The 144179-nt window shown below is 40.0% G+C and overlaps 1 protein-coding gene across 1 annotated transcript; it reads left to right on the top strand.

The window, feature by feature from the left end:
* The first annotated feature begins 25259 nt into the window (after nucleotides 1-25259).
* On the top strand, nucleotides 25260-111441 carry ZFAT (zinc finger and AT-hook domain containing). Its single transcript, XM_059487855.1, has 16 exons — nucleotides 25260-25395; nucleotides 43817-43987; nucleotides 49613-49873; nucleotides 59099-59272; nucleotides 66830-66980; nucleotides 67283-68751; nucleotides 69919-70151; nucleotides 77131-77218; nucleotides 81007-81156; nucleotides 82989-83162; nucleotides 86319-86407; nucleotides 89001-89139; nucleotides 95389-95507; nucleotides 96889-97015; nucleotides 99073-99203; nucleotides 110202-111441. Exons 1-16 carry the CDS (start codon nucleotides 25377-25379, stop codon nucleotides 110439-110441), a joined length of 3735 nt encoding a protein of 1244 aa, XP_059343838.1. The 5' UTR covers nucleotides 25260-25376; the 3' UTR covers nucleotides 110442-111441.
* Nucleotides 111442-144179: the final 32738 nt, after the last annotated feature.

Raw genomic sequence — 144179 nt, 5'->3', positions numbered from 1 at the left:
AGCACTCACAGACACATGGTGTGATTCATGGGTGTCCTGTGCAGGGCCAGATATTGGACTTCATGATCCTGATGGGTCCCTTCCAAATCAGGGTATTCTATGATTTGATGAATCTTGACATAATGCTGCATAGAATACAGAAAAAAACCCCAACTAATTTAGTGGTTGGTAAGCAAAATTTTTAACAGTCAGTATGAAAATTAAAAAATATTTTCATTATTTAGGAAAAATAAATTCCTACTAAAAGTTACTTCTGTCTTCAAAAAGTTTTATGCCTTGTATTGTATTAGTCCAGTAACTAAATTTCAACTCTTATGTTGTTCCAAGTAGGGAAACATAACTCAAATTTATCAGTTATACTCCCAGAAAATTTACAAACTAGGAAAGTCTATTTTAATCCTTGTTTGTTATAAATTATTGAAGGAGGTGGCTTGATTCTGAGGGAGTTGGTGTTTGAGAGGCTCTGAAAGCAGTAATTTTCCAAGTCTATTTGTCAGATCTGATGTAAGATTGATTCTATAATATGGAGTTAATGTTTTCAAAATGAGCTGCTTGGCCAGCACACTATGTCTGGTTCCAATTACTGTCAGTAAATCCTGAAAATTATTTTCTGAGACAGACTTGGTGAAATCTGCATTTTAAATAGAGATAATCAGTATTAAAGTAGTTGAAAGGAGTTTTGTAATATTTCATGCTGCATGGTTTTGGTTTTGAGATTGTTGATTCTGAAGTGGGTGCCATGGCTGTGCTGTTCTGGCATGCTGTGTTTCCTCTGTGGAAGGAGGATTACGAGCATGCTTAAAAGGATGGATCTCCTGAGTATTATTGCAAAACAAGTAATTGAGTTTCTTAAAAAACCCAAAAACTTCTGCATAAGAACAAAGATGTTTTGTAAACCCAAGTGCTGTGTACTTATCTGATGTTTGTGACTTGCATGCTTGCTGGGTTGGGCTTATTTTCTTTGAAGTAATTTTATAAAGTGAATATGCTCTGGGAGCAAGGTTAGGATTGATACTGGTGTACCGATTGCTTCTCAGGCTGATATCCCTCAGGATTTAATTGCAGTGGAGCAGTTGAGCTCTCTTTATACAGCAGGGAAAATTGGTGGTTGTGACACTGTACTTTCAGCAGAATCTCAGGCTGCAATAGCAGCCTCCAGACTCTGCTTTCAAAATTCAGTGTGATGATGCCAGGACTTGTCATATTTGCAACTATACTCATTTGGAAGGATTGGAATACATTCACAGAGGATTATCCTTAAAATGGGAGCATTCCCTGTGGATCTCTTGGTGACCTGGCCCTTACCAGCTTCTGCAGCAATTTAGTAATTGCTGCAGACTTAGTTGTTGGACCCTGCTGATAGCAGACTGTCCAAATGTGCCCTTGTTCAGCAAGGTAAGCAGAGGGACTTGGAATGTCTGCTTGCAGTTCTCTGCTTGTTCCCTTGCAGTGTTACAGAGAGCTATTGTTGGCAGCTGATATCACCAGAGAATTATAATTGCAAATGTGAGTGAAAAGTCATTAAGTGAAGGAGTATGCTAAATGTGTCATTGATTGGAGTCTGGGACACCAGACTCAATTGATATCCACTCAAAAGAACCCCAAACAACCAACAACCTACTTAACAAGTGACATATTTATATAGATTTTTTTGGTTTCTGTCTTTTTGGGGAGGTTTTTCCATCTGTGCTCAGCCATGTTTGAGTCAGCAGGTGTGGAGGGCTTCAGTGAACTTACTGCAAATAATTCAATCTTTACCATTCCTGGTATTTAGATTATTTTTTATAGGGCACTGCAATGAACATCTATAAGGTGTATTCTTCATTTCTGTTTCTTGTCAAGTTGAAGGTTGTTTTTTGTCCTTGTGCTTCTGTCTTCCACTCTTTTAGAGCAATCAGATCACTGGTCTGAACTTTTTGTATTTTTTCAGATTGGATGATCTTCTGAATCTTATGCTTTAAAGATGCCTTTAAAATACCTCAGATTTACAGGTAGTTTTGTCACCTTGGATCAGTGAGATTTGTTACCTTGGAAGAAGACAAGGCAGATTATAGGCCCATATGAGGAGTTGGAAGACTCTTCAGTATAACATGGAGATACGTCAGGGAGAGGGAGCTGGAAGTACTTAATGATTTGTTTTAATAGTTCATTATTAAATATCTACAATAATCTATCCCGCATTGAGCAATCTAGTTTCTCTGTAGATCTTTACCAGGAATGAGGCAAAAGTTCCTTTCCTGTAAGAGAGAGCAAAAGAGGTAAATAGCTGAAACTATGAAATTAAAACTATGCCATGGGTAGCAGTGATGAGTTACAATGTCAAACCTACTGAGGTTGTATAATCAAAATTTCTTGCTGACACTGAGGAAGTAATACTTCAATGAAAACTTGAGGGAAAGGATGGAATCTTTATGTAAAATCTGGCCTAATAAATTCATAATATTCATATTTCTCCTCTAATTTTGTAGTTCTGGTTGTTCATGTTTCTCTTGTGCATTGGGATGAGGCTGTCCTGCTGGAAAAGTTTAAAATCTAGAAAGGGAAAATAACAGTGCATGTTGCTGTATGTCCTGTAGCAACATAAACAGCTGGATGACTGTACTGAGGAAGAGAAATACAAGTAAGGGTGGTAATGCTGTTTCTTTTTTTTTCTGTTCTTGATTGCAGGTTAACCTTCTGGTTGGGACTTTATGAGGGTAATTCATTATGATAACTTTTTAGTGGTAGACGAGTTTTAAATTTTTTTAGCTCATTTTTAAAGCAAAATGACCTCGAATTAGCCACTTCCTACCTCCTGTGGTGACTGTGGAGATTACCAGTTACTGCAGAACTTCCCTGAAATAAAGACTTAATTGGCCTGAATGACATCTTGGGTATGGTACTCCACCCCGTGGAGAGCCAAGATGCTGTGCCATAAATAAACATATGGTTTCTTTAGGCTGAGCTGTGTTGCTCAGCCAGAGGAATATGAGACACTGGTGGGGAAGAAGGGGGTATGTAACTGCTGCCATCATTCTGAGGCAGAGCACACTAAATTTATGACTTTTTCAAACTTTGTTCGGACTAAGATGTGGGGCAATCTTGAATCAGGATCTGAACTTTTATTTTGTCGCACATCATTATCCTTTTTCAGTAGTTTGTCCTCCTTAGAACTCCTTTTGTCAGATAAAAATAATTAATTTACCACACAGACTTCTGTAGTTTGTTCTACTGAAATAATTTCATATGATGTATGCATCCAGCCCTCACTGAAATTCCATCTGAGGTGTGCTAGTAACATTCTACTTTCATGCTTTCCTGGACATTTTTTAAATGCAAAGACACTTTTTTTTTTTCTTTCTTTACAATTGGCAGTGTTAGATTTAATCTTTAATTTCTTTAGAATTCATGTCCCAGTTTGAAAGGTCTTTTTCCCTCTTGTGCTGAATTTATTAGTTGCACTGTGTAAGTATTAGTGATCAAAAGAAGCTGAACATGTTTTTCTGAAAATACACAGGAAATGCAGTGTTAAAGCCACTTGTATTCACTTCCTACTTCACTGTAATTCCTCATGATGGATATTGTTAACTTGTAGTGCTGCAGTGAACTCTGTGTGGGTGTCAGAAGTTCATTGCAGTTCACAGTGGAACCTCTTGATTTCAACTGTGAAGTTCTTCCTACTGTATTTCAATTTGTGTGCGGTTCAAGGATCCCTTTAGTAGTTAGGTTTTAATGTTTAATTCTCAGTTCTCTTCTGGTTAATATGCATGACTTAAAAAAAAAAAAAAAAAACTCATGGCAACAGTGAGCATCTGTCTGCCTCTGTCATTTCTCATCACTCTGTGCTTGCATCAGGCATCTCAGGCTAAATTGCTTTGACTGACAGATGGACTGACTGACAAGATCTTGGCTCCAAACACACACACAGAGCATGCACACACAGATAGGCTCCTTGGGCTCCATTCACATTTCATTATTTTTATGTGGTAACTGAGGCCCCAAATACACTGAATTCAGTGGTGATGGTGGTTGTAGAGTGAGGAAGTCTTAAGATGTGGGGGAAGAGAAGGAGGAAGATCTTTGGCTGTTCGCTTCCTCACCCTCTTCCTTTCTTCTTTCTCCTCCTTCCTGTCTTGCTGGACTTTTTGCTCAAGGTGCTCATGAAAGGTGCAATAGAAGTTCTGTGTGACTGGTAAGTTAATGATGGAGGTTTGGGAAAATTGCAGTAAGTTTTGGTGATCTGCATGGCTTTGATTTGGAACTGGTGGATGAACACAAACAGTATTCTAATGGTGTCTCTTCTAAATCCTGACTTTTCCATGAGGGAAATCCCATGAGGGTTTTGTAAAGTATCATGCATATTGATCAGAAGAGAATTGAGAATGAAACATTAAATCCTAACTATTAAAGGGATTCTTGAACTGCACACAAATCTAAAAACAGTAGGAAGAACTTCACCATGGAAGTCAACAGCCAGCATTCACAAATTTTCTGGTAGTTAAATAAGGATTTTAATTTTTCTTTGTTGTTGCTGTTCTGGAGTATTTACAGCTGAGGAACAATTCCTAGGAGGGTGATCTTATGTTGCTGTTAATAACAAAGAAGTAAATTTCAGGTGCCAGAAGGACTTCATGTATTATTGAAGATCTGCATCATTCTTTGTGTTCTCTATGTGTGGACTTAGGAGGGATCTTCACACTTCAAAGAGTGGTATCTTTTATTACTGTTCTCAAGAGAAGCAATTAAAGGCATTAACAGAAGCCAGCAGCCAATGTTCTTCAGTTTGTGATGATATTAGAAAAAAATCTTGGTTATTTTCAGAGCTTTTAGTCTTTATGGAAACGAGAGGGCTGTGCCATTAAGGAAAATTGGAGTATGCTCTCTACTTTGTTGTTTGAAAAGAAGAAAGTGGTTGGGAAAATCGCTGAAGAGGCTTCTTAATGAATGTATGGCTTCAGTTTTGACTGAGCTTTTCTAGAAATTGGGTCTTTCAAGCATGTAGTTGTACTGTCACCTGTAATGCCTCTGCCTTTTTCAACACCATGTTTGGAAATGAAAATTTCAACTCCTTTTATACAAATATAATTCCTTTTTAAGATGTTATGCAGGTATTTATAGTCGATAGTGAATCCAATAATGCACCAAGAAATGTCACTGTCATGTAAATTGGCATTTTTGTGATGATGTATGTGGTAAAAAAAAAACCAAGGTTGTGGAGAGTTTGTTCTCTTTGGGCAGATAACATTGTAGTAACCTTCATTATTCCTTAAGAAGTATTAAAGAAAGCAACCAAAGAAATGGCTCATTGCAACTTAATGCTCAGCAGCCTAATTAGTCATATACCATGTGCCTACCTCTGCATGAAATAGCCTATTTCTTTCCAGTGTAAAATAGGAATTTTCAGTTTTGGAACAGCCTGAAGAGGCCTTTGTTGCAAATGACCACTGGCTTTTTAGTTATTTATTCTCAAAAGTAATGAAGGTCAGCATGGTATCCATAGTGACTGCATGCAGCTTCCCCATTAATCTTGGCATGCTGCTGCAATAATGAAATTCACTTACTAGTAACAATTTCTTGTGTTGCAGAGGGAAACCTTTCTTCGAAAACTGGATGTGAGTGGGTTTCTGGAACTTGAGAAATCTTGAATACAGTAGTTTTTCTTCAGTTTGAAACACCTTGTCATAATTTCTGCTTGTATGAGTTACTGTGGAGATCTAAAGAGAGAACAAGCAACCTTGAATTGCTGAAGTTTATGTATAATCTGGCACTGGAAAACTTGTGACTTGAAAAATTATTTTCATTTGGAAGTGATAAGGACTGCTAAATGGGGAATATATAATTCTGCTTGCAGCTCTGTTAGTGGGAGGAAGGCATTCTGCTATAAACTACAAAATTAAGGCTTCTAAGTAGTTTGTGAATATGATCAAGCCAGAATGGTTGAATGCTCCCAATTCCACGGCATGAAATCAGAGCATTAGGGGAAAGTGCAACAACCAACTGAGTGAAATGCTTTTAGTAAATACTTCAGTGTAAGGTACACTATTTCCTCATTGAATATTATACAGTGTAAATACTAAATTTTAATATTATAAAGGTTCTTTTAACTTGGAGAAAAAAATTATTGCAGAATTGAATGCAAGTGTTGTGGGAGTTCTGATGGGAATTTGAAGATGGGGAGTGAAGTGGTTCCATCCTGAGGTTGTTTTCCCTCACATCCCATTTTGCTCCTTTAATGCTTACCCAAAGAGAGTAGGTTTAGTTTGGGTTTATTTAATCATTTGGTTGTAATGGAGCTTTAAACTGATCAGGAAGGATTCTGACCTTGAGGGTAAATATTTTCAGAATTCTGTCTAGTTTCTGTTTCTGGTATTTTTTCATTAAGAATATGGCTTGTTTTTGCTTCTGTCTTTAATTTTGCATAGAGCTGTATTTAAAACGATAAATATTTATGAGAGAATAGCCATTTTCAAAATTCATGGGAAAGTTCAAAGTGGAAGTCTGTTTTTGAGAGCTCCAGGAATGAGCCTGTAGGGAAGTAAAGCCAATGTATCTTTAAAATAATAATTATTTTGTATCTGTTTTAAATGTATAAATTAAATATATATTTATAAATAAATATAATATATAAATAAGAATGAATCTGTTTGAACCTAGAGAGGTCTCAAAATGCATATTGAAATTGAGAATTTTTCATCTAGTTGCTACGTTTAGAAATGTTAATTTAATGTAAATTGTGTGTGAATCTAAAACTATTTTTGCTACTGAATGTAAAAACATGTTTTCTTCAATATTAGCTGCAGAGTAATTGGCTGGAATGCTACAGGAGCTAGTCTTAAACCCTTTCTTTTTTTATTTCCCTCTCCTAGAGGTGAGCAGCTGCCCTGCACCCAGGCCCTTGCAGTGATGTATCGTAGTCTGTTGCTGTAAACATCCCCGACTGGAAGCTGTACCAGCTCCAGCTTTCAGTCAGATGTTTGCTGCACCTGGCTATGCTTGGACAACAGCAGGAGGAGAAGCTGTCAGGAATCCATGTGTGCATTTAGATTTGTCAAGCAGTGTTTCTACAGACAGAGATGAATTGCCTCCCTGAGAATTACCCTGGCTGGTAGGTGTGACCTCCTGAAATCTAATCTGAAATGGAGATCCAAAGCTGGTGTATGCTTTGCTCGAAGCTGAGTTCTTTGCTGCTTTGTGTTATAAACTACAGGATTAGGCTTCCTTGGAATGACCAGAGGTGGTGAACTTCTGCAGTTCCCCATGAACCCTTCATTGCTTTATCGCTGGTCTGTTTTAGCAGCTTCTCTTACTTTGGGCTGTGGGGACAAATTATTATCAATGCTGTCCAATACTTAGCAGGCCTCATACCTGCTGTGCCTTGCTTTTGTTTTCTCTGGAATTCTGTATTCCAAGTCTCCTTGTGAGAAGATTGTGCTCCTAATTGTTAGCTGAGCATAACCCAAGACCAGAATAAAGGTTAAAAACATCACCCAGTCTGTTTTTGCTGTTCTCCCAATCCACAGTGTATGGCCTTGTCTGTGGTGTGGTTTGTGCTGCCCCCACCATGGTTTGCTTTTCTTGGAAATAGCAGCTCTTGAAAATATTTCTTCAGAAGTCTTCACTGGTTCAGTTCCTGAAGAACTTAAAACAGTCATGACATCAGGAACAGTGTCTGCAGAAAAGCTTCAGCTTTTCACTTTTCTCCAGTGGGATCTGCACATGCTGTTGCCTGGATCTTAGCTGGGATTTCTTTCCTTCTTTGTTTCACTTTAGTCTTCTATTTTTAAAGGGATGGCCAATGAGAGTAACTGCTGCTAATAGAAAAAATATTCTTGCAATAATATAGCTCTCTGTTCTACCCCCCCAAATGTTATTTTTTTTATGCCCTAACACTTAAATGAAGTGTTGAATGTTTTGTTGAATTTAAATGTTAGTATAACAAACCTAGGTATTTATTTGTTTAACTTCACTATCGTGGTTCTGTAAAACATTATTATGAACAAAAATATACATGCTTTTAAGAAGTAAAATATTTTCTCCTTAACTTACCAGAATTAAAACTAGGAGGATTTCTTAGTCCTGGGAAAGCTGGACTAATAAGCATTGGAAAGGTGATGATTTTGAAGCTGTCAGTGAATGACCAAAGGTGAACCAAGGACAGCCATTTTTCTGTGATGGTCCCATTGCTGTAACCATTTTGTTCCTTACCCTGTGTCCTGTCTGGTGACACAGGAACATAGAATCACAGAATCACAGAATTTTCAAGACTGGAAGAGACCTATAAGATCATCTAGTCCAGCCGATGTTCTAACTGTTCAGCTAGATCATGGCAGCAAGTGCCACATCCAGTCTTTTTTTAAATTCTTCAAGGGATGATGCCTCTACCACCTCACTGGGTAAATGATTCCAGTTTCTGACCACTCTTTCTGTGAAGTATTTCCTTCTTACTTCTAACTTACATCTAGCTTGACGCAACTTGAGACTGTGTCCTCTTGTTCTATCCGTTGTCGCCCGGAGAAAGAGGCCGACCCCCAGCTCACTACAGCCACCCTTCAGGAAGTTGTAGAGAGTGATGAGGTCACCCCTTAGTCTCCTTTTCTCCAGGCTGAACAACCCCAGCTCCCTCAGTCGCTCTTCATATGGCTTGTGTTCCAAGCCCCTTATTAGTTTCGTTGCTCTCCTCTGGACACATGTGTGGTGGTAGAAGGTTGTGAATTTATTTATTGATCTAATTCATTGCTAGCACCTCTACAAAGATTCTTAAAGCAACTTGCACACCTAATATAACCTCAGTTAAAATACCTTTTAAAAAAAATAACAGTCTTATTTGGTTTGATAAATTGTGGCTGTCTATTTATAGAAAGGACTTTGATGCAGAAGCTACAAAGCTTGATGCCTTAAAAAATGCTGGTAGTTGTTTTCCAAGCTTTCTTTGCTGTAAACATTTAGCATTTCCTAGTTCTAGACAGTATTTGGACGTAGAAAAAAGGAAATTGTTTTTCTAACAAACTTCTTAGTTCAAAGTAAATGTATTATAACTAATCTAGTGTTCATTTTGGTTAGTGCTGTCTTAGCCATTCCACATGCCACACAAGTGCTGATTTTTTTTGTTTTTAATAAGCCTAGTTCACATGCACTTTGTCAGTCCAGTCTTGTGGAATTGAACTTGTGCATATCTTCATATTGTACTGGTGTCTAATCCATGTACTCAAACACAGCTGTCACATGTCAGCACATGAAAATAATTTGAAATGTCTTGTAACTGCAATAACTAAATAAAATTTAAAATCCACACTGTATTTTTGAGTTTTTTGGGGTTTTTTTTTTGCCAAGTGTTTGAAATGAAAGGATCTGCTTTCTCTGGTCATGAAATAGCAAGTCCTGACATCTTAACATGTCTCAAATGTGGCTGTTGTTTGCAGCTGAAGAAGGTGGGTGTTGTAGTGTTGTCCAAATGCATGTTTATGCCATGATCCCAGGTGAGCTTTGCAGTACTGGCATGTCTGGGAAGGGATGATGGGGATTTGGCCTGGCAGCTGTGCAGATCTGGTGGGGATGAGGAGTTGAAGCAACTGTTGGAGAATGAGACAGGACGGGCTCACAAACACAGCAGTGAAATTTGGGAACAGAAGAAGCAGATTTGGCACATCAGCCTGATGCCCAGCAAGCAGATGACCTCATCTTGTTCATGTGAAGCCAGTGTTGTGTGACATGGATCAGTTCCTGGTGTTTTGCAGCAGAGGGAAGTACCTGGATGAAGATCAGTCTGGGATCCAGAGTGACACAGGGGCCACACAGCTGCTGCTTTTGGGTGGGTGGCATTAGCTGTACGTGCAGGTGCAAGCACAGCTGCCTTTGCTGATAAAAGCTTGTGATGAATACCAAGGCTGACCCTTGCTGAGTAGGTGGAGTGTCTGTGAAGTCCAGTGTTTGGCTTGCCTGTGGTTTTCTTCTGAGCACTTTTTGTGGCCCCGTCTGAGCAATACCCTAAAGTCCTTGGTGACTCCAAAGGCAGTCCTGTGTCCTTTGCACTGGCCTGCTCGAGTGCTGGCTTTCCTTGCTTGGAACTCACAGCTGCATTCAGCAGAATTGCTTGAGCTCATGTTTTCCTTCATACAAAGAACAACTGTTAAAATATTTGGAGGGCTTCCCCCCTCCTCTGTGCATGAAATAATCTGCATCTGTGATTCCTTTTCTCCAGCAAAGCTGCAAACACCTGTTCAGAGGGCTTGGAGAAGGCTGAGGCTCAGCCTTCTGACTGATTGGATTCATCAGAATTTTATCTTCCTGCACTGCTGAGGTCTTGTTTGTTCAAGACTAGATATCACATTAAACACACCTGTAAAATACAAGTTCAGATGGTGAGGCTGAGGAATGTTTTGCTCTTCTGCTATTAAAATTACTTGTATCTCTGAGCAGCTGAAACTGGAGATGAAAATAAGAATGAAAATAATTGAAATAGTAGAATTGCCTTTAAAAAGTTCCAGAGGAGAAATGGGAATTATTTTAAGAACATAAAAATAAGATGCGCAAATGTTGCAACAAATGCTGTAAAATTTAGCACACTAAGGAAACTGTGGAAATATAAACAAAGGGTTATTTCTCCATAGAATTTGAGATGGGCATTTTTGAGGACTCCCAGTTTGTACCACCCCATTTATCTCCCATATATATTTTAGAGTTGAGTTTCAGTTTGAAAAATTTGGATTTCTAGAAGGTGCCTGTACTGAACATCCAGGGCCTTGGCATGTAAGTGCAGTAGCATGCTCTTGTACAGGGGCTGTGAGAGAGAAACATCTTATTTTTGCTTTTGGATCTCTACAACATCAGGGACTGCAGATGGATATTACTGAGTTCTGATATTCAGAAGATTAAATGTTAAAATGCATTGACTTAATGCCTTGACTTAATGATTAAATGTTAAAATGGATTGACTTCATAATGTTAGTGAAGGTTAATAAGAGTTGCATGTACTGTATGAGTGGTGCAAATCCATACACCAGAGTATGTCTGCAGATTTATTTTTTTTATATCCTGAAAAGCACTGCTGTATTTGTATAGTTCAGCTAATTTTTAGTTCCTGTAAACATCCTACACTCAGCTATAATAAGTGGTGGGGCTGGGGGGTGGGTGTTTAATTCAACTGACTTGGAAAGGCAGCTTTCCTCAATGACCAAGTGACACTGGCAAGCAGGGAAGTATTTATTATTGTAAGCACTAATTTCTATGGAGGCAATATGCATTTCTAGAAATCTCTTCATACTGAAATTATGATTCTGGCTGTATAAAGGCCTGCATGTTTGTTGGGAAACAGGCTTTAACTGATGGGATCTGTATCTTTCTAATTGCAAATAAACTGTGACAATATATCTTTGCTTGAAAAGCAATGTCTCATGCCCAGATGACAGAAATAATCTAAAACCTTATCTTGAACGTTCAGTTTTCAGTTGCAGCAGTGATTTATTGCTTATTATCTACTTGATCATTGTCAAAGGAGGAATAAACTTACAGGGTGCTGTAAAATCAATTCCCAAACCAAGAGATCATTAAAGTAGTAAAAATACTAAGCTTTAACAATTTCTGTTGCCTTTTATCTTAAAAAAAATGATAAATATCTCTGATAGGGGAAATCTGCATAGGGGGAAAAAGAAGACAAGGATCTCTTGTTTTTCTAGTAGCTCTTCTTCTATCATGTCTTAGAATCGCTGATAATTCTGTTGATGGATGTGTTGTTAAATGAAGTATGGCTTCAGCATTTGGGCATTCTTAGGTACCAAAAAATTTAAAGACAGAACTTAAATATTTTTACTCAAATGGAAGAATGGGGTACATGGAATTCCTCATCTTCATAAAGTATAAACAGGTTTTTTGAGGATCACTTTTACAATCTGGTACCCTTGTTAATATTCGAAAGGCTCAGACTCTAATATTTTTAACTTATGAAGCCAAATACATTATAAAAATCAGTAAGAGGATTTGTCCTCATTCAAATTCACACACATGAGCCCCATTTTGTTATAATTGAACATTTTGTTGTGCTTCTGTTTTTGCTTACAAACTGAAGAGGTCTTTTTAATACGTAGAAGTCCTTGTGGGCAGGTGTTATGCAATATATGGCACTGGAGGAATTGCATGGAAGAGATAAAATCAAATCCTGTATCTGAACATCACCCCTGTGTGTGTGAGCACTGCAGTGCAACCATGGGTTTGCTGTGTGTGCACTTGTGCATGTACAAAACTGTTCTTCTGTGGTTTTATTCAGTGCATCTGTTTAACTGGTACAAAACACAGATCTCCAGCTGGGATGAAGTAGGGAAGAATGAGGGACGCAAGTTCTCCTCCTCAGGAGAGATGATGTAATTAAAAACAAGCTTATCTCCAGAAAGAATCTGCATGTCTGTCTATTCCATTTCCCAGAATCAGTGCCTCGTGGTGTCCCTGACTCTGCCTGACAGAACTTTCCTCAGGTTCTGCTGTCTTTGCTTCACCCATCCTGCCGTGGGTTGCTGGGTTTGACAGCTGTGCTGAAGCAGGAGGAAAGTGCCAAGACAGAAGGATTTCCCTGTGAGGCTGTGACATCCTGCGGCTTTGCTGTCACTTGTTGTGTGGTGGTAAATGTTGACTCACACTCTTGACCCATCCACTGTGATTCCTGCCCTTGCTCCCAGGCAGGAGCAGGCTGTGTGACCAGCACCGCTCTCTGGTGTCAGTGAAATGCTCTCGCTGTCCCTCCTCAGACTGGATCCATGTCCTTGCTTGGTGCTCTGTGTGCACCATGAGCACATGGAGCCATGCAATAGTACAGTGACAAAAACAGAAAAAAAAATAAGTTTGATGGCAAGAAGGAATCCTCAAATCAGCAGTTTCTGCCAACCAAAATGTCTGAGATTCATCTTTTCAGCCAGTGTCTCCATGTGGAGCTAATTTCCTTGGTAGCACAGACGATGACTAAATATTCTGAGCAGATCAAATGTGGAGACATATTTGGTATTTCAGCAGGTTTGTTGTTTTTTTTTTAAATGCATTTGAAATCTAGAATTCATGTTGCAGAAACTGAAGTATGATCCAACTAGACACTGTTGTTCTATTAAACAGTTCTGACTGCTTTTGATGCAGCACTTGAAAACTCATTAGGAATGAAATATAAATATAGAAAACCAATGAGCCTGTTGAAGCTTTCATTAATGTAAGCATTTGAATAGTTGGGTTTTTCAAGAGTTAGAGTTCTTTGTGGTTCCAGGTTTGTGGATTTTGTTTAGCTACTCCTTGGTTACATAGGCAGTAGAGTAGGTTATAATGATAGTGTATCAAATAATTTCAAATAGTTTGGCTTCTAAGGGAGAAAAGACACTCACTGAGGAGTGTCAGGACCAGTATTTGGCAGGGGGAAGAAGGAGTTGTTTGTTTTTGGTTTTTCTGAGTGAGGATTTGATAGGGGAATGAGTACTGTGCCTGTGTGTACCCTTCCTGCTTGGCTGCACTTGTGAGTGCTGACTTGTTTTCTTTTTGTGAAAATCTTCATTTGAGAATCAGACACTGATTTTGGTACTGTTCCTCCTTGTTGAGGTAATGTTTGGCATTCTGGTTTGTGCTAAACTAAAACTAAACTTCTAGATTCCAAGCATAAAATAACCCTTTGGAATCTGACACATTGTTTTAAGTAGTGTAGTTCACTTTTTTCTTCCATTTTGTTGATGCTTCTTAGGTAAACAGTGATAATTCCATGGTGCCAGTGATGGCCTAAACCAAAATGGGATAAATATCTTGGGCAAAGATTGAGTGTGAATGATTTATAAGATTGTCTGGAAGTTGTTTATAGATATGACATCAATGGTAAGTCACTTAAAAATTAAATTTCTCTTGAAAAACACAGGGGCATGGTTAATGTGGATTTTTTCACAGCAATTTTGAAAATACATTTATTCATATGTTTTATTCTTCATAGATTTGTCTTCTGCTAAAAATACAAGTTTTGCAATAGATGTTTATTGTTATTTGCTTTACTTGTCTGTTATGTTTACTAAGACTCTTCCAAATTGCAGCTCCCTTCCTTTTAAGCAGCTGTGCCAGTTCTGCTTAGCTTAATTCACGTTTTTTATAGAGGTTCTGTGTCTGGGGAGAGTACAGACAAAGTTCAAACTGCTTAAAGCTTGAACTTAAAACACGATTTTATAGTAGGTGAGTATGGATAGTGAGGGTCTTAGCTGTGGCATTGGGTTTTCTCTTCCTGTTAAGGAGCAGCAGAGGCCTCACTTGTCCACCTCTGCAGCCAAGGAAAGCCTGATCCATGGAACAGTTCATGGATCTGGAAGCAGAATGAAGGAAATGCAGTTTATGTCAGTCAGAATTGTTTGTTGTCTGATAACATCACTGTCTCAGCAGGGAAATCATTTCCTGTAAACAATATGGCTTTATCTGAAAAATCTGCTATTTTAATAAAGTGAAAAATTATTTTTCCAAGCTTCACAGAAGCCTTATCTTTGTCTGACAGGAAAAAGGGAAGCGGCAGGGATGAAAGATGCTTTGTGAACTGAGCCCTGTTTACTTAAGGCTATGGAAAACATGCTGAAAGCATATACATTAAGTGCATGGCTTAATGCATTTTTTTTAATAAACACATTTCCCCACATATTATTAAATTAGTTGAATTGAGTAACTACCATTAGTGGAAAATGAGATCTGTGAACCATCTCTTTTTCTGGAGATGTTTCACACTTATTCTAAGGAATTTATAAGACAGCACATCTCTAACCTGGATCACAGTCCAGTGTTGGCAGTCCACAGAAGCTTTTTAACTGTGTGTTATGTCCCACTAGACATGAAGTCTTGTTCATCCCATGAACTGCCTGCCATAGCTGCTGTGGGCTGCTTCCTGCCTGTACTGAGCCATAACACACCCAGGATTTCCACTGTCACAGCTGCTCTGGTTTTCCAGGCAGAGGCGCTTCTTGGATGCATCCCACACCAAGGGGTTGACATTGGTGTGTCTCTGTCAGCTGGAGACACAAACTTTGTGCCTTCAGATGTGTTAATGAAATCTGGCTTCTGCTATGAAACAAAGAAATACCCCTGACCCCTTCCTGCTTAAATTGGTCTTAGAAAAAAGCTGATGTTATAGGATAGATGCAGGAAAGCAAGAAGCAAACTCTGACTTACCAAAAGATGGAATCTTTGAGGGGCAACGGAAAGGGAAGATAATTTTGTAGAGTTTTCAGATGAGAGGCACTAGTGTGTATGTTGGTTCTTTCTGTTCTGCAGGAATTTCAACAGTGATGTTACATATCCCACCAGTAAATGTATTTATATCTGCATTTAGCTCAGGCATCCTCACATCAGAAAACTTAGTGAAAACTAAGTTAAGAAGTTGTGAGGAATCTCTTCTTAGAATCTATGTTATTTGTGCTATGATGCTTCTTGGTCAACTAAATTGATAGGTGTTTTGTAGGTTTTTGAAGCACAAATTTCTCAGATGTCTCCTTTCTGAACTTTTTTGACTTGTTGCTATATAAAGTTTTTTCCTATTTGGAATCAGTGAATTCAGGAAATGGAAAATATAGCCACATCACATGTTTGCTAGAGAAAATAAATATTTAAATAATCTTGGATGGTGCTTCATGGTAAGAATAAAGGTTTTGATATAGTTTTTCTTTTTAATACTAGACAAACCAATTGCATGTTGAACAATCAGAAATAGTTTTCATACAGATGCTCATCTTAAAACTGTTTTTTCTATTTTTTTAGACTGCTTGAAGTGCAGTCTATTTATTATTATTTTATTTATTTTTCTATTTATTATTTTATTTTTTAGACTGCTTGAAGTGCAGTCTATTTATTATTTTATTTACTATAAAAATGTGTAGATACACACACACATATATATAATAGTAGTGTAAGAGCAATCAAGTGAAGTTTTTCCCAGGGCAATGCTGATAAGAATGTTTGCTTATCAATGCTTCAGCTGATAAGGCAGTAGTTAATATGGTGGGATGCAGAATGAAGGCTGCAGTTCCTTCCATAAAAAACATCCTTTTTGATGTAGATGTCATTTTAATTAAACATCCATGTGTGCTGCTGTGTGACAGTGACCGTGTGGAGCATTGCCCTGTGCCAGGCTCTGACTGTTCACTGGCAGCTTTGGTTCTGGAGCTCTGCAGACATGGCCTGCATGCATGGGAAGCACAAGGGATGTCAAGGTTCTGCTGGTCCTTGGCTGGATGTCCTCCAGTGTGTCCAGATGGGATATTAGGAAATCCTAGTATACCAAACTTCCTGAATTTTTGTTTGAGCTGCAGCATTTCTGCTAGAAAAATAGGTAAGTAAGGTCACACTAAAGTAACAACTTCCAAAGGCTTGATCTCAATGACAGCTCCCATCTGTTAATTACATTTGATAGTTGTTTTTGTGGCAGAGTAGTGCTGCTGATGTGGGACCGTGAAATCTGTATAAAATTGTTGTGACTGAAAGCCAGATCCTGACTCCATAAAATTCCATAACAACTGAGTGACTTCACTGATTTCTAAGGAGGATTTTTTTCTGGCTGTCATCAATATGAATGAGATTATAATCAGGCTTCAGTTATGGTTCAGAATACATCAGAAGATACTAAGTATGAGCAAATGTAAACTGTCATAAAGCACGTGTAGTGTCCGCAATACATGCATGGGTTTAATCATAAATTAGTTTTGCAAAATTGATGGCTGAGCTGTAACAGGGATGAGTAATTTCTCAGCAGAGTTTCCTTGTATGAACATAAAACCAGAACTCATATAGTTTTATTGGATGTTTAAGTAGTGGTGTCTGTGTTACAAAAATAACCAAACCCAAACCCTTGCCATGGTGTGTTAATGAAAGGAGACTGAGCAGATGGTTTTTAGGGACTGCACTTCACGTGTTATGCAACTGTGCTGTTCTTCCAGAGAAAGAGAAGTGAAGCAGAAAGAAGTCTAGCTAAACATTTAATGCTTAAACTTCCACTCATTGTTAACACAGAAAATGACTGAAGAAACCTCCAAAAATAGAGTATTCAGGTGTGCAAGCTACAAAATTTATTTGCTTTTACCCTCCAATTTGAACAATTATCTCATTAGAGCAGCAGAGTGATAAATTAAGCACCCTCAACATGTTTTTATCAACGGAGGAAGGGAAAAGGAATAATAAATTATTCTTGCATGAGGAAAAACCTTGTAGCATGGCCAAGAGAACAATGCCAGACAGAATACAGAGTTGTTTGGGTTTGAGATACTGCCCAATGAAACCTGAAGATGAGAGCTTACACTGGAGGAGTAATAAAAAAAGAAATTCAAACAGCTTATTCCAATTAAGGAGTATAACTGGAGTCTCTGTCAGCCCTAGTAAATGGTATTTAGAGAAGTGAAGTCACCTTCTCTTACACAGACTGCCTGTAGAATATACAATTCAATGCTGTTATCACATTTCAGTAGCTGGTCTATTCAAAAGATAAGCAGTATTAGTGATTTTTAGGAAAACTGTAAAACTGAAAATGTTCCTTAAAACATTTTGTGGTGTAATCTCTCTACTACTTTCAAAATTTCTCTGTAAGAGAGAGGAGAAGGAGGGGTTGGTTAAAACACCCACAAACACTGTGCAGTGCATGTGTTTTCCTCCTTGTAAGGAGCAAAAAATGAATAGGTGGTGACTGGACGTTTTGTCAGTCAAGCAATATTACTCTGAAAAAAGATGTATTTAGAGCTTTTCCCTGTCAATGGATTTTCATTCTATCAGCACCATTTATTATGTCAAAGAGGGAAGTACTGGGCTGTGATCATGTGGAAGATGCAGAGATTAATGAGCAAATCATTGGTACCAATATGACACAGATCCCTTAGTTTTTTTCATAAGTAGGAATGTGCTGCTTTAGAGACTTGTTTATAGGGTCACAGTGATCCTCTAATAATTGGAGCCCCAGACACAGCATTCCCACGAATAAACAACATAAGCTTCTGACTACTCCCCCATCCTTCCTTCTCCTCCTAGCATCTCCCACAGTCGAAGCATCAACCTCCTTCTATAGTCACTGGGGAATTCTGGATGCTTCTGACCCTCCAGAAGCTACAGGGAGGCAGACCTAGCTCATGGCATACAGAAGTGTTTGGAAGGGACATTAAAGGTCATCTAGTTCGAAGCTTCCTGCTTTTATCCAGTCCATCCATCCATCCATCCATCCATCCATCCATCCATCCATCCATCAATGTCTCTCCAATTTGGAGAAAGGATGTTGTGTGGGACACTCTCCAATGCTTTTCAATTTCCTTTAGTCCAGGTAAATGATGTCAGTAGGTAGTGGTGGTGGTGGTGGTTCTCATTTTCCTGGGAGAGAACTTAATGTATTAAGTATTTAAATACATGATAATCTTGCAGAAAATTGATGAAGATTGAGAATTGTACAACAGTCTGCTGAAGTCAAACATATGATGCAATGTCTAACCCAATTACCATCACACAAAATCATGGAGGAGCTGTCAGATTTGTATCGTTTGGGCATATCATGCTTGTCAAATTCCTCCTGTAGAGCTAATAAATCAAACCCAGCATGATTGGTGCTGCTTTTCCTCTCTGTTCCACTATCCTATAAATAGCTCCCTGTTCCATGAGAGCAGTGGCAACTTTCCCAGCAGAAATAGGATAACAAAGATGTCTATCCTCTACACCTTTCTTTGTGCCTTTTTCAGTGGTGTAGAGAATATTCTATTTGTACTATGAATTTACCTTTTTTATTTGGTGTATATATATATATTTCCTCTTGCCTTGTGTAAATAAAGGTTTACAGTAAAGATTTACTGTAAAGATTTACAGTAAATGTGAAAATAATGAAATCAGGGTGCTGTTTGGATATTGTGCTACACTTTTTATACATAATCATAAATAATCTTCTGACAGTCCTACATTTTGAAAAGCTTAAGGCAAAGTTTGCTTTCTCACATGCATTTCCACCTCAGTCCAGCTGTACAGCATTCATTTTGTACTAGACTGAAGAAACAGCACATAATAGCATTTCTTAACTTTCATTTTTCTAATATAATTTCTTGTCTTATAGGTCCCTGTGTAAGAAAACAACCCCCAATCCAAAAGTACTTAAAAGAACAAGGAAAACTGCCATTTAAACCTGCACAGTGTTCCAGTCTGTGCTGCTGTCTCCAGCTAGTCTGACACCACCTACCAAAGGAAAAACATGCTGTACAGCTGTAATAGGATTAAATAGAATAAACCTGCAAGCAGAAATGTGATTAATACAGGGTATTTCTGAATCCTGCAGTGACTGTATTGCTACACTGAGAAAACCAGAATCTTTATTAGAAGCATTTTCAGTATGTATATATTTTTTCTGAAGTTATTTATAATTGTTGCCTTTCTCTCAGGCCTGCAGGAGATAATTTTTAAATTAACTGTGCAGTGTAATCAGTATCAGTAGACTATACAATCCTGAGATGTCAAGAATTATGATAAGCCTCATACTAAGCTCTAGAGAGATTTGTAACTGTGTAGTTTGCACTGCCCCATTTTTATTAGCATTTTCATTATAAAGTTGTTACTGGAAGCATAAAGTTAATGTTCTGTAACAAGAAAACAGCAATTATGCAGTCCTAAACAAGAACTCAACATTAAACATGGCAGATAAAAATAACAAGCAGATACAGTTACTGCAGACAGATAATGTGGAAAAAAATAATGTAGCATTTACAGGAAGGCAATGGTAACTTTTCTTCCTTAAGCATAAAGCTGATTGCCAAACAACCCCCTGTAATTTCTGAGCATTCATCTTTGCATTTTCAAGTAGAACTTCCAAAAGTGCAGAGCATAAACTCAAACTGTTTTCCCTTTGAAATCAATGAGAAAATAAAAATCTGATAAAAATATATGTGCTAATTAACTTTAAAAAAATTTCTTAAACCTGTGTAGCCTTTGAGAATGCTCTCTTCAGTGTCCTCCCCTAGAATCTATATTAAATGGTTGCTGTTGATTACCTCCACAGCTGTAAATATAGCTCAAGTTTTCCCTTAGTGGAAAAACAGTTTACAAAACCTAGGAAGAAGTGCTTAATTACTTTACAAAGTTTAGTCTTTGCTCTCACTAAACAATGGTCCCTTTTCTTTTAAAAATAACGCAGCATGTCCATGGGGCCGGATGGGATCCACCCCAGGGCAGTGACGCAATGGAGGAAGAGCCCACCCTGGCACTCTCCATCGTTTATCAGCAGTCCTGGCCATGTGGGGAGCTCCCAGACGACTTCAGGTTGGCAAATGCAACACCCATAAAGGGCTGGCAGGAGGATGCGGGAATTATGGTGCCAGGGGAAGTCATGGTGCCAATCACTGTGTGTGTCACCACATAAGGAACAATCAGGCGATCAGTCCCACCAGCAGGGGGTCATGCAAGGCAGGTCCTGCTTGACCAACCTGACCTTCCATGACCAGGTGAGGGATGTAGTGGGTGAGGGAAAGGTTGTGGGTGTTGTCTGCCTGATTTCAGCAAAGCCTTTGACACCTCTTCCCACAGCATTCTCCTGGAGAAACTGGCTTCCCACAGCTTGGGCAGGTGCACTCTTTGCTGGCTAAAACCTGGCTGACTGGCTGAGCCCAGAGTGGTGGTGAATGGTGACACAGCCAGTTGGTGGCCAGTCACCAGTGGTGTTTCCCAGGGCTCAGTACTCGGTCCAGCCCTGATTAGGATCTTTATTGATGACCTGGATGAGGGGATTAAATGTACCTTCATTAAGGTACATCAAGGGACACTAAGGACACCAAACCCTGTGGGTAAGGACATTAAGGACATACATACATTGAGGGTATGAGAGGGAGTGTTGATCTGCTGGAGGGTAGGAAGGTCCTGCAGAGGGATCTGGACAGGCTGGATCAACGGGCCCAGACCAGTTTGTATGAGGTTCAATAAGCCAAGTGCTGGGTCCTGCCCTTGTGTCCCAACAAACCCTGCAGTGCCCCAGGCTGGGCACAGAGTGGCAGGAAAGTTCCCCAGCGGGAAAGGCCCTGGGGGTGCTGGCCAACAGCAGCTAAACATGAGCCCGTGTGTGGCCAGGTGGGCAAGAAGGCTGGTGGCCTCCTGGCCTTCTGTGTCAGCACTAGTGTGGCCAGCAGGACAGCACTGGCTGTCCCCAGGCACTGGCTGTCCCAGGGCTCTGGCTGTCCCACTGTACTTGGCACAGGTGAGGACACACCTCAGGTGCTGTGTCCAGTTCTGTGTCCCTCACTACAAGACAGAGATTGAGGTGCAGGAGCGTGCCCAGATAAGAGCAGCTGAGCCGGGGAAGGGTCAGGAGCACAAATCTGACGAGGAGCAGCAGAGGGAGCTGGGGGTGCTCAGCCTGGAGAAAAGGAGGTTGGGGGCACTTAATTGCTCTCTACAGCCACCTGAAAGGAGAGTGAATCCAGAGGGGAGTTGTCCTCTTCTCCCAAGTAACAAGGGACAGGAGGTAAAGGCCTCAAGTTGCACCAGGGAAAGTTTAGGTCTGGTATTATTGGATATTCATAGAAAGGGTTGTCACACATTGGAACTGCCCAGGGAATTGTTTGCAAGCAAGCACAGGAAATTCAAATGCAGTAGCGTGTATGTGTATTGTATAATTATTAAAAAACCCAGACACATGTTGTGGGCTTTTTCCATTCTATAGCAAGTGCACACAAAGTTGGAGATTTTTATTTTTAACCATTTCTTACAATACTTAACTTGTTATACCTGAGTTCTCCTCTCTTGTTAGAATGCTTTATGCACTCTACTTCATAGAATGCTAAAGAATTTTTGTCTTAAAACACTGGTATATAATAAAAATCAGTCAGGTTGGAAATTCAAGCACTGCAAGGTCATTAAGTGTCTAAATCAAGGCTGTTGGCACATGTTTGTTTTTACCCTCTGTTGGTATTTTTTGTTGCAGATCCTTAGGTCAAAGTCACATAATTTACTGCTTCCTCTCACTGGACAACTGCCTCATTTAGCCAGTTATTGTATCTTCCCTCTACAGAGCTTTGCCTCGTTCTGTTTTGGGTGCTTATGGGACATATTGATTTGCTATTTCAACAGAAATTACTTTCTGAAATGCTTATGGGGAAAAAAAAAGGAAAGTGACACACTGAAGTTTAGGGTAAAGCTTCTCTAACTGGATATCTTCAATATATGACATCTAGGATAAGAGGAATTTAAAAGTAATTATCACATTTAAGCACAGATGCTAAAATTTTCAACTATAAAAATATGTAAAGCTTTTCAAAGCACATTGCAAATGCCACAGTGAGGAAGCAGAAAAGGAGGAAGATGCAATTAATGAATGCTGGTTTTATATCATAAATGAACTCAGAGAAGAATCTGTTCCTAATCTCCCTTCATAAAACCTCATGTTTACCTCTGAACAATTTCCAGCTTCTGTAACAAACCAGGCAGAGTCTTGTGCCACAGATGAGCCCCTGTGCTGTGTAGCCCTCATTCATATCTAGGTCAGGTACGTCAGCAACGCTGAATGAGTCAGAGACTCTGAACAAATGCAGGGTATGACTGTGGGATGTGAAAGATTCCCAGAAATAGCTTATGCAAATGGAAATGAAAACTGCACAAAGCTGTATTAATTCTAAGTTTTGATTGATTTTATCACCTTAATTCTGTGGGGCTGCTCTAATGGAACAGCCAAGCAAGCTGCACTCTCATTTCACACTTGGGAATACTTCAGTGAAATGCTTTTCCTATTTGTAAATAAAACCATATAAACTGGGAAAGGGAGAAGTCAGCATCTGCTGTGCCCTCAATAGGGGCATCCACACTCTGTTCATGGATTCCAGCTCCAGATGCAGGCTGAAGCCCTGTGCAATACTGAACTTGCTCTGTATTTGAACTTTGCATTCTCCAGCACTTGGTAGAGATGATGATGATGATGATGATGATGATGATGATGATGATGATGATGATGATGATGATGATTATTATTATTATTATTATTAAAAAGAATTGGTTCAGGAGAAATCAGCTCATACCAGCCAGGCATGGAGGTATGAGAAGGAGCTACTCAGTGCTTGAAGAGAAGGAACTGGGAGCTGTATTTGATAAGCACTTGTGTGTGCAGGAGCTTATCTGCAAGTGGCTAGAGAGACATCAGGGGTGAGAAAGTGCAGAGAGCATCTGGAAAGGGCACTTGAGGAAAACAGGAAAGATATTCTTGTGAATGAAAACTGGGACTGGGACCTGAAGAACAACAAAGGAGGTCAGGCAGGGGAATGTGCAGGAGGGGCAGAGAAAGCAGGGGGGGTGTGGGCCTGGAGTTTTGTCAATAAGGAAACTGTGACAGAATGGGATGAACAGACTGGGATCAGGCTCCTGCTAGAGAGGGGATCTGTTCGTGGAATTACAGAATACCCTGAGCTGGAAGGGACCATCAAGGGTCACTGAAGTCCAGGTCCTGCACAGGAAGCCCCAGGAATCCCTGCCCTCTGTGACAAGAGGGCCTCACAAGCCATGCTGGTGATTGCAGTGCCTGGATCTGTGTTGTGTGTGGTGGAGCTGAACTCTGCTGGTGACAAGTTATGTGGCTTTGGACATGATGCCACTTTGAAGAACTTGAGGGTATTTTTATTTAAGCTGTGAAATTGTTGATTCAGAGCTCCAAAAACTTTGTTTCATGTAGCTCTGTGACCTGGCCAGACACCTCAACACTGACAGCTTTTCTTTTTTTTCTGACATCCAACAGACAGACCCCTCCAAACATTTTGACTGGGCCAGGCAGCAAAGCTCAGCAATTCCAACTCTGATTTCTTGCCTTAGGTAAAGAACAAGCCTTTATTAATGTAGCCTTTTAACCAGGCTTGTGATAGTGGAAAGCAGAGCTGTATGCAATATATGTGTGTAAAAAGTAAACCACGTGGCACGTGGATGCTCAAGCAATGGTTCTATGTGAAAACAAGTGCTTTTCTTGGCAAGACAATCCACCCCACTTGCTGTAGTGAGGCTCAGTGACTCAAGGACCAGAGAATGTTCTTCCAATGCCAAGGTAAGGATGAATATTATTCATGTCCAATAAAGAGCACAGTCCTTTCCTTTCATGGGCAGCATGTGCCTGAGCACAACTGTGCTTTCATCTTTATTGCTCCTAGAAGTATGAAATGTTCTCCAGAAGATATGTGCAGTGGGTGGGAAGAGGGGCAGAAATGGGTACAAGGAGTCCAGAAGGTAAAGAGGGCAGGTCAAGGCTGAAGATGGGTTCCCAATGCTGCTTCTCATGAGGTCAGAACACCCAGTGATGACTCTGCTATAATATTGCTGTTATTTGCATTTGGTCAGTGGAGACAAAAAAAATTCGCAGAGGAGCAGCCACAGCCCCTGGAAAGGTCTGGTCTTTCCCTTCTGCCTTCTACTCAGGTCTCTGACATAAATTATAAAGAACATGTTTTCCTAAGAGTTGTCTCATCTAAGTCATTCTGAGTAAGAGAAGCATTGATGGGTAAAGTGATGGAGCAAAGCTCTGTGTAAAGCTGGTAGAAGTTGTGACACCAGTGAGGAGAGGTGACTTTTACACACAAATGAGCCTGCTCCCTCACACTTGCCTTTTCATGGCCATAAGCACCAAGGGTGTTTGTTCAGACAGTCCTGCCAGAGTTACCTGTGGTGACACGGAGGTACAAGGGACACACACCCTGCTTCCCCATGATCTCAGCTCTTACCTCAGAAGCAAAGTTTAAATTAGGAATAAATCCTTTACTGTTAGGGTGGCAAGACTGCAGATTTTTGAGTCAATCAGACTCAAGATTCACAGGGAAGCTGTGGATGTCCCATTCCTGGAAGTGTTCAAGGCCAGGTGGGATGGGGCTCGGAACAACTTGGTTCACAGAAAGGTTTGAACGAGATGGTATTTAGAGACCTTTCAACCCAGTCCATTCTATGACCACCTCGTATGTGCTAAAGTACCAGGCTCATTAAAACACATTTTACCTACAGCTGGTGAATTAAAACGCCTTTGGCATCCCGAGGCTGTGTCAGCCTGAGCTGCGCAGCCCCGGCCTCCGGGGGTCCTGGGGCGGGCGGCGGGTGCTCAGAGGGGCACGGGGAGCCGAGGCCGGGGTGCCGCGGCTGTCCCGGGTGTCTCCTGCCCCGGTGTCCCTGTCACGGTGTCCCCGTGTCCCCGATCCTCCTTCCGCCGCTCTCTCAGCCCGCGGGCGGCGCCTCAGGGGACGCGGCCCCGCGCGGCCGCCACTGCGCAGGCGCCGCCCCGCCCCGCGGAGCCGAGCCGAGGCGCCACTGCCGTGTCGGCCGCGGCAGATTCGCCATAAGGCGCCGCACGGGGACCCGATTTTAGGTGTTGGATTTTTTTTTTCTTCCCTTTTCCCTCGCTCTGTTTTCCAAGCGGGCCGCGCTCGGTCCCCGGCGCGCTATCCCGCTGAGCCCCCGTGGCGATGGAGGCGGCGGCTGCAGGTGAGCGGGGCCGGGCCGGGCGGGCGGGGGAGCGCGCACGGATCCCCGCGCGGCGGGCGGGGAGAAGTAGTTCCGGCGATGCTGTGACACGACCCTTCCGCACGACAAGTAGTTCCCCCAGTGGCGGCCGGCTCAGCGTCCATCGCCCCGCGCTGCCCGGCGGCCTGGGGGGCCGGGGGGGGCTCCAGAAGCCGTCGGAGGGCTCGGGCAGCCCGAGCCCGGGAGTCCTGCTGTGCCCCGGCTGCCCGTCCTGAGGCCTCCGCTTTGCAGCGAGTCGGGAGCAGCTGGAGCCGCTGCTGGTCCCGAATGGAAGCGTGGAGACCCCACAGCAATCTCACGGGGTGTGAGGGGGCTGCAGGGGAGCCGGAGAGGGGCTCTGCCTAAGGAGCTGTAGTGATAGGACAGGTAGTAATGGGTACGAACTGAAAGGGGAATTTTAGTGTGGATATTAGGAAGGAAATCTTTACTGTGAGGGTAGTGAGACACTGGAACAGGGTGACAAGGAAAGTTGTGGCTGCCCCAAGCCTGGTGGTGCTCAAAGCCCGGCTGGATAAAGCCTTGAGAAACCTTGGCCATGGCAGGGAGGTTGGGACTGGATGATCTTTAAGAGCTGTTCCAACCCCTTTCCATGCTCTGATTCCATGATTGATTCTGTGCTCACCTGGGTTTGAAACACTCCTGATCTCCTCTGGCAGCCGCTCTGACAGCTCAAGGTCCAAGATGTGTTAAAGATGTTTCCACTGCCTGTAATCTCAGGCCTTGATGTGCCCTGTACTGGCCTGGCTGTCATGGGAGCAGTAACACTATCTCCAAAGTTACTAAGTTACTCAGAGGGGCAGCCCCAGCAGTGCTGTGTTTGTGCTTCCTGCCTTTCACAATCCCTGTGTGCTGTTGCAGTACGAGTTTTTGAAGTGATGTCGCAACAATTTAATGCCTGTTAATTACCCTGTATACTCAAATTTGGCTTCTGGTTGTCATTCCCCAAGTTGATGTCTTAATTTTTAGAATCCTGAGTTATTTCTACCTGTCCTACCAAATATTGTTGCATAGTTTACAACTCAAACCAGCACTAAGGGGTAGTAGCCATAGTCTAAAATTCAGAAAGTTCAACTGCAACATGAAGAAGAACCTCTTTATGCTGAGGATGGTGCTGGAACAGCTTAGGAAGGTCATGGAGTCTCCTTTTCTGGAGACATTTAACACCCACCCGGATGCATTCCTGTGTCACCTGCTTTAGGGATACAGCTTTGCTGGGAGGGTTGGACTAGATGATCTCCAGAGGTCCCTTCCAACCCCATCCATTCTGTGATTCTGTGAAACAGGATTTTATGCCAAGGGGAATTGCATTTTTAGTAGGATAACTGAGTAGCAGAATAGCTAACAGGTGCTGTGTTAATTATGGACCATTGTTAAAACATTTCAGGACTGTTTATATCCTGGGATCCAACTTTCAGTGAGAAATAATTCTTTTACTACTAGTGCTACTAATAAATTCATATTTATTCAAGCACATTTGTCTTAATAAAAAGTGTTCTGAGTGTGGTTGAACCCAGAACTGTGGTGAGTGTTCAGTATTTTTGATTTTGCTGCTGCTGAGGTGTATTTGACCTCAGATGCATTTCCATTGTGGCTACTTCCAAAAATCTGGTTCAGAGTGCTTCATATGGTGAATCCTGAAGTTAATGATTGATCACACAGTTTGTGCTTCTACTTTGAGGGGTTCTGGTGGTTTTGGTGTCTGGTAGTGCACCTTACACATTTTGATCTTGTGCATTAGTGTATTTCACTGGAACCTTAAGCAGTGTTATGTTTAGCCACATGAGGGAGATCTTAGAACATGAAAATAAAAATGTCTTGCTATAAATGTATCTGCTATGGCTTTTTTTTCTTAATGATGGAAAAGCTATCCTGTTTCTATTTTTGATAAAGTGATTATTCTAAACTGAAAATAATTTCCTAGTTATTTGAATATCCTATTAAATCCATGTTATATCCAAGTTATGAATTTTATAGATTTTAACCAACAGAAATATGTGGAAACAGTTATCTTCTTTTAAAGAACTTTATTTAACTTTTTTTCCAGAAGCATTTGTGATGTGTGTGATGCAGAAAAATAGATGTGCTTTTATTTGCCATCATCAGTGAAACTCCAGGAGTTTCAAATGCAAGTTTCTTTCCACAAATACAGTATCAGCCTGGTTAAATACAATGTGCTTGGTTTGGGTGAGAGTGGGTCTGGGTGAAACCTGGGGAGCTCAGCAAGGCCAAGCTGCAGCTCCTGCCCCTGGCTTGGGGCAGTCCCAAACACAAACCCAGGCTGGGCAGGAGAGGGGCTGGAGCAGCCCTGAGGATTGGGGGGCTGCTGGGTGAGAGGCTGGACATGGCCCACAAACCAGGCATGTGCTGGGCTGCACCCAGAGCAGGTGAGGAGGGAATTCTGCCCTGGTGAGACCCCCTCTGCAGTGCTGTGCCCACCTCTGGCACCCCAGACAGGGAAGGAGGCTCTTTGAGTGCTGGAAAAACTGAGCTACATTAAAGTGTACCTCATGCAGTGTTCTTACTGCAATGTGCAAAACACAATGTCAGAAAGTACTGAATGATTTGGATCTTAATTTTGTTTCACTCCCGGCATTTCGTGTCCCTCACAGCACACAATGGATGTGTAAATAGAGAAGAGTCAGAATGGGGCTGGCACACAGGGATGCTTGTCCAGAGTATGGACTTAGACCTTCTTAGAGGCTTTGCTGAGCCCCAGCCAGTCTCTGTCAACTTTCTGCTCAACTTCTAAGAATTCTGTGCACTGAGTGCATGTGTGCCCCCCCCTGGAGCTGCAGCAGCAGGGAGAGATCAGCTGCAAGGCAGGCAGTGGTTTCGGAGGGGTCATGTCCTTCATAACACCTGTTTTTGTTCTTCATTTTACACTTTGCCTTTTCTCAATCTTCAGTTACCTCCTTCCAGGCAAAAAAAAAAAAAAAAAAACAAAACAAAAAACCCCAATTTATTTAACTACTCATTTATGGAACTGTGCTGTGTTGTTGATTTTTTTTATTTCTGTACCTTTTAAGGATGATGGTTATGATTATTATTATTATTTCAGTAGAGGAACAATATCCACAGTTGTAAGCCCAGTATGGATCTTCTCTATTTTTAATAGGTTTTGCTATTATAGGACCATCTCTTTTATAGGTCTGTCTGTTTTAGCTCTAAGGTTTTGTTTCTGAGGAGAGCAGTTCCTAGCCTTGTTTTGAGGCTGTCTTTAAAGTGTTTGCTATAATTGAGAGATCTTTCCCAGAAAACCTCTTCAAACCATTATAAAATGACAGCAAATTAAAAAAATTATTTTGCTCTGGGCTCAATTCTTTGAAGGGTGTTTTTCCTATACACATTGCTTTTTATTGCACAGGCTCTTAGGCAGGCCTGTTACTGCTGAGATGTTTTAAAATGTTGCTGTATTCTGCTTTTTATTTTTTAAGTTGCTAAAATTACCCTTAGTGACCTGCCTCACTGTTTTTTTTACCTTAAATTGGACACAATTTAAATCTTATTTTGCTTTCCTCATTTTATGAAACTTCTATGAAGATGTTTTCTTCTACTGAAAGTTCATTTCACTGCTATTCAGCTGTGCTAGATTTTTCCTTCCCATTTCTAAAACCTTCTTTGATGATTAGCATCAAATATGATGCTTTTAAATAGCCTTCATGCTGCTTTCAAGGATTTAACTTGTCTTGGAGCTTTTTAGTCCTTTTTGTGGTTTGTTTTGTTAAAGATGCTTTTTATCTTTATATAGTTTGCATTGTTGAAGTGAAGCATAAACATTTGGTTCTTTATCACTCTTTTAAGAGGGCTTTTGAGTAGTACTTTAATCATGGTTATAGAGTAACTCTCAAATAATGTCACTTTGAAAAGGGTCCTGTGTTTTACTTCTGATAAAGTCAAGAACTGTTTCTCCTCATGTGGTTTCCCTGTCTGCTTGCTGGGTGAAACAGTCATTAATGGTGTCTAAACATTTAATCTTGGCATCCTGTCCTGACCTGACATTTACCCACTCTGCATAGGGCTAATTAAAGCCTACAGTGTATTGTTTCTGGCTTTGTAACCTCTTTTATCCCCTCCACTGTGTCACAGTCATTGGTGCCCCTGTGGTCAAGGCTGTTGCTCATGTGCAGTCCTTACACTGTACTTTTCTGGGCACTGTATTTAAATTCCTCAGGAATTTTACTACTTGTTAAAATAGCCTGGTAATCAGATTTGACCCTAAGCTGCTTCTAAAAGGCCTTTTTTAAAAATTAATGCATCCTACTTTGTCCCCAATGTTTTGGTAGTGGTAGTAACCCACTGACATTGCAACAGTGGTTATCAGAAACTTGTTTGGGTGCATGAATGTCAGTAATCCTTGTTTACAGCCAGGCTGCCAACTCTGCCATTTTATTATTTTTCTTGCATTACTGTAGTAGTGGTTATGTTTGTTTTTTAAAAAGCAACTACAAAACCAAACCTAAGACATTGTTTTGTTCTTTCCTGCAAAAAACAATTTATGTATCGTCCTTCACTTAAAAGTAAGTCTCTGATTTTTACTGCTGCAAAGTGAATCACCTTCATCTTTGTAGTCTTTTGCACTTCCTACCTTACCCTTCAGTCTTAATTTAAAACCATTTTTGGCCTTCCTTAAAGTTTTGCTTGGGTACACCTGATGCTCCTCCATTTTTATTTCTCAACTTGTAATTTTCTCTTAGTTAGATACAGAGAAAAACCAGCTTAGTTCTGCTCACAATGGCACTGTGTTGAATTCATACCCCAGGCACCTCAACTAGTGTGCTTTTGGTTTTCAGTCCTAGTATATTTATATTATATAGATGATAGAATTACAGAGTGGTTTGGCTTGGAAGGGACCTTAAACATCACTCAAGTCCTGCCATGGCCAGGGCCCCCTTCCACCATCCCAGGTTGCTCAGGGCCCCATCCAGCCTGGCCTTGAGCATTGCCAGGGATGGGGCATCCACAGCTTCTCTGGGCAACCTGTGCCAGTGCCTCACCACCCTCACAGGAAAGGTAGAAATTTTAAAATATATCATTTCTTAGTCATAAACATTCACAAACTTCAGTGTAATTTAGTCTTGGATGCAGTGTCTGAGAGCCTCTACAGATGTAGGTTATTGAGTAAATTTCATTTACAGCCTGGCAAGGAAATATGGTGAATGTAAATGACTGGGTGTTCCATAAAACCATATTAAATGGGATTGATTTTATCATCACCTTTTAGTTTTTGCAGGAATGCACCCTGTACTGGCATTGCTGTAGCAGTCTTCCTTAATGTTAAAGTAAAGTTTGTGGCACTGAACTAATGATAATGAAATTGCCCTGATTTCAGTTAGCAGCTGAGAGCAAGAACAGCCATGGTCAGGGGCTCCTCCTCTTTGCTTGAATGCTTTCTGCATGGCTGGCTTTGTCTCACCAGTCATTTTGTGCTGCTGTATTAAGAAACTGTTGCTTACTGTTTAGAATTGCCCAAATTCAGATTAAAGCAGCCCTAAAATAGCTTTTGATTCTCCAGCTGCCACTTCCAGTGTGGTTGATTTGTTAGTTTCGAGCACAGGGTTCATGTGGTGCTGCTGTTCTAATGGTAGCAAATAGTTTGTTTTGTAGACTTTATATGCTTCTTTTTTCTTTAACATTTACCAAGGATAATGCTTTTGATTCAGAGCTGTGCTGTAATATTGGACATTAATTTCTTGATGAATCAAAATAGAGAAAATAGCCAGAAACCAGCATTGATTTATCTGTTTTTTTTCTTTAAGAAATAAAATTAGTTCATACCAGCATCTTTATGAAAATAATGATTAAAATATTATGTGAACTAGAAAGTATATTTTAAGTAAAACAACAGCAAAAAAACCTGCAGCAATGAGTATCTAGCCTTCTAGAGCAGAGAAGGTCAGAGTCCGGCTAGCTGAGGTTAAGCTGACACCTCGCTGCATAACCTGCCAGCGCCCCTCGGCGTCGTAAGGCCTCGGGCTGTGCTGGTTGCGGACTGGATCGCTGCTAAACGACGAGAAGGAAGGAGCTGGACACTCGCCGGGGGGCTAAACTTGGTTTATTGGAAAGCCCACGATGTCCCAGCGAATGACCAAGAACAAAGGGTGCTTAGGGGTTATAAAGGGAAGGAGTGGACCCGGGAGGGGTTTACAGAAGACCAATAGGGGGAGAAGAGGGGATGAACTTAATACAAATGACATAGTGGAGAGCCCAATAGGTACCAGGTATGGGAGGGGCCCCAGGACCACAGCCAACCACAACCCCCAAAGAGGAGAAGCTTCTGGAATACTAGGTGGAGTGGGAGGTGATTGACTTGGCCCAGGGAGGAGAAAAAGCATACATATAAGGGAAAATGGGGAGGAGGAATTATATAACCTAACAGATTGACAATAGAACTGGCAGGGCTGTGGCGGGAAAACTGAGGACGGCAGAACCATTTTACACAAAATGGGGGGGAGCAGATACCTAAAATGGAGGAGGAATTAAATGAACTTAATGAACACACTACAACATCTCCCCGTTTTTTACCAAATAAAGATAAGGGAAAAGTTCATGTAAAACTGAAAAGTCCAAGTGAAATAACTTAAAAGGCTGTGACTCGCGGCTGGTCTTGACAAGTGCCTTTGTCTTCTGAACATAGTCCATCGGCCCATGAGTAGCTGGATGTTGGAGAGGTAGCCCCCTCCTCCTCTGCGGCTTGCCTCCAAAGAGAGGTTGAAGGAGAGGGGTCGCTCCTTTCCATGGGCTCGTTGCAGGGGACAGTGGCACGTGGCGCTGTCAGTTTTCTCCGGACTAGTTTGCGAATCAGGGGGGTGAAAATCAAAAGTGAGTTGGGGAAATGTACTAAAAGACAAAAAGGGAACAGTTAGACACAAAATACTTAAACAGATGGTTCTGCCCCAAATAATAAATCAAGTTCAGTAAAAGGAGAGGAAATGAGGGAGGAAGGTCGGGATTCATAAACCAGAGGTAGTTCAGTGAGGAGAGGGGTAGGTGGAGGAGTCTCAGCATTGAGGAGGAACTGAATATCTGAGGAAACTGATGGTGTTTGAGAGGGTTTTCTCCGCCGCCGCCAGCACACCACCTGAACCTGTGGTACTGCCTCCTGCTTTGTCCTCTGCTTCGGACAAAGGGCCTGACCCACCTAGATGGAACCCACCGGGGGCCTGAGGGAGTGGACACGCAAGCATATCCCCTTCCCCAGGTCACCAGGTCAAAGGGCCCCTCCGTCCGCCAGGTCTCCGGATCCTTCACAAGAACCGGGGGCCTGGCTTTAGGCTGCAGCTGCTGGTGGCTGCCGAAGTGTCGGACGACTGGAGGATTTTGGCTGTCAAAGGAGCAGTTTAAAAAGTTGAGGGTATACAATGCCCTTGACAGCCGGACGTGGGGGGTCTCCACCTTCATCGCCGGTTGTTGGCGGGACAGGGTCTTTTCAAGGCTCTGGTGGGCCCTTTCCACCATGGCCAGGCCTGTCGGGGAATAGGGGATGCCGGTCTTATGAACTATTCCCCATTGCTGCAGGAAGCTCCGCAGCTCCTTGGAAGTGTACGCAGGGCCGTTGTCTGTTTTTAGGGCCCTAGGGATGCCCAAGACAGCGAATGCCTGAAGCAAGTGCCTTTGAACATCCACTGCCTTTTCTCCTGTGTGGGCAGAAGCATAGATAGCCCCGGAGAAGGTATCCACTGAGACATGGATGTAACACAATCGACCAAAAGATGGGATATGTGTCACATCCATTTGCCACACCTCGCAGCTCGCCAGACCTCAGGGATTGGCTCCCGAGGCCACGGTGGGCATTTGATGTTGTTGGCACTGGGGACATGTGGCCACTATCGCCTTGGCCTGATCCTGCGTAAGATTGAACTGCCGAACCAGGCCAGGCGCGTTCTGATGGAAGAGTTGGTGGCTGATCTTAGCCTGGCCGAACACATCTGGGAGAGGGCCCTGCTTAACGGCAGCCGCGGCCAGGGAATCGGCACGACGGTTACCTTCCGCTATAAACCCAGGCAGGTCTGTATGTGATCTAGCATGCATAACATAAAATGGGTGCTCGCGGTGGGAGACCAATTCGACGAGCCTATTAAGCAAATCAAACAATTTTTTGTTCGTGACCTCTTGGAGAACTGCCGATTCAGCTCGAGACACTACACCTGCGACATACACAGAATCTGTCACCAAATTAAAAGGTCCTGGGAATCTCTGGAACGCCCTGACGACTGCGTCCAACTCAGCAACTTGTGGAGAGCCCTCCACAACAGCAACATCGGTCTCCCACTGCTGAGTCTGAGGATCCTTCCAAGTCATCACTGACTTGTGAGTTGCTCCAGATGTGTCTGTAAAAATTGTCACAGCGTCCAGTGGCTCCCTGCTTTGAACCTTTTTCAGAGACAATTTGAACTCTGAATTGAATAATTTGTGGGCTGGCCGATCTACTGCGACGCGCCCAGTGTAGCTGTCGAGTGCAAACTGAAGGTATTCGTTAGTTTGCAGCAGTTCCTCAAAGGTCCTTAACTTTAGTTGGCCCGATTCGAATTTAATTGGAATATGTATACATGCGAAATCACACCCTGCCAGCTCCCTGATCCTTGATCTTGCTTTGAGGATCAGCTCGGCTACCAACTCCTGTGGCCGTGTCATCCTTTTGGACCGATGATGGCTGAGGAACACCCACTTTATAATTAAGAGGGGGTCGCCCAGGCCTTGGTCCTTAAGACTACTATCCCATTGGTGTATTATGCCATGGAGGTGTGGCAACTTTCCTAGTATTATAAATTTGAAGGGCAGGCCCGGATGGTAGCGGTGGGCCTGCCTGGCCGAAATAGCCTTTTGGATCTTCTCCAAAGCTACCTGTGCCTCTGGGGTGAGAGCCCTAGGGGAACTAAGCCCCTTTCCCCCTTTCAACAAATTGAAAAGGGGGGCCAGGTCCTCGGTTGAAATGCCCAGCCAGGGTCTCACCCAATTTAAAGACCCACACAGTTGATGGACATCCGCTAGGGTCTGGACTTTCGTCCTAATAGCCAATTTTTGCGGAACAATGGTCCGCTTCGTAATTTCGAGGCCCAGGTATTTCCAAGGTGGCATCCGCTGAATTTTGTCCTGCTGGAGCTCGAACCCTGCAGCAACCAATGCATCGGTTGTCAGGTCAAGCGCATGGGCAAGTAGACTGTGATCGGGTGCACACACGAGGATGTCGTCCATGTAATGATGGATGATGACGGCATTCCCGAGGGCTGTACATATGGGTGACAGCAGCGAAGCAACTTACCATTGGCAGATCACAGGGCTGTTCTTCATGCCCTGAGGAAGGACCTGCCAATGGTAGCGCTTGGCTGGAGACTCACGGTTGATGGATGGAACCGTGAATGCAAAGCGCGGGGCATCGTCTGGGTGAAGGGGAATTTGAAAGAAACAGTCTTTTATATCTATGACGGCCAGATTCCAATTTTGGGGGAGCATTGCTGGGGAGGGCATCCCTGGCTGGAGAGACCCCATTTCGACAATTATGTCATTAATTTGTCTGAGGTTGGTCAGGAGCCGCCACTTATCCTTATTAGGCTTCTTAATGACAAACACTGGGGAGTTCCAAGGTGACATGATCTCCACCAGGTTGCCTTTTAGCAGCTGCTCCTGAACGAGCTCGTTGAGCGCCTTTAATTTTTGCTTATTAAGTGGCCACTGTAAGACCTGTACTGGTTTATCTGACAGCCAATTCAGTTTCCAGGTCTGGCGCTCTTCAGTGGCCACCACCCGAAAAACCTGGGGAGCCTTTGGCAGGTCAATTCTGGCTCCCCACTGGGCTAGCAGGTCTCTTCCCCAGAGAGGCTCAGTGTAATCTAAAATGAACGGGTGTATAGAAGCCAATTGCCCATTGGGTCCCCTAATTTGTACAATGCTCTTAGATTGATTTGCCAATTGAAGGCCCCCAACACCCGAGATCGTGCCTGCAGCGCTCTGCAAGCCCCAATGCGACGGCCACTCCCGAGAGGGAATGATCATGACATCTGCCCCCGTGTCCAATAGACCCATTACGATCTTTTTGTCCCCGCCCAACGAAAGCTGACAAGTCAGGCGGGGTTTCTCCCTCCCTACCAGCTGTGCCCAGGCCACCATCAGAGGCGATGACTCCTCAGCAGGTTGCTTCCAATGATCTTTATCAGGAACTGGGATGGCCTGGGCGATAATCTGTCCCTTAGAGAGGAAGAGAGGGGGTCGGACACAGTACAGCCCTACCGTGAAATGGTCCCGGTCGGTGGTTACCAAACCCGGGACGATATAGATGTCTCGTGGCGTGTGCTCAGTGTCCCCGACGACGGTCCACCTGCAACGTCCTAGTTTCCTCCAGTGACCCGGGTGTTGCAGGATGACAGACACCAGCTGAATATCACTATTTGGGAGATAAAGATCCCTAGTGAGCTGCAGCCTGTAGGGGGAAACAGAAGACATGGTGTTAAGCGTAGGATTAGGCGAGGTACCACAAGTTGGAGTAGTCAAGTCCAGGAAATTGGTAAAGTCCGGCAACGTGAACGGCGGCTCTCCCTTTACTCCTCCCTTCCCGCTGGATGTTAACTGACCCGCCACATTTTTATCGTGGCGCAGGGAGGGGCTGTGCTCAGGGCCTAGTTTTTTGGCCCTTTCTCTTTCTCCTCCTCCTTCCTCCTGTATTCAAAGAACCCCTGCCTCAAGGGGCACTGGGGCATCCAATGTCCTATTTTCCACACAAGTGGCAGGGGTGGGTGGCTGCTGATCTTCTGCCGGACCCTGGTATTGAAGGTCCGGCGACGGGGGCAGCTTCAGCTTCATAAGACTCAGGCTCTGGGCATTCGGCGAAGGCAACTGATGACCTTTTCGGGCGCGATGGTAAAGGAACCCTACTAACCACGGCTTCAATCATTGCTTCCACTGTGGGCCGGGGACTTCGAGGGAGTGTCTTGATAGCCTTCCTACACTCAGAGTTGGTGTTGTTATATGCCATCCTTCTGACCATGTCCTCCCTCTCACTGTCCCCGGACACCTGTGCCTCCACATAACGATATAAATGTTCGAGGAAAGCCATGTAGGGTTCCTGCGCTCCCTGCCGAATCTCATCATCTTCCCACTGAGAGGTAATGACAGCCAGCTTATAAAAGGCCCGCTGTGCCGCCTTGCCGGCCTCTACTAGCTGCTGTGGGAAGAGAGCCCTTGCCTGCGCTGCCCTGTTTGCCCACTGCCCTTCGCCTACCGGATGATCTTCTGAAATCACCAGACCATCCACATCATGAGACGTTGAAGGGCTCCCCCAAAGAATTGGGAGAACCTCCAAGATTTCCCTCCTCCATTCTGCCACCCAAACCCTAAACTCTATGGGTGCAGTGAGACTAGAGAAGAGGGCCCTCAGGTCTGCAGGCACCAGATCTCCCTGTGCTAGGGTGTTACAGAGGAGCCCCCGGAAGTATTCGGACTCCCGGGTATACTCCTTCTGCACCTTGCACAGTTCCTTGATCCAGGCCTGTGCTAAAGGCACCCATTGGGCCTGGTAGCTCCCCTCTCCGCTCAGGTGGTATGTGACCGGAGCAGCTTCCAATATAGGCGCCTGCTCTGGTTTCCGGTCATCCACCTCCCCCACCCCCGGAACACAAAGCGTGGGAACTGGAAGAGGGAGCGTGGGAACCGGAATAGGAGGAGGTTGAGGCGGGGTCTGGCAAAGAGGCGGGACGAGGGCGTGGGCGCAGCACACCACCCCACTCCGCCCCCTGGGTGGAGTTCAGAGGCGGAGCAGAATACGAGGGAGGAGCGGGTGAGGAGTCAATTGGGGGCGGAGCTGCAGGTGGGGCAAAGGCAGGAGTCTTGGGAGGAGCTGAGGGCGGAGAAACGGGTGGGAAAGAGGGAGGAACCAAAGGAGGGGCAACTGAAACCGGAGGAGGGGCAACAGGAGGAGGGGTTGGGTCAAGGGGAAGGAAGGGGTTGGCACTGGGCTGGAAAGGGTTGGAGGAAAAAGAAGAAGCCTTGGCGGGAACGACCACGCGGTCGCCGCCTTAATGGGCTCCTTGGGAGCCATTTGGCAAACCTTCCATAAACCGTACAAACTTCGGGACACTAACCGGGGACTTAGGGACTGGGTCAGAGGGTGAGGGAAGAGAAGGAGCCTGGCCAGGGCTCCTCGAAGGGGAAGGCCGAGCGGGTCGAGGGGGAGCAGGGGCAGGATGGACCCCCTGCCTCTTGTCAGCCCTCAAAATCCCCCTCGAGAGCTCCTGCCTATGGGAAGAGGGTAAGGGTTGAGGGGTAGGGACAACCAAACCGGGAGAACAGGGAGACAAACACAAACTAGAAAGGCTTTTCCTCAGCTCCCCTGACGGGCAGAGTGTGGCATGCACTCTGCCCGCCCAATATGCCACGGTGGCCAGCTTAGTTTCCCCGGAGTTAACGGCCTCATCTAATTTAGCTACAACGGCTGCCCAAAACCGTGGCTGCTTCGCAAGTTCCGGGGAAACTTCGGGGAAATGGGAGAATACGCATCTAATCAACACTATTAACTCTTTCTTGGGGGCAATAAGCCCTCCCCCAAGTAACAAACCCTTAACCACAATAAAAACTCCTTTTTGGGTTTGCTCAGACCTGCACCCATGATCCTGCTCCTAAAGCACCCTAGACAAGGTGACTTCAGGAGGAGCAAGCACCCACAATGGAACACTCCACCCGCCTGAGAAAAATGCAAACTAAAACAATGAAGCACACGCTGTCAGCCCCTGCTCCCCCCTCTGTCCTCAAGTCTGAGGGTTCACTGAGGGGAAAGAAAGGAATTTAGGTGGTAGGACCTGGCCCCAAGTCTGGGGAAGCAGACCCCACAGGAAAGGGAAAACAACAAACGATAGGGGTGAGGACTGTGCCCAGAAGAACACCCCGCGCCAAGAGGCCCCCCGCCCCGGACAGAGAGAAGGCAGAGCTTCCCCGCGCCCGCCGGCACGAATTCCAAAAGACAGCAAAACACGCCGCAGAGAGAGACAATGCAGCTGTGTATACTGCTTTTAAAATTCCCGGGCAGCAGCAGGAGGGAGCTGGGACACGCCCTGCCGAGCCGAGGCAGGCACAAAGGCTCCCCCGCCGTGGAATGCAGCCCCCCTGCAGAGCCGAGAGCTGCGCCGCGTGGCAGGCACCAGGGCCCCCTGCGCCACGCGGCAAAAAGGCGCGCGAAAAGCGGGGGAGGGGGGGAAGCGGCCCCGGCACAGCGAACCGAGCGGGAAAACCGCCCCGCGCTGAAAAAACCGCGGCAGCCGCCCGATGCCGCGCCGAGAGCTTGGAGCTCGCCCCACCGTGGCGAGCAGGGACGCCGTGCGCGCGAAAACGCAGCAGAAGGCTCCGACGCGTGGCACGGCGGGCGGCGCCTGCCGGGGCCTTCGGCGGCCCGCGAAAAGCGGCAGACCGTGGCCCCCCACTAAGAGCTCTCCCCCCGCCCCGTTCCAAGAGAGAGAGAATTTCCCCCGGCCCCGAGCAGCGCCCGGGAACCAGTCCCCAAGGGAAGAAGGATCGGGAGCGCTCCCCAGCGCAGGGACGGCTCCCAGGGAAAATTAAAAAGGCAGGGGGGGTAACCACCGAGTCCAGGGCTCACCTAACCCAGCAGCGGTGCAAATGAAAAGTTCAGGCGGATGGTTTCTCGTCTCGAAGCCCTCCTCAGGTGCGGGGAGTTGCGGCTTCGAATCCCCCAGGAGCGCCACCCCTAAAACGGGGTCTGCTGCCACCGGAGGTAGTCTGACGGCCAGAGGAATTTATAATCCGTTCGTGGGGTCCGGCAGTCCCAATGGCTAAGCATCCGGGCGTAGTCCAGGCCCCACGTTGGGCGCCACACTGCATCGACGTGTATCTAGCCTTCTAGAGCAGAGAAGGTCAGAGTCCGGCTAGCTGAGGTTAAGGCCGACACCTCGCTGCATAACCTGCCAGCGCCCCTCGGCGTCGTAAGGCCTCGGGCTGTGCTGGTTGCGGACTGGATCGCTGCTAAACGACGAGAAGGAAGGAGCTGGACACTCGCCGGGGGGCTAAACTTGGTTTATTGGAAAGCCCACGATGTCCCAGCGAATGACCAAGAACAAAGGGTGCTTAGGGGTTATAAAGGGAAGGAGTGGACCCGGGAGGGGTTTACAGAAGACCAGTAGGGGGAGAAGAGGGGATGAACTTAATACAAATGACATAGTGGAGAGCCCAATAGGTACCAGGTATGGGAGGGGCCCCAGGACCACAGCCAACCACAACCCCCAAAGAGGAGAAGCTTCTGGAATACTAGGTGGAGTGGGAGGTGATTGACTTGGCCCAGGGAGGAGAAAAAGCATACATATAAGGGAAAATGGGGAGGAGGAATTATATAACCTAACAGATTGACAATAGAACTGGCAGGGCTGTGGCGGGAAAACTGAGGACGGCAGAACCATTTTACACAAAATGGGGGGGAGCAGATACCTAAAATGGAGGAGGAATTAAATGAACTTAATGAACACACTACAACAAAAACCCCTACAAAAAACCATGAAACCAACAAACAAGTGTCCTGGAGATAAAGCAATAAAAATCAGAAATACACTAACATGTTTGTGAAAATTTTGGATGTTTGAAATGGCTTTGAAAATGAAAAGCCTCTAACATGCTGAGAGGAGTGAGATCTGATAAGTAAAATATTTTTAAAGTATTTGACAGTAGTACAAGATATCATTATTTCTTCTCCTGTATTTGCCCATTCTTTTATGTTTAGTGGAAACATTTTATTACTCAGAAATAGTGTTGCTTATCTTAAACAAAAGTTATTGGCTTTTTACATGCTGCTTTATATTAACTGCTACCTCACATTTCATTGCTTCTACCTAAACAGAAAAAGTTTTGTTTATTGTTCTTAGACACTTCAATATCTTACATGTTCAACCTTTGTGTGTGAAAAGTTCTTTTGCAAAATAAGTAATTTGTTTGGAATAGCTGTGCCCACCTTTTCCACTTTTTATTGTACTTGATATCTGTACAAAAACAACAGAACGAGAAAAAAAAAACAAAACAAAAACAAAAGCCCAACAAGACCAAGTCCTAGTCTGATGAATAAGGTTTTTAGTTGCAGAAAGTTCCTGTTAAGAATTTAATGGTGATAATGCAACAAAGTTTGTTTCAGCTCTGTAGTAAGTTTAGAAAGAAATAAGTTATTATTCATATTCTGAACTTAATTGCTGCATATTTTAGGAAGGTTGACTAGATGCATAATTATTGATCCTATCAACTTTTTACACAGGCCAAGATATATCCAGGGACTTTATTTTTTTTTTAATTTAATTGTGGAGTTCTAATTCCCTTTAACAGCTCCAGAACTTCAAAGGCACTCACAGAAGTTGTTAACACTTGCCTGCTTTGAGTTTTTCACCTTGAAAGGAAAGGTGAAAAGGTTTGGATCCATTAGAATGATTTAGGGTACATAAATGCACATTTGTGTCCTTTCCCTGTGTGTCTTGTAAAGGTAGTTATTAAAAATAAAATAATACCCAATGCTGAGACTTCCTTTTATGCAAAATTAAATTTTTGGTTAGGTAAAATGTACTTTGCACTAGATTTTGGCATACATTGGTTAGAAGTACATATGACAATAATATATTCCTTCATTCCCTTAAGTCCTGTTAATTTCACGATCTTTCCAAGATAAGTGCTGCTTTCTTGCCCCTTTCCCTTTCCCCACTCCAACTTTAAAGCCAAACAGGACAGATACTGGTTTATGCTTTGTGAAGGGGATTGGGAATCAGGGAATCTGCTTCCTAGTTAGCAGCTTGCTCTTTGTTTTTAGTAATCCATTTGTTAAACTCCCTTTGCTGTAGATATGCTTAGTGTGAAGAAAAAATCCCTACTAATTAAGCAATATGCTGAGGGTTTTGGAAGAATTAGAAAAAAAAAGACTTTGCTGATGTTATAGCTCAATTTTCCACCTAGTCAATTAAGGGGAAAATTATTGGTATTATTTATTTCAGTGTATATTTAGCACAGTTTATAGGGGCAAACTGAAGATAATGAATTACCACAAACATGTTTAGTGAACAGAATGTCCCAGATTGGTTTTGGCTGAATTTCCTGATGTTTGTGTACCTGCATACTTGATTACTGTTCTTTTCTTTCTCTGCATATTTAATTGCTGCCTAATTAATTGCTCACTTGATTTCCTACATAATTAATTATTCACTAATTAGTCATTGATTCTATGCATAGTTAATTAACTTACTCCTGATTTGATTTTTACACTTAATTGACTATAACTCATTGCTTTATCGCTATGCTGCCTAATTAGCAACTGCATAATCAATTATTGTTTGCTTATTCCATACTTGCTTAGTCTGGTGATCAGCAGAGTTTATCCTCTGCTCTCTGACCTCCTTTTCCAGGCATTCTTCCTAAAATAATTTCTTTACTCTAGTTTCCAACTAACCTCTGAGTAAAACTTGTGTGTTCTCCTGGTGCTTCCTGCACCTTCAGTGACACTGAGTGTGCTCTCCCCCCTGGGCTCTTCACTCCTGGCTTTGGGTGGCCTTGCTAATCAAACCCTTTAAACACCCACTGAGGCTTCTGGGCACTCTCCTTGCTCTGCTTCCCCTCCCCAAGTCCTTTCTGGGAGGAGTGAGAGATAAAGTGGTGTGTGAGTACTGATTGCAGCTGTTCAAGGAGGAGACAAGAGACAAAACCCTGGGTTTGAACTTCTAGGGAGAACAGCCAGCAGGTCAGGAAGCAGAAACAGTGACAAATAAAACCTCAAAACAGAAATGTCAGCTACATTTTGAGATTTCAATTGGTTAAATGTTTAGGTAAATGTTCATAGATTTTATTTTGTGTTTACATTTAAAGAAAAGAGTTGTTATCTGCTGGGTCAATAACAGGCTTCATGCCCTTAAAAAAAAAACCAAAAACGACAAAACAATAATGCTAACTAGGGCAGAACTAGTTCAAAGGAACATTTCAATGTACTGCAATCAAACCAGAAATATCTGTGTGCTCAAGACAGCAGAATGGCTGAGAAGGAGCCCAGCTGAGCTCCCAAGAACACATTGATTGTGTCATACACTTACAGAGCTGTGTGTGTGTAATAAGAGGATATCTCGAGCAACAGGAGCAGTATTGGAGTTGTTCTTTCAGAGATGTTGTGGAAGAGATGAAGGCACAGCCTGCCTGTTAGTTTTGAGCTGTGCTTTTGTTATGTTTCAGGGGCAAATACCTGTAAGAGACACCTCTGCTGCTCTTAACTTTCAGGAATGCTCTTAACCTCAAATAAAGATTTGTTTTGAGTGGGGTGAACTATGTAATTTTTGTGTCATGAAAGAGGTAGAATAAGGTTCAATAGGAGAGTGTTTAGGTTTGTTTTAAAAATAGGTCCCAAAATACAGCTTCCCTGTTCTCATACCCCCAGATTCATCCCAAAATTCACAAACTATCATGTTATTTCTGTACTTAACCAGTGATCTTTGGTTTGACTTGTACCTCAAAAGTGCTGCTTGTTCCAGTTTGGTTTCAGTGGGTTTATTCCTTAGGGAGATGAAGGGAAGTTAACAATTGAAACCAGTCTCTGGACCAGAGCTTCATACATATAGCTGGAGAACAATGTGCTGTTAAAATTGGTTCCTGGTTGTTTTTTGTTTCATTGGAACCTGAAGGGAGTAGGGACTCTTCAAAAATCAACCATTAAGCCAAAAGACTGCAGTGTTAGAAAACAGAAGTCCTCTGAATTTCTCTGGCTAAAATCTCTGTTTTTTAAAATCTGGGATTATATTAATCCTTCTGTATTGTTATTTACTTTCTTGATTCTTTGCTTTCACATCACACTTCAAGTACCTGTGAATTTAAAAAGGCCATTTGCCTAAAAAGTTGTATCAAATTTCCGTTTAAAGCATTGACCAAGGGGCATTTTAATGACATTCTTCATTTGCTCCTGCTGCTTTGAAGCTTTTTAGTTTGTTTTTGGTTTTGTTTGTTTGTTTTTCTTAAATCAACAGGAACTTTTCACAGAACTTCATGAGGATGTCATGTCATATATATAACTTTACAATATGTTTGAAAATACATAAAATTATAATGATGTTTGGGGCTGGAAGGGGAAAAGGTCTTAAATTGTACTTCTTCCTTTTATGTCAATGTCATGTTAAAACATTTCTAAGATTTCAACCAGAGGAAATTTTTTGTCCTATGAGGATCTAGCTAGGAGTTTATCCATTTCTTAAATTAATTCATTTGGGAATATATTATGAATGTGTTCATTTAGTGATAAAACAAAATTTCACCTCATTGCTGCCTGTTATGTGTCTTGGGTAAATTATAGTTGCTATATTGACTGAGCCAAAATCCTAATAACTCATGGTAACATAAATAACTTGCATTTGGAAACACTAATTCCTTGTTTTTAAACTTGTTTTTTCAGGGACCAATTCCATCTTCATGTGTAAGCTTTGTAACTTATTTTCACCAAATAAGTCCGAGCTGTTGTCTCACGTCTCCGAGAAACACACGGAAGAAGGGACTGCTGTGGATGACATCATTATTCCTCTCCAGCCTCTATCAGCACCCACAAACACAAGCAAAGATGGAGAAGGTACATTCAGAAATTGAGAGAAATGTCATTTTCAGTGTTACATATTCTTTTAATAAAACCTTGTGGTGTGATGACTCTGCATTGTGTATGGAATGGTTTCCATAGCTGGTTTTTATAATAAGCGCTGTGCAACTGTCACCCCAAATTTCATTCAGCACAGAATAGGTCACATGGCAGATGTGGATAAACTCAATTTGTCTTAGGGAATGCTGGCATTGGTCCATTAATTTTCAATGTGAGCTATAGCAAAGTTTGCTTCCTACAGCCTTAAATGGAGCTCTGTAGTGGGAGCAGTGGGAAGATTGTCTAGCAGCAGTGAACAGCCATCAGGACACCATGAGTGAGGTGTGCCTTGAGGCTTAGGTGTCCCTTTTGAGTTGTCTAACATGTTTGCTGTGATTCAGGTAATGTTAATAGTTCTATTCCAAAAAGGAAGTGGCACAATTCATAATTTATAACTGTTTTGATAGTGATGCTGGTAAATAAAGCAATCAGAGGTTGAATTAGTTACACATAAAAGTTTTATTGTGCAATGGAAGAAGTTACGTTCATTCCATTCCATTTTTAAGATAATTTCCATCTTTTGGAATATTAGCAATGGGTTAAAAATAATTCAGACTTTTTATCTTCTCTTATGCCCTCACTGAGTAATGGATTTGTATTGCTGGCAAAGCTCTTATTTAACACAATTACCAGGATTTTTCAGTCATTATAATTTCTGGATTTTAAAACCTATGTGCTTATGAATCAACTGCCCTCTAAAACCATACCTCCAAGAATTTTTTGTTGTTAACATATGTATGTGATGTTTCTTTTCTTATTTGCCAGCAGTAATTCAGTAGTTATATTAACTTCATCAGTGTAAGAAGATATTTCTAATAATGGTCATTTAGTATTTCACTAGAGCTGCTGTCTCCTCAGGTGGCTGGTGGGGAAAAATTTCACCAGAGTATTATTTCACATAATGCCCAGAATTACCAGTGTATCAGAAGGTGATGAATAAATTTCAGATCAGTTTTCAAAATGGCATTCTAATTTTATTTTTGTAGCACAGAATTAATTCCTCAGGCATGCAAAATGCATTTTCCTTTCTACAATCTTTGTTTCCTGTTATCCTTCCACTGCAAATGTTTCTGAGCACAGTGAGACTGGTACCTTGTAACATATTCTTATTAATTTTAATAAAAAAGGCTCCTCTGTAAACTTCTCTTTGCATTTTTGTCAGGAGTATCTGCACTTTCTGTATTGTATGTGTTCAGCATGCATTGTACATTTAGGAGGATAGTTTGTAATTACCATTATGATCTGCAGCAACAGAAATTAGCATAATTAGCTTTTAAGAAAACAGCTATGCAAATCTTATGTAAAATATAACATTCTTAAGTTATATATTTGTAATTTACCTTCTCATTATTCTTGGTGAATAGTTTTATTCATCTGATGGGCTTATACGGTGCCATTTTTTTCAGGTTAGATAGCCCAACTGATATCTGCTGTCAGTAAGAATATCAAGGTAAATTACTTTTCCACAGTTTTCAAGTCATATTCTAAGCATTCTTTAGAATTTTTCCTTTCCCATCAGACACATTGATTGGAGAAGAGGGTTCTGAAGTCCCATTGATTTATTTTCTGTGCTCCGTTTAAAAAAATACTGTAATCTACAGTTGAACATTGGATTGGAAAGAGTTCTTCTTTGAAAGCATCAATTATTCCCTCCTGCTATGGAATCTGCAGCAAATAAAACTTAGAAAGTTTGTAGTATACAATTATTTGTTAGTGAACCAGTGTTTGCAGTAATTCAGTGTTGTCACTGAAAGGAGAAGTAATTGGTGAATCACCAGTCTTAGAAATTACAGTCTTGGAAATTAGAACTTTTAGTACTTGGTGACTAATAGATGAACATCTTTTTTTCCTTTGAAAGTGTAATTTCTCTTCCAATTATTGGTAAATACTGTAGCTACCCCACAATAGGTATAGAAGAGTGAATGCTGAGTTGCTAATGGAGCTCTTTGTTCTTCCTGAGTAATGAATTAATGATTTTATAAGTACTGGGGACAAGTAAAGTGCTAGGCATGTCATATGTGTTTATTACTCTAACGTTATTTTATTTACAGTGTTCTCTGCTGAATTTTGTTTAGTCACACCACTTTCCCATTGTTAAGCCATGATCTATTTAGAGTTGATTTGTTCTAAACATTTTGGCACAATGATGTTAAATTTTTTTTTATGAAGTGGGACCAAGGGTACCAGGGAGATGTTGCTGTACATCTATACACAGGTCACATTTTGTCCAGCACTGGAGTGTGCCATCTTTGTTTTGGGAAATGACAGATAATTGTAGTCATTCATACTCCAGTTTAGCCTAGGGCTTTTTATAATTCTTCACAATGATCTCCATTTCCTTCACAGTGCTTGTCAAAACTCAGCTTGCTTTTGCTTTTGCTTAGATTGGTGAGGATTTGTGGGACAGCATCAATGGCTCTGGTTTCATCTATTCATACTGTTACTACCTGCTGGATTGTTGTTTGGTTTGGGCTGTATGTGGATTATGGGATGCATCTCTGTCTGTTATGAAACCTCAGAGAAAGTTACAGTGTGAGTGTCATCACTTCCTCCAAGGATGCAGCCATTAAGGTCACTTACAGCCATGGTGTGTGTGTGCATCAGCCTCATCCTTGCCTGAGCACAGGATGCCCCCAGAGCCTGCATTCATTCACACCTGGGGGACAGGAGGTGTTGCAGGTGCTGTGCTACAAACACAGAACTGTAATAAAATGAGGCCGAGGGTGAGATTTATATGGGTGCATTTGTGTGACACTGTATGCAGAAGAGTCTGAATATGTTGTGCTGTTGTAAGTGATGAAATGTAAGCTTTTTATACTGGCATTTGAGAAAGATTCATATTGCATAATGCATCAGCCTGTTAAAATGTGGTCAGGAGATTTAAATGACATTTGCACAAGCATTTTGTGACTTCTGACAAACTTTTTGTATTAAATAGATTGATTTGGACAAGCTTATGTGAACAATTCCTGTGAAGGAACAGTATAAAAATAGACACATGGTTTATTTCATTACTCACTTTTTGAAGTATCTTTTTTATGCCTTTGAGTACATAATTATAGAGCATAGCACAGAATATCTTCCCTGGATATTGCCATTGCTCATCCAATGGCAGTCAGCATAAAGATTGGTTTCAGTCAGTCTGTAATGAGTGCAAAATCCCCAGAAACAGCTAAGTTGTTCTTGAGGGAACAGGATCTTAATTCAAAATCTTTTTAATGACCAATTTAAAACTTCTATTTATGACTAAGCATCCTTGAAATAAGTGTTAGGGGGGTTTTATTATTTATTTAATATACTGCTTTATTTTTAGCAGTTAAATAGATTCTTTTTTCTAACAAGCAATATTTGATTAACTTGGTTATGTACTGGCAGATGAGTGACAATGTTCTGCTATTAAATTACTGTGTGCTGTTGATCTTAGGTGGAATTTGTAACTGCAGTGTGAAGTGCTCACTGGGGGCATGCTGGGTAGAGACAGCTGGAATTTGTGGTTACGTGCCTCATTAAAAGATTAATTCTGGCATTGTTAACTCAAAGTAGCTTGAGATAAGTTCTGTCTTGGAAAAAGGAAACCAAGGACCAAAGAAAAGAAATGACTGTGATAAACCTCAGAAGTTCTGGTGATGTTTCAGTTGCTCACATGAGCCCTCCTGTTCCTGTGTTTGTTGCTGCCTGCCTCTTGCCACCAACCCTTTTACATGGTTGAGAAGTGCTGTAAATTCTCCTACTGCTGGACACACTGTGCAAATTTTAGAAATGTTTGTAATTCTTTGTTTATTTGCCATACCATTAGTAGTCACAGTGATAAGAACTGCAATTTTATAAGCCATAGCAGAGGTTCTCTCACCAGCCATCTAAAGGAGCAGCTTTCATATTTCTACTTGCATGCAAGATTTTGTTTCAATTTCTGTCTTAATGTGAAAGTGTTGTTCTATTTTTCATTAAATTTTCACTAAAACAGCCAGGAAGAAAGAAGCATCTCTTTGACCTGGTTTTTCTTAATTTCTTTTTGTTGGGTAATCTGATGATTGCATTGCAAAGGAATGAAAAGAATATCATACACAGAGAATATGGTAGTTGCATTCATTCTTCCAAGCCTTGGATTTAACTATTTTGTAGGAGTCTGACCAGCATCCACATGTGAATTCCTCATGTTGGAACTGTGATTCCTATTAGCAAACTGTGGCCTTTTGATGGGTGATGTAAAGATCATTGTTGTTGGGTTTATTTTAATTGTTTTTTAATTTCTTCAATTTAAATACTGATTGTTGTGATGGATGGATATCAAAATAACATGAATGGTAGCAAAAAGAAGTTTTGATAGCACTGAAATCACCCCTTTCTTTTTGGCTGAAATAGACAAAATTACTTTTCCTAGAGTATCATTAAAGTTCAGGACACTGGTGGAAAGTTGCAAAAAGTTATGGGGAACAGTTGGGTTTTTTCTATTCATAGTAAGGTTTTTTGGCAATTTTATTACATTATTTAAGCAGACAGGTGTTCAGTCACTCCTGTAAGAAGACAGAATACTTTCTCTTTCATCTGATAGTAATTACATGGTTAACTCAAAGCTGTGGTCTCTGAGTGTGAGGTTTTGTTTTCCTGGTATGTTTTAGGGAAATGCTGACTAGGTTACAAATAACACGATGCTGCCTTCTGTTCTCCTGCATCATCCTCCTTTAAGATTCCTTAAGTCATTTATTTTTCCATATCCTCTAAATCAACCAATTCAATAAGGTCTTTCAGCACCTGTGCTTGAAAAATTTTTGTAGTTTTGCTTTTTTTTAATATTCCCTCTTTTTGTGGTTTTTCAGACTTCTACATTGTCAATCTCAATTTATCAGAACAGCAGTGATGAGAGAAATCTTAAGCAGGAAATACAATTTAAGTTGTCATGTATTTCTATGCACTGCATATCATGGATTTCATCAATATTTCCTCTACAGAAATATGGAAATGTAAAATTATATTGTATTTATTGTGGATGACTTCCAATTGTAATTCAGGAAACATTTTTTTGCATGACTTCTGGAGTTTATTTGTTGCCAACAATTTTTTAGGCCAGCTTTTGACTAGAAAGTGCTGACAACCAAGAACCACAGAAAATATTAGGGAGTAATTGTTCACTATATTAAAAAGTCAGTGAGATTTTGGTTCTTAAACATACATTGTTTTTCTCTGATTGCATCTCAATACCTGGGTAATTTATTTGAAAATGACTTAAATTAAAAGGCTTCTGTAGTGTTGAAACACAGTAGAGCAATTTTGTAGTATGCATGTGCTGAGAGAGTGCTTGCAGTGTAATTAAGTAAAACTGTGGCACTTTGACATCTGCTGATCTCAATAACACAAATGTTATTGCTTTGCAGCTACCACAAATTCCAGCAAATACCACTGCTGGAAATAAGTTTGTGTGATGCTAATCTTTTTTAAAGCTTTTGGGATAACTCCCCTCAAATTTCATTCAAGGCACCTATTTTTCAAAGATCAGATGGCTGTTAGCTAATTAGCCATGGAATTTAATTATAGTTTACTTTAAACTTTAATTTTATTTTCTAGAGTTTCTCGTAGTGAAGAGGAAAAGGGGCAGACCAAAAGGGTCCACTAAGAAGTTTTGTGTGGATGAAGATGTGGCAGAAAATAACCCAGTTCCAAGCAAAGAGACTCCAGCTGGGACAGAGGAAGGCCCAGAACCCCCTGAAGTCTCACCAGGCAGCCTGGAGTGCAGGAAATGCAATCGCAAATTCTCCAACACACGGCAGCTCACGAAACACATCTGCATTATTGTTCTCAATGAAGGAGAAGAAGAAGGAGATGGAGGTAAGAAAACATCCAGCAAAAATATCTGAAGCAGGTTGTGGGACCGTGTGTTCCCACCATGAGACCTGGCTTGGAATCCCCAGTGCTGGCTTTAAATGGAGTGGAGTTGTCTGTTGCTTTTAACGCAAAAAAGCAAAACTGAACTTAGACAAGGTGTTTAAACTTCTTTCAAAGTGGTCAAAATGTTTATTACAGTAATGACTGTCTTACAGCTCCCTGAAATGCTTGTTTTTCATAGCAACTGTTCTGTTTCTCACAAAGTGGAGTGTAGTTTCTCAGTGAGAAGTGGTATAGGCCCTGCAGGTGAGTATCACACATAGGTGGGGAAGGATGAACCTGTACAGGTGTTTCTGTCCTGTGTCTTTGGAAACCTGAGTTCTGTTCTCTTCTTTTATAGAGTTTGCTTTTCTGGATGGCTTCTTTCACTCTATAAAAAATATACAGTTTGTCAAACTCAAACAAAGCTTTATGTGAATGATTGTCTTTGGCATAGGAGAGTCCACTGTTTAAATCTAGCTTTAAGATTGATTTGGATATATTCAACCTCTCAAATTTTTAGTATAGAACAGAGCAGAATAACAAGTTATTTTCAGTTGTGAGGAACCTACAATGACCATCTTGTCCAGCAGTTCAGAGCTGACCAGCAGCTAAAGCTGCTGCCAAGGGCATTGTCCAAATGGTTTCTTAAACACTCATTGGCCTGGGGCATTGCACCCCAATCTGTTTAAAAAGACAACAGTGAATATTCATTCAGAATAGAGTAGTTGAAGAGATGCACAGTAATCATCTCCTCTACCTGCCTGTTTAACTTTTCCCTCAGGTCAATGTCACATGCATACAAAGCAATTACTTAGTCTAAATTACCTTAACTTTATATGAGTTTTGTTTTAATGGTAAAACTCAGGTTTTGCTTTTGTTACAGATGCTCTGTATGATGCTGTGGATTCTGCTTGTAGACAAAATTTGCCACTGATATTTTTTTCAGTTTTCTGTTACTCTTTCTAGTCTGTTGTGATCATACTCAACTAGTATGACTATTTTACTTTCACATATATTTAACTTCTGTGGCAAAGCTTTATTAAAACAAGCTCAAAATACATTGATAGAGCAGAGAAACTCTTGCTTTGATAAAGTACCTGGTTATATTTTAGTATCATCAGTGGTACAATTTTTCAACTACACAAAATGACAATTACTCCAGCTGTCTCACCTCTGACATCCCAAGTGTCCAAGCCCTTTGCTGTTTGTATGTGCTAGGTCCAGTGTTAATATTTGAATTATTTTAGAAATGTCACATTTTCTGATGTCCTTTTAAAATAAACTCTCAGGTCAAAGTATGAACTCAAATTACCTGTTCTTGACCTATTAGCTCATTAGAGCTCCTAAATCTTATCTTCATTGGTTTCTCTACAAAATACACTGCAAATTTTCTAAACTAAATAGCTCATCCTTTTCCTTCTTCATTAATAGCCTCAGTTTTGGGCAGATGAAACATTTTTTTTATTCTCTGGTAAAAGCAAAATGGTCAAGCAAAGTCAAACAGTCAAGCAACAAATCACTTGGGGTCACCGAAACAAGCGGTTCCAATTTTTGGAAGCTTTCTATCTTCACTGCAAACTGTGAAGGTGTTGGGGCTGGTTTTATCCTGAAAACATAATTCTTTGGAATATATTTGTGAAATTCAGTCCTCAGCTGTCTACTGATTACTGTCCCATCAGACGAAAACTTTTCACTTCTGGCTTTACTATATGAACTGGTTGAGACAACTTTTCAGTTTCTGAATGTATAGATGAAGGTAGCATGTGCATTATTATTTTTCTCTGAGATAAGGTGTGTGAATGCAGTCAGTAGCACAAAACACTGTGGAATGGGCAAGAACAGCGTGTTCTCTGCCTAGGATTCTCTATAATAGTCTCTGTAATATTCCCCATAACTTTTTGCATAATCACAGAATCACTAAGTTTGGAAAAGACATCCAAGGTCATGGAGTCCAACTATTAACTCAGCATGACCATGTTCAGCACTAAACCATGTCCCCAAGTGTCACATACTCAGACCTTGTGAACACTTCCTGGAAGGCTGAGTCCACTGCTTTCCTGCACAGCCTGTTCTGGTGGTTGATCACCTTTTCAATGAAGAAATTTTCCTAATATCCAATCTAAGCCTCCTCTGGCACAACTTGAAGCCATTTCCTCTCACCCTGTCTCTTGTTACCTGGGAGAAGAGGCCAACCCCCACCTGGCTGCAGCCTCCTGTCGGGCAGTTGCAGAGAGTGAAAAGGGTCTTTTGGATCCTCTGCTCCAGGCTGGGCACCCCCAGCTCCCTCAGCTGCTCCTCACACTTGTGCTGCAGACCCTTCCCCAGCTCTGCTGTTCTCTGCACCCTCTCCAGCCCCTCAATGTCCTTCTTGTAGTGAAAGGCCCAAACCTGAGCACAGGGCTTGAGGTGTGACCTCAGCAGTGCTGAGTACAGGGGGACAGTCCCTGCCCCGCTCCTGCTGGCCACATTAACTTTAATAATGTGTCAAGGTGCCATTTGCCTTCCTGCCCACCTGGGCGCATTCTGGCTCATGTTCAGCCACTGCTGACCCACAGCTCCAGGTCCTTTTCTGCCAGGCATTTTTCCAGCCCCTCTGCCCCCAGCCTGGAGCACAGCATGGAGCAGTTGTGACCCAAGGGCAGGACCTGGCACTTTGCCTTATGGAACCTCACACAACTGGCCTCAGTCCATTGATCCAGCCTGTCCAGATCCCTCTGCAGAGCCCTCCTGCTTTATACCAGGGCATGAGGTGTTTTTTTGCTCTTCTGTTCTTTTCCTAATGTTTCTTTTATATTCTGGTTGATTTTTTTGGACTCCTGCTTACTATTAAACTTAGGTTTTCAGGTAAATATTTAGAAATACAGACAGATCTTTCTTGTACTCTAAGAGTCAATTTAAAACCCATCATTTTATCAGTATTTTTTTTTTTTTTCTTCAATGCACTGTCACCCATGTTCTTAGAGCTGGATGGAAGATTTTATTGAAGGTCTTTTAATCTTCCAGAAATATAATACCTGCTTCTGCATGTCAGAGACAGTTCAAAATAGATGGCTAAAATTCACAAACAGCTTTAGCTGCAGGTTCTTCTCCCTTAGTCTTTGACATTTTACCTAGTACGTACAGGTTTTTGGTTTTTTTTAACTTTTATCCATGTATTTTCCAACTTGAAATTACTTATCTGTTTTTTTAATGCTTCTGAGATATTTCTGTAGTTTTAAAGTTTATACCACTGCCTCACGTTTTTAATTTCTTGCTTAGCACTCTGTGACATCTGGTTAATAGCCAGATGTTTTCACTTTGCACTGTGGCTGCAATGGAGTTAATTTCTCCATAGCAGCTCATATAATGCAGTGGTATATATTTTTGACCAAAATAATGTTTTGGCTATTGCTAAAATATGCTAAGCATGAAAATATTGAAAATATATAGTTATTCTGTGTGATATTCTCTATTCAAAGAAATCTAACATATGTTTTGAGCTGGATCTCAAATATTCATAGAGGTCTCCAAGTAATAAAATGTTCTGCTGTCTTTTATAGGTCGACAAGAAAAGTGCTGAAATCCCTAACATCACCAGCATTTAAAGGAAATAAATCACTAGAAAACTCTAGTTGGAGCTAGGCTTGAAACTTCACTGAAACTGCACATGTATTGGTCAGAGGAATAGCTGGTAGATGCAGAGGGCCTCTGCTGTTCCTTGCTTTTGTAATGAGTGACCTGCACTGATCTCTGAGATCAGTGACTCACTGATGGTTCTCCTGCTCTTTCCAGAGTCACCAGGCCCTGTTGGTTACTGACATTTTCTGTGCCTCTCATTTGATCCTTTAAAGCATAACGATTGCCTTCACCTTGTGGGCCCAGTCACTAAAACAAGCAAAACAAACAAAAAAAATGTGTCCTTTTTTTCAAATCTGGAGGGTTGAGCCTGCCTGGACTCCAGGGTGCCCAGGAAGCAGCTCCTCAGCTGGACTGGAAAGAGAAAATACAACAAAAGGCTTGTGAGGAGAGATCACTCACCAGTTATATCACAGGAAAAACAGACACAGCCTGGGCAAATTAACTTATTAAATCAGAGCAGGGTAATGAGGAATAAACCCAAACCTCCATCAGAGAAGCCAAACTGTATCCCCTCTGCTACCAAAACATGGCCACACAAAGCCAATGCAGCACAGGATTAAAACTGTACACTGTATTTCCAATTTCTTCATGTACACGCTTAGTAAATATATTTTTTCACAGAGTGCTTATTTGCCTAAGCAGGTTGCTGGTTTGCAAGCCAAATTGTGTGTACAGTTATTTCTGTTTCTTTTTGGTTAAACAAAATTAACAGTTCTGGCTAATGGTTTGGGTCTGGCTGCAAAATACAAGTGAGAACATTTAATGGCTGAGGAATGGCATTTGGGTGGAAGACAGATTACAGTTCCTTCTCTGGAGTGAGCCATTTAATCCTCCTTTAGTGGGAGCCTACATATATCTTAAAGATGTCACGTTTGGCCTTAGTTTAAAATGGTTTTGCCATCAGCTGGATTCTAATTAAAATTAATTCTTCCTGCAAGTAGAATGTCATTGTCTGCGGGAGAAACAATTGCCTGTGTTAATTTCAAATGGTCAGTTCACTTTTGTTTTTTTCCAAGCTGCTGTCCTGCTGCTATAAAATATCACTTCTTAGAGACTAAAAAATAGTAATTTGAATGAAGAGTAGTTTAAAAACATGCCAGTTAAGGCTGTGTAGCTGTGCCTGTGAAATGTCCTACATCCAATTACAAATGCTGAGAGCAATCCCTTCAGTTAATAACTCCAGCAGAATCCTGGGACAGGTGAAGGATGCAGTTCAGTGGGACTCTGGAAGCCCTGATTAATTCAGAGCTGGCAGGAGCTCTGCTGATCACAGCCCTGACCATTCCTGGATTGGGTTTGAGGCTGCTCAGTTTTGTGTTCCTTGCACAAACACGAGCGGCATTGAAACGCCTGGTGCTGGGGAGGGCGCTCTGTCCATCTGTCTGTCTTGGATCCAGGTGCCAGCTGACAATGGGAGGTGCAGAGTGAGACAGCTGGTCTAAACAAACCTGTTCAGGAACAAGCAAAGGCTTTTACTGCCTGGAGAAACTCAGCTATTCAAGTGGCATATACTCCATTTTCTCATAAATCATCTTAAAATTATCCTTTCTATGTTCCTTTAAATATTCCTTTATAACCCATGGTAGTTATTATACAGAAGAACTCTCCTAGTTGACATGGACAAAGCATTTATTTGACACTCTAATCCATGATCCTAACAGGGAAGGAATTTTTTTTCCAGGAAGGCAGGTAAATACTGATGAGATGGCCACATTCTGTAGAAAGGCTGTTTGAGCCCTGTGGTCAAAGTTGAAGCTCTTTTTCATTAAAACATACTTTTGTGTCCCTTTCAGTCCTTTCCTAAAACATACCTTCCACTTCAGGGTTTTTTTGGTGTACAGAGTTCAGAAACAAAGCAGCTGTCATTGAGAGTTAAGGTGTTTGTTCATTTGGTGATTTGATAGGGAGTGTTGGTTTGAAGGATTTTTAAGTCTCAGGTTACACACAGACCACCAAATCGTTCTGTTTGTAGCAAAATGTGTTGTAGATGTGTACACCCCAGCTCCTTATCAACAAATTGTTTCTGGAAGATGTTTCTGGAAGTCTGTTTCTCTCAGATACAGTGGAATGGGGCTACTACCATCAACAGGCATCAAATTAGTGAATAAATTTTAATGTTTAGGTATCAGGCATCAATTAGATCACTGTAGAAAGAGGATTTTTTTTTTTTTTAATTTTAGGTATCACATGAGGATGAGAATGTTCTTACACATCCTCAGCACTAGTAGCAGATGTGTGGTCAGGAAATCAGTGGAGTTTTCTCATTGCTGTTTCTCACCAATCTATGTGTGGGTTTTTTTTGTGTTAGCTGAGATTGCACAGCACTCAGTAGCTGCCTCACACCTTTGCTCATACTGAATGTAATTCTCCTGTTAGGGGATGGGTGTTTTCAGCTCATACTGAGAAAGTTGAGATATTTTTTGTCATATAGGCAGTTGAGATTCAGTTTTTTGTTTGAAGTACTTACCAGCTTTGGGTTTTGTAGGAAATTTTTTTTTGTATGGCCATAATTTTTAGTGCTTAGCCTACATGCACAAATATTCTACATGTATGAAACAGCTCCATTTTAACAAAGAAGTATTTTTATATTGAAATGCTGTATGCTGTTTTTAAGTCTTTTCAAATAGTATTTGTGATCTGTTTTGAAATTAGGGAGACAGTCAGCAATGTTTGTTGTAATTCATGTCTTCACCTTGACCCTTGGTTGGACTGGAAGAACTGCCAAACTGATCTGCCTGACAGAGGCAAGTCAGGAAAGAAAAACAATGTGAAGCATTTGTTGGCTACTGTGGTCATAGTTGTTCACTAACATGGATCACAAACAAACTCAAATCTGTGGTTCTCCTTTTTTTAGTAGAATTCCAATACTCAAAAGTTAATAGAGTTTCATATTAAGATGAAAAGGTAATAAATGGTTTTGTTATTTGTCTTCAGCCACTTTACTTCATCAATTAACTGATTGATGGTTAGAATCCTTCTAATGGTTAAAAAGGAGAGTTTAGGAGTAAGATGCTTGGATTCCATTCATATGTCTGCTAGGAACTACATGATCCTAGCAACGTGGACAAAATTCCATTCCCCTCATCAGAGCTTTTATTCCAATATATGGTTCTGGATTTCTTTTAGCTAAAGCATGTTTATGTCCATAGGTATATAAAATCTTTTGGGGCTTTGTTCTAATGCTTTTCAGTTTTGCTTACTGCCCACTGAACAAAAGCAGAGTAATTAGTTAATTAATTAAGCCAGTATGTGAAGTACCCTCAGGGAAACAATTCAATAAGCAGATTACATTCTCAGGCACATGGTGTGGCTCTTGGGGACAGTCCTGGGCAGGGCCAGGAGTTGGACTCCATGATCCTTGTGAGTCCCTTCCAACTCAGTTTATTCTGTGATTCTGTGTATTCAGATTGTTTATGAGAAGACTTTCTTGTGTTGGTAGCCTGGTCCTGCTGAGAAATTTGTGATAATTCATTTTATTCTTGCTAATAAACTAACAGAGGCTGTTTAATGGGCAAAATGTGAAAATATATGTTTGTTTTATAGAATCACTAAGATTGGAAAAGAACTTTAAGATAGAGTCTGACTGTTTCCTTACACCCCTGCTCAGCACACCAAAAGAAACCACTGCACAAGTGGGTTCTGTTTGAAGGGGATTTTTCTTTATCTTCAAATATCCCTTTCAAGTATTGCAGAAAAATATCAGTGTTAGAACTGCTTTTAGTATAAATGAATAATTTACAACTATATTAAGGAGTTAAATGGGGACATTATGAAATTCTTTATACCTATAAAGCAGCAATATTTTTCAAAATCATAGAAGTCCACAGAGAAGAACCTAGTTGAGAAGAGGCGTAGATCAAGGAATTTTTGTAATGCAGTTGGAAAAACCATTAGTAGGTGTTGAAAAGCTGGGGGCTCTCTATGCAGAGGAGCTGGAAGCTGGGCAGAATCATGGCTGGCTGTGTTTGAATTCAGTTTGGTTTTTCATTGTTTCTCATTCTGGAGACTCTAAATATGAATTCCAGGCTTACAGTTTACTGCCAGTTGTCAGCATACAGATTACTGTCTCAGGATTGCCTGAGAAAGCTAAACTTTTTCCTGCACGCCTTGTTTCTTTCTGGTTCTGTGTCTAGTAAAGAAATTTTGGTTTATGCAGGTTATGTGATCAGCCCTACCCATGCTGCTTTAGCTTCTGCTTGTGCCCTTCATTTTTGTAAGGAACAGCCAGGACACTTCAAACCTTTGTTCCATTAGATTCAGGCCACAGAGACAGTCTTTGTTTCAATCTCAGCTGAGTATTTACAAAATATTTCTGGAATTAGAACAGCTGCTTCCATGTTGTATATGTTTTCACTCCTTCTGCTGTTTGCATGACAAGTCTGGACACACTGCAGCTTTGCTCTTACTGGTTTTTTATTTATATTTTGTTTTCCTATCTCATTATGGCAACTACAGCATATTTTATATATACATGGAATTATTCACTCTGGAGATTGAATCAACTGATGTAGATTGAGAGAGGAAAAAAAGAAAAATTCACTGGGTTTAATTATAATTCTCTTCCATTAGTTTCTTCTTTCCTTGTTCATGGCCTCTGGAACATTTGCATAATGCCTTGATTTGCTGACTGTTTTTTCTTGTTTGCATCTTCTACCATTTCATCTAAGAAATTTTATTTGTATAAACTTAAGAGTTCTCTGGTTCTTTATCTATACTACTAATTATTTATCTATAGAGACACTTGTTTTCTGGTTGTTTTTTTTTTTTACTTTTATTATTTAGAATTTTAGTAAATGAATTCCCCATTTGTTTTAAAAAAGAAATCAGCTGATTACTGGCTATTCATTGGTATCTCAGAAGAGTGTTTTGTATACAGCTGTTGTGTGGCTTTCTAGTTAACAGGTTGAAAACTTATCCTATTTAAGAGGTTGAAGACATTCTGAACAGCAACAGGGAATGATTTGGAAGTGCAGGCCTTCAAAATGTGGAGTTACATGTCAGGGTTAGGTTGAACCAAAGAACTATTTTGAACTCTAATTATTTTTGAATCCACACTAAAAAAGAAAATTATGTTTCTGGCTGTTGACTTACAATACCAGAAGTGGAAGAAGATCTAATCCGAAGAGATTGTCAAAAGACTTACCCTTAAATAAGATGGATAATGAAGCCTGTACTGGAAAAAATAATCCTAAAATTTTCAGAACAATTAAATATGGAAAAGGGAAAAATAAATTGTTTATTAATTGCAAAATCATGAGAACTTCGACAAAGTTTGTAGCATTCACAATAATGTGAATGAATTTAGACACACATGTTTCTGAGAGTTCATTTTTTAAATTTTGATTTTTTTTCTCCTTTATTTTCTTTGTTTGTATAAGTCTCATACTAGTTTTATAAAATAGAGGGGAAAAACTTCCCCTAAGGGATCATGCAGCACATCATGTTTTGATAACATCTTTCTTTCTACTGTAGCATGAATTTTCTCCCCATTTGTTCTTTCAGTGTTAGGAACTGTTACCTGCATTGCTTTTGTACATAGTTACCTTCTTTTTGGTGTTTGCTCTTTAGGTAATGATTCTGACGTTGACCTTGACAGGAAGGAAGATGAGCGAGAAAAAACTCCCAAGAGGCCCAGAGCTCAGAAAACAGAGAAAACAGCATCAACTAAGGAGACTGAGCAGGTTTCAGGAGCTAAAAATCCTATTATAAGTGTGGTTTTGACAGCCCATGAAACTATTCCAGGTAATCAAAATCACCAATTATATAATTTTTTTAAGTTATGCTGACACTGTATGAAACATTCACTGGTCTAAGACAAAATTGCTTAGAATATTTAGTGTATGAAAAATATTTAGCATTATTTGATTATCTTGATAGAGTGTTAACATCTGGCAGCTATGTAATTGTAGAACTTCAGTCACATTTCTACATAGGTACAAGAAATGCTGGACCTGGCTGTAGTTAACCTCAGTTACTGCATTAACATCAGCTATGTTTAGTCTGTGAATAGTTTTAAGAAGAAAATGCTAAAACACTGACCAGAGAACAGAAAAGTGTATATATATTTGAAAATCAAATTCTATGTTATGATTAGAGGATTCAAACAATTTAAACTTAGATTTGCATTTGAGTGTTTATATAAACCATTACCTTGTTATAAGCCATTAACCATTCTGACTGTCAGAATCCCTTTTTTATAATTCTGTGCATTATTTTCAGCTTTGTAGCTTTATTTTCTCCTTTTCATTGTTTCTAACCTTTCTGAGCATTTGTTTTGCTTACAACTATCAGAACAACTTTAAGGTCTTCATTTTGTTGTGGTGGGCTGGAAGCTAGCAGGATTCTCTGTGTTTTTAATATCTTTTGATACTGATATCTGTGATATGCTGGTTCAGGGACTCATGGAGGTGTAAGTAAATTAACACCTTCAGGTGTTAATTTATGGATAGAGACAAACCTCCCTTCCTCAGGGATTTTGGAAAGAGCCATAAGTGGAGATTCCCCTCTCCTGGTGCTAAATTTTATGCACTTTGTAAGAATTTTTATCTTAGACGTTTACATTTCTGGCAAGGACTACAAGAATTTCCAAGAGGGCAAGGAAAGACATGGTGGATAATGCAATCAAAGATCCATTTCCTCACAAAACTGCCCTAAAAAGGCAAATGAAATAATAGTAAATATAGATAATGAAACAAATGTATGAAGCATGTGATGCAGGATAAGAATGTAAATCTAGTGGATGTTGTTGCCTTAATTACTACCTAGTAAAATTTTTCTTTGTAAAACCAAAATTTTGGGCTTTCTTGCACATATGCTTTTTGAGATACTCAAAATAGTAAAATAACTTAAACTTTGGAGGAACTTGGGCATAGTATGTCAAATATTTAGAAGGCTTTAATGAACCAAAGGGATTTAGGGTCAAGTATGAAGCTGCAGCAGTTTTTTAAGATCCTCTCATCTCTTTGACTGATAATTAATAATCTTGTTACATTCAAGTTCCCAGCTAAATTATGTGTAGTAAAAAAGTCAGTACTCTTCAAAAAGTTATAAATTACCACCCAACTTTTCAGAATTTGGAAATTCTAGAAGAAACTGTATAAGTGATTAAAGATTCAATAGAAAATATTTAATGCAAATATAATATAATTTATTTTTCATTGATTTTCCTTCTATTTTTTTCCCATTAATTTTCACAATCTAACTATATCTTAATGTCACCAGCAATTCTTAGACAGTTCCCCTTGCTCAGTAATACTTAAATGTCTGGAGATTTTAATAAAGGTCTTTCACATTCTTTTTCATAGTAATTTTTCTGGAGATTTATCTTGTGCTGAAGAGATAAGTTATTGCTGTAGACTGCTATTAAAAAATATAAATAGTTCTCCCTTCTCTTCTACTTCCTTTGTACTAGACCATCTGTGAAATTAAGTTGAAAATAAAGTTTGAAGTTCCTTAAACACTATCTAAACTTAATCCTTTCTCTGCAAGCATTAACAATCTGTACCCATCTGTTACCTAGTTTTGAGGGTTCATGGAAATATCCCTTTTTGTGTCCACTACAGTAAAATTCTGTTCATTACAGTAAAATTCTATTCTGACAAATAGAAAAATAGAGAAGCCCTTAAAAATTAGCTGTATTTTATCCCCAGTACTAAGAAACTACTTAGACTGTATTTTTCTCCTCCTAAATAAATGATTATTTTAGAACTATTGCATTGACACTTTGCTGTAACTTTGCTAAGCACTAATGAGGTTTGGGACAATGCTTTGTATCATTTAGATTATGACTAAATGGATGTTTTCAAAATCCCTTTGAGCAAAGAGGATCAGTCAGTTTTTTACTTCCCAGAGAGGACATTTGGGCAACTTTGATTTTCCCTGGTGTTCTTCTTCTGTAATGTTTTCTTAGGAGGCATATGAAAGGTAATAGATTTACAGCTGTAGAAATCTGAGAGCTGGCATTAACTCACAGAGTAAATACAATTTGAATAAAAGTTGTAGTTTCTTTTTTTAGTGCAGGCCTTGAAGTTCCTTGATAGGCTGGAGAGCTGAGCATGGGCAAAGCTCCTGCAGGGCAAGGCCAAGCACAGGGTCTTGCCCCTGGACATGGAGGGATAGGATAAGGGGAAACAGCTTCAAACTGAAAAAGGGCAGTTTTAGATTAGGTTGTAGGAAGAATTTCTTCACTGTGAGGTTGGTGAGGCCTGGAAAAGTTTGCTCAGAGAATTTGTGGCTGCCCCAGCCCTGGAAGTGTTCAAGGCCATGAATGGGGCATTGAGCAGTCTGGTCTAGTGGAAGGTGTCTCTGCTCACAGCAGGCAGGTTGGAATTTGGTGACCTTTGAGGTCCCTTCCTACCCAAACCTCCCCATGATTTTATAACTGGAGGGATGTGGAGACCTTCAGGAGAAGGAGTGCTGAGTTCCTGAGCACACCAAGGCATCAGATCAAACACGGGACAGTTTTTTGTAAGCGTCACAATTAAGAGAGGGAATAACTACAATTATATGCACTTCTGAAAATTGTTTTGAATGGCAGACATTTTTTTAGTCTGTTTTTAAGAACAAGTGAATAAATTTGTCCAAATATTCCATCTTCTGGGGTTTTAATGTCTTTTGTTTCCCATGTTTAAATTCTGTAAATTATCAAGGTGTCAAAAACCAATTTATTATTCTTGCTCAGTTAGTTTGATTCAGGAGAGATGTGAACATTTAAATTACTGTTTTATGTAAATTCTGTAATATTTTAAAGACAGCTTGTTACTAGATTAGTTTTAAGTTCCTATGAAGATGGTCAGTGGTAGATTATTGTTTTGTTTATTGGTTTTCAAGAAAAACAAAAACAGCATGAAGTATTCGGTTTCTTGAGAATAATTATTTTTTGTTTTCTAAAGGAGTTGGATTTTTTTTTCAACTACAAATTCTTAATACAGCACTGAGAAGGCTTTTCTCTCCCTGATTTCCACTGTCCATAAAAGTCCACCTGAGTTCTCATGCCACTGTGTGAAGGATTCTGTCTGTAATCTATGAACACTTAGATCCTTCTTCCATCAAAATTTTTGGGCAGTGGGGAAGAAATGGAAGAATATAATTTTACTTACTATTTTGGGACTGACTTAGTTTAACTAGTGGCAGTCTTTTTTGTGTACAATAATTTCTGTTCTGTAGCTCATGGAATGATGGTTGTAGGTTTATGACACATCTGAATGGATTTACTATCAGACAAAATGATCCTCCTGGGGAAAGGAGGAGGACTGGGACTGCCCCTTCTCAAAGTATCCTGGTCAGTAAATACAGACTGCTGTCCCAAGCAGGTGCTGTTCTCCAGCTCCAGCTTTCTGTCCTTTGAACCATTGTGCCTGTTGATTCATTTCTGTAGTGAAACACACTAGAAAATTAATAATGTATTTGCAGAAGGAGAGATTTTAGGCAGATCCCCTCTCTAACCCTATTCCTGTACTCCTGTGCTGGTACTTTTCAGGCATCACCAACATGTAGGTGAATGGAGGGCCAGGGAAAAGATGCTATTCTTATGCTGACTTACAGCAAATATTGAATTAGGCAAGGTTAGGAAAATGAAGCCTTTCACCTCTGAATGTGAGCAGGTGTTCATGTTGTTTGGGTTTACAGATGGATTTAGCTCAGCCAGTCTAATGTCCAGCCCTGGTGAAAGGAGGAATGTTCATCCTCCCACACATGGGTCTGCATTTCGATTTTGGTCTAAATTTAAATGGGTTCTTCTCAGGGTGTTAAATGGTCCTTTTGCCTTTTTTTTTAGCTTTATTTTGAGGGTTAGAGGTAGCTTTGTATGGAGAGCTTTGGCATTATGGGTAGGGTTGGTTTCTGATGACTTTGAGAACTGTATTTCTATGGATCACACACATTTGGAGCACATTTCACAAGATATTGTGGAAGCTGGAAAAACACATTGCTTCAAAAGAGATTGAAAGAAACAAATATTCACTTCATATCCATAGCTTATTTTATTTTATTATTCATTATTCATTATTTTAACTGTACAGACCAGAGTTATGGTCTGTACAGTTGAAATCTATTATGTACACCTACATTATGAAGATTTTTTTTATATTTTAACTTCAGTTAAAGTTCTTTTTTAAAACAAGAAAAGTTGGTCTAAAGGCAGAATGCAGCATCTCTATAGGAAAGAAAAAAGACACTTATTGTGTAAAGTCTCATGGATTCTGACAGTTTTTTGCATTAGATTAGTTCTGACAGGTGTTTGCATTGGATTATCATATTTAATATGTATCAATTAATTTGTCTAAATCCTATCTTGAATGCATTTATATTTTCAGTTTCTGTGACATTATGCAGTAATTGTTCCATAACTTAATTAAATGTGGGGTGAAAGTACATATTCCTTCAGTTTAAGTCTGCACTGAACTTTTATTTTTTGTGGGTTGCAAGATAATGATTATTCACACTTTTTTTTCTGCAGTATTGCTAATTACAAAGGTTTTTCTGATATTTCACTTTCGGTTACCTCTTTTCCAAGCCGAAGGTCTCCCCCTTTCCAAACAAAATACTTTGGATTTTTTCTTTGTTACTGTTTTCTGAAGTTCTTCTTTATCCTTGTTTTGTGATCCATACTTGAAGCTTTAGGACATTTACAGAATTTAGTTGAATTAACAGGAATTAGGTTGATGTTTTTTCCTGGTTTATTTCTGATCCATTCCTAATAATTCCATTCCCTTTTAGACTGTTGATAAGTATTGGAGAACTCTGTAGTGAAGGACAGGCTGCTTTTTCAAGGGACAGACTGTAAGACACTGGAGGCCATCTGAGTTTAAGGCAGAGATGAGGCTCACTGGGTAATGCTTATCTGTAGCAACTGCTGTCAGAATGACATGAAGAACTCAAATCTTATTCTTCTGAAGGCGGATTTACTTAGGTGATATTGACTGAAAAGAGGAAAGCAAAAGGCATAAATAAAGTCTAGTAAACTAAAGTCGATTCTGCCTTTAAAACAGAGATATGATTGTGCTGGAGGAAGGATTTTTGCAAAAGAACTTATCAGTACAGTAAACTTCTTTTTTTTTACCCTGATATTTATATGCTTTGACTTCTTGAAATGATTGCCTAGAGAAGCAGGAAAACCTTTATCTTCCTTATTGGCATTTGATTTTTTTAATAAAAAATAAGACCTTGCATGTGTTTGCCTTGTTCTTAGGCATTTCCCTCACCTGAATACTGAGGGCATTCTTTTGGGATTTGGGACATGTGGTGGCTAGGCTGGGCAGAGCCTAGAAACCAATTTTCTCACTTCCTGGGCATGTGCTGTGGTCATTAGTTTGTGATCTAGTGGTGATTGCAGTGGCTGCTGGTCTGTTGGCACCCTCATCCCAGGTGGATGGAGGCATCTAATCATTATTAATGCTCCCTGTCTTCCAAGGGTGGGAAGTAGCAACCTCCCACTAGGGGCCATGATTGCCTTTTGTGAGCAGGTACTTCATCAGCATGACTGCAAATCTGAATCTCCCTCTTCAAGTTTTTTAAGACATTTGTCTTTCTGTGAAATGCATAGGTAATTTAGAGGCAGTAACATGAGGATAACCTTGGAGAATTCTGCTCACTCAAAGTATGCAAAATACTGGTGAGTTAGTATTTATCTAGTGAGTATATATTCACTTCACCCAATTTAGGTGATTAAATTTTTATAGTGGTAGTATGAAAGTCTATTAAACAGTTTGGCAGTCCTTTTAGAAAATGCTCAAGCATCCTGAAATGCAGAAGGGCACAGAGGAGAGTTAGTGTGGAGCATTTAATGAGAATCTTTGTCTCACAGTCAAGAAATGGGAGGCCTAGAAGAGGCAATCATGCATATAAAGCAGTTTAAGACCTATTTTCTTTTAACTGAGTCACTCTAAATATAGAATTTGCTTCTATTTTAAGTATTGAAGTACCAGAATATTTTTCTGGTGTCTGATGTCTATTCTGTTACCTTTGTACTGAACTCACAGACTGAGCCATGGCTCCTGTGCTGTAATGACCAGGTCCCATCTCACTGGGACAGTGCAATTTGGGAGATGCAATCCTGTGGACAACCTGACATTTTTGGGAAAGGGAGGAACAGGAAGAATAGAAGCTGTAATGTTCTGGTAACATTTAGGGTAAAATCTTGGAAGACCAGTTGTTAAACCTGCAGAATGTTTAGTACAGAACTGAAAGCATTATTAAAAAAAAAAGTACTCCAGAAAAGCTGGTTTTAAATGCAACTAGTTTAGTGAGCAACAGAGCTATTACAGTTTAGTTATTCTGTTTAGTTACAGAGTTGCCTGATGTCCAGTCTGGTAGGAAAAGCTACAATAGCTTTAGGTGCTCCCATATGGCCTCTTCTTAAAATATCTCAATTTCCCACTTAAAATCACTCTGAAGGACCCACAGAATCTCTGTTTTTCTCCTTGTTGTCTACAGTATTTCTTTCCTCCATGTCCTCCTAGACTCCTCACTAAGTCTTTCACACCTCTTGTGTGAAACCACACTGTGGTTTCAGAGACTTTTTGTTAGTACTGCCTATATTTTATAAATAATATCTTCAGGACTCTGGGCTAAATGCATTCAGTATAGCTCCCTTCTGCTCCCAGTGGAGATTGAGAAGTGCACATGGAACACAGAATCAGAATATCCTGAGTTGTAAAGGCTCCACAGAGTCTGAATCCATCTCCTGGCCAGCACAGGACAGCCCCAATAATCACACCATGTGCCTGAGAGCATTGTCCAAACACTTTCTGGGCTCTGTCAGGCTTTGAGCTGTGACCACTGCCCTGGGAAGCCTTTTCCAAACATATTATTTTTATTCTGAGGGATGGCAACATGCCTCAAAATATAAGGAGTTTAAGGAAAAGCTGTACATAGTTTTAAAAATAGAGTAAATTGTCTTTTAGACTAAACTTTTCCCCAGCCTTATTTGTGGAACTGATTGAACAGCTAGGCATAATTTTTCAAAGGCTGTGGTATGAAGCAGAAACAGAAAAATTCAAATTTTATTTAGAAGATTTACAATCTTTTGAAGGTGGAAATATTTGGATGTAGGATATCCTTGTAGCAGGCATCGAGCACTATAAATAAGCCTCTGAGCTATCAGTCCTGGCAAGTTATTTAAGCAGAACTGTGGTGTAAGTACTGATGGATTCTGGAAGTGCATCCATCATAAACAACAGAAACTAAAACAGTCAAACCAATGATTACAGCGTTCATTGTTTAATTTACACTTTTATATTATAGCAATGCATGTTTCTAGTGTGAAATTTTTGATGAGCATTCCTTTCATTCTTCCTTTAGGAGCCAGAAAAATTGTTCCTCTTGAGGCTTCTCCTCATGAAAGTGAACCCAAAACTCCAGACACAACAGTGCAAGACCCATCACAACGAAAAGGATATCAAGAATATGCCATTCAGCAAACTCCATATGAGCAGGCAATGAAAACAAGCAGGTAGTTTTGAAGTACTTATATTTGTGTTCATGAAAAATAAGAATGAAGAGTTTCCCCATCCATTTTTATGAAACTGGAGTATTGTTCTGAGACCTTTAAATAAAGGAAGAGCTGAAAATTAACTGTGAATAAGCTGTATAATTTAAAATGTCTTTGAGGAATACATTTTTTTAAAAACTAAGCATTTCTGTCCATTATGAATATCTAGGGAAACACATTATGTTATGAATGTCTAATTTCAACACATTATGTTACCAAGGTTCACTGCTGTAAATATAACTTCTTGTTTGGGGTTTTTTTAGGTTGGGTCCAACTCAGCTGAAAATTTTTACATGTGAATACTGCAACAAGGTGTTCAAATTTAAACACTCCCTCCAAGCACATCTGAGGATCCATACAAATGAGAAACCTTACAAGTGTTCTTACTGCAGTTATGCCAGTGCCATCAAAGCCAACCTGAACGTCCACCTGCGGAAGCACACAGGGGAGAAGTTCAGCTGTGATTATTGCACCTTCACCTGTCTCAGCAAAGGCCACCTCAAAGTCCACATCGAGAGGGTTCACAAGAAGATTAAGCAGCACTGTCGTTTCTGCAAAAAGAAATACTCAGATGTTAAAAACTTGATCAAGCATATGAAGGAAACTCACGACCTCCAAGACAAAAAGGTGAAAGATGTTTTCGATGAGCTTCGCTTGATGACACGAGAGGGCAAAAGGCAGCTCCTCTATGACTGCCCCATTTGTGAGCGCAAATTCAAAAATGAGCTGGACCGAGACCGCCACATGCTCGTTCATGGTGATGAAAGACCCTTTGCTTGTGAGCTCTGTGGCCATGGAGCCACGAAGTACCAAGCCCTTGAACTCCATGTTCGAAAGCACCCTTTTGTGTATGTGTGTTCTGTGTGCCTGAAGAAGTTTGTCAGTTCTGTGAGGCTCCGTGCTCACATCAAAGATGTGCATGCAGATCTGCAGGAGGATTTTGTTTTTAATAGTTCCATCAACCAAAGCTTCTGCTTGCTTGAGCCAGGAGGTGACATCCAGCCAGAAGCCCTTGGTGAACAGCAGACGCAAACTGCAAATGAATCAACTGTCACAAGCACTGATGCTGTTAGCACCCCACAGCCATCTGCTTCTAAAGGTGAATCAGCAGCTGCAGATGTAAACCATGATGGTCAGCATAATGGTGATGTACAAATTGATGCAGTCCTTTCCTTAGAATTAGAAAATCCTCTGGTGAAGAGTGTAGCAGAGACACTGTGTCAGACAACAGACATAGCAGTCCCAGATATTCAGCCCTGTGTAACATCAGATTGCTTCCTGCTGAAAAATGGTACTGCTGGCCCTGAGGAGTTTAAAGATTCTCCTCCAAATGAGGAGGAAGTTACTCAATGCAGTTCTGTAAATGAGCAGTGTGAAGAAATTAATCTTTTACTATCTGAAGACAAAAGTTTAGAAGTGAGTCAGAACAACACAATGACTGAGAACCTTCCAGTTCTTGAAGAGACAATCCAATCTGTTCCTCCTGGTGAATCAGAAACAAGCAATCCACCCATTCAAAATTCAGCAGAGCCCACAGACCCTTTGGCAGCAGCAGAAGCTGGGGCAGCCACCAGCCCACAGGCAGCCTCTTCCAACACAGCCACAGCCAGTGGGGGGAATGGATCCGTGGCCTTCATGCAGATCCTGGACAGCTTGCAGAAGAGACAGATGAGCACTGAGCTGCGGGAGAGGATAAGGAAGGTTTATGGAGACTTGGAATGTGAATACTGTGGTAAGGAGAAGTGGAATTGTGTTTGGGGTTTTTTAAATCTTATGCAGTGAGCTAGCTTTTTCCTGCTCCTCCAGTTTACAGTGATATAATTGTATCTTTGCAGCAGCATTAATTTTGTAGTTCAGTATGGATTCTGGGGTCCAGTGGGATTTATTTTTTGCTATAAATATAATGTGAAATGAGTCAAATCTCCTCAAAAAAACTCACTAGTAGAATACAGCAAAGCAAGGCTCAATTATCTGTTGATGTGAAATTTGATAGAATTAGATTAGTTCTGTCCACATGCATTTCCCCAAGTCACAGCTTTCACTGGGCCAAGCACAGCAGATTTAAGCATGTGATCAGCATTAGTTCAGTCCATGCTTTAATGCTTGACCTTCATTATCAGCTTAGTATAAAATCCAATTTTTTTCATATAATGTAGGAGGATGTATAGTAATATACATTCTGTACAATAGAAACATAGATACTGGCATAATTTTGTGTCTTATTTTGAACCAGGTTCTTTGAGATGAAAATTTTAATTACATGGTATCAGATCAAGACTATCCTGACTGTAATTGGTTGGGTTTTTTGGTTTATGGAAGTGGGAATAACACACCATTCCTCTTATTCTAACTGAAAATGTTGGTGTTTACATAACTGGAAAGGAAGCAATTCAGGATGTATTTTGTAGCTTTCAATATTGAAAAGGGAAAGGAACCAAAGTCTGAAAAAACAAGATTTTGAAACATCACGTAACATTGTAAATCAGATGAATTGCTTCGAACTTTTTGGTGCCATTATGCCAAAAGAGCATAAGAGGGAGTAACATGAAAGAAAGTAAAAAAAATATTTTGACAATCTCTTTTAGCGCTCAGTTGCATTCAGATGCTTTGCATAAGAGAACAGATAAAAAGGACTTTTTCTTTAGGAAAAAGATCATTGATATGTACTGAAGTTACTCTTGTTAGGCTGTTTCAGGACATATAACATGATCTTCTTAGGCAAAGGTGGATTTGTAAATATATTTTCAGTAGTGAAGGGTCTGTAGGCAAGTTTTATCAAAGACAAAAGGGACAGGATTCAAACAGTGTGTTTTATCCTGAAAGAAAATTAGTTATTTTTTTGAATTTTCACTAAAAATTGTTTAGGAATTACTTTCTTCATGTCTAATTTGATTTTCAGGCAAGTTGTTTTGGTACCAGGTGCACTATGACATGCATGTCCGAACGCACACTCGAGAACATTTATATTACTGCTCCCAGTGCAATTATTCTTCCATCACCAAGAACTGCCTTAAGCGTCACGTCATCCAGAAACACAGCAATATTTTGCTGAAATGTCCCACAGAAAATTGTGACTACTCCACTCCAGATAAATACAAGCTCCAGGCACACCTGAAAGTTCACTCAGATCTGGTGAGTAGCAAACCAAATGTGTGTGTGTGTCTGAATTCAGTGTCTTCTTCAGTGTTTGTAATTCTGTGGCAATACTTGGAGACATAGCTCACACTATGTGTTCTCTGCACACTTCTGGGAATACCTGTCGTAGAGTAACTGGATATTTGGACCTTCTCAGAGCTGTTTCCAGGGGAATATGTCTGTATCCATTTCCTCTCTGTGGTTTTCCCAGTATTTTCAGATCCTTTGAGTGAGTAGAATAAAGTTGGTGCTCTAGTTACATTACTTCATTCTGTGAACCTGAATTTCCTTCTGTCCTGGTTTAGGGCAAATTTGTTAAAGAATCTCCAAAGGCGGGCCCCTCCAGAAAGCAAAACCCACACGGCCCCTCCCCCCAACCGGTTCGGGAAAAAATTCCTTGGAGAGAGGTGGAAAGAACCTGTTTATTTACCAGACACAGCACCCCCCAGCACACAAAATGCACAATACCCGATGACACCGCTCTGAGAAAGATGACAAAATCAGAAAGTCTCTTTAGGGGTGGTTGCTCTGTTCTCAGTCCCTCCGGCGCTGGGGCAGCTGCTGCAGCCGAACAGTGCAAACCCTCGGTGTTCCCGGGTCCCAGTCCGGAGCAGGTTCGAGATGGTCACAGAAACAGGAGAGCAGAAACAGTCCAGGAAGGAATTTGGACTGTTTACCTAGAACTAGCTAATAAGCAGAGGCCAAAGCAGAGCAGAAGCAAGAGCAGAAAAGGGAGCAAGCAAAGCAGCAAGCTGCAGCAAGAAGTGAAAAAAACCAGCCCTATGTACTGCTCGTCTCTGTGTCCCTGATAAGAGAAACCCAAACAAAACTTCCACTCTTCAGAGCCGGTCTTAAAGGCACAGAACAGATGAATGGGGATACAAGCATCATAAGGTCACCCCAGGACACCTTCCTTCATAAATAAATTACTCATGTAAAATGGAAATATGTTCTTTTTAATTACTACAGACAAAAGATATTTAAATTATTAAAAAGGATTTTTTTCCTAGTATCTCCACCTACTTGCAGTTGAACATCTAACATTTTCTTTTGTGTTGACAAACACAGAGAGATCTCATTTTAAAGGTTCCTGTCTTGTTCAGAAAGCCCTCAGAGTGCCATGTGCTGAAACCAGGCCTTGGTAGGCTGTTGGTCAGTATTTCCAACAGCTGGATTTACTTTAAAGGTATTTGGAACAGAACAACACTTCACCTCCTGCTCTTCTTAAGCAGCTACTTCTGAAGAACTTAAAAACCAAGCAGAAGAGATAACACAAAAAGGAAAAATTTCCCGTCCTTGTGTCCTTCCCTTCTGTAAATATTTGAAATTGAATCTGAATTTGTTATGAAAGGTGCAGAAAATTCATTCAAAAACTCTTTTTTGAATGTTTTTGTATTAATGATGTTTACAATGCCCATGTGATAGCAAAAATCTGTGTGATTGATGTCTAAGAACACTTAAGAAAAAAGAGTCCACAATTAGCTCTCCTTATAGCCTTCCAGAAGTACCTGGTTTTCAAGTGTGATGAATGTCCAGCAGCTTCCACCAGGTACATCATTTTCATAGTTCTAAATAGAACTGAGAAAATGGATTTCATAATTAAAAGCATTGTGATGGCACAATTTTTCAGAATCATGCTTACAGATGCTTACTGTCAAATATATTCATTTAAATGGATTGAAAAATTCATGTATTAGAATTTGCTTCGTAACTGAATTTGGCAATTCTCATATTGATCTTTGTGCCCACTGCTTGATATATTTACTCCATGCATATCTCAGGGAAAAGGACCACTTCTTCAAAACTATATTTATGCACAGTTAGATGTGGAAATCTACTTTAATTTTCATTTGAAAAATCAATTCTTAATAAATATTAAAATTTAACTTCTCTGGAGACAGAAGATATTGATATCTCAGTTCAGTTTCTTGTGTGGATGTGTATCCTGCATCACCTCCTTGCTGGCTGCATTTCAGCTGGATCCCTGCATTATTTGTAGAAGATAAATGGTGGGTATTGAAAAGCAGCTTTCCCTTCATCCTTGTATATATCACTGTACAGCCACCCACCTTGCTCTGTGTGCAGCACTCAAGTCTTGCACTGAATTTGGGATTGGTTATTCCCTGGCAGATGATGATGGAGAGTGTGAATGTGCTGCCTCTTGCCTTCTGTGTTTGCTACACATTTTTGTTACAGGGAAGATTTTTACTTTTGAAGCCTGGGAACTGAGGTGTGGCTTGATTCAAATCCAAAACTTTGTATATATTCTCTGATTTTCAGTACTCATCATTTGCTCTTAGGGTTTTTGTTGTAGATTTTTGATGTTTATTGGTATTTATTGAGCTCCTCCAAAGTTCAAACTGTGTATGAACTTTGGAGGAGCTCAATAAATGACCAATCACTTCAGTGTCCTGGGACCTAGGAAAGGGCTGGGCAGTTTCAAAGTGCTTCAGTACAATTTCTATTATGAATGAGCTCATGGTAACATTGAAGAGCAGGGTGTTGAATTAAACAATGCTGAAGTAGGTACCAGAGTTTGTTTACAACCCCCAGTGGCTTTTGCCATGCTCACTGTGCTGAGCAGATAAACATCACAGAGAGGTGTGTCTCTGAACATATTTTAAGTCTATGTATGTAATTGATACTGCAACATTATCCCCTCTATAAAACTGCACTTCAGACCCAGAACCATCACCTGTTATAAGGTGCCTGCATCTACTTTGATGCACATTTTGGAATGTAAATCATTCTTGTCTTTGGAAGGATGCTTAGAAATTCCATGATGCTGTTGAATTTTCATGTAATAGTGTAGCTGTTGGTAGGATGTGAGATGCTCAAGCTCTGGTTGCTTATTTACCCTTCCTGAGGAGAGTAAATTTGCACATGGTCACTGCTCTGGCTGTAGAGCAGTGCTGCTGAGCAGTCAAGAATGCAAGGTACTGCAAAGGGAAGCAGTTAACAAAAACATCTCTGGTGTAATGATCAGGCACTCAGTTGGAAAGCAGCTTTTGCTCTTAGTCCTCACTTCCATAATGAATGTCAGCTTGGCATTTGTTTTTACTAAAGTTATTTCATCGAAAATGCTTAAGTACTGTATGCAGGTGCTTGTCATTTTGTGAGCTGAGTTCTGCTTCTTGCCAGACTTCAGAAAAATCTGTCTAAACATCTGCATGTTTTTCTGTAGCCTCCTGCACATGTGTGCACAGCTGTCTCCTGGGTACATCACATCCTTTAGATGAGTTGCATTTTAATGGGACAACAGTTGAATGCAGGAATCTTTTGGGAAATTTTTTATTTGAACATCATGATAACTGTGGTGAAGATTCCTGGAGGTCTTCACTCCTCAGAAGTGTAACTTGGGGGTCTAATTCTGATCCCATGGATGTTAGAAATTAAATTTCTGTTGAACTGGATAGCTATGGGAGCAGGCTTTGGTCCTCTATTCCTCTACAAAATTATGCATTCAAATGTTGTGTTAATTGAGTTGTGGGAATTTTTCCTGGAAATATTCTTTGAGTGCCAATATTTAGTTGAGGATTCTAATTTTTATTTTTGTGACTGTATACTTGTATACCTACCCCTTGAATTATCTTGAAACACATGCCTCAGAGAAATAAAATTCTCTTCAGAGCACCATAAATGGGTAATGCAATATAGCTGATGCTTTCTTAGCACAATTTAAATTCATTTATATAAAGAGAAATGCATTGTGATTATTATGTAAGTGGCCTTATTTAATAAAGAAATAGTATAAACAAGAAAATTTGTGATAGTATTAGGCTAATTTATTTTCACTACTTTAAGAATACTTACATACCTAATTAAATTCCTGTTTTATGGAATGTAAACAACACTTTCAGTCAAAAACCTACCTTTATTTAGGAATTATTTTGAGTTTCTTATATTTTCTCAAATTGGCTAATAGGGGTGTTGAGCAAATATCAGGCAGTGATTTCCTTTGAAATTTAAACAACTGATTGGACTTTACAGCTGGTCTCTAACAAAGGTAGATGCAGTTCCCTCCATGCTTTACTTCTGTTCAAAAAAACCTTCAAAGGCATTTAAAAGGCAGGTATTCCAATAAGGCATAGGAAAAATAACTTTGATTCTCAACAGAGGAGAACTTGCATGCTGAGAATGTGATTCAGGTATTTCTGCAACCTCAGCTTTCAAAGCCTTTTTGTCATCACCTATGGCCAGGGCACCTGGAGAGCTGGAGCTGTGGAGCAGGGGAGCTTCTCTGGGGCTCTGTGTTGTGGTCTGGGTGCTCTGAAATATTTCATTTGCAGCAGGAGATCTTTAAAGGCTGTTTTGAGACTGATGGGATTGCACTGCAGGACTCACACAAGCTCTCAGGGCAGCAGCAGAAGAACATTTAAGCATTCCAAGCTGACAGCGTCACCTCCAGTACTCTGGCACTGGCCTGGGTACCCAGCAGGGAAAGGTTTGGGTTCCTCTGTGAGGAACTGGAGCCACACTTTGAGGGGACTCAGTGCTCCTAGGCATGCTCTGTTACACTACAAATGATAACCCTTTTGAAGATCTTCTGCAGAACTTGGTGCAGATAACTTTCTAACAGCTTGAAAAAAGCTGTTGGCATTATTTCATTATAGAAGAATTTTGTTACCATCATCTTGTGGAAAGATGAGTTCTCAGCACCCATCCATTCATGTTGCTCTATAGCTCTTGATGCATTTACTGATTATTTTGGTTTTTCTTTTAAGATATAGGCTTATAGCCTTGCCTTCCTCAAGAATATTAATAAGAATGTGAAGTTGTCACAGTTAACACACTTCAGCTGAAGTGGTGTGTGTGTGTAGTGGAGTGTTGAATTTTTATTTTCTTTTTTAACATTTTTCTCAATGTTCTGGCCGCACTGAGAAATACTTAATTCAATGAATATTAAAGACCAGCAACACCCAACTGCACATTAAAAGTACACTATTTTTTCCCTTTATTTAAATGTATATTTTGAAATCAGATATATAGCAAGTTTGAGGAACAGACTGAGATCTGTCAACCCATTTCAGCTCAAGAGCCCCTAAATGATTTTGTGCTGTTTTTCTTATATGTGCCAGATTATGAATGTGATCATGCAACTACATCTTTGAAATGGTGCAAACATTTCTATGGAGTTTTGTTATGATTAATCTACCAATCTTTATTTCAGGTGGAAATCCAAAATCATCACTAGCAAATTTAGGTTATATCATTTCAGAGACCCTAATTCCACAAACTAACAGCTCTTCTTCAAGGTTTTGTCAGCTTTGTAGGCTCCTTGAATCTCTTCCAAAACTCAGCTAGTATTCTCTGATGTTCCTATTTTTCCCTTAAGATTCTTAGGGCTTAAAATTCTGACAGCCCCAACTGCATCATAGCAAGGTACAGCCCTCAGGGTGGTAAAACTCGTGTAGCTGCCATCCCCAGTCCCTGATTTTCTCACTGGAGCAAAAGACTGTCAGCTCAGGCAGAATTCTCCTTGTGCCACTGCCACATTAATGGCAGTGAGAGCTCCATATCCTACAGCTGTGGGAGTATTTATTGCTATTTCAGCCCAGGTGTTCTGGGGCTACTGCTGGTTTTAACTTGTACTTCAGGTACTTCAGGGATTTGTTTCTCAGAGGTACGTGAGACTGACTGCCCATGCTGCATCAGAGTCCAAAACCTGTCTGCCGTGAAAACCCATCAATTTTTGCTTTCCTTTCAAGAGAGGTGTCCATGTACAGCTGCACAACTGCAGCATCTGGACAATAATGACCTCCTTGTAGAGCCCTCCTTGCTATCAGAGATGCTTTTTGGTCAAAGGTCAGAAACTGGTAGAGTCCAGGACCCTTAGCCTCCTGTGATCTCCAGATTTCTCCTTCATAACATAGGGGTCTGTCCCATTTTGATCAATAATTTCCTTCCACACTCTTCAGGAAATATTTCTCTCCTGGAATAAGTAGTGAAGTGTCTGTTCTGTGGCTTCAGCTCACCTTTTTAGAGATCTCTGGTGGGTGGGCAGCTGCACCTCTCCAACCAAGTACTGTGTTACCTGGGCACCTGCCCAGCTGTCAGGACTAACTAGACTCCCTCAGTCTGTGGTTTTGATAATCCACTCATAAATTAATCTACTCAGTGCAGAGGTGACTATGACCCACTCATTGGATTGAGCATCCAGTGCCAGCAGGTACTTCTGGAAAGATCAGTCTCTACAATTTATATTGTGACTGTCAAGGTTTAAATTAAAGTGTAATGGAGAAAATTCCTATATTTTTAGAAGTTAGATGCATTTGTAAAAAGAGGAAAATTACAATTAGACTAAAATTACATATAGAAAGAGATGACATCAAAACTCTTCAGTTGGACTTGATTGACAGTGTTAAATCTGTTACAACATCAGTGACACTGAAAAAATCCACAGTAGTCTTTAAATCAAAATAATAGAATATGACTTTTTTGGTAATACATAAAATGCTGAATATTTATAAAGTAGTTAAAAATGTAGACACTGAATAAGTAATGGCATCTGTCATTGTTAACTCTGCTGCTCAATTTCAGGCCATTTTATAAATCCACAAAGTGGTGGTTGTCTTCAGAAGGGTAAGATCTGATCGTGGTTTTAGAAGGGTGGACTTGTGAAAAAAAGAAGAAAACCCCCTAAATATTACTGCTTACATCAAATAATTCTCTTCTGTTATGTGACTTGATCTTTCAACTCCTGATTTTCTATAGAGTCAGTCAGAAGAAAATGCTTACTTTTATTGTGCATTTTCTCATCTGCTGTAACTTGGAGCCCAGTATTCATGAGGATTAATGATGTGCTTAGAGTCTTTTAATATTTCTCCTTCACTTACTTCACTATAAATACATTCATTTTTTCCTTAAAAACCGAACCCTGAATTATAACTTTGTTGAGAACCATGTATTACTGAATAATGACTATAGTGATTATACCAGTAGACTGAAAATGCAATCTCTTTCTTTCTCACTTAAGGATAAAAAGAGTTATTCCTGTCCTGTGTGTGAAAAGTCATTTTCTGAAGATCGACTTATAAAATCTCACATCAAGACAAATCACCCTGGTAAGAAAAAAAATCAAGGAAGATTTCTCAGTCTATTGCAATAAATGGATAAGGGTTTAGAATGAGCAGTGTAATGTGATTATATTTCTAAGAAAGAGAAGAGTCTATTTCTAATTCAACTGGTTTAGAGTAAGAATTGTGTTGGTTTTGCAGATGTTAGAATTTAGAGTGAAAAGTGTTCCTGTTTGAGTGTGCTGTGAAATATGTCAGGTAATTGAAATCTGTCTTCATCTGGCAAAGGGTGAATTCAAATTAAGCACTGGAAAGTTTGGGATCAGGCACATAAACATCCTGTAGCAGCCCAGGAGATGTGAAATTCCCACTGGCCCTACATGAACTGACAGGAATGTGTTCAGGGCTCATGATTTGTCTGTAGGTGCCTGATGGGAATGCAGAGCTGGCCCTGTGCATGCCCAGGTCCCCAGGGCCAGCTGGGGTCTGCAGCAGGGCTCCTGCTAGAACCAGCTGGGATGTGGTGTGGCCAGTAGGAATGGAGCCGGCAAGTTCCATTCCTGGAATCAGTAATGGGTCTGGATGCAGCAAACTGCCCCAAACTCTGTTTACACCTTGCATTCTGGTGCCCTGATTTATCAGTGCAAGTACAAGATAACATGAATGCGGTGAGTCAATGTGCTGTGCCTGAGTAAACAATTCTTTCCCAGATCTTGGGAATTTGATGCCAAAATGATGGTGTGGGGACTGGTTTAAACTCACTGATGTGAACTCAGCAGTCACACTGGTGTGTCCCTAATTTCCTGCTTCTCAGGATCTGTGTTATGTTGGATAGAAAGTCCTGCTGCTACTGCAGAGGAGGGAGAGGTGACACTTTCATTAATTCATAATGGCTCCTTATCACCTGACATAATTGGATACAAAGAAGGAAAACACTGGTCATGCTCAGACTGAATCTAAGGGGAAAAAAACCAACTAAAGTGATGTAACTTTCCTTGTCTTTTTGGTCAGATGTACAGCATAATAGGTAAAGCAGTAGTTTATCTTCCTACTGCCACTAGATAGTGCTAGACCCGTGTTTTAAACAATTTCCTTCACTTTAATTTCCTCCTTAACTCCCACTTCAGCTCTTTAGTTACTAAACCTCTTTATTTGCAGAGCACTCCAGAGCAGTGTGGTTGGAGGGCTTGTCGTACGTCAGAGGACGTGTCTGATGCAGGAAATTGAGATGAGAAAAGGCTTCTGAACTATACTGTAGTCAGGAGGTATAACTGCAGTAAGCATAGAAATTGATTCTCAAGAACTGTGCCTTTAAAGCCTTTGTGCTGCCTCAGGCAGGGAGCATAGGAGATATTCCTGAATACAGAAGCTGAGAACTGGCAGGACAATGATGCTCTGTGCCCTTATGTGCTGTCATTGGTCTGTTCTTGTCCACTGACTGCTGAATGATCACTGTGTGCTATGTATGAAATACCAGTTAACTCTGGAGCCCTGAAGTACTGAACTTGTCGATTTATAAATACTCCTGAACAATTCATTTGGTATCTGAATCCCTCTAAAAAAAGTATAATTTAATTTTATTTTTTTAATTCAAGTGGGTCTTTTAAACTCTTACAATAGAAGTAAAGTTCAGAAAGAAAATCTACACTATTATTTTGTGTTTTCATTTCTCATTCTTGTATCATGGGCAAATAGAGCTTAAAGGCAGAATAGCAGATTTATTAGATGTATCTCTGGCACTAAAGAAATACTACATCTAAGATATGCCTATGCAACAGTTATGCAACAAGCCTGTTTTAATATATTGAGGAGAATTAATGCACAAATCTTTTTTATTTCTGTGAATTTTCTCCTTGTAATCAGGAAAACATCCTTTATTTGTAAACCACACTTAATTACAGGCCATATATATGTGAGGGGTCTGATGGTATAAGCTATTAAATACTTCAGTGGCATGAGTGCAGTTGTTTTCAAAAATATAAATTAAAATTAATGAAGATGAAAGGAAAGACGAGTACTGTTTAAGATGAATTTTAAAGTGACATATCAAAAATTAATTTAAACTGAAGCACTTTCATATTTATCATTAAAATATTCTAGAACTCCCCCTCTTCTTCCTTTCTTAGTATCATTCTGCATGCCCTGCACCCTTGTCTCTTCTGTTTCATCAAGTAGAAAGTATGAAAAAGTAGTCTTTCCTATTCTGTATTTGCAGGGGAGTTGAATTTTGGTCCCATGAAGGCAGTGAGACAAAAATCTCCATAGACTTTGGCAGAGCAGTATTTCAAACCAAAGGGCTAAGAGAGCTTGGCTTTATTACCCAATGATTTTTGTACTCAGCAGTGAAGAAGGAGTCTTGGGTTCTGGTCCCAGCTCTCAGAATTATCTACCTTTCATCCACTGTCTGATTTAATATATTTCTTAATAATTCTGAGACATGAGAGGCATCAGCTTCCATAGCTCCCCACTGAGCAGACATCCTAGCCTGCAGTCATGAATGAAGGATCTAAGCCATGAAAGGCAGAATGAGGGTTCAGACTTATGGCTGTATTTTTCTTTTTTTTTGGTACCTTAGAATTTATCTCTGCTCAGTTCATGGGCTTTTATAGTTACCTTTTGAGGTTATTTTCCCTGTGCATATGAGTTCAGGCACGATTTTTGTGATTCCATTCTGGGACCGATCCTCAGGAGACAAGGTGATTTTTGGTAAAAATTGAAGTTTAGACAGGAACTTTCAAGTTTATAAGATTTGGGGCATAATATGTCACCATCTTTTATGTCTTAAGGTTTAGATTGCATGAGTGTTGTACTTTCATTAAGTCAAGCGATAGCATTTCATTCATCTGACGTGCATTGAGCAATTTGATTTATTTTTAAAAGCATCTGGCAGTGTTTTCATTATGTGTCTAGGCCACTTTAATTTAGACTTCATTATTTTGAACTTTTTCACTGTGACAACCAAAACATTATCTCATATGAAGGAGATACACAGAATTAAATGTGTCTAGCTTGAATAAAAAAAGGCCAGGAGAGGAATCTTAATTGCTGTCTTCAGCAATCTAATTAAAAAGAAGACAGAGAGAGATTTTTCTTGGAGCTCTACAGTGAAGAGATGTCAGTTGAAACAAGAAGATTCTGACTAGAACTGGGAACAGTTTTGACTGTAAAGATGGTTAAACACTGCAATGGGCCAAGAGAGGCTGTAGAATCTGCATCCTTGGACATGGATGGATATGACCCCAAGCAACTTGATGTAACTTTGAAAATGGAACTGTTGACTGTGCAAAGTTGACTGTGCTTGGAGTAGGTGACCTTAGAGGTCCCTTCCAGTCACATTTATTCCATGAGCCTGGTTTTCCCTTTAAAGTGCCTGATTATCAGAGTTCTGACTATTGTAGCTGTGGCTGAAGTGAATTGTCTTCAGATCCTTGACATCTGGAAATCTGGGGTGAAATCATGAATAAAGCTTTTGAAAATATTGAAGAAAAAATTCCCAATTTAACTTATGGGGAAGGGTCACAGTAATAAAATGATCTTTTGTGCCAGTGGCCCAAGCAAGTTTTTTTATATTTAAAATATTAATTTATTTTTTTTTAAACAGGCAGCAGTGAGGACAGTGAGTTCACAGATCAGGAGAGAAAGGACAGAGCATCATAGAAGGCCTAAAGAAAAAAAAGGTCCTTGTGCTCTTTGCTTAAGTCAGTTTTGAGTGGGAGTAGGGGAAATACAACTTTTAAAAGTTGGACCAAATCAGGATCTGGCTCTTCAATATAACTTACAAAATAAATTGTCTCATGTCCTTCTCATGTTCTTACTACCTTTTGCATTTCTCTCAGAGGTTTCAATGACTACTATTTCTGAGATTCTTGGCAGAAGAGTTCAGCTGAAAGGACTCATTGGAAAACGAGCTGTGAAATGTCCTCACTGTGATTTTTATTTTATGAAGAATGGATCAGACCTTCAGCGTCATATTTGGGCTCATGAAGGTAAAACTCTGCTTTTAAGCTTTTGGGCATATAATGAGTTCATATTCCACTGAAGCTTAGCCTGACATAAAAAAAGCCAGATTCAAGTTTATTTCTATACTCAAATGCAAAACTTCAGGCTGCATTGGAGGTTAATTAATCAGTTTAATGGACTCTGGATCACGTATGGAACTTCACACTCAGAACATTAACAGACAGTTTAAATATTTTATAAAAATTATTAAAATTCTAATGCAATTTTTTTCCAGAACACATTCATAAACATCTATAAAGTATTCTATGTGAGTAAGGAGGAGTAAGTTAAATACATGCTCAGTATTTTGAAACAAGTAATTTTCTGTATCTTCCTATGAGTCTCTGCTGCTCCTTTTACATTTGTCCAAAAATCCTTGATCTGGAAATCTGTTAGTAAACCAATTGAAATCCAGTTGCTTTGATGTATACATAAAATTCTGTGAATATTTTAAATAAATCCTGCAGAGCATGGCAGCTAGCTGCCATTGACACAGACAGTGATCAAATCCCCTGAGATAATGCTCATCACATTTATGACATTTTTAGAGAGAAATTCCAGTAATATGGCAACACATGGGTTAAAAGTGCCTTGAATTTAAAATCTTTAGACAGTGAAATCTTGTGTCTACCCAGTCCGTGTATTTTATAAAAGGTTGAAGACAGCTTACATGGTCTTTTGTCCCATTAGTAATCTGTGGAACAGATTGCCTGTGATTTTAGGTTCTTCAGCCATCCCTGTGCATGAAAGGGGTGCTCTCAAGCTGATATCTTGTTTCCAAAGTGTTCCCATGTAGGTAGTTCAGCATGTTTGTTTGACTGATCTAACTCTGAGTTTTCCTGCTTGTGTACCAGAGCAGGGCTCCTCTCCAGTGGCCTTTCCTCCTTTAAGGAGTTTAGGTAAGGCAGAATGTAGATTAGAGAAATTCCTTGTGTATTCCATAGACAAAGTTCTTTTATTCTGACTGGAACTGGGAACCCATGCCATCAACCTGGCAGGAGAAAGAGGTAAATAGAAATTTCTTCCCAAATCAAAGTGTGCAATCTAGTCTGCTTAAAGCAGACTGTAATTCTTCATGCTTGTAAATCTAATTTTAAGGTCATGAGTATCAATTTAAAATGTGCAGACCCTCATGAAACTGTTGAACTAGTATGCCAATTCAGATTCATTCAGCTTTTCTTTGAAGGATTTACTTTGTTCTTGTAGACCTTCTGTTAAATGACCCGCTGGGTATTTCTCTGTATGCTTTGGACAGTTTGAGGGAAGAGAAGTTTTAAGTGCTTGTATCTGCCTGAACCATTTGCAAATGACACTAATTAACCATAAAACACAGCTTGCACATTTAACTTCTGCTTTCATGTTAACTGCCTAATGGAGCAGTCCTCCTTACAACAGATTTCCTCACTGTTGGTTGTAGTAAACAGAGAATGGGAGTTACCTGAAGACTTCTGGAGGGAGACATGTACATAAGCTTGGCATAAACGCAGGCAGCCTGGATTTTACTTCTAAAGGGAGGGTAGGCTTAGCAAGGCCCAAATATCAGTATTTTCCTGGCCAAACTCAGTACCTGGCTTCAGTGGGGCAATATTCAATTGTGAAAGAACTCCTCCTTTCCCTGAGCAAGTTAAGTGAAGCTGTCATGAGCTCAGCATCATTTACACGGAAGCTGTAAATGAAATTTCTTATTTGTAGGCATCCAAATTTTGAAGTGTTTCTCTTTGTCCATGTTGCTCACATGATCTGAAATTTCTTTCAAGCAAATGTCCAGCCTGGAAAGGCACAGCCTGGTTGTTTCAGGGTGTATTTATTTCATTTTTAGGTGTGAAACCCTTCAAATGTTCCCTCTGTGAGTATGCCACTCGGAGCAAGAGCAACTTGAAAGCTCACATGAATCGTCACAGCACAGAGAAAACTCACCTTTGTGATATGTGTGGGAAAAAGTTCAAATCAAAAGGCACTTTGAAGAGCCATAAACTCCTCCATACTGCTGATGGTAAGTGCATTAAATCTATTATCTATTTATTAAATCTATTTTAGGTCAATAAATAGTGGCTGTACCACAGGCCTTATTAACAAATGCTTTTCAGTTGAACACTTCAGTGTGATTTGCAGATTTTTTTTATTCCCAGGAGACACCATTTGGGAAATAATTCAAAACTTTGTGAAATTAATTTCTGTGAAAGACAGCTGTCTCTGAAATATTAGGTTTCTCTGAAATTCATATTGGCTTTATATGCCTTCCTTGTTCTAACAGGGAATTGTATATTTTAATAGAAATTTGAAATTGCCAGTAGTTCTGTCTCTTACTGTTAAATCTCTCACTGTTTTATTCTATGAGAATATTATTAGGATCCTGGTGTCTGATCAGCCAGTGGCAAACCTGGGCACTGTCTCACACTCAGCACCTCATCTGCCCTGCAGTTTTATCATTTCTGTGATCATAACTGAAAAAAGCAAGATGCACATCCAGAAAAGTATCCAATTTTTTATATAAAAGTTTAGAGCACAACAATATTTTATTATTCTGTGATTATCACACTGAAGTAAATTATTGAGCAGAATAAGTTGTACAGACCTTCAGTATGACTTAGTAGCTTGATTTTTTTTACTTATGCAATTGTGTGAAACCTCATTCCACTTTTTATTGACCATTAAATTTAGATTCTTTTTTTTTTCAAATTACATCTTCAGAGAAAGCACACAATGCTCTGTTACATTTTTAGAATATATTTGAAGTTTCTGTGTCAGAGATATTTTTTAATGCTTGTGTCTGTGTGTTCAAGTGGAAGAAACAATCCTTTTTACACCAATATGCTACATCTTACAAGAAGATTATAGTTATTGTTTTTTTACCAAAGTTATTGCAGAAATGCTATGTGTTGGTAAATCATTTGTTATTCACAAAGTACTTTCCAGTATTTTGAAGTAACTTGATCAGTACCAAGTAGGTCTGGCATATGCATCTAAGCTTCATATGTCAGAATCAAGATTTCACTTATCAAATGCAAACCTCAGCTGATTTCTTGCTAGGATAAGGAGGCAAGTTGTTGTATTTGGATGAAAAGAAAATTTCAAGAATCATCAGTCTATAAAGAAAAATAAAAAGGTCTCTTTCTGTGGCCCTGTAAAAAAAAATCACTTCATGGGGTTTCATTTCAAAACCTTTCTGTTTTGTTTTCACCATCTGGCATGATGAAATAGGGAAATTCAGCAATGAAAGTTGAATTTGTTTTCAAATGTGTGTTACTTGGATTCTTGAACAAATCTATGTGTGTGTAAGTCACTAATGCAATTCATCTGAGGCTGGTTTGAAATTCAGTGTTGTTAAGAACAGCAGTATAGTTGAGCAGGATCTAGCCATGTCTGGATTGTGTTTAAAAGTGTGAAGTTATCTTTAACCATTCAAATCCATGTGAGGAACTGTGTTCTTTTAGAAGTTACTGCTAGGTCAGGCTGAAACCTTGGCTGTGGAGGCATTGCTATTACCAGGAGCCTTCTTTATTTGGCTTCAAATTCATCATCTTCTGGAATAACTCCAGCGACTTCTAGTGGAAAGTGTCCCAGCCCATCACAGGGTGATGGGGGCTGGAACAAGATGACCTTCCAACCCAAACCATTCCATGACTCTGTGTTCCTTTTTGTTAAGATTCCATTTTTGACTGGTACAAATAAATCCAAGACTAAGGCTCTTTTGCTTTGCTTTTCACACTTCCAAAACTGTTCCAGGAAATTCCCAGTACCTTTGGAAGGTGGGTTTGACCACTGTCTCCAGTGGAAGCAGGATCTCACTGTCTGTGGAGTCTTAAGTAATTTTCCTCACTAAGTTCACCCCAGCAAACTTTTCATGCATTTCAAACTCTTGTGAAAAAGGACATTTGTCACCAGGAATGTGGTTTGTCAGGGCACATTCAGCATTCTGAGTGACAGTTTCTCTTTGCCCAGTGTCCCTTCCTGTAGTGACAGCACTGCAGAAGGTCTTAGCAGCACACATCTAGGGTTCTTCAGTTATTTCACAAATAAGTGAATTTGAAAGCTGTTTCACTGTTTATGAGTCTTGTCTTCCTGACTTATGAATCCAAGCAATTTTTGTTCAAATATCAGAGCCCTGCAAGGTCAATTTAAGTCATGGAATATAAAGTAGTTTTGTGTCTGATTTATGCTTTTCCAGAAGACAGACTTCTCAAGAGTGACATGATAACAAGCAGTTCTGTATTCCAGGGTCATTACTGCTTGTGGGTAGAAGTAAACCAGAAAGGCTGATTTTCATTATTTTATTTAGATACCAGAAGGTGCTTCTTAGCTGTGTTTTATAGAAACTTTCACACTTGGTATAAAATGCTTTTACCTTTTTCATCAGCATCTGGAATCTAAGAAACCTCATCTCTTTGTGATTATACAGAACATTGTCTATTCTACTTCTGCTTTACCTTTTGATTCTTTTACTTTTGGAATAGTTTTTAGCATCCTTTTTCCACATCATTCAAATACAATTTGCCAGCTGAGCACATTTAATTCAGGAATGAAGTTCCTTCAGTATTTAATGCACTTTGTAATTTGGCTGCAGGTAGCAGGACTGATAGAATCTTAGAGGCAAAATAAGGAGAAAGAGAGTGTGAAACCCAGAGAATAAAAGGAAGGAAATTGTGTTCATTTAAATCATAAGGGGAAAAATAGATTAGTAAGAGAGACTGCTTTGAGGGGAAAATGTATTTGAATCCTAACAATTCAGTGCTGGAGACAGAAATAACTAAACCCATGTGAACAAGATCAAACATTGGTGTTTTGAGGATTTCCGAGTGTGCTTTACAAACAGCAAAGTAGCTGTGCCTGCAGTTGTAAATAATGGATTTCCTTCTTCCATTTAGGGTGCACTATAACAATTATTTTTCTTCTTTCCCAAGTGACTATCCCAGGAGAATCCAGAGCATTTAATACTTATAATTTAAAGATTGCACTCAAGCCTTTTTTTCTCCCTTATTCTGCTCTTAGCTCTATTTAACCAAAATTTTGCAGAGCAAGCGCCAGATTTCTCGTGTTGTTCATTGTTCATTCTTAGCATGTGGGAATTTATCTTAATAAGGAAATAGAATCAGTAGTTTTCTGAACTTAAATAGAAAAAGAATTATTCCATTTGCTGTTCCCATTGCAGGAAAGCAGTTTAAATGCACAGTTTGTGACTATACAGCTGCCCAGAAACCACAGCTCCTACGTCATATGGAACAACACGTCTCTTTCAAGGTAAGAACACATATAAATCATGCTTAAAGTGATTAGGAAATACACAGAACTTTAGATACAGTAATAAAACTGGCACATTTTCTTGTTTGATGACAATTAACAGTATATAAATATTTTAATATTGTGGAAATTTTGACCTTATATTCAGACTTTTGAGATAGGGTTATCTTATTCATGACCAATTTGTAATTAGTAGTTTCACTTGACAAAAATATCTATATTTTACAATATGAAACAAATTTTTGGGGTTTGATTATCAGTCCTTGAGTAAGTGAATCTAATATGTACCTTAAGTCCTGGGGAGGTATGGAAGCAAATCCCCACTATCACTGTTCATTCAAATTTTTCCCAAATTTGCCAGTCTCTTGTACTACAGATGAGTTCATATACTTGAAGAAAATTGAAGAGAATTAATTTTAAAACATTTACCTTAAAACATTTATCTGAAACATGCATTGGGAAGAGTTTTGAAAATTGTTCATGTTTCTATGAAGTATTTAGATTAGAGATACAGTTTATTTTAACAAATGGCAATATGTTTTTATTTCTAAATTTCACATTGGTTCTCAGTGTGATGGGTCCTAATGTAATGTATTGAATAAATGAACACAATGAAATGTTATATTCAGTAAATAGGAATTATACTGGTTCCTTTTCCAGAAAATACAATATGTTTTATTTAAGAAAATGTTCATTTTAATGCGAGGCATTATCTTAATAGTGAACATATTTCTTATTGAAAACATGATACTATTTTCATATGTAACATCTTTCATTATCTAACAGTTCATTTTACTTCTATAAAGAGTACACTGCAGGCATTCTTAACAAGTACTATAAAGCAGCAAGGCAAGCAGTCTTTTGAATGATGGTTTAAGTTTTGGAAGACAAAACAAGTTATCTAAAGAGATTTTTCATTTTGAAAAAAAAAAAATCTGTCTTAAGTATGTGGTTTTGCTCCAAACTTATATTTTTGAAAATATTTTTTTGTAAATGAAAATACATAATTTTCCTTTTTTGATGGCTAAAGTGATGAATGCCCTCACAGTGCAGTTCTTGAAATGCAGCCGGTTCTGACCTTGGGATCTGCCTACACATAAGTGTGGAAATTCAGGACATTGTCAAGAGAACTGAACTCTGGCTTAGATCAATCAGGAGTATTTGTCTAGAGGAGTTCAAAAAGTATTTGCCTCCTTCTAGGACAGTTGTTTTCATGCTTATCAGGCTCAGAGAAATGTCACTACTTATGTGACCTAATGATCCTTTAATCCATCATATTTCCCTGCTCCATGAATTTGCAATCCTGCTATCCAAGAGCAGGGAACATGCATGACTTGCACAAGTGAGTGCTGCAAGAGCACAGCAGTCTGTCTGCATTTTATTTTCTTTAAAAATGACAGTTTCAGCAATAGAAAGAGAGTACCCATCTCTGAAATATTGAGTAGCTGAATTTTACAGTACCCTCTGAAGCATAAGGTTAAGGGAGTCTGAACATCACTTTTCTTCCTTATTTTGCTGTTTGGAACCTGAAGGAAGATCATGAGCAATGAGCTTAGGAGAGTGTTCTAATCAATGTACCCTGACTGCAGATATTTCCCTGCTTTAAATTCAGCTCCTGGATGAACATTTCTGTACCAACCATTTTCTGCTGAGGAGCTTTAGGTGGGACTGCTGTGCATGAAACATTTTCCATCCTATTCTGAGGTACTTGGCTTTTCCCTGAGGACTTCAGCCAACATCTGCATGCTTTTACCAGGACCTAATGCTTGTGTCAAGCTCCCTATGACTGTGACACATCTCAGTCAGAAAGTTACTATCAAAGGTTAACTGTAGGCTCAAATGTTTATTTTCTTAATTTTATTTCTTTAGAAATTTGTCTCTCTGTCAGTTGAAGAGAGACGTGTTCTTAAAAAATTAGTTAATTTAGTTGCCAAAGTCAGCTCACCAAATGGTCAGAGAAATGCAAAATGCCAGGAAAAGGTGAAAGAAATGAGAAAAGGGGAAAGGAAAGGAAAGGAAAGGAAAGGAAAGGAAAGGAAAGGAAAGGAAAGGAAAGGAAAGGAAAGGAAAGGAAAGGAAAGGAAAGGAAAGGAAAGGAAAGGAAAGGAAAGGAAAGGAAAGGAAAGGAAAGGAAAGGAAAGGAAAGGAAAGGAAAGGAAAGGAAAGGAAAGGAAAGGAAAGGAGTTAAATTAGATTGGCTGTACAATCATTTTGTACTTTCAGTTATTTTAGTTGTCTTGCTGCTGTTTTTTAGACCAAAGCTCACAGCAGCTGGGTCATTTCATAGTAGAGAGTCTCCACATGGTCAGACCTGTTAACATCAATTATGAAAACATACAATTTACTGAATTACAAAAACTGGGTAAAATTCTTATAATAGTGAGAGTATTTGTTGTCTTGCCCATAATAAAAAGTACCAAATCTAGGTAATGTTTAGTTACAACTTCAATTTCTTTTGAATTTTCGAGAGTTCCCTTGAAAGATGCCCAAGCCAGAAATGAGCATGGTTTCTTGGGATCAAAACATTGCAGCTTAGCCCAGTATCCTGAAGAGGTGAGGAAATACAGTCCAACATTTTCCTTTTTGCCCACAGCCCTTCCGCTGTGCACACTGCCACTATTCCTGCAACATATCAGGGTCCCTGAAGAGGCATTACAACAGGAAGCATCCCAATGAAGAGTATGTCAATGCAGGCTCTGGGGAGCCTGCAGCTGAAGCTCTTATCCAGCAAGGTACATCTCCACCAAATAAGATTTGTTGGTTTGTTTGGTTTTTTTCTGAAGCAAACTTGGTGAGAAGCTAAACTTCTGTGTAGTATGTGCTCTTCAGTTTATTGGGTGCTATATGTTAAATCATTATTCCTTCTTAGTAATTCTGAAATGGCCACCTTTTACCCTTCCTTCAGTGTCCTTTGTTCTTGGTTTTTAAGGGTGTGGGAACCAAAGTTTTGTTTGACCTTGACTGTGCTATTTGTTGTTGCATACATTTATCATTCACACTTGTTTGTCTCTTTTTGTAAGTCAAGTATCCCTGCCTGTTGAAATGTATCCCTGCTTGTTGAAATGAATGATAAATTTCTACCATTCTGCTGATAAATTTCTGTGACAATTCTGCAAGCTTGAACTCAGTGTAAGGTTGAGCAAATATAAGGAAAGAGACTGAAGAGTAAATGGCAGCAAATTATTCCCCCACTAGAAAAATCTGGGGAGAAAAGAGAGTACAGGTAAAACAGGTTAGGAATTGTTATGCTCAGAATGTGGTTTATGGGCAAAGGAAGCACACCTTGTCTGTGTAAGTAAGCTAAGAATGTATTAGTAGTAAAGCAGAAATCACCACAGTTTAATTTAGGATTAGTCTGACTCCCATAAGTATCTTTGCTGTTACACACTAAGCAGATGAACCAAAGCAAACAACTGATTATAGTCAGGTACATTTATGGGCATAAAGCTCCTTCAGTTCTTCTAGTGCCTGGTGTGAGGAATATTGAGCAAGAAGAGGAGAAAGCCAGATTAAGTATTAAATTGCGTGGAAAATATGTTCATTCTTGGTAAAATTAAGTTTCCTCCTTTGTTACTCGTAATTTTAGAAAGTGTTTTCCCTATTTTTTAGTAGAAACTACCAACAGTTTCGTCTTTTGGAATCTTCAGTTTCTAATTTTGTTGAAGGGAATAGAGACTAAAATAATGCTGTTGTATTAGATAATGAATTAAATGTAATTCTTCTAAGGTTACATTGTTTCTAAATGCTATTTCAAATCATTAATCTAACACATAACATTTATCTATTGAAGGCATTAATCCTTGTTAAAATACTGAACTCATGACACAGAGAAAGAGAACTCAGTTGTAGGCTCTCCCTTTAAACTTGCTCTATAAGGGGAAAATATATAACTACAATAAGTAATCTGAGTCTGTGTTGGTTTTATATAACATTATTTTGTTTCCTTTTGTCAAAAAAAATCCCCAGCCAAATAATTTTCAAAGCAAATATCTATAACAGTGTAGGAATATATAGTATCATGTTATTATTATTATTTTCACAGGCAGTACAAGTCCATGGGGAACCTGCAGTTGTTTTAAGCAAGTAATATTTGCTTGGTCAGTACTCAGAGCCTCTATTTTGTAGTCACCCAGATGAAGGGAAAACTCTTCATCATGGGGAGCTTTGTTTAACTTTCCAAATATCTGAGCTCTGCAAGGAATTATTTGTCTGTAGCTACTTTTAGGAATAGATATGAGAGAATGAATTCTCCTAGTATAAATTAGGGATCATACTTGCAATGTTTGGAACAAAGAAAATTAATCTTACACTGATTAGGCTTTCCTTCCCCTTTGGGAGCCAGATAAATGCATTTCTGAAGGTAATTCTTTTCCAGTGAAACATAAGAACTGCAAAGTTGTTGAGATGCAAGAGTACCCTTAAAATGGAGACAGTGGAGAGAGATGAGAGAGAGGAGTCTTTAACTTTTTCCTGTGGTGGTTATCCTTTTCCCACCACACTGGAACATGGGACAGGATGAAATTTAACAAGGTCAAATGTCAGCTTCTGCCCCCAGGGTGGAGCAATGCCTGGCACCTGTCTGAGTGGGAAGATCAGCCCTGCAGACAGGAATAATCTGGGTGGCAGCAGCTCCCCAGGAGCCAGCAGTGAGCCCGGAGGGCAAATCCCATCCTGGGTTGCATCAAACCATTAAACACAGCATGAGCAGCAGGGAAAAGAGAGGATTATCCTGCTGTGCTCAGGGCTGGGATCACCAGGTGAGGATGTGAAGGTTCATGACTGTGTCCAGAGGGTAACAAAGATGGTGATGGGGCTGGAAGTGATGTCCTGTGAGGAGCACCTGAGGGCTCTGGGCTTGTCTGGTTTGGAGGAGGTTGAGGGGTGACCTCATTGCTCTCTGACAGCTTCCTGAGGGGTAAAGGGGAGAGGGAGCTGCTGAGCTCTTCTCCTTGGGATCCAGTGATGGAACATGTTGGAATGCTTCAAAACTGTGCCTGGGAGGCTAAGACTGGACATTAGGAAGCATTTCTTTACTGAGAGGGTGTCACAGACATATTTTCTGAAAAATCCTTTCATTAGGATTTTTTTCTCCTGAGAAGCTGGAGGCCTCAGGAACAAAATGTAAACAATGATTATCTGCTGCTGTGGAATGCAGCAGGTGGATCTGTGATTGGCCCATGTTGGTTGTTTAATTAATGGCCAATCACAGTCAGCTGGCTTGGACTCTCTGTCTGAGCCACAAGCCTTTGTTATCTATTCCTTTTCTATTCTTAGCTAGCCTTCTGATGAAATCCTTTCTTCTATCCTTTTAGTATAGTTTTAATATAATATATATATAAAATAAAATAATAAATCAAGCCTTCTGAAACCTGGAGTCAGATTCTTGTCTCTTCCCTCATCCTAAGACCCCTGTGAACACGGTCACAAGAGGGTGATGAAACTGTGGAAGAGGCTTCCCAGAGAGGTGATCAATGCCTGAAGGCTGTCATTGTTTAAGGGGCATTTGGGCAATGCCCTTAACAACAGTTTTAACTTTTGGTAACCCCTGAACTGGTCAGGCAGTTGGACTGGATGGTCCTTGTAGGTCCCTCACAACAGAAACAGCCTTTTCTGTTCTTTCCATCTCTGGCTTTCATCCTTCTTTCTCTTCCTCTCCTTACACAGCATTTATATTTGCTGTGCTGACAGTAGTGCTGTGCCTGATTTCCACATTCACCTGTGGAAAAGTCAGGCATTTTAGAGTAGTAATGAGGCATCAAATCCATGTAGGAGCTATGAAGTCAGTGTCTCTTCTCAGGGCTCTGTAATGAAGAAAGCTATATTAATAGGTGTGATTTCCCACATGCAGCTTCCTTTGCCAACTCAATTTCCTGTTCTGTGATGCATCAGATGTATCTTGCACCTGTGCTCCAAATAAGGCCAGAGATTCCTTAGCATGCTATAGAAACATCAATTTTTCTCAGTGTGTTGGTATCTCACTGAGGGGAGAATTGTTCCTGGCGGGAGACATTTGCATTTGGAAGTGATAAACATGAATCCTATTGAAGTTAATGAAAGTTTTCCTGATTTGAAAATCAGAATGTTTTCTGTATTTGGTTCACACAGCACAAACAGATTACTGTGGACATATTCTGCAGTGTGACAAGAAAGTCATATTTGTCTTATATGACACCTGGGTATCATACAAGGTAATAGATGTTAGAAATAGATTTTTTACTGTGAGGTACTGGAACAAATTACCCAGATAAATTGTGGATGTCCCATGCCTGGAAATGTTCAAGGCCAGGTTGGAGGTCCTGAGCAACCTGGTCTAGTGGAAGGTGTCCCTGGCAATTGGCAGGGAAGCAGAACAAGATGAACTTTAAGGTCCCTTCCAAGCCAAATCTTTGAATGACTCTGTGGGTTTCTGAACTGCTTGGGCCAGAAATTGCACCTTGATGTCTGACAAGCTTCTGTTTAGTTTCAATTACTGTATTCATAGATCTGAAAAGCAATTTTGGAAAATTATTCATATATTCATATAAAGGAAAAAGACCTTTCAGGCCTGATATTAAACAAATTCTTTGAAATGAAGAGACTATAGATGAAAAGGAAAAGGAGAGAGTACCAGCAAGCAAAAAGGCTTGAAAAGAAATTGAGAGGGAAAAGGAACAAAAATTAATATCTAATAAAAGCTGTCTATATCTATTTGTATTGTATTCTGCTTTTTCTAAGTTACTTTCTGAGCCCAGAGTGAATTGCCTCACCCTTGCTCATCTCCTCTACTCTCAGTTGGTTCTTGACTGCATTGCAGGCACTGCAAATAAACTTAATTGGAAATATTTATATGAATGTAGACTGCTGGACTGTACCCAAGATTCCTAGAATGAGCTTATAAATAAATGAATGATTCATAGAAGAGGGACTGTCTTCATTGGAGTAACTGCATTGCCAAGGATAGACAGCAATATTTAATTTCTGGGCTTGTGGTTAGAAATTGGAATCACCCAGGATCAGAGAAATGCTTGGGATTTTTCAGAGTATGTGTGGGTTTCTTTGTTTAAGTAGAAGTCTATGATCTGACCTTTATTTTAGTATTATAAAGTAATAAAGGAAAACTAATAGCATAAGAATTTGATATATTCTGCAAAGGTGGGAAGAATATTCTGTATTACCCACTAGTTTTTCTGCAAGGCCCTGTCTATGTGCTCATTTGATGGCTTATTTTATAGTTTCATTTGCTTTGTGCTGGGAAAGTCCCATACAATTTTTCCCAAATTTGTTTCTTTTCTCCTCGATTCTCCTCGAGAATCTCCTCGATTCTCCCTCCCATCCATAAACATTTTGTTTACATGTCTGAGAGACAGATTTTGGTTTGTGTTTGTGCTTGTGCAGGCCATAGATGAGGGTCCAGTTGTGGCCTCAGTGTTCTGTTTTACAGCTCTCATCACATGCTCTCTTTATATGAAAATGAGAATTGTCTTGTGGAGATTTTAGGTCAATAAATAAAAAAGAGCACATGCCAATGGAAAGAAGTTGTGGGGCTATGTAATATCTGCCTGCAGTGTTTTGTTACAAGTATCAGTTTTGTTATTGAAAGTAGCAAAGGTGTGTAATTCATTCACACTCTCTGTATGTTACCCATTATTCTAAAAAATTATCTAGAAATTAATTTTTTTGAGCTTCCATATCAAGTCGCTGATATGGAGTTATATATTACCAGTTGAATTCTATGCCTCTATTACTTGTTATTTAATTAAGGTCATAATGACAAAAGTTACAGATTTAATTTACCTGATGTGTTGTTACAATAGTTTTGATATCAAAGTAATGCAGAAAAGTGTTCACTGCTCCACAGCAATGTGTTTTTTCTAATACTACAGATGGGTGTGAAATTAATGTGTAATTTCATTTTCTGTAACTGATAATATAATCTATTCTAATCTGAACTTTTTGAGTTTCCTTAGTCAAACTGCGTCAGTTTTGCTTAGAGATAGAACATTGAGCATCTGCTCGAACAGTGAAGTTTGGTAAAGACCTAGCAAAGAAGAGGGTTAGTGTAGTAACACAAAGTTTCACTGAAAGTAAGTCTCTCTCACCTTAGAGACTGGATGTAGTTACCTTCTGTTTTATCAAAATAAAAATTGTGTTTCTTTTCACCAGGTTACCATTTGGTAGCTTTCCGTTAATGTAAAATGAGATGTTTTTCCTAATTGCCTTGTTCATAAAGGACTGTGCAGCCAGGTCTTGGCTTATATCCAGCTTCTGTGAGTGTGTTTGATGCCTTGGAACATGATGTGGAGTCAGGCTTGTGGTAGCTCAGTTCCTGCTATTAGATTTGTTACAGTGAGTTCTGGTCACCTAATGCAACAATTTATCACATGCAGGTTATTCATGTTGTCTTAAGTCAATAGAGGGGAAAAAAAAAATACTTATTTGTATAATTACAAGCAAGTGAGATCTGACATTTGACCAAACAAATTTCATAAGCAAAAGAAGTAAAAGCTCTTTAATCTTGTATAAAAAATTGGATTCTCATGATTTTATTATGCTTAGATTTTTACCTGTAATGCTGCACACTCACACATTAAATATTGTGCTAACTTCTTGCTGTGCATCATTTTGTAGACAGAAAACTTTATTTACAGATTGCCTTTTAACATAAACCTCAAGAACAAAGATATTTGGGTAAAGAGAATATTGCGTTGTTAATGCCTCCTTGTTTACTTTGCTAATGTAAAAAAATAACAGTGTTTGTTTTGAAACTTGAGAAAACTAGAACAGCTATATTAGAGAAGGCACATTTAAAAAATATTACTAAAGTATGCCACTGATGTGTATGTTAAATGTTAACATATTTCATATTGGACAAATGGCTAAAAGAAAACATTTTACAGTTACATGGCTTGATTGACATGGGGTCAAATTAAGCAGGTTGTTCCTGTGTTGAAAAAGAATTTATATGAAAATAACTCAAAGAATTTATTTGTGTTTTCTTGTAGGTGGCATTAAGTGTCCTGTTTGCAGCTTTGTGTATGGTACAAAATGGGAGTTCAACAGACATCTTAAAAACAAGCATGGAATGAAGCTGGTGGAGAATGATGGGGAGACCAAATGGGAGGTAAAGCAAAATAACAATGGCTTTAACCCTCAATTTTTTTTAAATTCTGGGGAGAAAAGTAAGGATAAAAATAAAAAGTGTGAAAAAATGTGGTTCTGACTTTATATAAGATTAGAAAGTTGTGGGATCTTATCTTTGCTAGAATGCAGGTCTTCTATGTATGTTAAATTTTAATATATGGTAGGGTTAAAAGCCTTGTAAATGCTTATTTTTGCATTTTAGGCTTCTAGTCCTCTGTTTGCAGCAGAAAGGGTGAAAGCTTTATTAGAAAAAAGAGAAATTGAAAAACTTCCTGCATTTTGTAATATGCTGAATATTCACTGGTGTTAACTGTAAGATGAGCAAAGTTGCAGGAAAAAACTTATGTCTTGGTCCAGAGAAGGCTAGAATCTAGAAAACTGAATTTTTTAATTGACCAGCTGAAAAAAATATAATGTTATGTAGAATAAGTCTTCTATGATATGCTCTGTGTTTTCAGCTTCAATCCTGGAGATGCAGAATCAATGGGAAAACCATAGATTTAGACACTTTTGTTAAAAAATTATGGTTGGCCAGTGGAGTGTCTTCCACTGCCCAAGCCGGCTGATTTTGATATCCAGTGAGAGGAAAAAGCCAGGAATCAACTGCAGCTGTTTTAGGCCTCTTCTGCTAAATTTCAGTCTGGCTCCATCACAAATCTAATACCTGATTTGGAAGAGCTGACCTGCAGGTCTTGTCTAACACTTAATGAGTATCCACACACAGGATAAGTCTTTGAAAAACACTGGAGTAGATTCTATTTGGACAGCTGTTCAAAGAAGTAGGACAAGCATTTTAAAATGCAACCCTTCAAAGTCCTTTATCCATATTCCAAATTATTATCTGTACACTTTGCCTGTAGCTGCCCAAAGCTGGAGAAATAAGAGGACATCCTGGGTGCAAGAATGACTCTGTTGCTGAATTTGCAATAGAATCTCATCAGAGCAGGAATATATATTGACAGCTTGTTTTGAAAAAAACATAGTTTATGGAAAGGATAACTTTGCAGAAACAAAATGCCATTTTTTTTCAAGTTTCTGAGGTGTTTTAGCATATATGCAATATAAATTCATTTTGCTCAAAAGGTTTTTGGTAAACTCTGTTACAGTACAAGTCTGTTGTTAGTTTAAGATAGCTGTGCAACAAAAATAAGGTCAAGATAACTTTGCATCCTTAAAGCAACTTTTGAAGTAGAATCCAGAAGAACACTGTGGGATGATTATCCTGTCTCCCATTTAACACTCTTCTTGAATTCTGTTTCACACACTACAGCTCTTGTTACAGTATTTGTTGTCCAAACTCATTCCTTGTTGCTGTTAAATCATTGAAATGAGATTATTCATGCCTTGGCTTTGTTTCCAAGTTAACTGCTGAGGTTTCTGAAGAAGCATCCACTCAGTATCTCCATATCACAGAGGCTGGAGAAGATGTTCAAGGCACTCAAGCTGCTGTGGCTGCATTGCAGAACCTCAGATACACTTCTGAGAACAGTAAGTTACCTTTTTCCTAGGTTGGAACACAAATACACCTTTTTTTTTCCAAAATATAAAATTATTTTGAGTGTACAATATACAACCTCCTGTAATCGCCTATTAAAAATTTTGAAATAAGTCATCCAGAACTTACTTCTGGGGGGTTATATTTTCTTTAAGTATAAATTAAAAATTATAATTCATTATGAATTCCTATATCCTGAAGTCATTAATACTTATCACTGCCTGTTTTGCACTTTATTATTAGCTGTGTGGAATTTCCTGCCTATATTATTAAATATGCTGTGAAATTAGCTATCTTGGCAGAGTAGATGGTGTGTATCTAATGACAATTCTCTGGCTATTATTTTTCTCCCTCTCTGGCTTTAGTCAGCAAGACTGCAGGAGTGACATGGTGGAATAGCTCATTTACCATGTTCCCAAGGCAGCACTAACAATCTCAATTTTGGTGGTACACAAAATTAAGTGAGCTATTCTGTATCAGATTGAGAAGGAAAAGAGTAGTATTAGATAATGTCTGCCAAGTGATAAATAACAAAAGCCAGGAGAAAAGAAAAAAAAGGCCAGATTTCTGAGAGTGTAAAAACACCAGACTAGAGTAGGTGTTCCTAGGTGGCTTTTTTTAAAATTTTTTTAATACATATTAATAAATGCCCTGGTTATGAAAAGACAGCATTTTACAATTGTTTATCATTGTAGTCTTTATAGTTCACAATACAGATACATGTCAAAAACTCTCAGCTTTTATGGACTTCCCAAACATGCTGCAATTAAATTACATTACTGCCAGTTTCTGTATATTATTTCAATGAGTTGAGATTCTGAGTAAGTGAAAACTTCTTGAGAACTTTTTTAAAACCTCTTCATATCTAAATTAAAATAAATATTTTCATGGAATGTACTGTAGTCTTTGTTTTCAGCATGAAGCTATAATTTTTTGAATAATCTTCTTTTTAGAGCATCCAACTTCAGGTACTCTTCCAGCATATTCCGTCTTAGTATAAAACCAGTAGTATCTTGTCTAAAGGCAGTTTTATAGTTAAAAAACCCCAAAGCAAGCAAACCTTTTTCAGTACTCAGATACATTTGTTTCTTACTTAAATAACAAAATATAGCTACTTTTCTATTTGAAATTAAATTATCTGACCTAGATTGCCTATACTATCACAGTATCAACCTAAGTTTAAAAGAGCTGAAGTTAGGAAATTAGATTTATTATATTTTCTATCATTTTTCTATCTCTGACAGTGATTAAAGCAAATGTAAGGCAGCTTTACATGGCCCTGACAGTTTCTTTCCCTGTCTGACATCTCCCTCATGCTGACAGTGGGCATGAGGGAATGGTGGGCCATTGGTGGGAATTTGTATTCCTGCATAACAAAAACCATTTTTCTGAATTCAAGTCTTTTACACCTTGTGAAAAGTGAGAGTACAACTATTTTGTTTGGGATTTTTTGTAAACATCCCTTTCCTTTGGCAGGGCTGCACACACCAGAGAATTTTTTAAAAAGGACAGACATGTTCTGATCCAGTGTTTATAAAGTGATCAGTATGAGTTTTCCCAAGCAATTAACCTTTTCCTTCAGCAGCTTAGTGATAAAACTACTTCATTTAGGTTGAGGGGTACTGCAGAGCACCAGACAGAGGCTAAACACGGGTTTCTAAAATACCAAATGGCTGTTATGGTTATAGGTATACAAGCAGGTTCTGTGTAAGGTGAATGTCTGGTAAATACACATTTGGATTTTTAAACTCCTGCAGCTTCCTAATTTGCAGTTCCTGCTATGACTTGCGGCTGTTGTTTCTTTATTCAATGTACTCTTTTAGATCTCTTTCAAATAGGCACAGAAGTGATCAGTGTGGCTGCACTTGCTGACTCATGCATTCCCTGGGCAAATTTATTTTGTGAATACTTCCCTGCCATAGATCTGTCACATTACTGAGCTTTTTGAATTGTACCAACAGCACTGCAAGTCAGGGCAGTGCTGTTTGATTCACACAGCCTCAGAACTGTTCTCCTGTGATGATCTTATGGCTTCTGTCTTTTTGATAAGGTGAAAGACTGGATCCAGCAGCTGTAAACATCCTGCAGCAGATCATTGAGTTGGGTTCAGAGTCCCACGATGCCACCGCAGTGGCTTCTGTCGTTACCATGGCACCTGGCACGGTGACAGTGGTGAAGCAGGTGAGAGCTCCTTTCTTCTCTAAACCAGACACATTCAATTTGCATATATCTTCTGTGAAATGGGTGTTACTTTGCAAGGGACAAAAATTAAATGATCATTCAAGACACATAAGGAATTTTTCCTGATTTTTCACTGGGTGGTGTGTGTATGGGTGTTTACCTGCCCAAGCATGTACATGTATATTATCTTATATATAGGCACATATATCTTTATACATCAAAAAGTGCATATAGTTTTGTATGTTTTATAGTTTTTATAGTTTTTGAATTAATAAATACACCTATATCTGTATGTAGATATGTGTGTGAAAATACAACTTTTTTTTAGCAGGTGTTATCAGGTTTTATAAAATAACATATTTTGTGCAGACACTTAATCCCATTGTCATCCAAAAGATTCAGGTGGTCCTTGGTGCAGCAAGCAAAAGGAAATAATTTTTAATTTGAGGTGCCTGTTCGGTTCAAACATCATGGCTTTTGCTCAGTATTTCCTCCTCACAGGTGTCTGCTAATTTCCATTTTTCATTCTCCTCTCAGTGTTCTTTAAACTGCTTGTTCCTTCTCTTTCAGCACAGCTCTTTGCTTATCCCTTTCCCCACTGATTCACTGGGGTCTCTGCACTCTGCACCTGTGGTTGACAGGTGAGGAAAGTACATGAGAAGTTTTAACTTCCCAAAGAGTTAAAATAACTCTTTTTATTTAAATAAACCAGAATTGATTATTCTGAGTCCTGAAATTGACTTTTGAGTTCAGCATTTTTTGTAGTGTTTTGAACATTGAGTTCATGAGAGTTCTACAGAAGTGTGAAGTTCATGGTGTGTGAAGTACTTGGATAATTCCTAAGCTTGCTGCCCAAATGTCACAAAAACAAGGCATAATTTGAAGCCAGAGCATTTTCAGATGTTCCTTTGCAATACTTAACAGGTATTTTGACTAGAAACTATGTAGGAGTTTAGGGCTTTTTTGTAGAATAACATACCCAAACTTGAAAACTAAATTCAGTCATTAAAGAGAAGAGACAATGTGGTCCAATTATGTGCAAGTTTCAAAACAACTTTTATAGTACAGCCACTACCAACATGCCTGCTGTGCTATAGAGATGACCTGTTGGGGGTTGAATGCAGTATTAGCAACTGGTGTTTGTCAATATCATTGAAATTAGTTCTTCCCTAAAGAAATTCATCTTTTGAGGCTATTGTACTAAAGGTATAGGAGAAAGTGGTTGCTGAAGGAGAGCTGCCTAGAGAATGTTTTGATATCTGAGTGTTACAGTTTAAATATACAGGTATTAACTCTGATCAATATCTGAGTCATCATAAAATCTATTGACTTCTTTGTTGGACACTCTGAATTTACTGGTAACTTTTTCTAAGTAAATATTTCTATTCCAAATTAATTTTCTTCTTCACTTTTCAATCCATATTTCTAGCCTTTTGAGTTTGCAGACTGCTAAGCCTTAATCACTTCTTTTTCCCTGTATACATCAGTGATTCTCAGTGATATCAAACTCTTACAAGCACCACTCCTGTATTAAATGAAATATTGAATTCTCAGAGCACAGAATCTCTTTCTAACTTTTCTTTTTATGCACCGCTATCCAATCCCTTTAGAATCTTCTACGTTTGTAAAATTTTTCTTTTCGTTTTTCTCTTTTCTTTTTTCTTTTATTTCTCTACAGAAATTGGTTTTTTACCATAGTCTGGTCTGTTATACAGCTGTAGTTACTTTCCAGCTCTTGTCTTCCAACCAGAAAATTTCTCCAGAGTTTCAGGCACACCCAATTTTAATCTGAGGGAAAGAAGTCTTTAAAAGTCTTTCTATTAGCTTGACTTTAATCCTCCCCTATTAGAAACTGTCAGGTTTTTCCTTCAGTGCTGAGTTGCTTTCCGTGGGATATCCCTCATTTGTAGCTATGGCTTGGTTGGGTTTTAATTATCATAGGTTCCTAATTGTTACCTTGAAGTGACCTTTAGATATGTTCATATTTCACTTTTCTACTGGAAAATGTATTCCATACTTTCTTCTGTGACCTTCAGCTTTTCTTGTGGGTTGTGAGACAAAGAATTCATTCAGGGTGTCAGCAGTCTCTCAACATCACCTGTCACTGAATTTCCACTCTTGCTCTTTAATGGCCTCACAGAGTCCTTGCTTAGCAGCTCAAGTCCATTTTTTCTTTCCTTAACAACATTTATTGTAGTTGTCCTGATTTTTATGCTGTTTGTTTCTTTCTTTCTTTTTCTCTAAGGACATACATTACCCATTTCTTATATCAGTTCTTACTTTCAAATCTCATTTCTAGCTAGCCCTTGCAAGTTTACTTCATATTTCTCTATTTGCACCAAGAAATTTCTTCTCATTCTAAACTATTAGAATGTTTCAGAAGGATTTTTTTCTTTTTGCTGTAAATGTTACACTACAGTGTTCTATTTTTGTCTCCCCTTTCCTCCCTGGAAATTTATTTCTCCCACAGCTGTCCTTTTCCTTACTTTTAACTCATAAAATTCCCATTTACACTTTATCCTTAAAATCTTGTATAAATCCAGCTGTATCTCTCAGTAATGCTGCTATGCTCATGCTTTGGCAGTTCCCTAACCTGTGTGCTCACATACCTTCAGTGTGCTGTGCTTGTAGAGCTTCAGGTTAATGCAAGAATTTTGCCTTCAGAAACAAACTCTGTATTTATCCCTAAGTCCTTTTCAGCATCTTGGAAGATATGAGGTGTATTAATTAGGTCTAACTGGTGTAATTTTAAAATTGTCTAGGTCACAGGACATAAAGGATACCATGGTTCTTCTGTTAAATTATTGTTCTGCTTGTAATCTTAATGCAAGTACAATAAATTATAAATACGCATTATATTGGAGGTGAAATCAAGATCACATTTTCCTTCACAGCTCCTGAATTGCATGTCTAGAACAAAAGTTCAGCTCTGACTTAGGAAACTTTTTATTTCTTGTTTATATGAATGATTATATTAAAGAAAAGGCTTTGACAACATAACAGTAACCAGTTCCAGCCAGAATTGGGATTCAGCTTATGATTTTAGACCCTAAAATGCAAAGTTATCCCTGCTTAGCTTGGGTTATGTTTGGTAAATAAAAATCATTGTTGGCTCTGTTAGTGTTACGTGTATGAAACCTTTCCAAGGTTTTGTCTGGAGCCTGAAATGATTTTATCTTAATTTTGCTGTGACTCTATATACTAATCTGTTATCAAAGTTTTTTTTTTTTTCTAATTTAGGATAAATCCAGTTGTGTGAGCTCTGAAAATATGCAGCTGTCAAGGAGTGTAATATAAATATCTCATCAAATGCCTGAGGAAAAAAAGTTAGTAATGTGAAGTTTTACCAATATGATCTGAGACTGGCAAAAATCCCCTTTGAAGGTTTGGTCACAGCATGGCAGAAGTCCATCCTTGTTCAGTTACTAGGGATCCACTCTGGATCTCTCTGTCAAAGATGAAGATACTTCTTCATGGCAGGACATTTGAGTTGTTCTGCTCTGCTTAAAGGTGAAAAAGGTAGCAAGGTGGAGAAAAGGAGAGAGGACAGAGTGCTGAGTTTGAAGAACAGCTAGGAAAGAGCTTAATAAATGCTTAGAAAAGGCAGGAAATACTCTTCACAGTGGATGGTAAATACAGGCAAGAGACTGTGGAGAAAGGAGTTTGGTGGGAACAGCACATGGGAAGGTGAAGGGACTGGAAGGGTAAAACAGGAGACTTCTCTTTCTGCACATTCCACTCTCTGTGTCCTGTTACAGATGTACTTTTGCCCTTGTGCCTTAGGGTGGAGATTGATTCATTTGGTTTTTTGTTTATTTTGCTAGAAGAGGCTGTTCAGTCCATTATTTATAGAGGTGGACTGTTTTCCTGGCTTACATGCCAAGCATCACCCCCTCTTGATTTACAGTCTCTGCCGGCCTGTGCTCAATGATTGGTTTTTCACACAAAATGTGTGTGTTATCTAGAATAGAGATAGTGTTTCACTACAAACTGCCTTGTTACTTAGTTGCCTCTTTCAGTTAGAATGTACATCAGACAAGGATATTAATTGTTCCATTAAAAAGTTTCTTCCAAGTTAAACATGTGTTTGATTTAAATACTGAGTTTCTTGTGAGGAAATACCAGCCTCATAAATGAACAGCCCTAATATGTTATTTTTGAAGAGGGGATTCTTTCAGTGTGTAGTGCTGTAAGTAACTCACCAAGGAAACAATATTCAAGTGCATATTCTTGGTTTCACAATATATGAAGAATATCCTTAAAAGCTTAGTTCCTGAATCCCTCAGTGCATTGTCCAGAACGTCAAAAGTGTTTCCTCTTCTTGGTCTGTGTCCCTCAGCTCTAGTTTCTCTTCTAGTTGTTGCTCTTCCATTTCTAGTGTTTGTTTGTTAGCAGGAATGTTTAATGGCAGCAATATGCTACCTGATTTAATTAATTTATTTTTTTCATAAATGCAGTTTATTTCTTGTATCAGATCTCTTTGATGCAGAGTTCAAAGCATGTAGGGTTCTCTATCCAAATATGAGAGGTTTTTTTCCATCAGATTACTGCTACAGAGCAGTAGAATTTTGGATTGCAAACCAAAGGTTTACATTGCTATGCACTATAGTAACCAGTTAAATTTGGTTGCATGTTATCCGTTTTTCAGGGTTTTCCTTGTGTTCATAGTGATGGACAAATGTGCTGTTAATTCATTTCTTCTTAGGCCTGTGGTACTGCACTGTGTTTGTGTGCTCTAGAACCATCACTTATAGCTCACTCTGAAGGTGGCTGAGAAGTTTGTGTTAATCACTAGTCATTATTATTATAAGGTGATTATGTCAGTCTTTCTGCACACTTGTTCATCAGAAGTTCACTTTATTTCTGAACTCTGTGGGATGTCTTTTCTATTTTCCAAGCCAGAGAGCTGATTTCCTCCTCAGGAACATTCATGGGCCTTGCTGCAGGTGAACACCTAAATGGTTCAAATTTGTTCTGAATGATGACTCCTCTATGGTTTCTCATTTCAACCTTTTAGCTACAATGGTTGCCCAAGCCATCATTATTTTGTGCTTCAGTTAGCTCTGATAATCTTTTTTCTGACTTTCAGAGCTTTTGTTTTACCCCTTTTGTATTCTTTCAGAAAAAACCTCAAAGATTACTTTCTCTCCTCTTCTTGTCATTGCCTTATCTTAGCTTGTTTACTTGATGTTCCTTTTTATGCCACATCAAACAAAATCTTGTTTTCCTTTCCTGAATTTTTTACTCCTTTCCAGTTAGAGTCCTGTTTCTCATTAGCTGTAAAGATTTTGTCTCCTACCTTTGCTCAGTCCATGAAGATTTAGCTGCTTATTATAACTTTTTTCAAACAATTTTCTAATGTTTCCATATTAGTGCTTAGTTGTGTGAATTTTTAATGAGGAGCAATTTGTACCTCATTGTCTTCTCTCAATTACTTGTCAAGAATATGATGGCAGCAATTATCTGTGAATAGGCTGTTGTATATTGACACCAATGCCTGGCACACTGAACTACCACTGTCTCATTTATGTTTTACTCTCTCACCTCCCTTTTTCTAGCTCTGCTTACTTTGTCTTGTTTTATACTGAAATGATACTGAAATTATAAGGCCTTTGGGGCATGAACTGCTCTTTTCATGTAGCATAGCTGATACAATCCAGGTCCTGATCCAAAGCTACATAAATATTAACAATAAAGTGCAGTAGTTGGCTGCTGAATTATCTTTCTTTTCCTTCCACTCAGAAAGATGAGACAGAACTGATGTTTTTACTACTTCTGTAGACTGAAGTGAAAGGTTAAATCTATTTCTGAAAAGGACAGTAACCTTTTTTTAACTTAGACATAATGTGTTCTGGAGAATAAGTATATCAGCTATTACAATAACTAAACAGATCTCTATCAGAAGATAACCAGAAAATATTGGATTTCCATGTGCTTCAACCTTTATTTTAGTTGCTTTTATCCTTTTATTCTGTGATCTCCAGTAAAAACCTACCATGGTAAGTCACTTTCTTCAAAGTGACAGCAGTAGGAAGGCAGAGCAAAGATTATACATCAGCTCAAAGCAGATCACAGAAAAGAATTTTATAGCATAGCACATCTTCAAAAGTAAATGCCTATTATTAGCATGGCTGTCACATCAGAGGCTGCTGAGCATTGTGCTTCAGCAGCACACCTTGTATTTCAGTCGGCTTGGATTGGTCCTGATGTGGTGATGGGTGCTGGTGGCAATCTAGAAAATTTGCCAGTACAGGGAGTTATGTACATGCTGATTGTCAATTTTATAGTTGCTTTAGAACACAGAGCAGTCTGATGCTTCCTGTGGCAGTAACAGCAGTGGAAAGTTTTAAATGGGGCAGTGAAGCCTTGTTTCCTCAGCCTTTGAGGAGTTCTCATCTCTGTAAGGGACAGATAAAATGTCAGTCAAGATCACTGTCCTCGTAGAGCTCCTAAAACAATGGCAGTGTTGCCATTCTGCCTCAAAAGGAGGTGGGGTGACCCAGCCATGTCCAGCCACAGTCCCTCTGTTGGGGTATATTCAACCAGCCAATTGCTATAACATTTTAAAAATCTGCATCAACAGTATGAAGATTTGTTTGTCCCCTTGCTGTTTTTATTTTATGCAAAGCAACTCTTTCATACTCAAGCCTCTTATTATTCCAAAACCATTATGCACCAGATTGTCTTTGTTTTGTAGCTCATTATAGAGATTCAAACAATCAAATTACAGAGTTTTCTGTGTGTCTTTTTCACACAATATAACTGTATGTAAACCAGAACTGAGAAAGAGTTGAAGTTATTCAAATTATGCTGAACAAAGCTTATGGGCACCAATGTAAGCTGACACATCACATATCCAGGTGTTCTCTGTGATCTAAATTCCTTTCATTTTAATCCTTTCTGCAGATATTTTGTATATTTTCTTACTAATATTTTATGATATAAATAGGAGCATCTGCAGCCTAGTGTAAGGTTTTGGAAATCTGAAAGATCTCTGTGATTAACTTTTCTGCTTCATGGTGAGCTGAAAAGCAGCTTTCAATCTGAAATCAAGAGAGAGATTCCACTGAGGATTTGGGGACAGGCCCAGCAGAACTGTTTTGAGCACAATGGACCTGGAACTCCTGCTGACTTCAAGTAAAATTGAAGATATAACAGTATTTCACAAAATGAGCTCTAGAGTAAGGAAAATGCTTTAGCATCTTACTGCAAATATTTTTTCTTATTCCTTTTCAGGAAAGGAAAGAAGTATGTTTTCCTCAATGGCTTGAATTCATTCATTTCAAATTTAAAAATACTTTCTTGTTTTGAGAGAAAGAGATTCCTCTAAGAGAGACCCATTTGTAATGAATACTTCCATGTATTTGGATGGTCTTTGGATATGTAAATTAAGAACATTTGGAATTTAGAGATGTTGAGTTTCTTATGAAAACATGATGGTGAAAATCCCATTGGCTTTTGTGAGAGACAGATTTAGTTAATAAAGAATATTTATGCAGGTACTGACTAGATTTAATGTGCCAGCTGTGTGTGGCTTCAGCTCCTTGCTGGCATTCTTTAATGAAGGATAAGCAGACAGATGCTTTTCAGCTGACTCCCAAACAGAAAAGAGGTCTTGGATGCTGCTCTTCAAAAGATTTCAGAAGCCAATAAAGAGAATTGAGTGTGGTGACTTTGTTCATTCAGATGGCAGCTGTCCCACTGTTTCATCAGTTTGAGGGATGTAAATTAACATTTTGAGATTATTCCCTGTGGAACAATCTAATAGGAACCAAGCAGAAGCATGTAAACATTGAACTGATTTGAAATGTAAATATCCCAAATAATGTGGTGATTTGTCAAACTAAAAGGATTACAGATAGCTGTCCAAAAAAAGATACTGGAAGCTAGAAACACCAGAAATAAAGGCATTAGTTTTCTTTACCCTGCATGACAAGGGTAATAAACCCACATCGATAAAGTCAGGTAGGGAGTTTAAATTAACTTTCTTTATTGTCCATTTTCATTTCAAAAGGATATAAAACTGAATAAGTATTAGATTGCTGCTATTGAATTGAATGAGATTCTGCTTTAGTTTCATTTTTGTGTCAACTATGCTTTATTTATTTTCCTCTCTTCATTATTTATGTACATTCACAAAGCTATATTTAAAATTATTTATGGGTTTTGATTTAGAGTGAGACAACAGTGAGACACATCTCATACTGTGTTGTGCATTCTTGCAGCTCTTAGCAAATGCAGTGTAATTTTTCTGGCCTGAGGCATTTTGTCAGAGGGTTATGTGTAGTGCACTAAAACCAGAGGGATTATTGTGTATTGCATAATTATAGGGCCACATTTTAGACACCCCTATTTCTGTATTTGTTTGAGCATCTCTAGCATCAAGGGCTGTAATTGTGAGCTGATTCATAACAAGCTGTGAGATTCTAATTATCTAACATTTTTAACTGCAGCTTCCTATCTGAATTCAATGGTGATTAGACTTTTCATGGCCTGTTGCAATATTCATTAGCAGATCTTGTGTATGTCCTTAACTTCCACAGAGCTGACAGTGGAGCAAGAACCCTCAGCAAAGAGGAGAGGACAGTTATGAAAAGGGAGTTTGGGATAAGAATTCACTAAAGCTCAATTGCTTTCAGTAGGATTTAGGGTTTCTTAAATAATTAAAAAATAAAAAGGGTGTATTAGGAGCAGCAAGAGACAAAAGTTTACAGTTCTATAGTTTTTTTCATTATTTAGCTCCTTGCTTTTCAAAGAGAGGCTCAAGCTTCCATTAGTGAGGGGTGAAAGGGCCTTATAAAAAAAGCAAGTGATTTTTGACAGATAAGGCAAGGATGGGGAGGGTTTATAAACTCAAAAAGGAGAGACTTAGATTAGATGTTAGGAAGAAATTCTTTACTCAGAGGGTAGTGAGCCATGGGAACAGATTGCCCAGAGAAGCTGTGGATGCCCCATCCCTGGGAGTGTTGGAGGCCAGGCTGGACAGGGAGTGGGCGGTGACCCCATGGCAGAGGGGTTGGAACTTGATCATCTCCATGTTCTCTGTCAATCCAAACCATTCTGAGTCTATTATTCTTTGATTCTATGATACCTGCCTTTTGAGACAACATAAATTGCTCCTCTGAAGCTGGTTGCACATTTTACTGTGTCAAGAAAACATCCAGCATCATCTACTTGTGTAGGGTGCTGAGCTTGAACTTCAGCAGGAGCTGTTTAAAGTATATTTCAAATAAAACACTCAGATATAATTGATAAAAGAATGTGAAAAGGACTTCATTCCACTCCTGTATTTTTTATCCCTATAAAATTAATCCTGTGCAATGAAGGCAGAGTGGGCATTGCTGGGTACAACTGTGTTGTTGCATTAAGGTCAGTGACAATGGCCAGATTCCCTTTAGATGTTAAATCTTTCACCAGATAAAATCCACATATATTTCATTAGTATATTACAGCCATACTGACTTGGAGGCCTCTGAATAATTTAGTACCTGGACATACTTGTTATTGTTCAAGAAAAGGCTTTCTATATCCTCATTAGTTGAGTGAAAGTTCAGAGTGCTGTGAAGTCTTAAGGGGCTTGTGAATCTCTGAAATCTTCTGACAGGTATTTTAAACACAAAATAGAAAAGTCAGAAGCAAAGTCACTGTATAACAAAGATAATGGTTGCTTAGGGAAAAAAAATAAATGAGAAAAGAGCATCAGGAAAACAAACATATAGAGCCTATTTTTCTTCTTGCTGGTCTCTAAGGGACCAGACAGATCCTTGGAACCTCCACAGTAGTTCTTCCCTTCTGTTCCCACTCCCTTCTTAAACAGCATTAATAATCTTAATTGTATTTACTTGAATTTGATTGTGCCACTGCTGTTTACTTTTGAGGCAGCTTCTAACTAAAAAAAAAAAAAAATTGGTCCTTTCTAACTTCTGTAACTTACATTCCACACTTCATAGAATCTACCATGTCTGACCTCTTCTTTCTAAGATCACTTCAGAGTTCAGTGCTGCAGGAGCACACTGTGCTCCAGCAAACAGAACCATGGATTCCTAGAATGGTTTGGATTGAAAAGGACCATAAAGATCATCTCATTCCAACCTTCCTGCCATGGGTAGGGACACCTTCCCCTAACAAATGCTTTTGCATATGTCCTGCATAGTGAAAAATTGCTGTTCCATTCTCTTCTTAAAAGTAGATTATTTTATCACTAACACTTCAGAGAATTTCTTCCACATCACTTTACATTTTCCTGGTTTATTTATACTTGTCTGGAGTACTTTGCATAGGAATTTTATATGGGTCTGCTAGAAGATTAAGATTTGGTTTTGCATTCTAGTATGTACTGTATTTCAGTAATTGACAGGCACTTGTATGAATTTGGAATTCAACACCAGATTGTGTTGCTTTTTAAAATTTTGACAAGAAGCAAAATGTTCAGTAAAAAATCCTTTCTTTTCACTTGTTTCTGTCACTCTCCTTTCAATAATGTAAACATTGCTGCCTCACAAACAGAAGGCCTTAGGAACCTATTTCAGTGATATTTATATTTCACATTTTTCTAATAAAATCCCTTAAGGTTTGCAGTGTAATTTGCACTTCTGAGAGCAGCCATTGACTCGGGAGAAAGAGAAAGGTGGGTGCAGTAGGTGTTTGAATGGGTTCTCAACTCAGTGCTACTAGAGGAATTGAGTTCAGATTTATTTAAATAAAAGCAGTTTTGAATAAGTGACTGCTGAGAGATTAAAGTTGTCTCTAAAGAGCAGTGTTCCTGAAACTCTGCAGCTCTCTGTGCCCAGAACTGAGACGCTGTGTTGGTGCTTTCACTATTCTGCCCAGCTTCACACTCATTAATCAAAAGCGCTCGCATTTTCTGCAAAACTGACATTTTCTTTCAAAACTGTGTGATTGCTAATTTGTGTGCTGTATTTCCATTAATCATGACCACAGCAGGTACATCTTGGCAAGGTGAAATCTCTGTAAGCTCTCCCCTGTGTCGTCCCTCAGGTGAAGGAAGAGGAGCCGGCAGCCAAGCACGCGCTGATGATCCAGGAGACGCTGCAGCAGGCGGCGGTGGAGCTGGCGGAGCAGCATCACCTGGTGGTGTCCTCGGATGAGGTGGAGGGCATCGAGACAGTCACTGTCTACACCCAGGGTGGGGAGGCTTCAGAGTTCATTGTCTATGTTCAGGAAGCTGTGCAGCCTGTGGAGGAGCAAGCTGTGGAAGAATCAGTGCAGGAGCTTTAGAGAGCAATGCTCAAAGGAGATGATTTCTTGATTTGCCAAAGCCAGAGGTTCGGGGGTTTTTTGTCCCAACCAAAAGTGAGCAAGCTGATGGATTTTCAGTTGATTTGTAAAGTGATCTAACTGGTTGAATTGTATCAGTAACTTTGATGTATTATGTGCAAAACCTTCTCAGACTTTTTTTTTTTTCCTATAAAATACTTTTAAGGAAAAAGTATTCTTCCCCTTCTTCGAAGATCTCTCACTTGATTCCTGTAAATTCACACAAATATTATCTGTTCAAAACTGTGGTATCCTATGGTAAAAACCATCTGTAAAAGTAGCTAGAGTGTCTGGAAAAGCCCATACATCCCATTTCATACATTCTTCATATGTTCTTGACTTGGCTGGAAGCAAAGTTGTTTTTTCTATAATTTAAAAGGGCCTCTTAGCTCTGAGTTCATGCTTAGAAAGTGTCTGCTGAGTTGTGGATCTAACCCAAACAAAGCCTCAAAATTTAATGAGAAACACACCACAGATGGACTGTAGTTTATACCTGTGCGATGGTCCTTTGAGTTTGGGAGGTATTTAAAGCCATAAATGATAATTCTGGGTATCAGTAGGATGACTGTTATTTAACTATTTGAATAATGATAACTGTTTCCATCCCACTGAATAAATACCTGTCTAGTATCATAAGGTGAAACCAAAACTGTCAAATCAAGGAAATACTCTTTTGTTTTTAAGAAAAAAAATATATTCAAAAGATTTGTAAATGCTATAAAAGATGTATGTTCATATGTTTTAAACAGACATGCTTGTAAATATGACAGTGTGAAAAAATTTGTACAAAAAGCTTAAGTAAATATTGATGAGAATCAAGATACTCTTAATTATGCATGTACATAGTTCCAGATTTTTCTTCATGAATCTTGAATTGTTTCTGGTTTAATATTTTTAAATTTGAGCTATAAAAATTATTAATAAATAAAAAATTGTCTAATGTTTTCTTCTAATGCTTCAATTTCTTAAGTGTTGTTTTCCCTTTTGTAGCTAATTAAAAAGTGCTGGTGTGCATTGACTCTGACAAGTTATTCCTCCAGTTAGTAGTCTCTTATCAAGAAAGTGCCACCATGAAATAAAGGCAGACCTTTCAATGTGATTTAACTTATTTCTGGGTATCCTGGGTAAAAAAGTGGAAAAAAGCTTTTGACTAAGTGGATGCAATGTGGTGAGTTGGTTGTCAGCATCTTCTGAGTCTGCTGGGTTCTCTTGGTGCTGGGCAAAACCAGAGTGCAAACCTGTGGTGACAGTTTCTCCCTTAGCTGTGGCAATGGGGAGCTTAAATTTGTTAATGGAGAAGAACTGAGAATTGCTTGACTTGGGTGGCAGCTTTGTTTGCTCTGGTTTCATCCTGAGGGTGCACCAGGAGCCCCAGGGATGTTGGGTTTGCAGGGTGGAGACCTTGTTGCCATTTTGTGTCACTGACCAGAGCTGGTCACAAGTGTCAGGGTTGATTCTCTGTGTGTTCAGTAAACTTGGCGAGAATGAGCCATGAAATGTTTGGTAACATTGCTAATGTGATAGAAACTGATGCATCAAATGTATCAGTATGATTAATCTGCGTAAGAAACTGTGGTTTTGTAATTACTGGTTGAAATTCAGTGTTGATTTATAGAAACAATGCTTTCTGTTACTTAGAAAAGAAGAAAGCAGTCTCAAAAACTTACAGTTTATTGGAACAGCCTATTTGCTGTTAAAACCATTTGGAAGAGCCTCTTGATCACATGTGCTAACAGTGGTGAACTTAGTGTAAAACCTTCCTGAAAAGGCAACACAAAAATATTTTTCTGTGCATCACTCAAGAATTCTGAAGTACATTATTTCAGATAGACTGAGTAATTCTGCCTGGAAGAGGTGTGGCTGTATTTGGACAAAGTTTTGGAGTTTTGTTTGTTTTAATTTTTGTATATCACAGCCATACATACCTATGTAACTTAAGGCTTGATATATAATTGGTGAGTTCTATCAAATTTTCCTATACTAAATCATAAACACTTGAATTTTCTGCTTCTTTTTTTTATTATTATTAAAATACTTTTCAATTCAGGTCTTTTTTCCCCAGCTCTGTCTCCCATGACCTAAACAGTACAAATTGTTGTTGCTTTTAATGGTATGTTTTCCAACAAGATTACAGAAGTGACATTGATGCAATTCAGATTTTCAAAACATTTTAATATTTTTAATTCTTCTAAAGTTATAAATTTCTTTGTCCACACACCATCTTAGCTCTGCTGTATAGAATATGCACTACACCTTATTAATAAAGGAAAATTATTTCACATTCCAATAATTTGCTCACAACATGGCCATGTGCTTTACAAATTTTAAAAAAACCAAGCCAAACCCAAAACACAGGAGAAAACCTCTTGCATCTCAAGAATGAGTAGTCCTGTTAGCACAACTAGTAGAGAAAGGAAGAATGTCGCAGAAATCATAGATATGCAAGATATTCAATTGTTCAAATGATTTAAGATCCAAGTGGGCAGAAAATCTGCTGTGTGGGGGAATTCAGGACTCAGTATTTGGCTTGAATTCTTCACCTGTGGAGGAGTCTGATCACAGAAGGTTCAGTGAAGTGTCAATGGAAATGAGGAAATTGACCCAGTGAGGAAGTTTTACCTTTCTGGTCCTTGTGAAAATCCAACTCTTGGGACAAAGATATACTGAATGTTTGAGACTGATCCCTCAGGGAGAACTTCTTTCCCAAGTCCCACCCAATCTTTTATGGAGGTAGAAATATCAACCCATCTTATGCCCTAAAAGACTGCAAGCCTGTTGTCTTGCCTACAATTAGAGTTGTATTAATGTAAGAGCAGTGAGATTCAATTGAGGACTCTGCTGCCAGTATTGAAAAAAAATAAGGTTCATTTTTATTTTGTAATTCTTTTGATCTGTTAATAAGGATGACTGCTCTCAGCACTCACAGAGCAGAGCTTTGTGAAACAGATGATGTGCACAAAGTCATAGTTTAGGGATGATTATATTTGGGTTTGTGTTGATGGTTGGATTTCTTTACACCAGATTACAATTTTTGCTATTTGTAGGTACGTTTGAGCTGTATCTGAACGTTTGAACAGGCAGTGACATGAGCTCATTTGCAGATGGCATCATTAACAAAAGTTTGGCTTGTTTGGGTAATGGTAATCCTGCAGTGAACTGCAGATGTTCTGTTCCCTTTTGTGATACAATGACAGTGAGGTTACTGAGTGGTGCTGCACGTGGCTTGACAGCTTCTCAATTTGCATTTCCAGCTTTCCCATCAGAGCAGACATTATTTCCATCAATAGCAGCTCTACTCCATTTGTCTTTTTTCTCCCTTGAAATGAGGGCAACTTTAATCTGGGAAGACTTTCATGTTCACTCAGTCACAGAGATGTATTTTGGCTCAGCCTGAGGATCAGACTTGCTATTAGGACATAAATATGCAGTATCATTTCCATTCCTGCTATAGTTCTACCAGGTAAGTGATTAAGGTGATCTTTCATGAGTTTCTGTTCTCAACTTGCCTTTATTGTGCTTTAAGTGATTATAAACAGTGCCACACATTTCAAAGGATAGTGCAAATTACAGATCTTTGATATCTGCCTGACAAAATATTCTGTTCAAGTCCATTGTGTTCCCCACCTCATCAACCCTCAAAATGGTTGAAAAGAGAAAGGAAACCAGCATGTTTCTCTCTTGATAAACACTGATGAACAGAAATGCTGTGTCTGTGACTGATACCAGCTCTGGTCCTATTCCATGCCATGTGCTCTGGGATGATCCTTCTGGAGCAGAGAGGTTGGACCAGGTGACCCAATGGGTGTTTTCCAACCTGGCCCATTCTGAGATTCTGTGAAGTGCTTGTGTGTGCCCTGATCAGCAATGTTCAAGGATTTCACCAGAGGGGAAGGAGCAGAGCTCAGTGTCAAACAAAACCATGGAATAAAATCATCAAGGAAAAGAAATACTAGGTCAAATAACAGAATTAACACCCTGTTGGGACGATCTGTTAGCCTGGAAGGTAATACCTAAAGGTCATCTTGAGTAGCTCTGTTTTTGCACTGAGTGAAATACAGCCAGACATTGGGAATGAGCCTGGTGGGAAGAACAGGGCAGCTGACCTCAAAGGTTTCTCTGCCACCTCAGGTTTCTGGGCATTTAATGACAGCAAAAGAGAAAAAAAGTGACAAAAGACCTTTTTTATATTCAGAACCACACCTAACAAGGATGTTTGTCAGAGCTCACTCTGAAGGAATTGATGAGATGGTCTTTGATGGGATCTTAAATGAGAGCAAAATCACCACTTACATTTCCTTATTCCTAGGTCACATATTCTTCATAAATGTTCAGTGCAAGGCTTGAAGTGAGTAGTGGCTGCCAGTAAAGCAGAAAAACAAAATAAATATCTCTGACAACACTATAAATGACCTTTATATTCCCTATAAAAGTATTTTTTACAGGCTAGTTTGCTAAAGTGGGATAAAGAGAGAAATCACAGTCAATATGTTGCACAGAGCTCTTCCTGGTTTTTGAAATGTTGCAAATTTTCCTGAAAAGTGGAAATAACTATCAGCCTAGGTAAATTTAAAGGGATCAAAAAGTCTTCACTGTCTTGGAATGAAAACAAACAATGGGAATTTATAGAGCAAGCCTTGATTTGAGTTTTTCTTCAGTTCAAGGAATGTTATCGTCTGGGAAACAAGGGATCATTTTGTGTTGTGTACCCAAATGAAACACTCTGCAAGTGTGTTTTACAGGAACACATAAAGATATATGAGAATGAGACCACAGGAGCTCTGCATTGGTAATATTCTTTATGGCCAAGCAGTGAAATAAGGGACAAAATATCACAGTGGATTACAGAGCCAGTCAATGTTTTTACACTTTGCTCTAGAAATGGTTCCCCTTTTTGATTAGCCTTTATAGCATTTATTTTGCTACTACCATTTGGAGTGAAAATACTTTCTGGGAGCTGAATTGGCCCAGGGTATTAAAAGTAGAGTACAGAATATTTTAGGGATGGATAACTTGTTCAAATACATGTTCAGATGGTATTAGTCAAATATTCCTTTCATCTAATGGTGACTGAATGAGTTCAAATCCAATATATGATTTAAAAAGGTCCAAATCAGAAAATCTCTATGCTTTGTGCATACCTCTTACCTCTTAGTCAAAGGCCAATCAATTTCTCCAGCAGAAACAGCCACCCTTCACTTGCCAGAGTTTGTCTAGACAGTGACATTCTATTTAGAGTTTGGGTTTAGCTATTCAGGTTGCATTTCCAAACCCTAAATGAATTGCACATGAAGCCTTCTATTTGGAGTGTAGTCCTGCTCACCCAGAGATGTTTTCCATTTCTTTTCAAGTCATTTCCCTGGACTGGGTGTTGACTTGAACTCCTGGGTGGTGCCACAGCACAAGAACTTCTTATGACATAGTTGTGCTTTTTTGTGACATCAGAACACGTGATGCTACAAAAATTATTTACTGAAGTGCTAGAGAAATGTTGTCTATTTTTGAATCTAGAAGTGTTCACCAGGACTGTGTCATCCCCAGGAGCTGCTCTCTCCATCTGTCAGCATTGGCTCAAAGTTTTACCAGCAGAATGGGTGTGCTGGGGGTGCTTGGCCAGGTTTTGGCAGCAGGAGGGTGACAATTTGGCATCTGTGAGGAGCTGCCACAAACTTCTCCCCATATCTGACAGAGCCAGAGCCAGCCAGCTCCAGGACAGAGCCACAGAGCAGTGATGGCTGTAACTCCTCTGGGATAACATATTTAATGAGGGGGAAACAATTGTTTTCTGGGATAACATATTTAATAAAGGGGAAACTATTGTGCAGAAGGAATTGCAGGCAGAGTGAGAATATGTAAGAGAAACCTCTCTGCAGCCACCAAGGTCAGTGGGAAGGAGCGGGAGGAGATGCTGCAGGTGCCAGAGCTGATTCCCCTGGTGCAGCCCATGGTGAGGCAGCTGTGTCCCTGCAGCCCAGGGAGGTCCATGGGGATGCAGAGATCCACCTGCAGCCCACACCAGAGCAGGGAGCTGCCCAAAGCACGCTGTGATCCCATGGGAAGCCCTTGCCTAGGGGATCCTGGCAGGAGCTGTGTCCCTGTGGAGAGAGGAGCCCAGGCTGGAGCAGTCTGGGCAGAGCTGCAGCCCATGGGTGGGACCAGGGCTGGAGAAGTCCATGGAGACATTCCCATGGGAGAGACCCTGTGCTGCAGCTGAGCTGGAAAGGGAAGCAGCAGCAGAGACAAAAACAACGTGTGATGAACTGACCTCAGCCCCATTCCCATCCCCCTGCATCTGAGGGGGAGGAGGTAGAGCCCAGCAAGGAGGGATACATGAGGGCAAAGGTGTTTTGTTTTACTTCTCATTACCCTTAGTAATAAATCCAATTAATTTCCCCAAGTTTGATCTGTTTTACCTGCGACAGTAAGTGGTGAATGATCTCTCCCTGCCTTTATTTCAGCTCAGTGACCCTTTTGTTATATTTTCTCTCCCCTGTCCAGCTAGGAAGGGAAGTGACAGAACAGCTTTGGGGGGCACCTGGTGTCCAGCCAGGCTCAAACCAGAACAAAAGATCATGTAGAAGCTTCCTAAGATACCCCAAGGGAACTGGGGCATTTACTTAACCCCTTACACTTCCCTTGAGGCACACTGGGGAGTTTCACCCAAGCCTTCTGCTCACAGAGCTCCTGGGCAAGCTCAAGGAGCCAGCTGGTCATGAGCATTTTGGGGACTTCACTGATATCAACCAATATGGAATTTATGGCTTTGGAAAAGAGCACAACAGTGACAGGATAAAACTCCTTACACTGGTATGACTAATGCTGGCACTATCCTATGTTTTTATTTTGTATTACTTGAATATATTTATTTAGAGTGAATTATTTTCCCACTTGTCTGCGTAGATTATTTTTTTCTAGCAAAAGGTCTTTGCTAACATAACATGTCTGCATTAGAAATGTGGCCCACTGTAGTTCTCTCTCTGCCTCTTAAGGTGTAGGTAAACTGAAAACATTGACAAAGCTGTAGATGGTGTACTTCAACCACTATCATGCTTTAATTTTCCTGGGTCAGAATTAAAAAGAATAACCAAACCAACAAGCTTACAGAAAATTTAAATTTCTATGTAACTGAACAGAAAATAAAGGGAATGCCACAATGATTATATTCCATTTTTTGGGGATTAGTCTAATGATATTTTTATTTTATTTTACCTGAAGCTGCACCAGAACTTCCAGCTTTCCATGTGATGCTCTTAACTACAAAGCCTCTCCAGAGCCTCATCTGAAGTGAGGAAACAAGGGAAGCAAGTAAACCTTAGACTTTTGTGTAAAGTTGCTGTTACTTTTGAGTGAACCTAATATTTCTTTAGTCTTACTCAAAACAGGCACTCAGCATGGAATCCAATCCATGGATGGTATTTTACACTAAGGAGGATGGAGGATGGACTATGAGTATAACTTATAAAGGGTTTAAGGTTTTGTGGGGTTTTTCATTGGTTTGGTTTGTTTTTTGTTGTTTGGGTTTGTTTTTGTCTTGGTTCCTTAGTTGGTTGGTTCATTTGGTATGGTTTGCTTGATTTAAAAACTGTTACAGAAGAAAGCCAAATGTAAGAGAAATTATGACAAATATTTATAAAAAATAAATATTTTGCTATGTCACATTCCAGCCTTTTTATTTTACTATTCATATGTAATAGAATTCAAAATTTAGTCAATGGTAGTAGTAGGTACTGTAAACTCTCAACAAAAATCCTTGCCCTGAAGGTCTTAATCTCTTTCATCTCCAAGCAGGTGGGATTGATATAAGTTCCTAAAATACAGAGGTTTTTTCATGTGTGTAAATGGAGAATTAGAGTAGGAGGTAGCTGTAAATCTGTGGCACAGCCAAGAGAAGCTGGGTGGCTTTGTGTTGTCTTTCCCCTTGAAAAAAAGTTTCAGAAATTCTAGAAACTGATATTTCCTTGGCAGATGAGTGGAAGCCCAAAAGGACAGACATTGGCTGAGTGACGGCAGCATGATTTCATTACGCTGTTTTTCAAGCAGTTATGGTTTTGGTTGGTATTTTCAGCATAGGGTTCTGCATGGGACCAGCTTTGAACTGTAGATACACTGATTTTAGGTGTCTTGTCATATAAATACTGTCCAGCCCCCAATGGGAGACTGTAGATGCTTTGGCAGGGACCAGTGTGACACCAGGATAAGCATAAACACAGCTTTCAAAACCATGCACAAGGGATATTCTTGAAAATTCTGATTTGGTAGTGTTGCAAACTAGAAGTCTGTCTTGAATTAACAATATACATATGTTTATCAGCAAAATTCTGTATTTATAATTTTCTATAGGGAAGCCACTGCAACTTCTTTCCTCCTGGCCACACCTAAAAGCAGAGACAGTGTTTTTCCTTAGGCTACAAACTGTGGTTTTGACTTTCTTCTCTCTTCCCCCACCCTTGTTCACCAGCTGTTGGAGTCTGTACTTTTTGCTTATGTTGGTTCACAAAGACTTGAGGACACTGAGTACTGTGAGGCATCAATAAAGTTCCTAGGCTGGATGTCAGGATGTCCCATGTCACAGCTCAACATGAAGCCAGATTGCTGTTTAATTGCATATTTCCCAGTTGAGCCCAGATCTATCTGAATTGGACATTCATGCTTTTTCCCTGGTGCTCTATATTCAGAAGAATGCCTTGCCTCTCTCACTCTGCTTTCAGATCCCTGGGTGCTCCTTTGTTATGCTGAATGCTTTGGTTGCTCCATTTTTCTGCTGCTGTTCAAGGCAGTTTGCCTTATCCCCATTCCCAGAAATGTAACAGGATTCTGTGTATTAGAGGATTTTGCTTTTTCTAGATCCTGTCTATAAAACAGAAGGCACTAAGGCTGGGATACTGTGTGATTTACTGCAAACCCAAACCATTTCACTGAGCCTAACATCACAAGGGTATATGAATTTGGTTTAAATCACCCTCCCAGTGGTTTAGAAAGGTTAGTTAAATACCTGATTTAGACACTAATGATTGAGCCTGTGTGAGCTGGTAATTATGCACGCAGTAATTGAATGTGCTTGGGAGCATGTGTCATGGAAATGGGAACCAATGGGATTATACCACTTCTCAGGAGGCTTTGAGATTGAGAGGAACAGCAAGCATGGTTAAAAACAAAATTAGCTGTGCATATGTAGAGATTATAAAGCATCAGCAGACAAACAACAGAACTAATTCTCCTCAGGCAACGGCTGGGAGCTCATTGCCACTAAATGAGCATCCAGCTGGATGTGGATGGAGATGGGAGCTGGGTGAGGAGCGCTCATGACAAGAGTTCCTGGGGAACTCCAGCAATATCTGGAACAGGAGATGAAGCTGTGAAACAGATGCACAATAATTGCTCAGGACTTGCTGAAGAGCTGCACCACCAATCCACAGCATCCAAAGGTCAAGTTTGATTTGTACAAACCAAAGCATTGCAGCAGCTCTTGGGGCACAAACCAGAGCATTGCAGCAGCTCTTGGGGCAGGTAATGACCCACAAAGGTCCCAGCCTGTTGTGGTGTGCCTGAGCCAAGAGCTGTTGGTTGTGGTGTCACAGGCAGGAGGGAAGCATTGAAGAAGTCAGTCCAGAGAAAGAGGCACATACAGGAGCTGTAAAACTTTTAAAAGTTTAAAACTTTCACCTGTAATATGTGACATTTTCTGAGACCCCCATGATAGGGAGGAAATTATGAATCTGACTCCATGTTCTCAGAAGGTTAATTTATTATTTTTTGATCTATATTAGGGAATACTACACTAAACTATACTAAAGAACGCAGAAAGGATACAAACAGAAGGCTAAAAGATAATAATGAAAACTCGTGACTCCTCCCAGAGTCCTGACACAGCCTGACCCTGATTGGTCATTAAGTCAAAACAATTCACATGAAACCCAGGAACCAAGCACCTGTTGGTAAAAAATGTCCAAACCACATTCCAAAGCAGCAAAACACAGGAGAAGCAAATTAGATAATTATTGTTTTAATTTTTCTCTGAGGCTTCTCAGCTTCCCAGGAGAAAATCCTAGGCAAAGAGATTTTTCAGGAAATATGACAATGACAGTAATATGTAGCTGATCCTAGCAGAAACACACAGCCACTAATGGAGCATTTCTCCTTTGCTGCAGCTCTCCCTTACATCTGACTACACAAAACTTGTGAGGCTGTCTATGACAGAATTGTCTGCTGATTGCAAATGGAGTCACAATCCAACTGAGTTATTCCTGCCATCCTTTGTCAGTCATGGACTTTTGGGACCAAGCCCACAGAGATGATCAATGGGCTGGAGCACCTTTTCTATGAAGACAGGCTCAGAGAATTGAGATTGTTCAGCCTGGAAAAGAGGAGGCTCTGTGGAGACCTTATAGCAAGTTCAGGTTCCCAAAGGTGATACAAGAAAGCTGGAAAAGGACTTTTTAAAAATTATGGGGTGATAAGACAAGGGAAAATAACGTTGAGCTGAAAGGTGAGGGGTTTTTATTGGATGCTAGGAAAAAAATTTTCCCTGTGTGGGTGGTGAGGCACAGACTTCCCAGTGAAGCTGTGGCTGCCCCATCCCTGGATGTGTTCAAGGCCAGGCTGGGGGCTCTGAGCAACCTGGGATACTGGAAGGTGTCCCTGTCCATGGCAGGAGCATTGGAACTGGATGATCTTTAGGATCACTTCTATGAACCTTATTATGTATGGTTGTAAGTAAATTCAATATTGTTTTCCTAAATATTTTTAAAATTTGTAGCGTGAAACTAGAACTTCAGTTTATAGTCCCAAATTAAGTTGTTTGGCATTAAAAAAAAACCCTGGAAAACAATTCATCTGTACATTAATATCTTTGTGCATTGGAAGACATCTGGCCACTGTTGTGGTAAAGCCTGAGATGTCACTGAAGTTTTGAAAGAAGGATGTTGCCTTAGTGCAGAGTAAATGTCTGGGTTTTGGGCTTTTTTTTTCTAATCTGCATATTAATTACTGTCACACAGCTGATGGAGTGGGCTGCAGCTAGATTCATCCCATTTAAATCAGTTTAATCCTTTGCAAGCTTGCAAAACTAATTATTCTGCATTTCCATCTAACACTGTGTAATACAAACTTCAATCTGTTCAGCTCCTGCTCCGGACCCTCAGTGACCTTTCTGCTCATACACCAGCAACACTGGCTGGAATTAATTTCTTCTCTCATTGGGAACATTCTTGTATTGATCCATTCTTCATAAAAGATAGTAAACTGTTACCTGCTGGACTATTCTTTGAATAATCTCTCTCTCTCTAATTTTTGCTTTTATCAGTGTCTTAGTTTGAAAAGACAGGTTTTTGCTAAGGAAGGCAGGAACCTCTCTTAAAATGGAAAATAAAAAACCCCTCCCTCCCAAATATTATAATTTTGAAATTAAGGGGCTCTCAGGCAAAGATATGGGAGTAGGAATAACAGTTCTTTATTAGGAAAAAGAAAAATGCTGTAATACAAAACAACACTGACAGAATAAAGAGTCAGAATAGGAGCTGACACCCTGTGGGTCAGGGTGGTGGCAGCAGACCCATTAAATGGTGGCTGCAGCCCTCCTGCAGTGCCAGCTGTGGTTCTGTTGGAGCAGCGAACCTGGAGAATGGTGGAATTTTCCTCTGAAGGTCCAGGGATACTAGAGATGGGCCTGGTCTTCCTCTGGGAATCCAGTGGAGAAGAAAACTGCTCCTTTGGGAATCCAGTGGGAAAGGCTGCCTGTGGTGTTCCAAACCTCAGATTATATCCAGGTAGGAATGCTTGGCTCCTCCCCCTGGGCAGAGCCTTTCCCAATGGGATGATGTAATTTGATCAGTCCTGCAGTGACACTCACTGGCTATTGTGGAGAGTTTATTTCAAGCATGGCTTAAAGAAAAAGGCCATGAAGGCATAAAGTTGAGAGAACAGTAAAAGGTAGTTGCAAAGCAGTTCCAAAAGCAGTTCCCAGGCTGATTGCTATAAACAATTAGACTCTCTCATGCATCACTTTATAAACAATAAAGTTCTCAGGCAGTCTTCCCATAACAAGTGAAACACCCTCTCTGGGAAAGGATGGCACCCTGGGAACAGATGTGGAAGTTTTGGGAACCTTTCATATCACAGTGGGAACGCTGATTTTGTTTTGTGTAAACAATTATCGGTATTGTAAAACAAAAGGAGTGGTTAGAGTTTTCTCTGTTAGCCTATCGTGAACCTGGATTTTGGAATATGCATGAAGTTAATTAGCACTGTTATTTAAAGTGACTGATTGATCAATCGGAGTTCGATGCATTAAAGGATGGTCGTCTCCCCTTCGCTTCAACAGGCTATTAACAGAAAATATCTCCTGGAGGGAGGAATGGCTGTAGAAGAGATAAAGAAAACTGCCCCACCTTTAACAGATAGCAGTAGAATACACATCCCTAGCCACATCTTGCATTTGCAGCCTAAGACAATCAGCCTCAGAGTTTGGATCATGCATCCCATAGCATGGCTTTCCTTTCAGCATGGAGACATATTGCCATCAATTCCTGGTGGGGAGTCCAGCAGCCTCTGCATCTGTTCCCTGTGTTACATCTCTGCCTTGGCAACGAGACATTCTGTGCAGCTTAATTTGTCCTGGCTGGATTTGTCTGCCTCATCAGCTTGATTTAATTGACCATCTTGTGAAGTGAACCTGAGGTGGAGCTGTTCTGCTGACGGGAGGGCAGCAGGTTCAGTGGGCACAGCCCCTTCTGCTGGGTCTGCACCAGACATATTCATGTAGCAGAAATCTCTCCTTACAGGCTTGAAATGTCTCTTTACAGGCTTCAACTCCACTCTGCTTTAGGATTGCACAGTCCACACAGCACTGCATCCACTCTGCTTTAGGATTGCACAGTCCACACAGCACTGCAGTGAATCACTTCCTTGTGGATTTGAGTTTCACATTCTCCCATTTATTCCTATTTTTAAATTTTTTTGCAATATTTGTTTCCACGTCAGAGCTCATTTAGCTGGAGCCTTTCTCCCGTGACCATCGCTAACACAATGATGATAATCGCTCTTTCTGAGAATTGCTATTATTTGTTCTGGTTTTCACAAGTGTTAAGGGAAAACAGTGAAGGTATCCCTCCCTTGATGTGAAACTTACCCACGTTTGCATGACCTTCAGATGGGCAGGGCCTCTCGCAGGGCTGTGGCTGTTCCAGGCAAGTGGCCCAGAACTGGAGCTCTGGTGACAACATTCTTGCAGCCTTTCTGCTGGGCACGGGTGGCAGTTTATTTCCATCATTCTACAGAGCTAAACAAGATGTAGAAAACATGCAGCTCTATAAAAGAGGGAAATTTCAGCCTTCTCAGGTGATTCAGAGATTAGTCCACCTACAGTTTCTAGTGTGTTATTTTTATGTGTGTGCTTAATCCTTTTATATAATCCTGCTTACTTGTTAGTTTTTCAAAGACAGATAATTACAGCTTTTTTGAACTGATGTGGAATCTCAGACATGTTGTGACTGGCGGGGATTCAACAGTGATACAGACAGGTGAGCAAGATGGAGCTTACTGCAGCTGCTACATTTAGTTACGTGCATATTTTAAACTAACAGGCACCACTTTATTACACATTATGAAATTACAGAGCAGTGATAGTAATATAATTACCATTATTAAATATTTCTGTAGCTGTACCAATTGAAACCTCAGCTGGAATCTTTCACAGTTATCTGAGAAATTGCAGTCCCTGTCCAAGCAGAATGCAAGATGAATTCTGAGGTACCTGCATGGTCCAATAAAGCACCTCACCTGTCATGTTTTCTGCCAGAGCTGCTCCAGGTGTTAATGCACTGCGAATAAAGGGCCCGGTGTCTTGGTGACTTGGGAGGGGAAGTGAGGAAAGGCCTCTGCTGCCCAACCTTTCACAGGTGGTTTTTTGTCTTGTGAAGCAACAGCAGCTGAACTTCTCCAGATTTGCACTCTGACAACACCAGGTAATCTCAGATCAAGTTTCTGTCGTGGGGTGAGTTCAGGACTTGTTTCAGGAGCAGCTGAGCTGTTTGTGCAGTAGGAGAGGGAGCAGTTTAATGGAAGGAGTGTCAGCAGCTGCTGTGGCCACGCAAACACGCCACCTCTTCACTTGTCAGAGCCTTACAGGTGTGAAAATGAAAATTTGGCCCCAAAAGGACAAAGTGAAGAGAAAGAAAATTTCCATCTCCCAACAAAGTAATTGCTGGATTAATTTGTTACTCCCTGACTCAAGAAGAGTTTTGTTGATAATTTTGGAGGCAAAACTCAGTGCACTTCCTCACCATGGGACTGGAAGAGAGCATCCTAAGTGAATATGGAAAAAATGTAACATAAATCAGAATTTCAATCACTCAAGCAATAGATTTCATTCTGCATAAAGAAAAAAACTCATTTGGCAGCTGCTGCTGATACAAAATGTCAAAGATTACATGTTAATTGACTCTCTAGCTAGGACTTGCTTATTACCTTTCAGTAAGATCTGTGTGCAAGACAAATTGAGCTTTGAGCAATGCACGGAACAGCCGTGAAAGACTTAAATGTGAAAAAACATCATGAGCAAAGGACATTGAAAGTCTGCTGCTGTTTGCTATTCTGCCTCATTCTTTCTTCCTTTCTAGTTTCTAGTAGTTTCAGCCCTGCTGTGGAGTTTTTTAATTAAAATCTCCTCTAAAAACGGAGGGGAGGGGGATCAAGCAGCCCCAACCTGCTGTCACTGGCTGTATAGATTGGAAAAAGAAATGGTCCCTAGTCACAAACATGAGATGAAAAAGTAAGATAGGAATGGGGGAAAAATAACACCCCCCTGCTTTCTATACCATAAGGTCTCTCTGAATCTGATCCAAAATCCAGTGGAAGAAAGGAAATATTCTTTTTCATCAGCTTCTGTGGGCTTTGGAGAGAGCTCTCTACTCCAGCAGTGCCAGCTGTTCTTTAATGACTGTAATTGGTAACAGTGCTGCAGCACGGAAGGATGAAGGGAGCAGCATTCAGGTCCCCAAGGAGAAAAGGGTGTTTGGGTAATATTCTGTCCCCTGTGTTTGTAACAGCAGTGTAGTGAACCTTTTCTGAGGGTGCTGGCTGAATGCTGGGAATGCCCCACTGCAGCCTTCTCTGAGGGCACAGAGGTGGAGACAAAGGAATGGCCTTGGCAGCTCTGCCCAGGGCTTAATCCTTGTTTGGCACTTGTCTGCCTCCCTGAATTTGGAAAGATCAAAGAGCTGGAAATTAGGGAATTCTTTAAGGCTTGTGGCCCTTTCCTGGGACCAGCCACTCACACAGGAGCTGTTCTGTGAGGGGCACTGCACACTGAGGGTGTTATAGATTGAGCCGACAATTTGCCAAGTAAAATCAATTGACAATTTATTGATTACAGCGGGCAAGGCAATAAGCAAATCAGCGCTGGGTGACGGGGGAGTCTCCCCTCCGCCAACTGCCGCCCTCTTCTGATATTTTGTGGAGTTTTTATACAGTCCTGCTTCTGGGTTGACGTGTCTGTCAGAGTAGTACTCTGCGTATTCTTCTCCTGATGCTAGGTGGTCGTAGTTCACCTCCCGGAGGTCTGAAGATGAAGGCCGGTATTTTTCCTTATTTGATAAGTTTATCTGATTCCTGGAATTTTAAGCTCACTCTACTGAGTTCCTGGAATCTTAAGTTTACTGAGCGGATAAGCTAATACTGTGCTATCAATCATAGCAAGCCCACCACCCAGATAAACAAATGTTGTGAAACACATTGTCTTTGGTTTCACCTTCCTTATCCTTTTAAGTCTGGAAATTTATTAGGCAAACAAATGGGTGTGGTGCAACAGTTTTACTGGAATAACTTTGTCAGCTTTGATGAACAAACTTAAAGTTTCAACTCATTACAGAGGGCACAGAGAGATTTTGGCTGAACACATTGGGTGTGTGCTGCCCTGCTGCTGGCAGAGCCACAGGGAGCCCCAAGAGCTTTTCTGGTGCCTGTCCAAAACACCCCCACCACTTCTGTTATAGAGTAATGAGTAATGAGATGGTTGGCTCTCACAATTAAGGGATGAGCATTGTATGTATGTTAAGAGAAGTTTTTGTAGATGTATATTTATGTTACTGTAAATGTCCCTGCACCCCTATCATGGGATGGCCTTGGTAGCTGGGGCACTTGGGGAGGGTTGGCTTGTTACTATGGCAACACCTGGCCTCCAAGCAAGGTGTAAGGAAATGATCTCCACCAGGGAAGGAGTCGGCTGACAAGACTTAGGAGGAGCTAGAATTACAAAAGGTGGAACATCCATTTTGAAGATGAGCGCATGGCTGTTAATCACAGTGGGGGGCTCCCAGTGCTGTAATTTTTCCTTATTTAGTCCTTTTGTTGACTTTTTTGTTAAAGTTTAGTAAACCTGCAGAAATTTTAAAAAGTGAGCAGTCGTTTCTCACAACTTCCAAGCTTCTGGAAAAGAGAGCAGAGTTGTTTTCTTCAGGAGCCTCTGGAAGCAGCTTGTGTTGTTCTGCACGGTGAGAAGGGATGTGCTGTGTCCTGCCTGCAGGGCCCTGCACACGTTTTGGGAAGGCTCTGGAAGGATAACACTGCGCCCTGCCAGCTCAGGCCCAAGAGCTCCTTGGCACAGAGAGGAAATGCATAATTCTTTCCATGTGTGATCCCTTATTGTCTGCCCTAAAATCTGGCATTGTCACCTGAGACTTTTCTTGTGAAAAATTCCTATCACTTGTTTTTGAAAATTTTTAATAGTTGAATGATAAGAAAATGGTTATAAAATAGTAATATAATTAGAGTAATAATAATTTGGACAATTTGGATTAGGACAATACAAGACAATAGAAACAAAGAGTTACGGACGGTCTGGGTACCTTTTTCTGGCCAAAATAAACCCAAAAAAGGACCCCCGTTAACAGAGGATTAACCCTTAAAAACAACAGCCTGTTGCATATTCATACACCTCATACATGATGCATAAATTCCATTCAAACACAGGATTCTGTCTGGTCATCATCAACTTCTTCTGAATCCTAAAGGCATCTTCAGAGATGAGCAAGACAAGAAGAATTTTGTTTCTTCTGATGAGAGAGCAATAAATTCTCTTTCTCTGAAAGATTTAGGTGTTTTGTGGCTGCTATATCACTGCAAATCCTTTCTTTTAAAGAAGTATCTCACACAGCATAGTTTCTATTTTAACATTATGTTGTAACCTAAATATTTAACACACTACTTAAGAAAATTAATACATCATGACTTTCTAACATAACACATATAATATTAATTTTAATAGTTGTAAAAAGCCACTCATAAAATACACATTTTTCATGTTCTTAAAAAGACCCATTTTTTCCCCCCTCAGCCACTGGGTACACCATTATCCTATGGGCTTTAGCTGGGTGCTGGTCCCAGAGCAACATTTACACTCTGTGCTTTTTGAAGCATGGTCAATCCAAATTTGTATCCAAGGGAAAAACAACCAGCAGAAGCAGAGCACAGCCAGCAGCAGCATTAACATACATCTCCTTCCTTGGGGCACAGGAGTGCAGAGCCTGCATTGAGAGGTGGCAGATGCTGTTATCTGAGGGTGAAGGCAATGACAGCCAGGCCAGCGCTTGTCACCGCCATGTCAGGGATGGAATGACAAAGGAAGGACAGTGATGTGTCTCTCCCGGCAGACAATGGCCTGGAGTCAGAGCCAGTTGTCACTCAGCCATTGTGAGATGTGACAAAGCAGCAGGGCTGCCCTGCCGTTTAGAGGCAGCATGAATTATTAATGGAGCACTTGTACGAGTAAGTTAGGAGAAAAAGAAAATAAAAGAGTCAGCCTGCTGTGCTGCAAATACAGTGATAACAATTTCTTCCACTCTTCTTTTCTTTTTATAATCAGAAGATGGAGAATTCTGGCCTGGTTGCTTCCACCTATGCTTAATAAGTGAGCAGGGTTGGAGAGGCACAGCCTGGGCTCTGAACAGATTCTGCATAGTTTTTCCCTGAAATATGTTTTGGATCTTTCTCCCTTTATAAAAGCCTCCGTATAAAACCCAAACACAACAAAGTTTTTCTCTCCCCACCCTGCCAACTATGCAATTTCTCTTCCCCCCCCCCCACCAAAAAAAAATTTTCATGTTGTGCAAACTGGCAAAAGAGGGTCTGCTCTGTTGTTGAATTTTAAGTGGAATACTATTTTTTCTCTTCAAAAAGTAGATAAGATTGTGTCATGAATTGGATTTTAAAGTTTAATCACACTCTGTTGTCCAGAGAAGTTTCTCCTCAAATGCTCAAACTGAAAGGCAGCTGCGTAGGCAGGCAATAAGTAAAAAGCTTGAGATGACTGGCATTAGTATTTTTCAGGGAATCAAGGATTTAGAAGCTATTACTTTATACCAGTGCTGTTCTAAATCCCAGCTGCAGAATTTCTTTGAATTTGTGATGTGCTTGTGCTAGCCTTTAATTTTCTCAAGTACTCTTAGGTGCCTTCTTTGTATTTCACCCTCACAAAGACACACGACTTGAGTCTGGCAGCCTGAAAACTCTTAATGGGTTAAAATTACCCCCTTTTCCACCTCTTTTGTGTCTGTGGTGCTCTTGTAATGCTGGAGATGATTTATAATTGTTTCCAGTGAAACATGGGGGGAATGGAAGGTCTGATTCCTCATTCCCAAAATTGCCATTTATGGGCCACTGTGGGGACCCTTTTGGGGTGTGAATGTTTTGTGCTTGGATTATTGTATTTGTGGGGTGCCCTGATGAAGGAAGGAACAATGAATCTGACTCCATGTTCTCAGAAGGCTAATTTATTATTTTATGATACTATATTATATTAAAGAATACTAAACTAAACTATACTAAAGAATACAGAAAGGATACTTACACAATGCTAAAAAGATAATAATGAAAACTTGTGACTCTTTCCAGAGTCTTGACACAGCTTGACACTGGTTGGCCAATGAGTGAAAACAACTCACCAGAATCCAGTGAAACAATCACCTGTGGGTAAACAATCTCCAAACACATTCCACATGAGCAAAACAGAGGAGACACAAATCAGGTAATTATTGTTTTCCTTTTTCTCAGCTTCCCAGGAGAAAAAACCTGGATGAAGGGATTTTTCAGAGAATATGACATTGGATGCCTCAAGGGAGATGTTCTGTATGTCTGTCTTCCAGTTCATGTTGGTTTTCTGTCAAGCATTTTTTTGTTCCTGGTCCTCTCTAACCCTCAGTTTAGCAAATAACTCACATATTCCTTCTCTTCCTCACTCCTGTGCTATCGAGCTGGAGATGGGCATCTGAGCTCATCTGTGGTGTAACCAAGTGGGAGAAAGCAGAAAATGGCAGCAGCAGCCCTCCTGGAGGTTGCAGAGGGCCCCTGGGTGGGATGGTTTGTTATTAAGCTTGTGAAAAATGCGTATTTATGATTGGCTTTTCGCAAGTATTAAAATGAATATTATATGTGTTGTGTTAGAAAGTAATGCTGTATTAATCTTCCTAAGTAATGTGTTAAATATAGTTTTAGGTTATAACATAATGTTAAAATAGAAATTATGCTATGTAAGATACCTTTCTTTAAGGAGAGGACTCACAGCAAGATAGCAGCTACAGGACACCTAAATCTTTCAGAGAAAAATAATTTATTGCCCCATTATCAGAAGAAATTAACTTATTCCTGCCTCGCTCATCCATAAAGACACCGTTAGGATTAAGAGGAAGAAGTTGACACTGACCAGAAAGGATCCTTTGTTTGAATGGAATTTATGCATCTTGTATGAGGTGTATGAATATGCAACAGATTATCATTTTTAAGGGTTAATCCTTTGTTAACGTGTGTCCTTTCTCAGGTTTATTTTGTCCAGAAAAAGTTACCCAGACCATCTGAAACTCTTTGTTTCTATTGTCTCATATTGTCCTAAATCCTGATTGTCCAATTGTTTATTACTCTAATTATATTACTATTTTTATAACCATTTTTTTCTATTAAACTTTTAACATTTTAAAAACATAGATTGGCATTTTTCACAAGTTCGTACTGGACACTCGTTCTGAGGACTTGGTTAACTGGATAACCTCCCTTAGGAGCAGCGAGGATAATCTTCACAAGAGTGTAAGAAAAGGCTGTGATATAAATCAGAGTGAGGTGAAGTGTGCAGTAAATACCTGTGCTGACCAAAGAGCAGCTGGCAGTGCTGTATCTCACGGGGGAGGCACACAGAGGGGGATGCACAGAGGGGGATGCACACGGTCCTGCACCAGCACAGGCTCCCTGTGCGGAGGAAATGCTGCCTGCAAGCCCTTCCATCAGGGAGGGCAAGGGAGACAGGGAGGAGCAGTCTGCAGGCATGGGCGTTGTTTTATGGACAGATGAACAGAGGATTTGTGTTGTGGTGTGAGAGACAACTGCTCACTTTGAAAATTTAAAGAGGTTTATTAAACCTTAACAAAAACACAACAAAGAACTTCATAAGAAAAAGCTGCAGCACTGGGAACTACCCCACGTGCATACCACGTGGTTGGTTCATCTTCAAGATGGATGCTCAGTCTTTTATACCCCTGGGGGTTGCATCAGCCAGCCCTGGCCCCTCCCAAAGTCTGCCAGTCAGCTCTTCTTTGCCATTTATCAGTGGAAACTGCTTTCTTGTGCCTTGATTGGAGGTCAGGTGTTGCCATGCCACCCCCCTAAGCACCAAGCTTTTCCATTCCCACCTGTCCCATGCAAGGGACACTGTGCAGCTTCTTTGTACCTGTCCTAGACAACCCCAGCTGCCTGATGGCAACAATACAGGGAGAAAAGGGAATTATGGGGAGAACAGAGGACATCTAAACTACAACAACACAACTATACATCACTAAAGCTTTTATTAATATTCACACAACAGTTATCTTTTAACTGTGAGAGCCAATCATCTCATTATCCATCTATAACAATGGCATTGTCTGGTGCCTTCTGACAATGTTAAGTACAGATGTGTTTTAAAAGGAAAAGTAAAATCTTCACCTCCTACCAGAAATTTGCAGAAATGTGTCTTTTGCTGCTGCAATGCTACCAATAACATAAATAGAGCTCCACGCTTCTCCAAGAGCTCTTTTACAGCCATTTAAACAGACATGATAAACCATTCTTGGTAGTAGATAATAAAGCTTTCTTTGCATTATTCTGAGTGACAAACAAGCAGAAATGAACATACAGTGCTGCTAGCTAAAGGAAAAGCCTGACACTTTATTTGTTCAGTTTGGTTTCATTGCACTAAATTTTCAGATACATATTGCTTTCTTCCAAATAATTTTAAAATTAAATGAGTCTTCCTCAGCATGCAAAAGGTAGGCAGAAATGCCATCCTTTTTTTCTCAGTCCTACCCTATGCCAGTGTAATTCCTGATCCCTTGGACGTGATAATAAAGACCGTGGATCTGGAAAAACAGAGATGACCTGAGTTGCATGTTTGGATTGTAAGAGATGCTTTATGCATGAAATACGATGAGAAACAGAAAACCATTTTCCTTTCAAAATGTAATATCTGTAATATGTAATATCACTGTATATCCAGTGATACAATATCAAAATGTCATATCACTGTAATATCCAGCTGAGACAGGGCTGCACAGGAGTGCATGAAAATGAGAACTTAGGAAGAAGGGAATTGAACTAAATAACCAGGTTCCTTCCAGCATGGCTTTGGAAACATGAGTAGTTTCCTAAAAGCTGCCTCACCCACCCCCAGTGGCCAGAACGTTGGTGTGACTGGGCAGAGAAATCATCTCTGTAGCTAAATTTAACAAGAGTGCTTTGTAGTGGTGTAATAAGTGAAAATTGTTCTCTCTGGGAAGATGAAGAAGTGGTTTGTTTACCTTGTTTTGTACAAGTGCATTCCAATAATAATAATTTCCTTGCAACTTACCCTGTTGGGAAGAGACTGTGCACAGGGCAGTCCTCAATTGCTTTACCTCTGCCATCAGTAATACATAAAAAAGTGTGGGGGGGAAATTCTATAATGAGCAATCTTTTGCTCACACCAGTTTGCACATGCAGCTGGCGAAGAGGTGTCTCTATAACATGACACCATTCTTCACCACTTTGACATGATCCATTGGAGGTAGGACAGGCACAGGCCAGCCTTGGAACCAGACAGGCTCCTGTCCTCTCTTGGGGTGGACAATGGTCACCCACTTGCACTTCAATGAGAAAATATAAATTTGATTTTTACACCAGCCAGATCAAAACTTTACATGATTGAATTACTTTGCTCATGGCTTTGAGTGCTGTAGGTTGAAAGCCCCCTTATATTAAATCCACAGATCCTTAGCCTTGTTGTTCAGCATATAAATAAATATATAGCTGTCTGAATTCTGGGAGCTGTTGTTTCATTCCCTCCCTCAAGGCACTCAGTCCCTGCATGACAGACATAGAAGAAAAATCAAACATTATCGCTCCTGCCTGAGATGGCATCATTGGGATTCACAGCAATGAAAAGAACTTTATTTTCTATTACCTAGTCATGGCTGCTGCTATTTCAAATGAACCAGAAATGCTTTTGAATTTCATCCTTCTAAGTTATCACACTTTCCCTGCTGAGCTGAATGTAGTAAAAACGCTGTTTGTCAAGAGACTGGAGAAACTTTGACATGAAGGTTTCAAAGAGAACACTTTGGGAGATGTCGATCACGAGCACACACCAGAGGCCCCTGGGGCTTTCTCCTCCTCCTGCCTTTATTCCTCAGGTGATTTATCTGCACTTTCTGAACAGGTTTCCAGTCTTCCTTTCAAGAATTGACCAGGATATTCAAGCTTCTCATTTTATGTCTGAGTGAAGACAGTTGTTTTAGTAGGGGGAATGTTTGTCACCTCCTGAATACCAGAATACATCCTAGCTGTTTGAATTAGACACTAGATTGGGCTTTTTCAATAATCCATTCTTTTGGGAAAAATGAACTTTTAATATATATAATAGGTGAATATGACTTTCTCCCAAGTGTATCTTCTGCATGGAATAATGTAATTTCTCAGTTTTAAGATTATTATTCTTGAGTCCAAATTATCTTCTCACAACTCAAGGAAATCATTTTATCAGGTCAGATTTTCCACTCGGACTTCTCTGAAGTCCTGCCTGCTTTTGCTGGCAATGTATTTCACCTCTTGCCCTTAATTTAAACATATTTTGCTTACAGAGACATTTATTTAACAGGGACCTGTAAAGGAAGAAAAAATTTGGTTTACAGATGACTTGATTCCCTCAAGGTATGTGAATCAATCATGTAAATGGCAGTGTGTCCTGCACTTTAGCTTCAATCAATAGGGGATTAAAGCTCTTCTTTCAGTGTGGGGAAAATAAATGCCCATAGTGATGCTATTAATAACACCTGGGATTACTAAAACTGTACTGATGCTTTAAAAATCTTGCATTTTACCGTTTATGTATCTTGTTTGGTATTTCACTGTTCATCTCTGCTGGGAAGGTGAGCAGAGACGAGGAACTTTGATTTCTCCTAACTTACTGCCAGGTATTGCTAAAAAAAGTTTATTTCCTACTAGTTCTTTCCCTATCTGCAGTAATTAACCTTTCTTAGAACAGTTTGTTTGAGGTCCATTAAGATCTGTATGGCCAGGGGACAGAGACAGCTCTGGTGCCTCCACAAAATACCATCTCTGGGAGCAGACTCTCTCTCTGGGGGTGGAATAATTCTTCTGGAGATGAAGAATGTTTTTCATGCTGGAGATGAAGAATGTTTTTCATGCTGACTGGGGACAGCCTGGATGCAAACAAAGCAAGTGGAAGTGCTGATGCAATGTCATCAATGCCATCCTCATTGATCAGAGCATTCAGTCTTCTTGCAGAGACAGCACCTGTGTTGCCCCATCTCTGTTGGGTCAGTGTTGGACATTGACTGCCTCTTCCACAGCATGTCCAGAGTCTGGGAGAGCTCCATTCCATTCCCTGCCCAGGGTGAGAGGACTCAAACCTTGTCTCAGTTTGGAAGACAGGAATCTGCTAAGGAAGGCAGGAGTCTCCCCTGAAATGGAGAATGTGAACCCTCCCCACCCCTCCAAATTGATATAAATTTTAAATTAAGGAGCTCTCAGGCAAAAATATGGGAGCAGGAAATAACAGTTCTTTAATAGGGAAAAGAAAAAAAAATAAAAGGATAAAATAAACAATGCAGTACACTAGAACAACACTGACAGAGTCAGAACCCAACCTGACACCCTGTGGGTCAGGGTGTTGGTGGCAGTCCAATTGGAAATGTGGCTGCAGCCCTCCTGGAGTGTCAGGTGTGGTTCTGTTGGAGCAGGGATCCTGTAGAGAAGAATGTATTCTTCCTCTGAAGATCCAGTGGAAGAAGAGACAGCTGCTGTTCCTCTGGGAAATCCCATGGAGAAAGCCGTGCTGGTGTCTCAAAACCTCTGGATTATATCCAGGTAGCAATGCTTGGCTCCTCCCCCTGGGCGGAGCATCTCACAATGGGATGTTATAGTTCTTATCAGTCATGCAGTGACATTCAATAGCTGTTATCAGTAATGTCCCCTCCCAAGGGAGGTGTGATTGTGGTCACTCAGAGAGAGAGAGAGATAAAGCAAACTGCCCACTTGACAAAGCTAATCTGCCATACAGATGGTTATTGGAAACATCTTGCATTGCAATCTTCAACAAACCTGCATCCCATCACCTGGATGTGGCATTTTCTGTGAAAGTCACATGGGAGAGCAAACGTGGGAGGCTTTGCTGGGCGGGGTGGGCAGACCCCTGGCCCTGCTGCAGAGACCTTGCCAGGGTCTGATCTCAGACAGGATACTACAGACAATTCCACAGGCACTCCTTGACAGCATTTAATGGCCTGTCTGACCTTCTACAACCTTTTATTTTTGTACAGGGTAGAGTGTCCTTTCTACAAATTGGAGCCTGAGCACCTTTTAAGGAAATCATGAGCTCAGGCTGTATAGAACAGTCTGTGTTGCCCACCTCACTGCTGATATTTTGCTACTTTTCTTTCTAAAGCTGCATCTGTATCTTCAGATGAGGCTGGTACTAAAAAAAAAAAAAAAAAAAAAAGAGACAGAAGTAGCATCTGTTTTTTAAATGTGTAAAGTACTCTGCAAGAAATACTCTGCACTCTTTGTTGAGTTTAGCACCTGCTGCTCTAGCATTGACTTAATTTTCTCACAGTCCTCTCAAATCCTAGGCACAAAACCAAATTTACTTATATACATTTTTTGCTGGCCCAGATCTATTATCACATATTTTGTTCCACTGTATGTAGGATTTGAGATAAATAATATATTTCTTCAGAAATTAAACTGATAGAATATTTTATGCAATATGAAACATTATTTCCATATCAGTGTAGTTTTGAGCCAATAAATCCATTGCAGTTGTGAGTTTTAGAATGATCTCCTGCCTGCTTTAGATGGTTGTCATTGATTTTGAAACGTGCTTGGTGTACATGAAATATGATTTTCTAGATTGTGTGGTTTGAACTTTGGATACTTCTACTTTAATTTAGTGCAGCTCTCAAATGCTTTTGGCAAGGAAGGCAGCCTGCCTCACATAGGTCTGAAACCAGATGCAATTAGGAATGTTTCCCATCAGGACAAGTCTGCCCTGGCTCCTTACACGACTGTTTTTGTATCATCATTCTCTGTGAAAGCTGTTGCAGGGAATTGGTGTCTGTCTTCGCTGCAGACTGTCAGTGACTGGGAATCTCATCAACTTTTTAGCATGTTTTGACTCACCAAAGACAAGATCAGCTTTAGCTAAGCCATCCTGGCAGATGATGATCTAACCTGCTTGTTAGATCATCAATATCTCTGATATCTCTGAGCAATGTGGGCTTTACAATTCTCACAGGCAGTGTTTTGGCCAGAACAGCTCATGCTGAAATTAAAAATCCAGCATTCTTTTTCTTTCCCCCATTAGACCTATTTCTTTCTTAAATTACCCAAAGCAGCCACCAGCTGAGGTCCTGCAAGGGCTGCATGAGAAAAGATGTTCTTTTGTGGTGTTGTCATCTGCTGTCTGTGTTCTGTGTCCATTGATCCAGGGTCTCACTTTTCACAGCATGGCCACAGGCTTGGTTTGGTGCAAAAAATTAATGGTTTATGGGTTTGGTAGGTTGGTTATGGCTGGACTCCAGGTGCCCACCAAAGGTTCTCTGTCACTGCCCTCCTCAGCTGGATGGGGGAGAAAATATAGCAAAGGCTTGAGGGTCAAGATTGGGGCAGGGAGTGAGGAACACTCTCCAAATACCATCATACACAACAGATTTTTCTTGGGGAAATTAATTTATTACAAATTCATTCAGAGTAGGACAATGAGAAATAAAAGCTAAATTTTAAAACACCTTCTTCCCAACTCCTCTTTTCTCCACAGGCTCAGATTCACTCCCAAATTCTGTACCTCCTCCCCTGCACTGCACAGGGGGGCAGGGAATGGGGGCTGTGGTCAGTTCATCACATGCTGTGCAGATTGTGTCACTGACCATGGCATGTACTGGGGCTCTGCCATTGCCCTTGTGCACCTGGGCTCCTCTCTGCATGTGCAGAAAAGCTTTTTATCCTATAACCTAATATAATACACCAGTAAAAACAATCCTGTGTTATTTTGTATAATTTAGAAAAGTACACAGTCCATTCCTGGCAAAGGGTGCTGCACACCGTGTATTTAATAAATTTGTTTCCCTTACCCTGGTTTTGCAGGACTGTTCTCCCTGTGACAACCCCCTGATCTCCAAGGCATTATCTCAGGCAAACAGCTCACCTGTGATCACATCCTCTGCAAGAGCTGCTCCTACTACCTGTCAGCCAGTGCTTATATGATTACAAATACTAATCAATATCCTCAGCAGGGTCTGCAGCCTCACTTCCTTTGTAGGCTGCATGCTGCTTTTCACAAAGCCCAGGATCATTTTTACTTTTGCACACACCAGGACATTGTTGACTCATCTCCAGCCTGTGACTCACCACATCCCCATCCCTTTTTCTGCATAGCTGCTCCCTGGGGCCTTGGTCCATATGGTGTGTGTGTACAGGCAATTCTTCCTATCCTGCATGTGTCTGTATTGAATTACACCCTGCATATTTCAAATGTCAAGATCATCTGCAAATTTGACCTTGTTCTGTAAGGACTTCAAAAAATCAGAGTTGCCTGTCTCAAACACTGCTAAGGCCAGAGAAGGACTTAGCAGAATGGAGCAGGAGGGTGGTGCTGGCTCTGGCTCTGGCACATCCTGGCTGTGCATCCAGGCAAGGGCTCCCACTGTGGAAAACTGTGTGTGCACATATTGCTGGTATCACCCCAAGCCATATGTGCCATATGTGATAGGGGTGATATCCTATCACCCCTAGGGCCAGATGGCACCTGCTCCCATGGGAACCTTCCCCCCTCCCACCCCTTCCCATCAAATCTGCTTCCATGGATTCCTGGTGCTTGGACAGTAAATTCAGGCACCTGTTGGGAATAAGGTAAAGGTGCTGCTGTTGTCCCACCTCAGGCCCAGGGGAGCACTGATGGCACAATGAAGCCACAAGGGAAGCAACTCAGCAACTGTGCTGAAATCAGCCCTGAGGAGGGAATTCCCACAACCACTGACTCAAAGAAACTCGGTCAGGGAGAGAGAAAGACTGAGAGTGGGGTTAATCAGTGCTAGAAATGAGGGAATAATTTAACCAATATGCTGTTTAGCAAATAAGCATTAGTTCCTTTGTTTGCTAATATCTATACATTGTGAAAAGTCTGGAACCTTGGGATCCCCATCAAGAAGCCCAGGGTAAAGAAGGACCAACAGGATGCTGCTGGATCCACAGGCTGTGATATCTGTCAACCTAATTTGTCTCATTCTCACTCTCTTTCTCTCCCTCCACCCATTTTCAGTTACTTTTGATTTATCTATACCACCTCTAAAATTTACTGTTAAATAAAATCTGCACCATTGACTTCGACATGTGGGCTCATTTGCACCTTAATTCTGGTAGAGGCATCTCTCAGTAATGGGATCATAACAGCTCTCAAAGAGGCTCAGCAGTGCCTTCACACCACTTGAAAATTCATTAAATCTTGCTGTTAAACACTGAACAGAAGGGTGGGACCATACCCAATGTATTTTTTTTTCAAATTGGCAAAGAACTACTGATAAAAATCCTGACCTGTGAACACTACTAGGGTGAAATTCAGGTGTCTCACTATATCTGCACCTGCTATGTATGATTTTGTTTATACTGCACTTGTTCTAATTTATAATATAGTTGTGCCAATTAAACTGTATGAAATCCAAAACTTCTTTGCTGACATCTGAACTTCTGTCTAGTTTTGGAAGGAAACTAGGCAGGTTCTGTCATATTTAATTCTTGGCACATAGGTAATTTTTCTTATCTGACTCCTTATTTTCCAGATTCTTACACATGGCTGTTCTGATTATTTGATCAAGAAATCTATTGTGCATTTAAGCCAGGCTAAAAGGTCTGTATTTCCTCCAGGTCTGTATTTCCTCCAGGTCCTATCTGTTTGCCTTTATCAGGACTGAGAATGCTTTTGATCCTCACAGTCTGTTGGTAGTTCATCCACTCTTTACAAATTCTTACAGCCTTTAACCAACAGACACCAAGGTTAACCTCACAGGCCAAATTGCACTGTGAATATCAGAGGTTCAAATGAATGGCAGGAACATAGAATGTTTTGAACATAGAATGGCATTTGGGATGCCAGATCATATCTGAGCATCTCCATAGTCTGTTCAGTGTCCTGCATCTTTCTGTACCAACAGCTGCAACAGATGGGGTGAACATCTCAAGTAACACTGGGATCATTGAATATCCTGAGTTGGAAGAGACCCACAAGGATCATCAAGTCCAACACTGTGATTAAGCAGTGCAGCCAAAAGCCATCTCTTTTTTTTTTTTTTTTTTTTTGTCGTTGGCATAAAATGTTCCCTGTTTTTAGTGAAAAATCAAGTCCTCTTTTGAGTTTCTCACTGTCATTGGTCAGCAGTGTCCCCTCTCCACTGAGAAGCTGATCAACAATTTCCATGGTCTTCCTTTAACTGATAATGTAAATGTGGTTTCCTCTTCTTAGTCTTCTGTGTGGAGACTTCATTCTACTTTCCCCTTCCAAAGACATTGCTTACACTTTTGCTTTAAATGTATTTTCTCTGAGGAACTGCAAACCATCTTTTGTTGTTGTCTCCTTCACACTCACCTCCTGTGACATACTAGTGGCTCTATCCCTGAGATTTGTTCAAGATCAAGTGTGAAAGTTTGTCTATGGAGTGAGTAAAAATTAAAGATCTGAAATTGCAAAGAATTTTATCTTTGGAAAACAGATATTGGAAGTTGGAGGAGTCCCACACACACACAATCACAGAATCATTTAGGTTGGAAAGGACCCTTAAGATCCTTGAATCCAACTGCAAGCCAAGTCCACCACTAAACCATGTCCCTAAGTACCACCTTACATGTGCTTTGAATATCTCCAGGGATGGTGACCCAACCATGGGCAGCCTTGGGCAGTTCCAATGCTCAACAACATTTTCCATGAAGTGGCTTTTCCTAATGTCTGCTGTAAACCTCCTTGGGTGCAACTTGAGGACATTTCCGCTTCTGCCATCACTTGTTACTCATGAAAAGAGACCAACACCCCCATGACTGCACCCTCCTTTCAGGGTTTGTAGAGAGCAATGAACTCCCCATGGGCCTCCTTTTCTCCAAGCCAATCACTCCCAGCTCCTTCAGCCACTCCTTGTCACGCTTGTGCTCCACACACTTCCCCAGCTCCATTGTCCCGTTCTCAGCTCCCTCCAGCACCTCCGTTTTTCTTGCCATGAGGGGCCCAAAACTGAGCTCAGGATTAGTGGGGAGGCCTCCCAGTGCCCACCACAGAGGGACAGTCACCACCCTGGTCCTGCTGGCCACACTGGTGCTGACACAGAATTCCAGCATCCCCAGGGCCTTTCCCACTGGGAGCTTTCCAGCCCCTCTGCCCCCAGCCTGGAGCATTGCAGGGCTTGTTGGGACACAAATGTAGGAGCTGGCTAACAATTGTGAGATTTTTCCCAGATGGTTATAGAGAGTTTCATGTGCCTCTTTGTCTTGGCTGGACAGTCTATAACAGAGTCCCACCAGCATATCTGCCTTCTTGGACTTGCCCCACTTCTTACCCACAAACACTTGAATCTTTCATCACCATCATCAAGTTTTAGGTGTCAAAACACTCGCAAACACACAGGGCTACCCCACTGTCTTGCCTTTCTTGCCTGCCCCTTCTGAAGACCTTACAGCCACCCATTGCAGCTGCATGATTCATCCAACCATATTTCTGTGATTGCAGCTGTTTTAATTTTCCAGCTGCACAAAGGTTTTCAGCTCCTCCTGCTCTTTGCCCATGCTGCATTGCTGCATTGCTGCATGCATTGCTGGAGATGCCCTTCAGTTGGGCTGCTGTTCCTGCCACCTTTGCTGATGGTAATCCATGATTCCTATGGGACTCTTCTCAGGCTCTTCCATGGTTTCTAACATATCAGCAGATTTCACTCACTTGCTGCCATGTGGATCTCCATCCCCTTCTCCATGGAGATGGCTGAGGGGTTCCACACGTTCTTACAGAGACATTTCAGGTGTTCTCCAGTGTGCTCAGCACAGCCTGGAGCAGCCTGAGGGGCTTCACTAGAACACTCTCCCAAATGTTGGTGTACTGCCCCCCAGCTTACCTCTGGAGAACCTGGTTTATCTATTTCCCCTTTCAAACCTAGATTAAAGCTTTTTCCATGAACCCTGGTAGCTCAACAGACAGTGCCATTGCTCTCTGGTCAAGCTGGTTGATTTACAGCCTCAGCCTGCAACCATTCCATGAAAACTCCCACAAAAACTGCTGCACCAGTTCTCTTGTACTGTTTGTGAGTTCCTGAATTTCCTTGATCTATGGCTTGGCTGCTGTTGCCCTGGTCCTGCCTGAGTCCCATCAGTTGCTGTGCCATGTGCTGGGGTTTTCTGCCAGGTCCCTGTGTTTCCCTGAGATTCCCCAGCTGAGGGATTCTCTGGAGTGCTCCACTCAATGCAGATCGCGCTGCCACTGGAGCTGCCAGCCTTGGCAACAGAGTTTTCATTTGCTTCTTGCATTTTTCTCCTTTCATTTGCCTCATTTGCTGTCAAAACACAAAGTTTCTGCCCATTCTTTCCATCACTGCCTCTACTAGGGGTTCTCTAATGTAAAATGGCATCATTAAGATAATTTGCATATTCAGTCCAGTACACCCAATAGACAACAGTTCTGTGGGGCAGTCATAAATAATTTTTTTTAAAGTATATAATGGAAATGGAGTGTTGAAGATTATTGGCATGCCACTGTTTACTTAAATGACTTCATCATAAAAGAATATCTCAGTAGTTCCAACAATGAAACTGAATCACATTCTCTGCTCCCGCTTGTTAAGTAATGCCAAATGCAAACTGGTTTTTGGTATATTTCCAAAATTGAAAGCATATTCTCCATAAAAAAATTATTACTTTAACCTGTCTTTTCAGTTACTCATAACTGTATTGGCTGTAGGCCTGCAGCTGTGAAAACAGCACAGTATTGAAAATCTTTATTTCTTGCTAGCTTCCCCTTTGATCATCATCATGCTGTCTCCATTAATAACTCTTTAGGTTACTGGAACCTGCTCTGAGAATGGAATCAATGACATTCCTCTTTAATTACATCTGAACTTTTCACTTTTCTTTTTGGTGCTGTTTTGGTCTCTCCTGATAGAAGGTAATGATGATTCCAGTTCCACCAAAATCCTTGTCAAGTAAATATTCATGGACCTTTAAAGAGACTCCTTTCTCTCTGTTAATAACACAGCATTTCAGCAGTATGGAAATGACACACAGTTTTAATAGCATGCACTTAAAGCAGAGGATAGCACAAAATCAATGCAACATTTGACCAGAATAAACACATGGAATATGATATACCCTGGCCATTTTTAATTTTCATGTTTGGATGATATAAAACCTGGTTTTCTGTTGCTTAAGAAAAACTATCACCAACTTTCTCCTATGAAAAAAAATGAATGCTGTGGTGTTTATACTAAAATTTTAATCTTAAATTTGGTTTATTTTATGTTGTATTTTCTGTCTGCTTTATGATGCTTTTTTTTATTAACAACACAATATTGCATCAAGAAATTTAATTATTGTTATCAAAATTCATTAGCCTGCAGTGCTTGGTAAAGCTCTAATTCAGTCCAATAATTAAATAGATGCTAAATTCCCATATGTTTTTTAAGTCAGTTACAAATAAGGACAATTTCCTGAGTCAGGAGTAATTGATCAGGCTGCTCTATTTTACTTTACCAGGAATGTTAGACCAGAACGGTCATCAGATTCTGCTTCCTGCTATTACAGGTATGCAATTTCTTATCCACATGAACTGCTGAGCAGGATTTGTCTCAAAACTTCTTATTGATGTTTACTCATTGAGAGCCAGAGAGGTGGAAACTCTGGATTCTATCTAAATTCTCTGGTTTCTATCTGAATGTATTCATGCCCAGTTTATTTGTCCTGCATTAAGCTGGTTTGCCCCCTCTGGAATTGAAAAAAATGGAGAAAAAGAAGTATTTTTAAATAAAAATCTTTTTTCTTTTTGTCATTATGGCTTGAGCAAACTTGGTGTGCCCAGATTCCTTTTGCATTCCATTCCCAGCCACTTTATTGTTGATTTCTTCACCATGCCCAGTTTGGGGTATTGAATGCAGGACCTCACTGCCTCAAAGTACTGCAGGTGAGGGCTCTCCAGGAATAAGGGCACTGAGGATGAGATTCAATGACATTTGTGTTCCATTGTATATTCTGAAAAGTTCTCATCTGTCCTAGAAACCCCTTTGCTTTTCTCACAGATGCAGCAGTGGTGACTCCCAGTTGCCCACCACAGGCAAATTTGAAGCAGCTTTCCTTCTCACTTGTTCCAAGTTATTATTGCCCTGTGTATATCATTCCACCAGCTAACTCACCTGACAGCTAAATGTCACTGATCATTTCCAAACAGCATGCATAAATTTCCACTCTTCCTGACATTATTTTACACATTCTCTAAATATTGTTTATGGCTCTGCCCCTAAGGTAGTTGTGTTTTACACCATATGCTGTAAATCCCTTTAGGTGCTCCTCCCATGTCACACCTTTAAATTATTCTGTTGCACTTTCAACCCTTCTCTGGCATAATTTCAATGTGTCTCAGACTTTTGGATGCCAGTGTAGATCCTATTCCTGCATGTCAAAGCACTTGCAAGGGCCAGCAGGAAATGTGCTGCTGTACAGAATCCTATTCTCTAGGCAGAACATCCATTCAGCAAAAGAAAGTGGAGAAATTTCTACTATTTTACTTAATATCCAAATAACAACAACAAAAACAGCTACATCACATCATATGAACTTGTTGACACAGCCTGTGGAAGCAACAACATTTAACAGAAGGTTTAGAAACAATTGTGTCGTTGAAATAAATTGTGGTTCATCTGCAGTGCTCCAAGCTAATTACTTGTTTTTCTGAAGCCAAATATTTTTATGTTTAAATATATATCCAAGAGGGAAGCATATACATTAATGAAAATGTATGTCTGAAGTAAAGCAAGCAAATAAACCAGCCACTATTAAGAATCAAATTCTTAAAGAGTATAAGAATTTCCTGATGAGGGAAATAGGTGCTGTACTCACTCCTGTCTCTGTGAAATATTGTACTCATTCAAATCAATTATCCTTTTACAGATGTGATTTCAT

Source organism: Ammospiza nelsoni, chromosome 1, assembly GCF_027579445.1.
Source record: "Ammospiza nelsoni isolate bAmmNel1 chromosome 1, bAmmNel1.pri, whole genome shotgun sequence".
In the NCBI taxonomy this organism is placed as follows: Eukaryota; Metazoa; Chordata; class Aves; order Passeriformes; family Passerellidae; genus Ammospiza; species Ammospiza nelsoni.
Note: the sequence above shows the minus strand (reverse complement) of the source record. Positions and strands in the feature narration are given on the sequence as shown.

What these genes read in the sequence shown, in the direction of transcription:
- ZFAT (XM_059487855.1), top strand. An exon ending in TGAAAGTTCACTCAGATCTG is followed by an intron (nt 70,152 to 77,130) that starts GTGAGTAGCAAA and finishes TTCTCACTTAAG; the next exon opens with GATAAAAAGAGTTATTCCTG. An exon ending in ACTCCTCCATACTGCTGATG is followed by an intron (nt 83,163 to 86,318) that starts GTAAGTGCATTA and finishes TTCCCATTGCAG; the next exon opens with GAAAGCAGTTTAAATGCACA.